The sequence below is a fragment of the Petromyzon marinus genome, chromosome 8 (genome assembly GCF_048934315.1).
Source record: "Petromyzon marinus isolate PM22_M1 ecotype Great Lakes invasive population chromosome 8, UKy_Petmar_22M1.pri1.0, whole genome shotgun sequence".
Classification (NCBI taxonomy): domain Eukaryota; kingdom Metazoa; phylum Chordata; class Hyperoartia; order Petromyzontiformes; family Petromyzontidae; genus Petromyzon; species Petromyzon marinus.
The window spans coordinates 8815295-8959473 of NC_133674.1; the positions used below are offsets into that span (position 1 = coordinate 8815295).

At 44.7% G+C, this 144179-nt stretch overlaps 2 protein-coding genes across 3 annotated transcripts; both read right to left on the bottom strand.

The window, feature by feature from the left end:
• Positions 1-4771: 4771 nt before the first annotated feature.
• BICC1 (BicC family RNA binding protein 1) lies at positions 4772-109523 on the bottom strand. 2 transcript variants are annotated; one of them, XM_032949601.2, is made up of 22 exons: positions 109006-109523; positions 80723-80769; positions 62557-62626; positions 51811-51890; positions 50102-50260; positions 46286-46339; positions 43668-43856; positions 42909-43154; positions 37840-37971; positions 37138-37357; positions 35162-35239; positions 34286-34423; positions 32059-32594; positions 31189-31288; positions 28828-28978; positions 26458-26608; positions 23476-23515; positions 19425-19579; positions 18606-18735; positions 17529-17746; positions 14207-14306; positions 4772-9612 (listed from the first exon to the last, which is right to left on the bottom strand). In XM_032949601.2, exons 1-22 carry the CDS (start codon positions 109346-109348, stop codon positions 9488-9490), a joined length of 3462 nt encoding a protein of 1153 aa, XP_032805492.2. In that variant the 5' UTR covers positions 109349-109523; the 3' UTR covers positions 4772-9487. The 2 variants fall into 2 exon arrangements, with proteins under 2 accessions (XP_032805492.2, XP_032805493.2); XM_032949602.2 differs by having other exon boundaries at positions 31189-31285; positions 109006-109522.
• A 9625-nt stretch (positions 109524-119148) lies between these two features.
• On the bottom strand, positions 119149-133926 carry LOC116940199 (non-selective voltage-gated ion channel VDAC2). Its single transcript, XM_032949603.2, has 9 exons — positions 133786-133926; positions 132851-132922; positions 132344-132393; positions 127306-127458; positions 126955-127007; positions 123819-124046; positions 120879-121029; positions 120081-120138; positions 119149-119796 (listed from the first exon to the last, which is right to left on the bottom strand). Exons 2-9 carry the CDS (start codon positions 132915-132917, stop codon positions 119705-119707), a joined length of 852 nt encoding a protein of 283 aa, XP_032805494.1. The 5' UTR covers positions 132918-132922; positions 133786-133926; the 3' UTR covers positions 119149-119704.
• Positions 133927-144179: the final 10253 nt, after the last annotated feature.

Sequence of the window (144179 nt, forward strand, 5' to 3'; positions counted from 1 at the left end):
GTCCAATGGTACAAATCGACGCCTGTGTCATCTACTTGTCGAGCCTGCCCAGCTTGGTGTTGCGAGGTGTGTGGGAGACGATGAGGCCATGGCAGACAAATCGTTTGTGAGAAATCCGAAATACAATTTTCTAGGTGTGAAATGTTCAGAAGTAGAGCTATTGACAGAAATGTTATCTTATGATAACATTTTGATTTAAAGCTTTCGTGACTGCAGTAATACATATTCTTAGCTCTTTCGGTAACGTGACTTTACCGAAAGAGCTAAGAATTATGATAACATTTTTGACTGTATGACATGATAGTGCTGAGGTTATGGGTGGGAATATATTTATGTTATTAGAGTTTGGAAAAACCGGCCATGTGCTTCCTTTGGTTTTGGACATTTTATGAAATGGCTACATTTTATGATTTAGACATGGGCTTCTCAAGTATTCATTATAAAATACTTAAAATCTAAATATACATAGCTGAAGTATTTTACCAGGCAAAATCCACGAGAAACAAATAAACCACTATAAGTTTGACCTGGTCAAGAATGCACAATGACAATGTTGCATGGCATAATGGAATCCCATTGGCCTAGATGACTTATGTACAACCTCTGAAAGTATTAAAAGGAACATGGGATGTCTTCCAAACAGGTCGATTTCAAATTGTACGGCAATTTGGTGAACTTTTTGTGATATTGGAGTTTTTTGGGCCATTTTTATTACATTACAATCCACCGGCCCATTTGATATTGGATTAAAACGGATTGGAGCCATTTCGGCAGGAGTTCGGGAATCCATTTGAGCACTGTTAGATCTATTTAATCGCCATCGGCTAGTTTCGTTTTCATTGTCAGTTTTTGAGGGATTCGTTCATTAATGTGAGCTGTGAAATGTGTACGGAAAACCATCAACTGCAGGTTTAAATGCGCTTCCGATATCAAGTACTGGAGGGTGAAGCAAACGGTGCAGTGGTTAGCACGCTACACGATGAGCATGGTTATCCAGGTTCGATTTCCAGCCACAGCTTATATGAGTACAATTTGTTACCAGAAATGCTCCGGCTCCCCCCCCCCACTTCACCAGCCTCCAATGACCTGCAAAGGTAAAATATGGTAAACTGCCCCCCCTCCCCTAACCGAAATGACATGGAGAGATTTTTAACCATTGGTGGATTGAGGCATTGATGGAAGGTTTTTTTGGTATTTATATTATCAATTTGAAGATCTGTACATGTATTTGTCGCTCTCCCCCTTCTGTTTGGCTGACAAAATACACACATTGCGGCGGCGGGGTACTGGCTGCAGAGCTGCACAAACGCCTCTTTGTTGTCAAGACTCAATTGACGCTGCGCAGATTGTTGTTGGCTTCCGCTATCGGATGTGGGGGGGGGGGCGGCTTTTTATCGACTCTGTGGCGTACCCCTTGCCTGCTGGAAATAAGTGGCGGAGCAAGCGTGGTTTGTGGACCTCTCTGTGTATGAGAGGTGCGAGTCGCGTGAGAGCAATCGAACCAGACATTGTTGCACAACCTTCGGGTTCTTTTTTTTATTCTGCAGTTACTGCGCACATGCCCAGAGGTCAGAAACACCAAGTGGTCAGCAACAAACAGCACGATTGAGAGTATAAGAGATAAGAGTTAAATCTTTCTTGAATTAAGCAAGATTACAGGCACTTGGGGGAAAATAGATTATTGAGAATTGTAGGTATTTGTCTAAGGTTGTGGCGGATTTGTGAGCAGCGGTGACACGTGTGGTGAGTGACACGTGTGGTGAGTGGCACGTGTGGTGAGTGGCACGTGTGGTGAGTGGCACGTGTAGTGAGTGGCACGTGTGGGTGTACCGAAGATCCTGGTCTTGCCAACATATCACCATTGTGTGTAAATAAACAAATCGTCCAATCAGGAATTTGAAGGGACAAGTGAGGAGGCAATCGGTCAGCATGTTGGAATGATGATGTGTGAAGGGTGCCGGGTGGCTTAGAGGTCACAGTGCCGAGCTAGCACTGTTGACATCCTGGGTTTAAACCCAGGCCTGTGATTAAACCAGGTTCTCAATTGAATCGAGTTGCTGTTCGGCAGCACGGTCACCAATGACTAACATATTTTGGGGTACCACAGGGACGAGATGTTAACTATGCAGGAGGTCGTGGGTTCGATCCTGACCCTGACGCCTATATATTTCGAGTTTGCATGTCTCTCTCTCTCTCTCCCCTTGGTCGCTTGAATTTTTTCTGCGAATCCTCCGGTTTTTCCCTCCACACTAAGAATCAACATGCGTCTAGAATATTTGTCTGCTATAAATTTCCAAGTGATAAGCCACTTCGTTGAGCTTTAAAAGAGAGCTATACAGCTCAGTGGGCATTACCTGTTAAAATATGAAATAGTTTAATTTAGAGACTGCACAAAAATCTCATCAATGTTAAAAATATGGTAGTGGTGCACAAGTTCAGATTTTTTTTTTTAAAACCTCAACACGTGTCAATACTGTATGTTAAATGAAGGGTCATTGCCAGAAACGTCACCTGTTATAGAAAAATAACCAAGAGCGTTGTTTTTTTGCGCCATGCCTTGTTGACTTCTGACTATGCCGAGTTATTTCGCATCACTAACTGCGGTGAGATTCTAGCGCGATGTCACGTGACACTCGGGCGTTATCGTCGCTTGGTTAACGACATGAAGGTTGCGATGGCTGTTGCGGCGACGGAGGTGCTGCTGCGTGATGCAGAACCACGAGACTGCTCTCCGTAACTTGCGCAACTGCAAACGTGCCGTTGGATCGCTCTATTTTAAGTTATTCATCTCCTCCGCTTAATTAGCACCCCCCCCCACCACCCCCGTCTGTGCCCATGCGCCGGTCTGTGTGCACGGGAGCATCTTCCTTGGCTGCCTGCGATGCATTCCTCTGCGATGTTTTATTCGCTCTGCACCCGGGCTTCGTCGTGAATGTTGGTCTTTGGGATCAGCGTCATTCGGACAACGTCGTCGCGTAATGCGCCATCCATGCTGCCCGGGTGGGATGTTGGTGGCTTCAGGTTGAGGAAGCAACAAATTCCGCCTCGGGATTTTTCGTTCTCAGATTATGACACATGCAGGTGGACTAATTGTACAATGGAACACAGAGGCAATGTGCAGTGATGACGATGAAGCTAGAGCAATGCTGAGCTCCCACCAGACCAGTTCTCCTTGGGAGCTGCATGGACTGCGAGCGTCCGTCTGGTGGTAAAAGTGCAGACGGTGAAGCCACTACCAGATCATTTCAGCTTTTTAGTGGATGTCTATATTAGTCTATGGGTGTCTGAGGGTCTCTGTATGAGTCTGTGGGTCTCTGTGCGAGTCTATGGTCTCCATGTGTGAAATCCTGCCAGCGCATTCCAGTTTCTCAGTCAATCCACACGCACAATTTATCACCCGAGGCTGGAAACCCCGTGGCAGACTTTGCTTGTTCCTCAATATGGAGCCACGAATCACCACTGGTGCCGCCACAGGAAAGTGCCTCTGGCGCATTTAACTCTCAAACGTCGTGGTGAGTCGTAAACACGCGAGAGGCATATCGGTCACGCATTGGTCATCGATTGTGTTGGTTCCTCTGAACAACAAAAAACACCCAACTGTGTTCATAATCTTAGCTCTTTCGGTAAAGTCACGTTGAAGGGAAACAATAAAATAATAAAATATATACAAAAAACACAATAAAAAATTCTCACGACGTTTCGACCATAAAGCAAGCGGTCATCATCAGGTGTGAAAAACCAACTGCAAGAGACATTTGAAAGAAGTGTCGGTCCGCATTTATTTATTTATTTTCAAACGGTGTTTGTTTTCACTTATTTATTTATAAAAACCGTTAGCACCACGGGCAGCGATTTGGCAGTTTATTTAGAAGGACGAGTCCATCTATGTTCTGAAAAGAGGAGGGGGGAGACGAAAAATTAATGTATGCTGTCTGAAAGCCACCGTAAGCGTGAACAATCAATTATAAATACAAACACCGTTTAAAAATAAATAAATAGATACAAACCGCCACTTCTTTCAAATGTTTCTTGCCGTTGGTTTTTCACACCTGATGATGACCGTTTGCGTTATGGTCGAAACGTCGTGAGAATTTTTTATTGTGTTATATATATTTTATTATTTTATTGTTTCCCTTCAACGTGACTTTACCGAAAGAGCTAAGAATATGAATTACTGCAGTCACAAAAGCTTTAAACCAAAATCCAACTGTGTTCATTTAAACAAACTATTTGAACATCAATCCCGATTTTATATAAAAGATGTCGCGCGGTTCTGCCGAGATAAAAAAAAAATTACGTCTGCTGCTCCCGACAATGTTTTTGTTATATATATATATTTTTTAGCTTTCATTTAATGGAGCACATTAAACGGATACCAAAGTGAACGTGCGAATCCACGCAATAAACTAAAAGGACATCTCGAAAACACTCACGGGCAGGCACTCTTGGCAGTGATCATTTGTAAAAGGACGACGCTACCTGCAAGCATCCAACCCGGCGGGAACGTTTAATCCGAAGTAGAAATGGCACCGACTCATTGGTGCTACCCTCCCCCCCACCCCACGCTAACACGATGCGATGGGCATGTGGCTCACGGCTGTGGAATATTTGGCTACTGCCATACGGCCATATGGCGTGTCACCGTACATCACGTTGTCCTTTATTACACATTTTACTTGGACAGCGCTGCAGTTTGTGGAGTGCGCGCATTGTAATTGAAAAATACAACCGCTTACACATACGTAGCAATAATGGCGAACACGGCGATTGCTTCGAACACAACGGCATATTCTCTTCCTTTTTTATTTTAAGACTGTGAAGTGAAAATAGCACAAGCATCTCAATCTCATCTCCAGTTAAATGCATCGTTTCAAGTGTAAATGTAATAAATGTCCCTTATTTCACAATAAAAAAAAAATCTTATGAAACATTTCAGCAAAAGCACCGACAGCTCTTTGTGGTCGGAAGATACAGTGACATTTTGCTCGGCATACAAACGCTTTCCAATGAATACCTTAAAGTCGACGATTAGAAAACAATGGGTGACAGTAGATTTAATTTATCTCCAATGTACACAATGCATAACGCGTTATAAACTTTCCATTCATAAAGCTTTAATGAGCATTGTTAAAAACAGAAATCTTTCATTCGTATATAAAGACGATCTTTTCATTATGCCCCCCAAGCCCATGATTTAATTACAACATTATTTACATTGTAGGAAGTAATTTAAATCGGCCCTCTGATGGTTGGTATAGTGCTCCGTCACTTGACAATAAACATCAGACACATTATCTAAAAGAACTAGCACAGTTTTTTCATCAAAAGGCAAACTTGTAAGAACCAGTGTCGGATCTTTTTTTTTATATATATATGAAGAAACGATATTGTTAGTACTATTCAACATAACGTGGAATAAATTATTTATTTAAAAAGTGGGAAAAATAACGAATAAGCTTCCGCAGGAAAGTGGTGTAGCAGGGCATTAATAAAACCCAACGAATGGGCCTCGAGCCTCGGACACTAAATAGCGGGCAATTTGATGAGTAGAGTTCTGAGGACTGACGATGTTTATGAGCGATGTTATGGGCGTGACGGAGGAGGTGTGGGCTGTTGTGTCGGCAACGAGTATACACCTCCGATTAGCACGGTTGGCTACGTACGGTGCGAAGGAAGTTCAACATACGTATACATATATACCCAAAAGGGAGGTGATGCTTAGATTGAGCTGTCACTAAATGCATGTTTCCATCTGGATATTTGTTCCTCCAGGGACGAATATATTGGTTTCCCCGAGGGAAGGAATATTCAGGAACTGTTTCCCATTCTGAATATCTGTATTCGTCTATATTTTTGTTGTTGTTACAAATGCTAAAGCGAGCACGAACAAATATTCAATCGGTAGGAAGCAATTTTCGCCAAAATATTTGCTACTGTCTGAGGTGGAACGAATATTGTTTAGAACCAATATTTATTTACATTATCGTGTGCACCGTCAGGAACGTGCGTCTATTAACACAAAGCCCACCGCTACGTTGTCGTGTCCCAGCAGGCAAACCAACCTGCACACCTTCATAGGTAATATGCTTTAGCAGTTTTTCACTTAACGCGTGTGCGCGTACTGGAAAGCTACCGGAAAGAGAAGGTTCAAGCCACTGGCTGATGACGCTCGTGGCTTGCTATCTTCTTTCAGAGCTGTTGAATGAGAACATTCAACCGTGACGGGTATCCAACCTTATGCCACGAAACTCGGGGTACGTGTGCCACTGCGCTGCACGCCGTTGGAGAGAACGTGAGCTCCGTGTGTTCGTCGTCTAAACAAATCTCACAACAGTTGTTTTTAGTAATTTCCACTAAAATATTGGTGAAGAATATAGAGTTGGTTATAAGAAAAATGAAATGCTCTTAAAATCGTATAAATACTTCTGTGGTTGTTTGAGGGGAAAAAAATGTACTGATTTATAAACAACCTATTTAAAATGCCTATTTAAAACTGCATCATAAAAAAAACATCCATTTATTATCCCATTACACGTTATTTCGTTTGACGAAGCAAGCTCCACTGTAAGCCCAGTAAACATGCATGTGGTTGGAACCGTTGAACCAAATTTGGTCCAACGTTCTATGCTTACTGGGAGACAAAAATCCCCCGTGTAGCCTTAACAGACTGTTGGGACAAGTGATGCTAGTGAACACTTATGAAGGCACACGAGGGGGTGGGTGGCCAGCACCACGACCTGCTGCCTCTGTCTCCCCAGTCGTGATGTTTACACAACCCAGTAGGTACTCATTTGAGGCTGAGTCGACCTAGGGGAGGCCCAGGACTGGTTGAGATAATCGTCACTGGTGTTGACCGTGAGCGGGAATCGAACTCGGGTGTCTGAGCAGTGTGTGGCATCACAATGTATTGGCCTGACAGTCATGATGTTTGACAATGTAATGGTCTGGTGAATTGATGTGATACATCACATGGCCTCTTACGGCACCTAGCCTGGCACAAGCACCGAAGTGACGTCACGTGGGGATCTGTGATGTAGTAGTGTCGTGCACTGGGCTACAATTCCAGAAAACTTGCTTCGATTCCAGACCAAAGCTAACATCGGTGACACATAGTGTCTGAACCTGTCTGGGGCCTCCCCTGCACAGATTCAGCTTTATGTATGGTGTGGCGCGTCAGCATCGGGGAGGAAGAGGCAGACCGGCGTGGTGCTGTCCACAGAATCCTCTTGTGTGCTGTGCTAGCATTAAGAGGCACTTGTTAACAACACGTGCCCCCTATAGCCAATAAGGCTAAGCAGGGGGCAGGGGAGGGGGGTCTTCGACTGGTTACAGTGGATGCGTGTTAATATATAGCATTAAAAACGTGCTGCTTCGATGACGTTAAGCAAGGGAGAAGACCCAATAACAGTTCGTAGAGAAGCCATGGAGATTTCAATGGGCCTTCTTATGGAAATATATTGTGTGTGCTCTCTCGTCCAATGCCTACATTCTCGTGGCCTAAAAGGATACCTAGCCTGGCACCAACATAATGGTGACGTTACCACCACTTGGCGAACAGCGTCAGCTGATGCATACATTCGTGTGTGCGTGCGTGTGGTGTGCATGACACTTCTCCTTGCAGTTACTATTGCTTGGTTAAAAGTTTTTAGATTCAGTGAGGCTTTCCTGGGTAAACAAGCGTAGTAGTAGTAATAATAATAATAAAACAATGCGTGTGAACCCTTAAGCTGTAACGTGCTAGTGTTTCACCGACAGACGCTCCGGTTAACGGTCACCGCACGGACATGGTTTGAGTGACCTTGCCAGCACTTCCCAAGGCCGCCGCGCACACCCTCCCTTCATGCGCAATCCATGCCGCACATCTCGCACAAAATCACAGATAGCCACTCAGCAAAAATTGTGAACTACGGTTTTTTTTAAAAAATGTCTGGTGTTGGTGGGTAATTTGTTCTCTTAAAATGAATAATTACCGTCTCATGCTTTTCTTATAAATTCCCCGCTGAATTGCCTTGATTATATATTAACATTCCTATTGGCACGCTGGTCCCGTTAGTGATAATGTCACGTCGTTACATATCATGTTAAGCTAATTCCTCCAATGAGAAATAAAGCATCTGCTTTACTAGCACATTAACATTCCTGCCCACTGACACGTGATCGTGAAAATGGGATTACACATATATGTGAAATGCTGTCCGGCATTGTATCGTATATTAACTTTGTTTTCAGGTGCTCTTTGAACAACATTGGTTTGCTGCTTGTAAACGTGCATATATATCTATGTGTTTTTTTTACTTTCTAGCGTGATCCCTTCATTGATGGGCTTATTATTGTTATCATCCAATTCCAGAAAACTATTTTTTTCCCACTTAAAAATTGCACAAAAACAATTCAACCAACCAGCTGTCCAACAATCTCCTCTGATGTTAAGATTATAGGCGGCCGTAGCAAATTATTTGGCAGTCTCTACTCTTTTAAAGTGCTTGCCGATTCGCGTGAAAATGTCAGCCTTAGTTAAGACTGCAGCCCGTGATGAGTGGTTCTCAAAGAAATTGTGAGGTCACGTTTTTGGTCCAGAACCCAGCTGGCATGAGCTTATCACAAGGAATGTCCCCAAGAAACCACAAGGTCATGTCCAGAAAATATGTGGCAGAGGCCCTTTAGCAATGAACTGTAGTCAGAGAATTCTGCCTTTGTCTCTACTAACCGGTAATTTGCATTGCCATTGGCAGATGGTGGATGGGGAGTGGGGGAGGAGTGATGTGTGGCCCTGGATAATATGGTATTTGTCCAAAGAGCAGCATTCCTTAGTTATGGGGAAAATTAACCCCTTTGGATTGGTTGTACTCAGATGTAATTTACAAGAACAACACAAAATAACGTTATGTTTTAACTTCACACATTTTAGTGTAAAAAAATCTCATAAAAACATTCCAGTGACTGGACATAGTGCGTGTTCATTATTTTACAACGATTTAGCACTAAGCTACCCCTTTGCTTGACAATGTTGGTCTTTAACTTTGGTCCTCATACCAGTGTTGATGAAACAAAACAAGGCACTCCGTTTAATCCCTTGTGCATAGACATTCACTCGTAGTACCTAATGCATTTTAACCTTTTGACGGATAAAGAAAACAAGACATTATATATTTATGCTAAAACATCACCAGCTGTATTAAACATCTTCACATATATATCTGTCACAACCTATCAAAAAACACTTGCGATACTTACATTTTTTTCGGACTAAGTGTATTATCGTAACACCGTGGGTTACGCAGTATTTTTACACACACACACGCGCGCGCGCGCGCACCAAACAACAGCCAGGCGTGAGCTAAAATATCTTAACATTCAGTGTCTGACTTTCCCCTTGTCCTTTGTTGGTCCATTAACAGCGTTAAATAAATCTTCCACAGGTTAAGCTTCATTGATCTCCCCAGTAACACCGGTCCTGGTTTGCAGAGTGACCGTAGTAACGCTCCCTTCACCAGCGGCCACTCTGAGTGGCCAGCTCACTCTGGTGTCGTGGTAACCGTCCGCTGGCACCACCCTCCAGGAAGGCGGAGCGAAGCGGGTAGTCAAAGAGCTTCCTCCGGCTCTTGTTCAGGTCTGCATGCGAACACAAAGATCCTCTGTATAGCCTTTATAACAGACTGTTGGGACAAGTGATGTTAGCGAGCACATATGAAGGCTGGCACGGCACACGAGGGGGTGGGTCGCCAGCACCACGCCCGGCCGCCTTTGTCTCCCCAGTGCTGATGTTTTACACACCGCACCAGGTACTCATTTAGTCCACCCAGGGAAAGCCCACCAGGACCAGTTCCAAAATTTCACGATTGTTATTGGTCACGAACGGGAATTGAACTCAGTCACCGGATCTTTTGCAAAGTGCGCTAACCACTGTGCCACGCACAGACAAATATCTCCCGTATAGCCTTAAACAGACTGTTAGGGCAAGTGCTGTTAGTGAGCACCAATGAAGCCCAGCATGATGCATGATGGGATGGATGGCTAGCACCATGCCTGGCTGCTTTTTTTTCTCCCCCGTGGTGATGTTTACAGACCGCACCAGGTACTCATTTGAGACTGAGTCGAACGAGAACGGTCCAGGCTCGTTCAGATAATCATCACAGCTCTTGGTGGCCGTGATTGGGAACGGAGTTCGGGTCACCGGGGTTCGTAGAGCAGCACACTAACCACTGTCCCACCACTCCCCCACTGCGCCACGCATACACGTGTTTGCGTGTGTGAGGAGCGGTGGTGCAGCGGTTTGCGTGTTGCGTTACCACGAGTACCTGGTGTGGAAGCATCAGCATTGGGGAGACAAAGGCGTGGTCCTGGCCACAACCCTCTAGTTTGCTGTACGGGCCTTAATATGTGCCTGTCTGTGCCCACTAACAGCACTTGCCCCAATGGTCTGTGTGGGCTATATGGTGGGTCGTTGCTTGTCTGTGTGTGTGTAAATGTGCGTTGATGCATAGATGACAAGTGTGCGTGACTCGGTGAGTGTTGACAAGTCGGTGTGTGTCAGCGTGTGTGTGTATGTATATGTATATATATCCGCGTGCGCATGTGTGTGTGCTTGTACATTGTTGTTGGGAGGTGTGACAATGCGATATGGTGACAGACTGGTTAATGCCAACATGGCCAGTCTGGTATGCAATGAGAGAATTCAACAAGAAAACCTCAAAATCCCTCTACGTCACACACAACACATCTCTCGCGGCTGTAACGCGGAGTGGATTAGAGTTTTCTTTGCAGTTAAAACCCCCCACGAACGTAAGCACAGCCCAGACTTCTCACTGACTGTGACATAACAAACGGGTGGTCCACAATATGCCTTCGTAGGGGTGGACAAAAATAAACGTTTTTATTGTAATCCTACAGCTCTGATATTTACGACTGTATTTTTCTTCATCTGGGTTGCTGAGCACGTTGTTGAAAAGCCCAAAATGCCAAACGATCGGAAACAAACTGCATTATTGAATGTGCAATAGATAGGAGTTGATGTGTTTTAATTGAGCACTGTAATAAGGAATTTGCAAAAGAGACGATAGGAGGGAATTCCATTCCAAGAGAGGTTGGATGGATGTCCAATAAGCTGGGCGCCACAATAGCCGGGTTGTGAACTACTTTGCCTGGTATGCAGGAGGTCGTCGGCTTGATCCCGACCCTGACGCCTGTATATTTGGAGTTTGCATGTTCTCCCCGTGGTCATGAAGATTTTACTCCGGGTCATCCGGTTTTTCTCTCAAGATTTATAAACGTGCATTTATAGTGCATTTTGGCTACTATAAATTTCCACGTGATAAGCCAATAAAATTTGTGGCTAATTCGTGGCCAAGTTGCTTCTGAAAAAGAGCTACATAGCTCAGTGGGCCTTACCTGTACAATAAAAATAGTAATAGTAAAAATAGTAAGAGCTGAGAAAATAATTAGCTCCCATTGTAAACTGGGCTGCAGACTCCAATAGAATATCTATAAATCAATCTTTTATAGCAATTTATCCATTCACTCTGAAATGACAGACTCTCTAAGAAGGAGGTTTATTGACCATACTTCACCATGCTGGTCTGTGCAAGTTTCTAAAGTTGTGGTGGGTTGGGGGGGAGTGCAAGGCTCGTTCCAAATATCACTCACTGCTAGCGGCGACCGGAATTCAAACATACCTTACCGGGTTCATAGCCCATCATGTTATCAATACTAAATTATCCCGTCGATCAGCGTCAATACTGAGGACTTTGCGTGGCAGAGTTTGGCAGTCAGCACCTCCCAGCTGGGCTTACAGGCCCTGGACAGCTGCAAAAGAATAACTTAATGTGACAGGATGAGGGCGGTGAGTCTTTGCTGACCTTGAATGTGACAACAGGAGCCAGGCCTTTTCCAGAGGGAATCGACGCCAATCGCGTTTTGTGGAGAACGTTTTGAAATTAGTAAAGTGAGCTCCCCATGGCGTTAGCAGCTTTTGAAGTGTCATCGTTATTATCATCAGTCACGATCCATCCATTGCTAGATGCAGGCCTGCTCACAGTACTGCGATGTAGCAATCCACCTACACATGAGCTGATTTCATCACTCCGTCTCCCCAGTGGACACATTCTTGCGTGGGGTTTCCTCCCTTGCCTGCCACTCCATCATTTATTCACAAGCACCAGCAATTATCCCTTCCAGTGGCATGTCCTGTGCAACCCAAACTAACGTTTCTTAACAGTCAGAATGATGTCTCTTTAGCCCGCATATATTCTTAAAATCATCCACGTTTTCCTCTTTGGTTTCTCTCACCATAATTGCAAGCGTACATTCTCACCCACGCTGCTTTGAGCGGAGATGTGCATATGAAGTGTACTGAACGATTTGTATGCGATGTAAATGCACCGCAATTTGGGCACTCTTCAACCAGGGCAAAATCATCTGCCCGCCACGGAAGAAGGAGCTGTCATTCACGTTTGAAAATTACTTTGGCAACGGATCAAGCCACAGTGAGTGTCAGGTGGTCTCGGACTGGGCGTTAATGAAATGTTCCACGGAAATAAGGGACCGCTTCAGCGAATTGCAGCACCTGGTTCACCTTTATAAAATTGGTCTAGGCCAGATGAAAGCTGGTTATATATATAAAAGTATTGCTACTGATCCACCTTCTCCTCCTCCTATCCGAACGTCCAATACACTGAGGGTGTAAACCACGTGCGGTTGGGGCATGCTCCCTGCACCTCCCTGGTCTAATGATTTAACATCAATTTGACACACTTGACACAGGTCACCTGGCTTCTAAGATAGAGGGTATGTTCGTTTAGCTATAACCAGCTTATTTTAAATTGGGCCTTTAAAAATACATTTCGAGAAAATTCCGCCTTGCAAAAAGACACTAACACAAATCGGCTGCCAATCTATCGTTTGCTTTGCTTCGTAAATTATTGAGCGTGGGAGGGAAGTGGAATGTCAGGAGAAAATTCAAACAAGGGAAGAACATATTATTGGTTCTTTCGGTAAAGTCACATAGAAGGGAAACAATAAAATAATAAATAATATTTTTATTGTTTCCCTTCTATGTGACTTTACCGAAAGAACCAAGAATATGAATCCCTGCAGTCACACAAGCTTTAAATCAAAAGGGAAGAACACTCAAACTTCAAATACACCGCATGTCCGTAAGATACTCGCTCTACTTTCTCATAAGAAGCAGCCCGTTTTTTTTTTACCACATTGTCACTTCCAACTTTGCTCATTCAATGAATCTATGGGCTCAACCATGGCAGTGTGGAATTTGCACGGACGGGTTCCAACAGAGTTGAGTACTGCGGCAAAACACACTTTAGTATGTAGAGGTAGTGACGCGTAACAATGAGATGTATAATTATTATTTACAACTCTTTGCAAAGTACGCTGCTCGATGATGGCCTCCATGTCCATTATGGGGGTTTGATTTATTATACATCACCACGCTGGCCCATTCAGGTTGGTAAAGGTAGGAGTGACCAGGACCGGTCGCCCCACTGATGTGAGCCTTGGCCGGTAATTGAACCAAGGACACTGGGATTATAGTGCACTGCTGTTCTTCCCAATGATATATATATACATATAACATGTAATATTTGGTCGAACTCCCTATGCATGGGCATTTAGGTTGCCATCTCCTGGCTTGCCAGGGTATGGCAGCAAGTGAATTAATTTTCATCTGTACTGAGATTGAGTGTTGTCCCCCTCGTACACGTGGGTTTCCTCCAGGCACTCCCGTCTCCTCCCACGTGTATAAACACTCATTAATGGATAATAACGTTTTTGTTGGTTTAGATTGCATAAATATGAATGTGTCGTTAAACCCGCCACCTCCCCACACAGCCAATGACTAAATGACTGTGGCAGGTGGATAATATTGGTCGCGAAAGCCTACATGTTAAACTCATGAAGAGAGTTGGCCATAGATTACGATAAAGGACCACTGATATTGGGCAGTTGATGGTGCCAGTTCTGGCTGCATTCTCGTTTGTCTGTGGGGTTTCTCCCCACGCCTCAGTGCGGAAACTGGCCGCGTTACAAATTGTACACAATTTTTATTTGCGTGAATAACGCAAGATAACAAAAAAAGATCTGAAATTACAAAAAAATTAATACGTGGGTTTTTCGGTGGAAGTGAATGGTTTCCGGTGAGTATGCAGGTTGGACATAGGGGAGTGGCCCTGCGTGCCATGCCAGTTAAGTTCACCGGAGATGGCGAGGAGCATCTTGCGTCGAGCGCCGAACGTGCTGATGCCCAACTCCTTGAGGTCTTGGTCGGTCAGCGACAGGAATGTCTGCAGGTCGATCTGCAAAATCCAGGAAAAAAAACCGATGAGGGAGCTGAATAGATCAGATGGCTCTTACCACGTCAGAGCACTGACCCGGCACCGCTGAGAACCTGGATTCAAATCCAGTTTTCAGCTGGCGATGATTAAGCTGAGTTCTCGAGTGTAGTGAGTTGATGGTCTCAGCCCATTTACCACCTGACTAAAAAAAAAATAACTCGCGTATTAAATTTGGTTTTTTAATTAATCTGGCATACTTCCAGTTCAGATTATTAAAAAAAAATGGTTTCATTGTCATGTGATGTGCACCTATATAGCAGGGCATGTGAGTACATGTGCCACAGGGTGTGGACAAAAGGCAACTGAAAATGTCTCCAAAGGAGTTCTGCGATATCTCCTTTAACAGGCGATTCTCTAATATGTGGTGATGCACTGTTCTATGAATGGAAATTAATTTGTCATGAAATGACAGCTAAAAGCATAAAAAGGCAAAACACATAAATAATATAATGGTGCTGTGCTGTCCATTTATATTCAGACTTTTGTCTGAATTGTGCATGCTATAGAATTAGACCTAACAAAAGGGATTGATTTGACCACAGCTGCAGAGATGTTCCAAGCCACAGAAGCCTTACCTTGCAGCTTGTTAAACAAGATAGGCTATAACATGCAGTGTTCACATCGCGGGTGCTATTACACAATGTGTAGGAATTGCTCGCAAAGCCATGCGAGGCTGAAAAGCCTTGCACCCCCCACACACACATGCATGGTTGAATTTCGTGTAAGGCAACCACTTCATCTCAACGCCACAACGTATATGCATACACGGAGGCTTTCGCGATCAATATCATCCATAGTAGAGCTTTTTTTGGGTTAGATCGCGTAAATATATAAATGTGTCGTTAAAACCCGCCACCACCCGACACAGCCAACGTGTAAGGGTTGTCACGTAAACAGAACATGCTAATTCGTCACCAGTACAGCATACCGGTGTGTTGGAGAGCCAAGATTGTTAAATGTTATGGCTTGGAGCATATGCATACATTGCGTCTCACAGAGGGCATTTAACACTCGCTCACCAATTCTCTTCGCAAAGGCGTGACATGAGACTCTGAGGAGCTGCCAGTTTGCTCAATTTCCCACAAAGTGCACGGGTGACACCGCAACTATGATGCACGATATTTGGAACCATCGCTTCGACACGGAGGAGGTTGATGTCATAAAGTGGTGGAATGTTGTCATCGGTGTTATCGCTGCATTTCCCCAGCTCCTCATCTTGTCTTAAAAGCGTCCTGCGATGATGAGCAGCTGTTTGGAAAATGTTGCGTCTTGGAGACGAATGGACGATTGAGCACCGCCTGCTGCACTTGCACGTCGCTCCACTCACTTCCCCTTCTCTCCAGAGTGGCGGGCAGGTGGAGAGAGATGAGGCAGATGCGGTCCACAGTGGACCTCACCACATCGGTGGCAGGCAAATGCCGGTCTGCACCTCCAGGGTGCATACTGGCAATGGCCTTGCAGGCGCGCATTCACCGCTTGTTGCGGAGGTCCATGCCTCTAACCGAGCGGCTGCCCTGTTTCAATATTGCGGGTGTTTTAACCAAAAGAATACTACGCGCCATCTGCTTCGCAGTGGATGACAAACATCCCGTGAGTAGGCCACTGTGTGCTGGCGTCATGGTCCAAATTTGCCAAAAAAAAAGCTAATTAACACTGCTAATTACTCAATTTAGATTATGCATAGCAATCATTGCCCCCTACTGAGAAAACCTGGCAGGACCCTTCTGAAAAAGCGTCATGAGACTCGGCGAGTCTATGCTGGGTAAACAAGCGCAGCAGTTTTGATTTAAAGCTTTCGTGACTGCAGTAATTCATATTCTTAGTTTTTTCGGTAAAGTCACGTTGAAGGGAAACAACAAAATAATAAAATATATATAAAACAATAAAAAAAATTCTCACGACGTTTCGACCATAACTCAAATGGTCGTCTTCACACCTGAAGACGTCTTCACACCTGAAGACGACCATTTGAGTTATGGTCGAAACGTCGTGAAAATTTTATTATTGTTTTATATATATTTTATTATTTTGTTGTTTCCCTTCAACGTGACTTTACCGAAAAAACTAAGAATAAGCGCAGCAATGTAATAGTGCAGAATCAAGGGCAAACCGAGCCCACGCAGATAGCATCGTGGTCTTGAGGGATCGTGGAGAGGAGGCAAACATCACTTATTTTGTTTGAATGTGCCGTTTAATCGAGTGAGAATTTATGAAAATCAGGGGTATGGTATGCTTTTTTTTCTTTTTATCCATCCCACTGATATCCATCCTTGTAATTTATATCGTGAATGTTTTTGGAATACGTGCATTTGCTATATATAGTAAATATACGTGAAGGATACATAAGTGACACGTGATACATTCCACCAATTGTTTGACCCTGGCTTTCGGCTGGACGCCTGTGACACATCGCTGAATAGCTCATCGGCTTCTTGCAGCTTAAATCAAACGTCTATGTCTACATATGTCTAACCGATTACAGACAGCTCTTGTCTGGAGATTACTGTAAATATATATAAACATACAACACCAACATAGCACATGAAGCCAGAAGTTAAAGTCAGTAGTTCAGGTATTGGAGAAATGCAAATCCTTATCATTAACTTATATAAATAAAAACAGGACAGTTCTGCTTCCAATAAGGTGAGATATTTCTGCTGCTTTTTTAAATTTAAACCCAGTGTTTTTCTGAGATCCCAGGGACCCAAGTCACGACCAGATACTGTTAGAAGTGGGGACAAAGATACAATTATGGTTGCCACTTGTCCTGGTTTTCCCAGGAAGTTCTCTTTATGAGGCAGCTGTACTGGGAAATCTGTAAGTCCCGGTGTTAGTCCATTGCGTAATAATAATGTACCACTTCAAGACAATGCTTGTACATGTAGTTCCCCCCCTTTTCCACCATTCTGAGATATTCTTCTTCTCAAAATATGTCCGGGAGTTTTCTGGACAGGTTTCCCTCGCTTTATGTGGGTTTGTGCGATTTTTTTGCATTCATGCGGCTAACATATTTCTACCCAAATGTCTTCTCGATGCGGCTTTGAATTCACTCGCGCGCGGCTACGTGGTCGGATGTGGAACTCAGCAGGCAGCTTTCTTGTGCGATTTCGCTTTGTGCGCCGTTTTCTTTGTAAGGGAACCTGTACATCAATGAGGGGGAGATTCACGGGTGCCAGGCCTCACCTCCTGCTGCTGGAATATGTCGGTGTACTTGCCCAGGCCCAGTTTGCTAAAGAGCTCGGGGAGGTCGGAGCTGCTGCTGCTGCTGCTGCTGCCGCTGCCGCCGCCGCCGCCGCCGTTCCCCTTGATGGCCGAACCCACGGAGCACCCAGTGCTAGCTATGCCCGTGGGAGTTCGCGGCATGCTCTCCATGTAGCCACTGCTGCTCAGGTAGTGCTCATCTGCAAGGCATCCAACACACAGCCATCAGCGGGCAACGCGCGCGCACCGGTGGAAAGCCTCGTATAATAAGAGGCTGCAACGAAAGGGATGCGTTGAAATTTGGACAGATTTTCAGATTTAACAATGGCTGACAGAGTAGTTGGAATGGAGATGCGGTATTCTACGATAACGATAACAAGATGTGCAAAATCCCAGTGTCATAAAATTTTCCACGATGTTGGTACAAATGAAGGGTGTCCTGGCAAAACTCAATTACTCGATAACATGTGTTACCTTCATTTGAAGACTTTACAATCCTCTTTTGATCGCTTTTATCATCTCCCCGCAGATGACCGCACAATAATTCACTCTTTCTCCCACTGAATGAGGCTATTCTAAACAGGTCTACTTCATGAACAATTAAAATGTGGATTATAAGCTTTTTCCAAGGAACCCTCAAATGTAATGGTTACTTGAATAGCACCCTTATGCAATGGACACACAAATACAAAACATATGTACAGCAAGTGTGATGTTGCATGTGTGTGTGTGTATACACGCAATGACTCAATGCTAAAAGTCTTCAGGTCATATGGTCATGTGGTCATGTGTTGTGTGTGTGGTGCTGCAACGTGTGAGGCTGTATGCGATATGACCAAAGCCTACCAGTCATCGTGCCATGTGCTGGCGTGTGCAATTCAGTGTCACGTAAGTGTGCATTTGCTTGTGTGCGCAAGCACTGTGCAGCATTGCGTGTGAGTGTGCGTTCACTCGTGTGTGCGAGTGCTGTGCGGCATCGTGTTTGTGTGTTTGCGAGTGCGTTCACTCGTGTGCGCGAGCGCTGTACGACATTGCGCGTGTGCGTGCGAGTGTGCGTACACGACTTGACGCTAGCCTTGCGCTTAGGGCTGCTGCCGCTCGTGGGGAACTCCGTCCCTGATGAGGAGTCGTGGCCGTTCCGCTCCCGCCAGTTCTCCGATTCGCTCCCGCACTCCGACAACGCATCTCCCTGAATAATAAATGCTTTGCGTAAGCCACAGCTCATAGCTGTAGCGCGTTCCCATGATGCAAGCATACAAACAATTCCATAGGTCTGTTTGTCCGCACCTCCAATTACTATAATTGGCTATGTAGTGTGCGAAAAAAAGTTCTACATATATATGAACTAGACGGAGTTTCAGCGGGAAAAATGCTTCTTTCTGTACCATTCTCATTAGGAGCCAAAACAGGGTGCCTACCTTATGAAAAAATAGATCCTGACCTTGGAATGGTGTGTGAGAGGGCACGGAGGAATATTATTGAATACAAATAAGATTTCTGGCAATGGTGTAGCAGCACAGACTGAACCCGATTTTATTTTGTCATCATTAGTGAATGTTGCACTATAAGCCAAGGTTTTGAGCAGTGGCCATTATCCAGAGTAGAGAAAATAACACGAATGCTTTCTATAAAGCTATAAATGCTAAGAACAATGGTTGTTGCAAAAATGTATTTCATATTTCTATTTTCCCTCGATCACACAGTGTTTATTAATGATAACTAACAAAGTATTTTCAGAAATCAATGAAGACAACTCAAATTGTTATATTGCGAGATTGAGAGAGATGGCATCTGCTTGGAGGAGGGAGGGGGGGGGGGAGTCGTTCATTTAGCAGTGGCTAGATCAAGTCTAATGATGATGAGGGGAGAGATGGGCACCTCGAAAGTGGTGGGCATGCTCGGCTTGAAGGACCCGTGGTTCGGCCGTCGCAGCTCCTTGATGGTCTCGGCTGGCATGGACTTGGAGAAGCCGAGGCCACTCCACTGGCTCGTGGGTGTCCGCACCTCCGTCACCACCGGCTTCTTCTGCATGGCTGCGTCGCCCGCGTGCCACGGTGAGGATTGCAAACGGGGACAGGGGGGACAATGCGGTGCGTTAGGAATGGCAGAGCGAATTAAGTAATTGCTCGCTCGCTCGCTCACTCCTCCTGCAGCTCTGTTGCCCTTCAAAGTGTGCGCAGATCCTGGCGAAAGCTGATGAGATTGCATTGGTAGCGGTAATGAAAAACTCTCCACTTTTGTCATTAACGTTGCTTTGCAACAAAAGGACATTCTACTCCTGAATGCATTTCGCGATACAAGAGAGTTTGGATGTATATATAGCATTTAATTGCACATCAAGATGCTGTACAGAAACAATGGGGGTATATTTGTGTTATTTAGACGGACAAGCAGTCGGTCACAGGCAGAGGAGTAGTTCGATGGTAGGGAGTCGACAGTACAGATGGCTAGGTTCGGGGTGTTCCAGAACTACACACTACGTGCTGTACTCGGCAGGTAAAATCAAGCCAAAAAGTGCGGGTAATGAGTTTGGCTGGTGGCTATATAAATCTGACGGAGCTTTCTGTCGATGGAATTTTCCCGTTACTTTAATCGAAACAGTTTCCATGGCCCTCCTCCAGCCTGTGAATCGCAACCAAGATGTCTCCACGCCCAAATGAATGGAGGTGGAACCCGTCCACAATTTACGTGGATTACCTATTGCGTCTCTACATGCGACCGCGTCCCAAGACGTCATACATGAATGGCAGTCATTTTTATTTTCCATCATAGGCAGATGGAAAACAAAATAAGCTCTAAACTTGAATTCCAGAGGGGGGGGGGGCCCGTAAATTCTGAGTTGACTTCTTTAGCTGTAGAGCAAAATAATTACACCGACGCTCAACGGGGAAGATGTAAAAGTATTAATCAACGCTAAAGCAAGGAACAACAGTAAATAATTACAAATATTATGAGAACAGTGCAAACACTAGCTTGTTTCAGAATGTCAAAGGTCAGTCTGACCAAGGCGAAACTTCGCCCAGTACAGTAATACCCCGGTTTTACATCGGGGACGTGTTCCTGAAAGGTGCGACGAATATCTAAACTATGGAAGTCAAAATTTCTTACAAGGTAGCTGGAGGCGAAGGCTGAGAGGCGATGGACATTAGAAAAAATTGAGGATGCTGCCAGTGACGTAAGTGTGGGTTGAGGTGACGTACAATCAGGTAGCGATGTTAAAAAAGTGACGACGCATTTGGGAAATGACGTAAATGGGGAGAGATGTAAATCGAGGTACAACTGTACGTGAGTCCATTGATATTTTACATTCGCAGGATTAGATGAGTAGGCTGAGCATGCCATACTTTAAGCTGTAATTATGTCTCGAAGTGTGTGTCATCAGCAAAACCAGATATAAGAGCCATACTAAAGTTACAACTGCCGAAATTTTCTTTCCCCGCCTTAAAAATAGCCAGATTTTTGCCACGGATTTACAGTAAAAATTTACCAATGAAAATTGCAAATTGGTGCATGCCAGGTTTTCTGCTTGACACATATCAAAGTTAAACTCAACTGGTGAGTCACTTTGTTCTCAGAATTCTGGTCTTATTTTAGCTGATAATCTCATGCCCCCCTTTCAACTGTCATCATCGAGAATGCTCTCAAGAGGCAAACAGGTTGTCACACAAACGCAGGCCATCATTTCTTGATGCGATGGTAAAGCTATTCTTGGCCTTTGATTTTAGCGTATTGGTTGCAAGGGAACAATACGTGCGAGCACGAATGTTTTTCGAATGAAATAATTTGCTAAATAATGTTGAACTTTTGAATATGGGCACCACTCCAATTAAATGCCTCACTTCACTGAGCCACGGGAATCGATTTTCGTTCAACTTCTCACGTCAAATTAATCCGGAGATCTCGGCGCACGTGATCCGTTTCAATGAAACGTGATGCATCCTTTGAGGGCGCTTTGAAAGCTACAGTTGCAGAGGTAGGCAGATGCACCCGTCACGGCCTGGACGGGAGACGAGCCGGAAAAATGTCACGCGGCAGTACGCATTGTTTCGGAACCGCAACGCCAAACGAGCACCCTGAGCCATCATGGCTACGCGCGAGCGCGGGAAAGGTGACCTCACTTCGGAGGCGGTGGCGGCGCTGACGAATGCGACCGCCACCATTGCGGCATCTAGATTGGAATTTGTGCGTGGGCCGTTAAAAATGGAATCGTGCCGCCGAAAATTCTTCCTGGAGCGGGGACAATGCGGAGGTGATGCCTGTTCGACAACGCGGGGCAAATTTCACGCGCCACGGCCCAGCGGCTTAACCCCCACAATGAGGGTTCTGTAAAGAAGGGGCAGTCGCTCGGGCGGAAAGTTGCATGAAACTTATTTCGGGAGTGAGGTAGTCGTTAGCGTCTGAAAAGGATTATTGTGAAGACATGCGAGTCATCGGAATGCCTGAGGATGGTTTCCTTGCTCAGGGTGGCGACTTTGAAAGTGTGGACATAGGTATAAGACACAGACATGCAAGACAATACTGCACATGTGCATTCACTTGCGCACATACACAAAGATCCCCACCTATCGTCTTAACAGACTGTTGGAGCAAGTGCTTTTAGTGAACAACTATGAAGGCCGGCACGGCACACGGCGGGGTGGGAGGAAAGCACCATGCCTGGCTGCCTTTCTCTCCCCCAATGCTGAGCTTTACAAACCGCACCAGGTAATAATTTAAGGCTAAGTCGACCTGAGGCATGCCCAGGACCAGTTCAGATATTCACCACTGTCCGTGGTCATGTGCGGGAATCGAACTAGAGTCGCCGGGTTCGTAACGCAGTGCAATAACCCCTGCACCACACACGCTCGCATGAACACACCGGTATTTATTATCATTTATTTTTCGCTCCACCCTGTGGGCTGCTGATGAACTAAAAATACCAACTGCAACTCAAAACAATTTTCTGCTGAGAAAATAAAGAGATCTCGGTGTTGTCTGGCACATGGCCACGAAACTCGAACCCAAAACAATTATCTGCGTGGGGAATGCCGTTGGTTATGCTTTGATGCCGTGACCCGCTCGCGTCACGGTAGCTGTGCCGGCTGGAGACAGCCGTCGGGCCGGGGTGTGTGGATGACGCAGGAATGAGGGAAGTCGGCGGCGCACCTGGAATGTCTTCACTCCTAATCAGATTGTTCTCTAGTAGACGTCACCCTTTCTTTGGACTTTGTAAAAATGCTTCTTCTTGAAGTTCAGTGTGAAGTGCGGGTAGGCTCGGGGTGTGGGACGGTTGGGGGATCCGTGGGATGGATGGGGAGTCGCTGCATGTGCAGAGAGATGATAATGAGTAAAACGTGTTCAACCGGATTCCATGACCTTAAGACTGTATACTGGCCGCTCAAAACCGGCTTAACGATATCATTCAGTGGACAGGCACCCGAAAATGTAACAATGTGCACCAGCTTCGGATTTTTTTTCGCCAAGCCCGTTTAGCTGCAGTGTGATTGTTTAACTTGACCTTCCAACAACCGACCTATGTTAACCAGCCCCTTGGCTGGGTTTTCTATTGAGAATGCGGTTTCTTTTTGGCTGCCTACAGGCCCCTGGGGTGTCCCAAACGGGTCTGTCATCTCGTTATAACCACTCTTTTTTTATTCGTGTGAACATTAAGCCACTGTACACACTTCATTCACTGAATGGTTGGTAATCGCGAAAACCTTTATCCCGGTAGGAGAGGGGGGGGGGAATCACATGGACAAGAATTGAGAAACGCAGCACCAGGAATCTCTGAGGCCAACTTTTCCGAGTACAGAGCAAAGCGCAGTGATGGATGATCCCTCCACGGACAGTCGCAGTAATGTATTGCAGTGAAGGTATTTACTATCGCTCTAATTCAGAGTGATCTGCGTTGGCCACAGTCTTTGCCAAGCGCAAAGAAGCTCCATCGTACCTTTTGTCGCCATTAGCTTTTTCTGCTCGTAGTCAGCGGCCTGCAAGGTGACGGACAACATGGAGACAGATCAGTATATGTGCTCACGGGTTGGGCAAGCAATTCATTCTTCACCCTTTAACGTGCCCTGCAGCAATTCTTTAAATTGGGCTGTGATTCGATTTTGAGAATCGATCCTCTGTCGTCTCGATTGTTACCATCCATACCACTATTTTGTCTACTTCGTGAGCGTGTGTGTATAATTAGCATCCTTGTTTGCGTATAATTTGCATGAGCTTGTAAATAATGGGCTTGTCACACGCACAATGTGAAACGTCACCATGAGCCTGTAAAGCGATTTAATCGATGAATTCATGCACCGTCACATGCTAGGTGCATGTTGGTATAGCGTATGTAGTTGTGTGTACGTGCTGTATTTAATTTGACTCAACTATGTAAACTATGTATGCATGTACAACCACGGGTTTGCCTAATGTATGGTTGCACACAGACACACCCACCATGTTTATTCACAAGTTTATACAGTATGTGTACATTATATTGCCTTGGCATTGGTGTTGGGAGGCCCTCACCCAGAAATGTATAGATCAGGGCTGATGATAATGATGCCGATGATGATGATATTGACATTGGAGTGGAAACCACTGCACTCAAAACCAAGAAATCAGCGGTCAATTCCCAGCTAACATCAGAAGAGTGATATCTGACCCGGTCCTCACCACCTCTTCTTCATTACCATGCACTGACCAGCATGGCAAACTATGGTCAGACAAACCCTTTTGACCCACACAGCTTCATCCAGCAATATATTAACAAAGAGCTAAAGATTAATATTATTTTTTAAATATAAAATCTTGGATTGCGAGCATAATTCGTTCCGGAAACGTGTTTGTAATCCAAAGCACTCGTATATCAAAGCACTCGTATATGATCACGTGACGCTCGGCAGACAAAGCGTATACGTACTACTCGTATTGCAAGACCTCGCTCGTTTATCAAATTAATATTTATTTAAAAAATTTGCTCGTCTTGCAAAACACTCGCAGACCAAGTCACTCGCAATCCAAGGTTTTACTGTATATTGGTGCACACTTCGATTTATTTAATACATGTTCATTGCATAGATTTTTATTTGAACGACAGAAATAACCCAGCGCTGCAGGAGCAGTTGGGAGGGCTCACGCATTTGAGTAAGCATTACACCTACAGCCAGAGAAGTGCCGAATTTGTGCAATGCCACAACAGGTGCAATGAACATAATTGCTCCCGGAGGTGGTGGTTGCGGCGGTGATAATGGGATGTCGCACCCTGCACGCAACACTGAAACTGTTTTGTTTTAATTGAACTCGTGAGTGTGTGGAAGTGTGTGGAAGTGTGTAGCATTCCACTTGGTACTAACCAATACAATACCTGAACTAACTGAGGATGGGGGGAATGGGGGGGGGGGGGAGTTAAATGGTCATCTCTGACTTTCCTTTCAAGGGAATGTCAAGGGTCCCGATATTTCCACAAGTCTTTGGAAATTGCTGATTGCTCCCCAGGTAGGAAATTGCACATTTAGTAAGCTCTGTGTACATGGTGCCAATCATGTGCCTCTGAAAGGGTGTGTGGATTGCAATTGCCCAGTATTTGCTTGCACCCATGAATACGCATCCATTTTCTGAGTACACGTAGTACTTACATATGTGCTTGCGCCATTGGGTACCATTGTGTAGTTGTTTTGACTCTTAAAAATCTACCTCTGGTGAACAAGCTGTATTATGGGACAGCGGTGATGCAGTTGTTAGCGCATTTATGTACGAATCCGGCGACCCAAGTTTGATTCACAACCACGGATAACATCAGTGGCCAGTGATATCTGATCTGGTCCTGTCCCTGACACCCTTCAACCCTGCAATGACCAGCTTCTTAGTGCAGGATGAGCAAACACGGTGTGAGGAGGCCTTCATCTGACAATGGATTGACAAAGGGCTGTTTATGATTTCGACAAGTATAAAATGTGTGAGGATTTTGGGGCGCGATGGTGTGTGGATAAGTTTTATTGACGAAAAGTTGTTTTGCAAGTTGGCATGCTGATGCACTTTCCACCCTTGGCCTCCCCCAGAGATGTAAGCATCCAATGCGTGTAAATGCCAGGTCATGTCGACCTGACTGGGTAAGGTTCCACAATAATAATGATGATACCCTTTATCCAGAAAATCCTCAATGGGCAATTAAGAATGTCTAATGGAAGGTCCTGCATTGTGGTGTTTGGCCAATTCAATTAATGAGTGTTTGGCTTGGTGTGGTCAGAATCTGGAGAACCCGGAGAAAAGCCACCACGTTTATGAGGGGGTGACACTTAGCAAGCACTGTAATCTCCTAGTCACCTCAGAGTACCAAGCCCACAACACCTGGTATTCCCAGGCAGTTACCTATCCAAATGCCACCGTAGGCTCAACATTGGTTAGCAGCTTGCTAAGATCTCACAAGATAGGGCACTTTTACCATGGATCAGTCATGCAGCCTTTGAAAGTTTGACCTCATCCTGGAATAGAACTCGGATTCTTTGGAAGGAGACACAAGAGCATTTATGCCACATGCCCATGACAGCATGGAAGACACACGCTGCCCAGGGAGTGAAATTGTTCGTGGCCACATGAGGTTTCTAAAATTAATCTGAAGTGCTTTTGGTGAAAATGTGCAATTTTCCATTATCACGGTGGGTTTAATTAACTTTTGAATCCTTAATATTATCCGCATGTCATTGGCAATTTCAACGCCGCTTACAATCCTCACGTCCCCCATGAATTGATGTTGACTGTAGCCACCAAGCGCCTAGATTCCAACTTTTATCCTTCGGCATATCACAATCAAAGCAGTGAAGCAGCGATAGACTTACACAAACATCGGACATCATTCCCGAACAAGAGCACGGAGAGCCGTACAGTACAGTACAGCACGACCGCGGAAACCTACGCAGTAACCGACATGGTGACTCGCCTCCACAGCAGAGGAGTAGGGGGAGTGCGGCGCCAGCCTGAAGCCGTCGGCGCATGATCTCTCCGCCGCCCATTCGCTGCCCGGCGCTCTCTTGTCCGTGTGCAGATCCCTGTGATCGCCCTCTGTGCTGGACACTCGCCGCTCTTGAGCCCTGCGTTTGGGGAGCACAGGAAAGAGCCCCCCTAGTGTTGCTGGTGCTGAAGAGATGAGGCTTGATGGCACCTACCTGTGATGTGCATGCACAGCCTATTTCCTTCAGAACTGTCCAGTTTCGTTAGTCGCAGAGAGCATCTTGCTTGGCTAATGCTGTAAGATCTCTCCTTTGTCATGGACAATGTCTTTTATTTATAATCTGGTGAGCACCCATTGAGACCAAAAGTGTGTTTTTAAAGAGGATGTATGGTAAGGCCACGCCACATAATTTCGGGCACTGTGGCTGTTTAACCATACTTTACCATGCTGGTCAGTGCGAGTTGTAGGGGGAACCCAGGACCAGTTCAAATATAACTCACGCGCTAATATTAAATGTGGGCAGGAATAGAACTCTGGTCACTGGGTTAATAGCGCCGCGTGAGAACTTCTGCATAGCTGCTGCACTCCTGCTTGTATTTAAGTTTCAAGTTTATTTTGTGACCAGGTGAGAACTCAAAGACCAGGATGAGTCTCCTTTGCAAGAGAGACCTGGGTCACCAAAATAACAAAAACATAACAAAGTACGGTAATGTAGCAAACAGCAATCAGCTCAAAAGTTGTAACAGTAACACTGAATCACACGAGGAATTGGGAAATATGTAATATGTAAATTAGTGTTGAATAAAAGCTAAATATTAATTTATGTGTAGTGCAGATTAAGTCGGGCAGATTACTTCCAGGTTGATCATGGAACAAATTACAAAACTAAGCTACAGAGACATTAAACAGACCTAGATTTATGATTTTATGAATGTAACCAAACAAAGATATTTGTCAAAAGGTGTGCTAATGATGGGGGAGTTTATATTATTTTATTAATTTGTGCGTGAACACCACTACCAATGCGCTGTCCCTTCAATTGTATTTAATAACAATACTGGCGAATGGCCTTACTGCATTGTAGTCACTTCCCTGGTTAGAATCCAAGGTTCCAAACTCTTCAGTTCTTTCGGTAAAGTCACGTAGGTATAATATAAAATAAATTAAAAAATAAATCTAGATAGAATCCAAGGTGTTTACGCCATGGCTTAGATTTTGCATGCTACTCCATTGCTGTAGGTGACGTAAAAAGCTACCCAACTATGCTGGCTTGATAGTACATGTCTGCATTCGACCACAAGCATTGTGGTCGAATGCAGACATGATTCCTTGTTAAAGGTTTCAGTTTGGTGTTTTAACATCTTTACACCTGTTTTGTTGCCAGAAAAAAGGGGAAAAACCTACTATCATATTTTGGTACTGGCAAAGGAGATCCCATGATGAAGAATCAATTATGTTGCATCAGACCAAATCAGCGAACACAAATCAGATTTGAAACACGGCAGAACGAATTCTTCGGCCGTGGCTGATCATTGTCTCAACACAGCGGGTTCTCATGAGATTGTTTTCTCCGATACCAAAGTACTATGCAAACCTCCCGGTTATTACCAAAGATGTGTCCATGAAGCCATCCAGATATACAAACAAAGACACAACTTCAACCGAGAGGATGGTTTCAAATTGAGCAACCATTGGAAAGATGTCATAAACCAAGTCAAACTTTAGCTGCCTTATAACTGTACAGCCATTTCTATTGCTTTCAGTGGGTTGTATGTACTTGTGCATATCTTCCCCCGAAACCCCCTGCAGCATAACAAAAGGCGGCTTAACTCAGCCCTCCCCCCCACCCACGTCCCTTTCTGGCTCCTCCCCCCTGCTTAACCTATATATATAATCCCGGTCGTCTCAAGAGCTCCCCACTTGGTACAGCTATTCTGCTGTGACTGCTCCACCTGAAGAGACGGAAGCTTGTGTTGCCTCCGAAACGTCGTGATTTAATTTAGTTGTTTTATTTTATTTCATCTACGTGACTTTACCGAAAAAACCAAAGAGTATGATTTCACATTTGTTGGCTTCATGCCCGACTCGTGATACGGGCAAAGGTTGGGGCTTGCTGAGTCGCAGGCGGAGTCTGCAGAGGAGTGGGCAGGCCCTATGAGTAGTAGCAGAGTCAATTAATAGAGCCGAAGAGGCTGCTCCCTGTGTGGGCGGGCATATCAATATAGTGGACATGGCTGTTGAAAAAACATGGTCGGGGCTGACAAAGGGAGAGGCTGCCATCTCACCACGTTTCCTCGTTGAGCCTCCCAGAAACGTAGTAGCTTTGTGTGTGTGTGTGTGCTGTTCACCCCGACGTACTGCGCATGTGCTTGCATGTGCTGCTGCTGTTGCTGCTGGTGCTGCTGGTGCAGCACACGAGCCCGGGAGAGGCTCTGCTGCAGCTCGTGGCTGCTGGCCGAGTGGGACGGGCTGCGCGGCATCCCCACCTCCACGTACGCCTCCTCCGTCTCTGCGAAGCGTCAAGTCACATGCGCGGCATTCTCGTGAAAAGCAGGGCAGCGTGGCGTAACAGCTCGCGATGTGAACCACGTGCCAGGCTGGGACCTGTGGACCTGGGCCAGTGTATCCCTAGACGTGTAAGAGGCAGACGTAAGTCCTGACGTCATCTGATGGTGTTGCCGTGTTTGTGTTCCCGAAGGCCACCCTGTACTAGGGGTCATTAATGCCCCCTAGTACAGTGCTCGGTGATTGCTGTAATTATCGAGTGAACAGGGCAGCCTACAAGGATCCTAATACTTACACCAAATCAGTGATTAAAAGAAATGGGGAGTGGAGGGAACTAAGTACCCATGCTCCCCTTCATGGTACACATTAGAGTAAATGCAGGCAAAAACATATATGCAGTAAGCATCACTTAACATTGCACATGGACACTTGAACTTGAATTTCTGTTAACCGAGGGGGATGTAGTGCCCTTCCGTGCCCTCCCATCTTGCTGCTCTCTGCTCCGAGGGTTTGCCCTGGTTTGGAAAGACTGCTCTAACTACTGCACTGAATCTCAAGAAACCATTATCATGTATACCACTTCCACTCTGGGGAATTATCAGCGAAAGAACCCCAAGGGGAAATCTCTGAACGACAAATAGTCCTGGAGTTTCCCTTCAGGAACGCTCGCACACATTTGACCACTTGCACGCCCATGAACTCAACGCCATTCAGTTGTTGTACAGTGGCACGGAGTTACCGTCAAGCAATTGGAATCTCAGCGATGCACTAAGTGGTAGTGACATTTAGCTCGCCAACTTGCTGAGAGGACATTTCTATGTATTTTTTTTAATGACAGCTCTCCATTTCAGCTTGACAACAATGACGATGAATCAGCCAGGGCTTTGCTTGGAGACCGGGTTAATCATTCATTATTTTTTTTTACGAGACAGAAGAGTGAGTTGACAACTCTGCTGGATTATCTTCTAATGATTATAACGATGTCACCTATTTATTTAAGAAAGGACCAACGAGAGTCAAGATATTCTTAGTTCTTTCGGTAAAGTGAATATGAATTACTGCAGTCACGAAAGCTTTAAATCAAAAGAGAGTCAAGATATTTTTCAAGAAGGTTTCCGCATTGGAATGTTTGGCCAGTTCTATTTGAAGGAGTATTTTGAATGTGGGAGGAAACCAGAATAACCCATAGAAAGTCAATGCATATGAGGGCAAATCACTCAATAGTCCATAGAGAAATCACCCAATAGTCCATACAAACACACTTGCTCTACTGCCGTTTCATGGCCATTTCCCAATCAGGAGGGTTTGAAAGTTCTGAAATGTTTATGTGATTCACTAAACCTTGCCTCAAAAACACCACATTACAGGCGAGAGCCACCGATTATGAAAAAAAGAAACAAAGTATTTGGCGATGCTGCTGCATTGGCAGTGGCGCACGAGCACAGATAATAAACTCAACAAATTCGTCAATAAGATGGCAGCCCTGAAAAGAAAAGGCATATATTAGGTGATGTTTCTGGAAATTACCCTTAATCACCACACATTGAGGGGCCACTCTACCTCTCTGGCCCCTCTGCGCTGTGCCTGAAACGTCACATACTATATACTTATATATTTTTTCAAGCTGCAGTATTAATGATGAATATCAGGCTTCAGTTTGTTAATTACGAAAATGAGGCTCCAAAAATACCAATACCGAATCAGTTGGGAATTAAGGGGATTGACAAGCAGTGACATTCTCTGGCTTAATCGGTGCATATTTCCTGGGATTACATCGACCGAAAATATGGACAAAGACAATTTTAACATGCTGAAAAGAAGGATGAAGAGGGAGCACGCTTGGAATAACACTTAAAAAGCGTGAAAAGGGACACATGGAAAAAGGGAACACGGGAAAGTTAAAGACATCCTATTGACTGCGAAGAAAACTAAGTGGGCTTGGGCAGGATACTTGTCTCTCGAAGGGCTGATGGCCGATGGTCGAGACTAACAATGGAGTGGCAGCCAAAGGGGCTACGTCCTTCGTGGCTCCGTGGCAGTGGAGCGACAAAATCCGCTCACGTACAGGAACCAGATGGATTGTTGCATCGTGAGACCATGAGGGATTGGCGACAGCTTTGTGAGACATTTATCCGGCAGTGGATAGATCACGGACGACTGAGATGATGATGAGTGGATAAGCGGAGGGGATTGGAAGCGTAAGGAGCCACCCACCTCGTCGGGTGTTGGATTTGGGAGACAGCTGGCCTCGTGAGCCAGACAGCACGACACACTCCCGCTTCTGACAACCCGCCGCTCTCTCGGACGGCTGCTGCTTGTGAACGCACAGAGAGACGAAAGCCATCGTTGGCCGTGTAGCCTTCAACAGACTGTTGGGGCAAGTGCTGTTAGCGAGCACCACATCGGTCTGGAACGGTGTAAGAGAGGGTGGGGTGGCCGACACCATGACCGGGGTCGCCTTTGTCTTCCCGCCGCTGATGTTTCCACACCGCACCTGGTATGTACTAATTTAAGGCTGAGTTGACCTAGGGAAGTGTAGCACCGGTTTAGATACCACTCCTCACTGATATTAACTGTGGCCAGGAATCTAACCATTGCGCCACATGCACAAACATACACGGACATTAAACAAATGCACACACACACATTTGTTGCATCACAAGAGCAAGGGTCATTGCTACACTAGCGAATTAATATCACAGTTCGCAGTTGAAAATACGAAAAAATATTGAGGATTTTTGTAAGAACAGGATAGATCAATGGTATAATTTGGGTGGATTGGTGGTGCAGCGGTTATTGCACTGCACTAAGTTCGAGGCAACCAGGCAAATCTGAACTCAATTCCTGGCCACGGCTAGCATAAAACAATCAACAGTGAGTGATGATATCTTAACCGGTCATAGCCCCTTCCATCCTTCCAACCCACCCTTGACAAATAAAGATAGATTTGATCAAACAACCCCCATGACCCACACGACCATTGGGGAGGCAACAGATTGACAAAACGCCTGCAAACCACTTTCATTATTTTCATTCATTATGCGCTCGGCAACAGCGTTTGAAAGTGCCGTAACACTTGGGTACCTTGATGTGGCCATTGAGAGAGGTGTTCGGCGTGAGCTTCGTGGGCCCCTGCCCGCCGCCGTCTCCCGTGTCCCCGTGCGATTTCGCGCGAGCCATCCTGCAGTTGGTCACGCCGCCGCTTTCCCCGTGAGCCAGTCCCACGGCTATGGACTGAGACGGCCGAGTGGAGAGACCGAGGCTCGTCGCCGCCCCACCTTGTTCCGCCACTGCCCTGAACGTCCGCGCGCCTCCGACGCCTTGCTGCGTTGAGGGCATGCCCTGCGCCGACGCTGCCCCGGACGGCGAGTTAAAGCCCACGAGTTCGCCGGCGCCACGCGTGGCTGCCGAGCTACTGGCAGCCGCCTGCACGGAAGCCAGCGCTGCCTGGTGGTGGTGGTGGTGGAGGGCGTGCGGCGTCGGGGGGCTCAGGCCCGGAGGCGGAGAGGGCATGCGATGCGACGGTGTCCCGTAGCTGGTCATGCCGCCCCCCAGCAGCATGCCGGTGAGCGCCGCCTGCGTGGCTGGCGACAGCACCACGGGGGGCAGTGCGGGGAACCCTGTGGGTGCAGGGGCGGCAGACGCACGCCGGGATGTAGAGGCACGGAAGGTGGCCACGGAGCAATTTTCCTTGCGCTACATCCTCCACCTTTTTTTTCCCCCCCTCGGTCTCCCTCTAAACACAGGTTTCTTCTTCAAGGGAGACGTGTGCCTAAGGATGTGGCCAATTGAGACACGAAGACACATTCTGCTTCTCACAATTCAAATTCTGGTCGTTTGGGAACATTTTAAAAATGTATTTCTTATCAGGCCCCATGGTGCAAACAAGTGCAGTCTCCAACTCTTATTATCCACTCTATCTCTCTGGCCACTCTTATTTATGTGTTGTGGTGAAGAGGGGGCCATTGCCAGATACGTGGCCTGATAAGATCACAATGTTATTGATTAAGGTGAGTTTTTGTTGTTATTTGTGCTCATACACGACTGCCAACGAAGCAGCAGCATCACCAAATAATTTGCTTAATATTTTCTGACTTTGTTCAGTCTGGGTGAGACTTATGGGGAGCGGTAGTGTTGCAGTTAGCGCGCTGCGCTACAAACCCGGCGGCCCGAGTTCAATTCTCGCTCACGGCCAACTTCGGTGAAAAATATCTGAACTGGTTCTGGGCCTCCCCTAGGTCGACTCAGCCTCAAATGAGTGCCTGGTGCAGTGTGTTAACATTGCCACTAGGGAGACAAAGGCGGCCAGGCGTGATTCTGGACACCCACCCCCTCAGGTGCCGTATCAGCCTTCATAGATGTTCTGTAACAGCAATTGCCTCAACAGTCTGTTAAGGCTATATGGGGGATCTTTGTCTTTGAATCAAAATATTTATTTATATTGGAGGAATCTGATAACCTATAAAGCTATTTTTTTACTGGCGAGATAATGATTCAGCCTCTCCACAATTATGAGAATAGTTTTTCCCCTTTTTTATGGCAACAAAAAGGTGTTAAGTTGTTAAAACACCAAACTGAAACCTCTTACAAGGAATCATGTCTGCATTAACCACAATACTTGTAGTCAGAATGCAAACAAAAAACATACTCTGGTCGCCTTTTGGCGTCCTCTGTTTGAGACGAGGCTCAAAAGAAAGCTGTCTCTGGTGTGGACCAATCAGTTTCAAGGACAATGCATATATATTATCAGAGTATGTTTTTTTGTTTGCATTCTGACCACAAGCATTGTGGTCGAATGCAGAAATTATTCCTTGTAAAAGGTTTCAGTTTGGTGTTTTTACATCTTAACACCTGATTTGTTGCCAGAAAAAAAGGGAAAAACCTATTATCATATTTTGGTATTGGCAAAGGAGGTCCTATGATGAAGAATCAATTATGTTGCATCTCAATTGTAAAGTCTCATTCTTGCCATCTGTCGCGTACATTCTGTCTCATTTGTTCCATTAGCTTAAAACTGACATGCACAATTTGCATACATTACTCTGAAATCAGCTGGTGTTCAGGCGCTCGGTGGATTATGACATCACAGGATCATGAGAGATGGTGACACCTTGGGAATACCGTCTTCCAGGAGCACATTGTTCACGGCTGATTATATGATTTAATTGGAAATAATCGATCTGTACATGCGCGAGTAGATGTATGATCGGTGAATCGTTATACGCTTACAAATTCCTCTAAATATGCACGCATAGTAGCCTACACTGACGTGTACACACGCGGGTGTGTTGGCATCCATCTGTTGCAGTACCTGGGGGTGACACGGTCCACATGGGGGTGCTCTGCGGGGGGCCGGACCCCTGGGTCCCCACTGGGCTCAGCTGGGCATTGAGAATGTTCAGCAGGGCGCTGTTGGTGGCCACACTCAGGGCCCCAGGGCTCAGCATGGCTGCATCAGAACAGAAGCGATCCGAGCTGAATGATTTTTAAATGCGTTCCACACAGTGCCACAGAGTGCACAGCGCCAATGCGAGAGATGGCAACCAATTTTCACCCTTTCACCGCGAGCGTTGGTGATTTCGTATCTGAAATTGCCGCGATGAACCCATTAGAAATGTGTTGTGTTTCCCCCTCCCGCTCTTCCCTCCTCTTCCCCTTCCCAGCAAATATGGTACTCCCGATCGTTGTCCATATGGTAGGAGGGCAGTGAGCCCAAGGGCCTCCAGTCAGTCCCTATTCCAGAGTCGTCTGGCTCCGGGTCTGTTACGTGCTCATGACATGTGTTCCCCTCTCTGCTGTTTGTGTTGTGTTCTGGGTTCTTGAATAATAAAATAAAAATAGAAATGTGTTGTGTTATACTCAAGACTTAATATACCCACTTTGACACGATTCCAACGTTGCTGAAAGGGGAAACACGTTATTTCAAGTGAACACATTTTAAGCATGAGAAATGTTCTTCAATTTCAAAGGAGTTATTGCTATAAGGACAAAATAAAATATCTTGCAGCATAAGTAGAGATGTTAATACAACCTTCGCAAATAACATTTTAAAAACACGATGCGAAAAAATGAGCACGTGGGATGATGTGGGAGATATGCTAAGGGGGCTGTTACGTCCTCAACGATGGACGGCTCGGCATTCCAGAGAGCCCACTGGCTGCGGAAGCATCAAGCTCTCTGTACTTACAGGCAGCTTCGGCACAGCTCTTGAGAACAGGAGGCTGCTGTGTGCAGGCGGCCGTGGTGCTTGCGCATAGCCAGCTCTCTGGGAGACACGCAGATGGGACAAGGATGGGGTAAGGGGTTAACGCTGGTAAACGTGCCCCTCAAGAATGAGGTTAGCAGTTTGCCTGTATGCATGTATATATGTTGAACATCTTTCGCACCGTACGTAGCCAACCATACTAATTGGAGGTGCTACTTATGGAGGTTTCCACAATTGTGCTGTTTTTGCCCTCTGATGTGTTTTGGCAAAATTCATAACATCAGCTGGCCTACATCAAACGGCAGCAGCAACTGGTAACTTTACATAATCGAGGGGAGAACGTGAGATGCTCCATTCAGTTTACAAAGAAGCTCTCGGCGCGTGCAGTGAAACGTCAGACCTTTATAGTTCGCCTGCTTTCAAAATCATATATCAGTGTCTTTTTCTTAAAATGAGCAATCGCGTGGCACAAATTCCATTGGTGACCCTGAGCCGGTGGTGGAAAATCCCCACTCTCCATTTGTGGGTACCAGTCTTTCTAGGAAGTAGCAACAGCTGACGGCCAACAATGCAATACGTGTTTCATTGGCATAAAATGGACGATAGGCTGCGTTGATCCCCGAAGTAGGATTTTAACTCCGATCCTTGTTATTGCAAGCCAAGTGAACTGACCACGGAAACAGCTAGCCTGCTTTACGTACATTAATCAATTACCAATTCACTTTCCCTCATTATCTGAGATAAATAACCACCGCTGTCATTAATCATGTATTGAGGCTGTATCATTAATTTGAGACCAAGAATCAACATGTTCCAAAGATGAATCGATGATGGGTTTTATGGTGAACTATTAATTTACACTTAGCAAGCAATATCACTGAGCTATTGAATGGCACGGCTTATGTGTTATGCTTAATTAGTGTTGGCACGTCTTCAAATAATGATCTAGCAGATTTAAGTTGTGTACTTTATAACACCATCAGCAAATCAGCCATGCATGTCTGAGTTTTTCATACTGCATTCATTTCGGCTACAACAGTGGTATTTCATGCGAGTCAATAAAGGCCAAGATATGCCAACTTAGGGTAGGAACATGTCTGCACATTAAAAATATGGCTGAATAATTGCACATTTAGGTATAAACAATGTGTTTTTTTATCTAGATCAAATGTAAAACAGCTGTACCCATGTGTGTGTGTGGTGGGACTGGTAGTTTAGTGGTTAGCACACTGCATGACACACCCCGCTCACAACCAACAACAATGACGAATATTTGAGTCCTGGACCTCCCCAAGGTTGACCCAGCCTTAAATGAGTACCTAGGTGTGGTGCTTACACATGAGTACTGGGGAAACAAGCGGAGCTGAGAGTGGTGCTTGCCACTCACTCCCTCGCGTGTCGTGCCGGCCATCATAGGTGCTACTCGCTAACAGCACTTGCCCCAACAGAGTCTGTTAAAGGCTATACGATGAATCTTTGTTCAGCTGGGTTTCCACCTCTGAGGTAGAAAGAAAAAAAACTAGGACAAATTGTGGGAAGTATAATATCTCACAATACTGAAAGAGGGGAGAACTACAAATGTATTGTTTTGATTGGTGTATTATTATTATTAACTTATAAATAACGGGACTCTTTAATGGTCAGGCGAGACTTACAGATTCCCTCAGACAGCTACCTCAAAAAGAGGACTATCCTGGGAAAACCAGGTGCCAACCGTATCGTGTGAAGGTTACGATACTAGAGGTCAGAACTATTCTTTATGCTTCTTTCCTAATACTGCTTAACTTTGGAATTACCTTCCATCGCTTCTTCTATCAATTAAAAAAAACACAATAATTGCCATCTATTACAATTTGAAGTGCCCTTTTTGACTGGCTGCTTGATGTTTTGGACCTCTGGGCCTGTGCTCAGCAACGGTAATAATAAAACAATATTAATACATATTAGCATTGACCTACCAATCGTGGACAGCCCCAGTCCAGCTGAGGCGAGGATGTCCAGGCCTGAGGCCTGCAGTGGGTATGTTGCATTCGTTGCCAGGGTGACCGGGCAGCTCATCTTGGGGTTGAGAAGGCCATTGGCCGGGACGGGGATGCCATTGTTCTCCAGGCCTAGCAGCAGACGGCGAGCCTCGTAGACGTTGCCCGCATTCCGCTCCATGCTCTTCACAATCACCGACTGAGGCCACACACCGCACATTTATTTTTAATGCTCCCCAATTCGGGTTTAAAGGGTTTTTGTCATAGCCCTGTCCATCTGTCCATCTGTAACCCAGGGGGGGCACTATAACTATCTCCAGAAAAAAATATGTGATATGAGTCAACTTGTAGCATAAAGTTCTGCTGCCATTTGAAACTTATCCTCATAAGAACCGGCCAAATTGATCAAATGGCTGCCCAGATATCTCGAGACAGAAACCTGAGCAAAATGAAAATTTTCAAATATGCAATACTCAGCCATTTTACCATGAACACCTAACACAGCTATTCCTCTTTGCAAAAATCAGCCATTGCCGAAAGCGCCGGGCCACTGTATTTATTCTCCGTTGTAAGGCAGTGTTAATGGCGAAGCAGATGAGGTGCGTTTCTGTACCGCGCTTGCGCAACGCTGCTCGCGCTGTCAAGCGTTCGTGCCGATGCTGTGCGCCGTGTGATACTCGCCTTGCTCGGTTGCTTGGGCTTGGGTTTGATGCTGATGAAGACGTCAAGGTGCTCCATCAGCTGCGCCATGTTGTGCGATGAGATCTCCGCGTCCTCCTTCATGTCGAACATGAGCACCAGCGGCAGGCAGCCCTGCGCCGTCGCGACAACAGAGGAGGGCACAGCCGGGACTTATTTTCTCACCGAATACTTTCTGGGTCACTTGTAGACTAGAATTGGCAGCACGTGACTAACAGCCACAGCCATGGCGGGAGTTACACTGGGTGTGCTTTGCCCGTATGTTCTTGGTTGCCAACCCGGATAGACGCAGCAGATGTTAAGCCCTGGACACAGCCACATTATTTCCTTAACTCGCTCTCTCATTTGTTTGGTTGTTCGTTCCTCTGTCTGCTATTTTCTGAGCATCTTTATTGCCTTTTGAGAGAACTCGACAGAGACGGTGAGATGTTACATATCTATGAAAGGGATTCTAGATGCCGCAGGTGAAGGGTGAAATGATGCTTCAGCATTATAGGATATTTATAAATTTGCCAACATTAACCACTGGGGCACGAGATAGTCTTCACTTGCATGTGCTGCATTGTCTTTAATGTCGTTTTTGAGTGTATGATGTACTTTGGTAAATGCCTACAGCATGTGGCTGTGAAAATGGAATCTTTGAGCCCATGCTGCCTGGCTGAGTGACGTCCATGGCAATGAATGTGCGTTTCTGCTTTTTATGTACTCGCCAGAATTAAAGTGTGCATTTATCCAGGGATTATGGAGTATCTGATGGAATACACCACTGTGGTAGAACGCTCTTGATCATGACCTAGGTGATAGCATGGGGCTACGTGGCACACTGTTATAGATTCAAGATAGATTAAACAGGACCTTATCTGCAGGCACACAAAAAACATTCACTTCTTCTGGCACCCGCATCAATTTTTTTGTTCACAGCATTTTCATTCGATATCGGAGGTGACGTTTTTGTCCCTACAGAATCATTGCATGTGATGTCCCTTTGATTGGATTATTAAGGCCAACCAAGTACCAACACACATTTCTTGCACACCCTATCTGCTGCCTTTTTTCTCTCTCAGTAATCCGAGTTCCTTTTAATGGTTTCGACTCGTGTTATTTTTTTTAACAAGCTTGAGAGCATTGTAAATGCATATGGTGGTCACGTGACATGCATGTGAGGCACGATGCGAGTTTGTACCTTCCTACCAATTGTGAGTGCACCTTGGTGTTTGTTTTAATTTTCTTTCTCGGTTTGTGGGAGCAATTTTTCAAGTGGCAGTCACAGTAGAGAGCAAGGGGTTAACTCTGGCTCATGGCCAGTGGACCAAGCCAATCGAATATATTCCCAAAATGGTCGTCGTTATTGCCCTGTTCGCCCGTGAGCCCAAGGTTCACGATGTAATTTTGTGAAGATAAATATTGCATTTGATGCCTACCAGGCCATGAAATGGCCCATGGACTTGACCAGAGCTCTCAATTTTTATTTTTTCAAAAATAACATCCCGAGGCAGAAACTATTTAATATCTCATCAGGGAATTATGCATTTTGTGATGTTGCCGCACTATGCTATCAGTGGCTGCGATACATTTTATCCACATTTACGAGAGCTTTTCCCATTTGCCTGATTACCGGAAGACAGATATTCCAGGCTAATTACTTGACTAATTGGTCTTCTTTGAGTTAAAATACGGTACAGTCATTCCTCATTGTATAGAATTTCAATATACGTAATTTCGTGAAAATCTAACTTATAAATTCGGGAAGGAATTAGATATATGTTATGTTAAATTTGCATTTACAGAATTTTGAAACTCTAAATGATAAAAAAAAAAATTGGAGAGAAAATCGAACAATTTAGAAAATGTTTTCTGCATTCTAATTGTGATATTATTACATCTTGGGGTTTCCGTAGGAATGCATCTCCAATTATATAAAACAGAAGTCAATTGAAAAATAGGGTTTGATATACAGAATCCCGCTTTATGGACTGTTTTTCAGGAATGCTTCTGTTCCGGATATTGAGGGTTGCCTGTATATCTAAATCAATATGCCAGTGGCTTCCCACCTCAGTACCTAAAGGCCAGTGGCTGATTGCATATCGGGGTGGTTGCCCTTGATTGTTTTAATTGATAAACAATGGTAAATCACACTTCAAGGAGAGTTATGCAACCAGCCACAGGACTTATGCATCAGTTTTATTCAGCTGGTTTACTTTGACATAAACCAGTGGGAAGATGAGAGCTGCCTGCAAGACAAACTGATGGCTCAACTTACCACTGTGAAATTCAGTCTGTGAGTGGAATTTAGTTCAGCTCTCTGATGTGAAGCTTCTTCAGAACCTGAATTCATCCGTGCAGCACGACTCACAAAAAAACTATGGAGTGGAACTGATATTCTTTGTGTGGCAGAGTATGGAATTTATCGTTATGAGATGTTCCTCAAAATGTAATGGACGTGTGTTGATGCTGATGAGTTTCATAAACAATTATAATGGCAGCTACACCAACACATTCAGACGAGGAACATTTTTTGCTGTGAGAAATTACCAAATACATCCATGGATATAAATTCAGGTCTCACCATTGTTGGTGAACATCTCCTTGGAGAAGAGAAGAAGTGGCATTGATTTTGTTGGGATTTTGGATGACAGCCACCTGCACACATGGCACTTGCTGCTGTAGCAGTGCCTGTCATTGCTGAACAACAAGCCTAGGTGTCTTGAGGAGGGCATGACTTTGCAGAACAGAATGAACCGCCCTCTTAAAAGGGAGGCAGATGACATAGCGCCATGGAGAAAAGGAATAAGACAGGTAAATTCACCAACCTGCCACAGCTGGAAATTTCAGCCAATTGCCTCTATTTGAAAATATGTATATATAGTAGTGTTGGTTATAAATCAGCTGTCAATTAATCATGGGCGATGATGACGATGGCGAATATGTTGGAGGTTTTTTTTGTGGAAGTAGATTAGGTTTTGGGCAATGGTCCTTCTGCCGTAGGAAGATTTGGATACTACTTATGATGTAGATATATTCTTTGTCTGGCAGTATTATTGAAAAAATGTAAAGATTGTATTTTTGTACACTTCATTTTAATAGCATCTTGTGTTATGGTCGCATTTAGATGCTATATAACTACAAATGGTATAAGTGCATTTTGTTGTAATTAAGCCTCTTCCTACATCATTGTTTGTTTATCAGGCAGGTAACAATTCATACTTCCACCCCCCCTCGGGTGAGTTGATTGCCATGTTTGTATTTAAGAAATTATTTTATGGACTAGTCAAATTCTTCTGTACTAGTTTTCTGAAAAATCCTGTCCACCCATATTCATATTCCCACTCCTATTCAAATACCATCTGGAATTCTATCCCCCATCACATACACAGCATTGAGTCAGCTTCCACCTTCAAAAAATAACTAAGATGCACGTGTTCGCGTGAGCCTTCTAAATGAAGCTGAGTTGGTCTCCTCGCCTCCAAGTTACGCTCAAACTTTGAATCCATTTGAGAAGCTGTGCGTGTTACAGGTTTCATAATGTTATTATTAAACGTAGATTGAGCAGTGTGTGATTTTTTATATTGTTTCTGATGTCATTCCTCCTTTCTCTCTACTGGGAGAAGTGCTGTGAATGACAGCCCAGGACCTCTGGTTTTTGACACAGCGAGATGGCACAAAGTCACCCTGAATTTGTTCCAGAGTGCACATCTATCATTGATTTTTAACTTGAGAGGCAACTAATCTCTTTTATTGAAGATACAAACTAGTGGAAGCTGTGTACCATGGGCTTTCCAACGTAACTTTGAAGCTTCATTAAGTGGTATAATTGCAGTAATGCTGCATGTAAACAAAAACCCAGGACTGATGCAACAGCAACATCCCTGGATTGCACCAGACTGTGATTTGATTGAAAGTATTTTACTAAAGAAGCTCCAAATTTGTGTCAATCAGCCCGGGATGAAAACATTACAATTCAGAACTTTACTTGGGATTCAGAGAGTGCTGACAATGTGACAACATGTCAACACACGGAGCCTAGGCATGTATCTACAAGATAAGAGATGTTAGTTTTCCTGGTTACCATCATCATCATTATTAACATCTTCATATTCTTGGTTCTTTCGCAAAGTCACGTAGATATAAAATAAAAATTAAATATCAAAATTAATTGAATATAATAAAAGAAAAACACCCACGCTTTTATTATTTTAAATTTATTTTTTATTTAAATTTGTATTTTTATTTTCTATCAACTTGACTTTACAGAAAAAAACAAGAATATGAATTCCTGCAGTCACGAAAGTTTCAAGTCCAAATCAACATCTTCATTCATGATTCGTGCACCATTACCATCTCTTCACAGTTTTGCGATGCAACAATTCACGTAGCTCCTGCACTCGAGACGATCTCCTTGGTAGTCACGCTCTCACTGCACGTTTCCTACTTTGGCTGCTACTCCGTCATGAGCCTCGATCACCAACCATCATCCCCTATTGCAAGGCGGCCTTCCCAAGCCCACTTACGTTCCTTAATCGTCAATATCGTGTCTTTACAATTAAGTATGTTCTCTAATCCATGTGTTCCTCTCTCTATATATATATCTTAGTGTCATTCCAAGCATGCACCTCATGTTGGTTGTTTTCGCACTCTTCAACGTTTGTTCCATTGTCATCGTCAGTGTCCGTGTGTCCGATCCATGTCACAGCAGGTGCATTCATTGAAAACTCTCCTCCATTATTCGCACCCATCCCATTGCTTTCGTTCTCAAATTAAATTCCCAAAAAGCACTCAAACGTTCTCTCCTTGCCTCTTTAAAATTGACAATCCACAGTTCCAAAGCAGGTCATATTACACTGATTAAAAAAACTTTGGTGTGTGTTACTGGACCATATCTTCCTTTAAATGTGACGGCATTGGACTCGCGATGGGATGCTCTGTTGGGCCAACGATGGAGGATGCGTTGCGGTGGCGCGGTGTGTATGTATGTTGAACTTCTTTCTCACCGTACGTAGCCAACCATGCTAATCGGGGGTGTATAAATGCCCCAGCTGCTGGTGCACACTCACCAGCAGGCAGGTTCGGGCCAGGCACACGGCCTCCATGTTGCCGTGGATGTGTATGGCCTTGTGCGGGCCACCGGGCTCCGGGAACTGGATCTGCGCACCGGTCCGGTGGACGATGCGCTTGACGTTGAGGCCATTACGTCCCATCATGAACTGGTGGTGCTGCGGGGCGACGTCCAGCTGAGAGCTCACAGGAAAGGTGGCTCCAGGGCTGCCAGTGAGGTGCTCGATGAGCATCGCCACGCCCTCCTGCGGCATTAAAACAACCCATCGTCATCTTCAGCAGCACAGCAGCATGAGAAACATGCTGCTGAGAAACAGTAGCTGCAAAAAGGTAGAAATAACAGCTTCATCAACATCATTATTATTATTAGCAGCAGCATGACCATCATTATACACATTTGCCGAAACAAAATTAAATGCCTTCTGGGTCTCCGGTGCAGTTGCACTGCCTGCACACTGTATAGCTACGCGACCGCTAATGCACACATGTTGCATGGGAAGCATCGTGCGTGCTGATGCACTGAGCCTGTGTTTATTGTGCAGCAGGAGCAAAGCGACAGCCGACGCGGGTACCTGCCAGCGGGCAACACGGATACTGGCCTGAGAAGGCATACGGATCAAGAGGCTAATAATTATTTGGCAATCAATATCAAGGTTGAATATCAAACATTGGGCCGCTCGCTCGCCAGCCCTTGGGCCCCTGTGCAGTTGCACCTCCTGCACACTCAATGGCCACATCACTGTGGTCAGCGGCCGTACCTTGGTGGTGCTGACGTTGGACCCGCGCGCCACGCACACGGTGCCGTAGAGGCGTGCGCGCTGCTTGAAGGCCACGTTGAGGCCGTGGCGCTGCGCGATGTGAGCGATGGCTGGAGAGCTGGCCTCGGACACGGGCTGCAGGAACCCTGTCATAGGCACCTCGAACATCAGCGCCAGTGGCAGCAGCTCCTGTGGATGAGTTGTATTTCGAAAAGGTAAAGGGGCAGCCCTGCAGTCGCCTGCTCGTGCCACTGCTGGTCGAATGGCCTCCGCAAGAAAGAGCTCTGGAGAGCTCCTCGAGAGGGTATTTTGGCCTACTCTTCCATGCTGGACCGACTTCTTGGAAGAGATGGAGGCAACCCACACTTTGCCATGCGACCTGCTGATCGTCTTACTGCGGTGAATCCACTTATACTGCTGGACGGATGGAGGTTGGGGGGATTTAATAAACCTGCAGAATTGTTTCAACTGCCATGCCAGGAAGATGCTGCTGTGGTGTAATGGTGAGCACACTGGACTTACAATTTAGAGGTTGCCAGGTCGAGTTGAATGTGGCAGGCATCGATTATGAATACGATATTGTGAAAGGTATGAGCAGGTAGCTCAGCGGGATTATAACGGCCATGTCAGGACAGTTTATGTTTTTTTTCCTTTTCCAAATTTCCATCTATGTTGTAAAGGTGTCTAAGTACGAGAAATAGGCACTTCCGATGAATCTTAAAAAATAATTATAAAAGTATACCTCGCTGAGTCTCAAGACTGTATTTGGAGGGTCCTGCTTTTGGATATTTGTCAATTCAATCAATGAACGTTTTTCATGTGCAAGAAAACCAGAGTACCTGGAGAAAGTCCACATATAAGTGAGGATTAACACGGGCTGCACAAAGATGGTGTTCATCATCTACTTGCTGTACTTGTATCTTCTGTCCACCTTTACCAACTAGCACCACCGAGATCCTGGCTTTGCATCCAACTTTGAGATAGATAATTCTATAAGAAGTCCCAGCTGAGTCAGAATTTTACTCCACGAAAGACAAAGTAGCCTATGATAAAAATGCCTTTTTTGTTTCCACTTAATTTAGCATGCTCCAGCTACAAGTACCAAAATGCCTGCAATGGTGGGGGGGTGGGGTTGTGAAGTGCTAGAAGGACACAATGGAATGACTGAAAGCAGTTGAGTCGTATCATCTTTCAGGGTGGATCCCTGACATGGAGAGTCAATGCGACGGGAGGTTGATATTAATGTCTATGCGGCTTATGACACCACTCTTTACACCATCACGTGAACTCTGGTCATCCTCGCAGCGGCTTTTTGATAACCATCGAAAAAAGACGGTCACTGCATCGCGAGCTTTCGGATGCGCTTCTGTGGCCGTCTGGAATGCTCTTCCTTCCGATATTAGGAAGCCACTGGCGCTATGCATTTTAAAATTTAGATTGAAAACTCATTTCTTTAGAACTGATTTTTGTGTTTAGTTTGTTGTTCTTCCCCCGCACCTCTGATAAGCATGGTTGGCCATGTATGGTGCGAAAGAAGCTCAACATACATACATACACTCTCAATACCCCCAATTGCGATATAGTTATAATATGGGGTCGAGTGCTGGCACAGTAGTTAGCGCACAACGCTACGAACACTTTCATCTGATTTTGATTCCTGGCGACGGTTATCATCGGTGGCGAGTCATACCTGAACCATAAAGTATTAAACTGAACCAGTTATGCTCGTCTCTCCCCATTCACCATCCTGTACTGACCAGCATGGTGAAGTATGGTCAAAACAACCCCCCATGGGCAACACATTGTATGGAGGCCTTCGTCCAGCAGTGGATTGACAAAGCACCGTACATTAATTTCATGTTTTAATAATACTTCAATGTGTCAGTCATGGGGGACGTTTTTGACTATATATCACCATGCTGGTCAGTGCGGGTTGTTGATAATGTAGAGAAGGGATGTACGCAGTGAGCGTAGTAGGGTGCATTTGGGGTCAAACAGGTGTGCGCGTTGGGGCACGGAGTAGACGCCGCGGAGGCGGCAGCAGTTAAGGAGAGAAGCGCAGTTGAGAGGGTGCAATTGGGGACGAACAGGTGTGAGCGTTGGGGCACGTAAGGACTCGAAATGAGGAGGGGTATATAAGCAGGAGTGTGCGTGAGTAAAGGGAGGTGTTCGGGGACCAAGAGAGGAGACGTCTCGCCGCTGCCGCTCAGGCCGTCAACGGGACCTCGCCCCTCGCGCCGTCGCCGGGCGGGTGTTGGTTGAACCCCCCCGCCCGGGACAGACGGGTGAATGGGTACAGCACAGCGTGGGTGAGAGCAGTGGGCAGTCGCGAGATAGGAGAGAGTAAGTGCGGTGCGGGGTAGATGAGAGCGGGTAGGAGGAGGAAGCGGCGTTGTGTGATGACAGTGAGAGGCAGTCATAGGTGTGCCTACAATTGGTGTGAGAGTAGGATAAATACAGTGTAAGCAGGTGACCTGTCACTCCGTGTAAGTGTGAGTCATTATATACACTACAATAATATATAGCAGGTTAGTGAATAATACAAATTTAGCTCAATTCGTGCATGTCTGCGAGTGATGTGTCATTGCGTGGTGTTATGGCCAAGGTGATGGCCTCACCCGGATAAAGGCGCGCGCCTCCTCCACTCCTCCAGGCAACCCCGCAATGGAAACCTGCCAGCCACACCAAAGACAAAAATCCCACATACAACCTTAACAGACTGTGGTAGCGAGTGCTGTTAGCAAGCACTTATGAAAGCCAGCACATCACACAAGGGGAGGCCCAGGACCGGTTCAGATATTCGTCAATGGTGTTGGGCATGAGAGGGAATCGAACTCAGGTCACTAGGTTCATAGTGCAGCGTGCTAACCGCTGCATTACTGCTCCCACACCACACGCGCACACACTCGCACATATACACACACATGTTCCAACACGTTAGATGAGTCCAGTTCGTTGGTGTTCACTCTTCCATGCTGGTCATCTGTTTTACACATCCCTGAGTGATTCGCTCGGGAAATATACGGGACATTTTTGCTGGGAAATCGCTGGCAGCACCAGCTTGTGTGTGCGTGTCTTATCTCCAGCGCACCAGGCACATGGCTGCGATGAGCGTACGGCCGGGCTTTCATGTGCTGTCCATCAGTGTCTGGCAAAATAAATGTGAGTTGATGCAGCCTCAAATAAAGACAGTATCTGCTGAACATGCAGGACCGGAGTTTTTTTGAGGATGGTCTCTGACTTAAAATGCTTGCGTAAATATGTTGCTGGTGTTCGTGTTATTGTGACAGGATGAGGAATGTTTTTCTTTTAATATGAAATATAAAAGGGGTGTAAGTGCCATAATCTCTGCACAGATTCTTTAAACGCAAGTTGATATGGGAATGGAATGTATCATCTTCACATACATTTTTCAGAATGCCTCATCTGAGCATTGTTCACTGCTCATGAAAAATATGCGTAAGAACAACGATGACACGTTTTATGATTGGCACGTAAATATGTTCGTCAAACCAGAAATGAAAACACATCAATCCCAGGTCTACCATTTATATCACACGATGTGTTGAAATCCATTTTACTGCACGTGCAAACAAACTTGGGCGCAATAAAGAACGGCACAATAAAATGCTGCGACACATCTCTGCTCGAGTGAAGAGGGCACACATGCGCTCACACTTGCATCGCGTGTATTTGTGCGGGTGTCTGTGCCCGCACGTGGGGAGCGTTGGCGTAGTGGTGAGTACGCACTGCTATCAATTAGGAGACCTAAGTTGAATTCTCGGCCACGGATAAGAGCATGATTAGTGATATCAGAACTGTTCCTGGGCCTCCACTAGTTCAACTCTGCTTTAAATGAGTACCTGATGCATTGTGTAAACATCAGCACTAGGGATACAAAGGTTCGGACACACCGCCCCTTCGTAGGCCGTGCTAGCCTTAATAGGTGCTCGCAAATATTACTTACCCCAGTAGTCTGTTAAAGGCTATACGGATGATGTTTTATTTTTCCTTTGTGTGTGCATGCGTGCGTGTCTGTGTGTGTGCGTAATCTGTGTTGGGAGCACGCTGTGACATAACGTAAGAGCGGGCAGTGCTCTCGTGGCGCGCTGAAAGCGTTGCTGGCACAAGTGTTGCTATGGGCTGTGCTGGCTGGCGGCCGGGCTCCTGGCTTAGGGCGCTATTAAAAGGCCGCCCATTCACACAGGTATAATGGTATTCGTCGCACCCATAAAAGTGCAATGAGTTTGCCCGTGCGGCTCGCCTGTGGCTTAACTCCGCCTGGGAACTCGGACGCTGGGACGGCTTCTCGAGAGCCGCAAAGCATCGTTGTGAAGCCCATGCTAGCATGTGTTTGCCGTGCCGTAATTCACCTCCGTGCTCTCTGTGAAAGGAGGCTCTCCGATTGCTAATGCGGCCAGGCTGCGTAGAGACGATTTGAAGACGAGGCCCCAGTACTTTTTACAATTTCATTTATTTGGCTTTAAGCATAGTCTGGCTGGTTTTTTAACCAATTAGAATGTTTTTTTAATTAATTAACCCACCTGCCCTTTCTCAAAGCATCTGGTCAGCTTGGAAGGGTAAGTTAAAATAGCCTGTAGAGTGGTACAGGATACCTCTTCCACCAGTAGCACCACGATCAAGCAGATCCAGGGCTGCCCCTCGACCGTTTACCCATTACCGCCGGGGGGTGGGAAAGCTTTGGCTCACGGGTCGGACGTGGCCCGTGACTTGATTTCATCTAGCCCACGGCAACGTGAGGCCTACACCACTTTGAAATGTGCCGCAAACAAAATGTATTGCAAGTACACTGGTTACACTAATCGGTTACTAGAGTAGAATATTTTCTACCTGGCATCTCAAGTCTGCAGAGGTGAGCCCTGATTATTATTTGCCTCATTACTGGGTAACACTAAGGTGTGCATTAATATGTGGCTCGCCACAGGCATTTGAAAGTCCTAATCAGTCCTGGTAAGGTCACTTCCCAACCCCTAAGTCTTCCTAGTGTTTATGCCGCTCGCTTATACTTAAAAACACTACGTATACCAGCGCAAGGGCATCTTTCAAGAACATTCCCTTTAAAATAAAATGACTTGGAAACACACCAAACGCTGTGCTGCAGCCTTGAGAATGGATAATCTCTTTGGAAGGAGGGTGCCCAGTTGTTCAGAACATCAGCGAATACTCATCGTCCGCTACCCAAGACACTGCCAGACATTTGTAGTAAATTAAAACATTTTGAAAAATGTAAATGTCTTAGAACCTTTTTGTCCCGTGCCATTTGGAGCCCTGCCCCTCCGGGCCATGTCCTCTCCTCCCCACCCCACTCTCGTGCACCTGGTTCAGACCCCTAGCATTGGGGTGGGGGGCTGTAGGGGATTGTATAGGGCTGTAGGGGGCTGTAGGTGGTTGTAGGGGGCTGTAGGGAGCTGAGCCACCCCCACCTGCTGTGGGCTCAACTCCCCATTCTAAATTCCTATAGTCCTAAAAATGTTGGTTAAATATTTTACACCAGTAATAATAACACTTTCATTTTTATTTAAAGCTTTCGTGACTGCAGGGATTCATATTCTTGGTTCTTTCGGTAAAGTCACATAGAAGGGAAACAATAAAATAATAAAAATATAAAACAATAAAATTATCACGGCGTTTCGACTGCAACACAAGCAATCATCATCAAGTGTGAAAACCACAGCAAGAAAATTTTCACTTAAAAAAATTATTGCTGTGGTTTTCACACCTGATGATGATTGCTTGTGTTGCAGTCGAAACGTCGTGAGAATTTTATTGTTTTATATTTTTATTATTTTATTGTTTCCCTTCTACGTGACTTTACCGAAAGAACCTAGAATATAATAACACTTCCATTTTATATTGCATCATTCATACTAAGAGCATCCCATAACGCTGTACATCAATTATACAAAAGGACCATATATCATACACAGCCACTACCAAGCAATTGAAAATCCTACTACCAAGCAAAATAAAAAATTACCAAAAAATCATGAAAGGGCACCAAAGCAAAAAGCACAAATCAGCAAAAAAAAGTTATCACAACAAGGCAATGAGTCCATGAGGTCTATTACTAATCCCAGACCACAATCCCAACTTCCCAACCACAGGAGGGGGGACTAATTTACATCAATCGGTCCAATGTCCAGTGGCAGGTTTTCCTTCAGCCTTTTGTAACATACATAGGAGGTGAAAGCTGAAGCAGAATGCACGACAGACAAAAGCGCATCGTATCATTAGTCATCCTGTTCAGCGATGAACAAACGTTTATGCATTTTTCCTTCTAAGGCCATACCAGTGTTGTTGATGGATGCATTGAGTATTTTTGTTTGTTATGCGTGCACTCGTGCACCACTGCCAACGCGGCAGCATCGCTGAACAATTAAGCGTGCAAGCAAGTTTGTGTCACGGGGGCCGACCTGGTTGCTCTTCTCGGCCTGGCTGCCGCGGTTGGAGTCAGGAAAGTGGATGTGGCAGCCCGTGTTGGCCATGACGCGCTGAATGTTGGCGCCACCTTTGCCGATGACGTGCGAGTGCTCCGTGTGGGACACGTCCATTTTCAGAGTCACCCGGTTGCTCTGTCAGAGTGAAAACGTCAACGTGATTTTTCTGGTTAAATGACCATTGACAATTGAGGCGTGGCTCCTCTTCTCGAGTTTACAGCCCTGAGCCAGTGGTGGGCATTCTACGTTCCTGCCACAGGGTTGTCTGTTTAACACAGGCTTTCGCGACCAATATTATCCATAATAGAGATGTTTTTTGGCTCACAAGTGACGACATAACACTTATCCCTCTATTTAAGGACAAAACAGGGGGATTTCTCCACAAATCTGGCTATCTCCTGATGATGCTAGTTGTAATTACTGGCAAAACGTTGTACTCGAATGTAAATGTTATGGCTTTACGCTCCAACACACCGGTGTGCTGTACTAGTAACGAATTGGCATGTTTGTTTATGTGACAAACCTTACTACTTGGCTGTGTCGAGTGGTGGTAGGTTTAACGACACATTTATACTTACGCAATCTAACCCAAATAAACCTCTATTAGGGGTCAGTCTATCCATATGACCAACCACTGTAGACTTCCGTACAGAATGGTACTAATTTTATCCAACCCTCGAGGGATAATGGGCTGTCAACCGACAAACCTGGATGTGAATTCGCATTCATCCAATTGCGAGCCACTCGCTCTACGACTGAGCCACCTGGCCATATTACCAGATTATGTGGGTGCCAAACGTTAAAATGTTTATCTCTTCAAACCATGCAAGCCATCTTTGGAAAAAGAAATCTGAGAACTCTTATCGCCTGGCGGTCCTGCCAATGCATTTTGTCCGTGTTGGAGACATTTGTCAAATTTTATCTAACAGTATATATAACCATCTTGCATCTTCTGCCATTGAAGTCACTGTCAATTTTAAAAGTCAGTCTTCAAACTGTGGCTCTTTAAAAAAAAAAGACTTTTCAAACTCAGTGTGAGCATGCGAAGCATGTGTGCTCATCGAATGCAGTGCCTGGGTGAGGCATAAAGGATTTGTGTGTTTCACTAAAGGTGCCTTCAGGTGGCTTTTCGATTAAAGTTGCGGTTAAAATGTGAGTTACCATCATTATTATTATCTTAGAGGTGGAGGGACCTCTCTCCTAGATTGTGTCAAGGCCTGCTCCTACCACAGGCTGAAGGGGTGAAGTCGGGGCATTGTAGGTCCAAACACCCACATTCAAGCAATCGACTAACCTCGAAGCTCCTTACACTTTTACGTTGTCAGAGTAAATTTATAGGAACCGTTTTTCCGAATAATGCTGAGCACATGAAGGCGGGTAGGGATTGTTATTGTAAGGCTCTCCACGCATTCTTGTATTCTTGCGGCAATATTGTAGGCATATGAATGGTTTTGGAGGCATTCTTTTGAACGTATAAGAATATTTGCTTCAAACTTTTCATAACATTTCTCGCTATGAGAACATCCACCCCTGCAGAGCAGAGGTCCTACCACGAAGGTGCTCGTGAATAATTCGTGCGCTCTCTCGGTGTTATGAGACGTCAGGAGACAAGATGTCACGTCACGTCTATTCCTGCCGTGCGTCTGCACGGAGAGAGGGCGATGTTGTGGAGCCAGGGGGCGTACCTTGGTGTCGAGCACTGCCATTATCTTCTCCTTGGCGTCCCTGATGTTGTCTCTCTTGCCGCAGACTTTGATGTGAGGATCTGCACAGAAGGGTTGCGGGATTAGCTATATTACTACACAATCCACTGCCACTACCGCTCGTAAAATATCATGTGTGCTTAAGAAATCTCTCTGTTAGCGGTCATTACGATGTCTCTAACTTCTGTTTAACACGTAGGCTTTCGCGACCAATATTATTCATAATAAAGGTTTTTTTTTTTAACTTCTGTATGTTTCCCAAATCCACGTGTTCCTCTTCCTTAGGGCAATTCCAAGCAAGCACCTCTCCATGCTCCTTTGTGCACCTCTCAACATTTGCTCTAAAGGAAGTGGGTTTGGGCAAGACAGGTCGATGCAAGGGACGATGGCCGGTAGTTGAGACTAATGACAGTGGCAGCCATAGAATTTGAGTTAATTTTATTTGTTACATGGAGGATGGTACCGTTCAGCCAGTTGCCCGGCTATTTTACATGGGAGATCCACGGTGCTGTGGGAGCGCAGCAGCAGCAGCAGCGGTGGCAACAAAAACAATTTTTTTTTTAAAACATCGACATTGCAGAGAAGGAATGGAGCAGGGTCCTTAAGGAATGTTGCACGACGAATGAGATATTTAACGGTCAGAAACGAAGCACACGCACATCTAATGAAATGGTGTATGTTAAAGAGGTAACATGCCCCAAAATACGTCTCTACCGCTGTATTGGAGCAATTAAATCAGATCGTGTGCAGGTGCTGGATAGATTGTCGCATCGTAAGACTGTGAGAGGTGGCAGTCGCGTCGACTCCAGGATTCAGTGTTCTACTCATCTAAAGAGCCTCAGAACCATACCCTACCAGAATGTCGTTTGATCACCACATGCAAAAATATCATCAGGTCCTGTAATTTTCATGTCAGGGCTCTACGACACATCCGACCACTATTGGGTCATGACATAGCCAACAGGGTGGCGTGTAGCAGAGCATCGACAAGGCTTGATTCTTGCAACTCGCATACATACCTGGTAATAGAATATAAATTGTTTACAATCATAGAGACAGACACACACACGGGCAGAGGGTTTGTGGGGTTGTAATTCGAAAACACGGGAGAGAACTTGCTCGGAGTGCATGTGTGTGTGTCCACGTATGTGCTATGTGGGAAGGCGTGAAGGGCAGTGGGTGACACAGGGCTTCTAGAAACCTAAGAAAGCAAAACAAAGTATATGACAGCATCCAGCTGCATCTGGCTGGGTGTGCTTGGACAGCCTACGGCCGTGACACCTTTTACTATACCAGGGTTGCCTGGCACCTTATAACGCTAGGTTGAAAGTGGCCGCCAACACAAACACGCAGCTGCAATCATGTTACTCGGAATGCAGCATGCAATAGCAAGAAAGCCTGTTCAGCACATGGCTTATTAATCCAATTGGATTGACTGCAAATGTCAGGCCAAATCATCGGCATCGGCCATGATCTATCCACCGACGGATGAAGGCCTCACCAACCCATCACCATCTCTCACAGTCTTGTGATGCAACAATCCATCTAGCCCCTGGACAAGAGCTGATTTCATTACTTTACCACTGCAGTGGACGTCCCTTTCAGGCCTGTCCCCTCCTTTGGTTGCCACCCTTAGTGTTCGTCTCAACCACTGGCCATCATCCCTTCTAAGAATGTCTTGCCCAAACCTTCAGACTTCAAGATGACACTTGTAACATGTGTTTACCCTCTGATTCATGTGTTTCTTATTCTGGCTCAGTATATTTCCAAGCATTTCCACTTTCATTGCCAGTGTCTATGTTTCTGATCCATATATCATACCAGGTAATGTGCACTGATTGAAAACCTTTTTTTTCTTTTGGCACATTGGATTATGACAGTGAGTATACATTTCAGATCTTACGTGAACACCAAAATTGATCCGAGAGAATGCCGAGTTAAAGTCCTGTGTACAATGTGCAGTTGACAGATGTTGAACATTACACCGCACAACATGCTGCACACTGAAAATTACATGGAGAGTAAAATTCAAATCGGTTGAAGGAATTTTCAAAATTTCCCTGATAAAAATTACCCCTTGCTTTTAGCTGGATCACTGACTGTGGCCGCCGATTTCGCCTTCCTGATGCCATAAGCACCAATGCGTTGGGTTAATATGTTTGGTTAATGTTTTGTAAAGAATGACACACAGAGGGAAGAATGTTTCTGCTTAAAATCTGGGCGAAGCCAGCTCTCGGAGTTATCGCTTGTTTTTTTCTCCATACAACAGTTTGACACTCCCTCGTTTGTGAACCAGAAATATGATCAGACACATTCCAGACTTTTGTAAAACAAAAAAAAGGACAGGTCGCATAAGTTTATTCCCGTGCCAAAGAACACACCGAGATTTTTAATATCGCCGTGCTACACGCAGCTTAGGCGTCCCGGCTGCCCGTCCTGTCTTATGGTTGGCACACTCAGTGCACACTTTTGTCAGAAGGCTAATTAAACGTTTCATTGCTGTTGTCCTGCTCGGTGCAGATGTGTGTTACTGGCCAAGCCGATGGGGCAACAAACGAGTTTTGAGTGACTATAAACGGAGGTTTATCCGAACCGTTTTAAGTTTCTGCTCGTCCCTGGAAACACCGAACGGAGCCGGCAGTTGAATGCCGATCGCAAGACCCATTCAGACCCCTGCAGCGCGCAATTTTACAGCAGCTCTGGCTTGGCATAGCTTTGTCGGTTTACAATCGGAGCAATCGTGACTGATAAAGAATGTTTGCGTGAAATCTCTAGGTATCTGACATCTTTATGTCTGTTTAAAACAAAATGTTATAGGGCCGTACATGATGAAGGGTAAGATAAAAAAAACAAAAATCTTAGGGCAGCATGCGCTGGATTTCTTTACATATTGACTTTGCATATATTATACGCAGCGGAGCAGTTCACGGCTGAGAATACGAAGTGTATTAAGTTTGTTTGTTTGGGTTAAAAACGATGAATCAGCAGTACGTTGGGGGTGGAGCAGTACCCAGTGGTTTAGCGCGCTGCTCTACAAATCCGGTCACCTGAGTTTCACTCCTGGCTATGGAACACATGAGTGGTGAGTGCTATCTGAACCTGTCCTGGTTAAATGACCCCCAAGACCAACAACACATCGTGGGGAGTGCCTGCATCCAGAGCAATGGATTGACAAAGCGACTGAAAATGATTATTTTATCAAATTAATATCTACAACAAAAACATGGTATTTATATATATACTGCCAAATGATAAAAAAATGCATAAAATATTCTTATCTTCACAAAGCTAGGGCAAAAGGCGTGCTTTCCCATCACACACGATAGCCTGTTGGACACAACCGTGCACGGTGGTTCCCAAGTGGAATCCTAAGGAGGGTGAAGTTGGCAAGCGGCTCAAATAGCTCCAATCGACACGGCCGGACTGGTGCACAACCACGGATATCTGTGCGTGGGTCGCGGGTGCCGTATACACTCCCGCATGGCCTCCCCCTGCTCTTCATTACTGCACCCTGGTGTCTTCTCAATCCCCGTTCTTGGCAGAATTAAAGGTTAGCACATTTGTCTTCTGTCGCTGGTAATGTTGCCGTCAGCTCGTGTCAAAGGAATTCCAGTGGGGAGCGTTTGGGTTCCCCGGGAGATTTTCCTTAGGAACGCAGCACTCCTCGTGCTTTTGTGTCTGGTGATTTTTTTGTGTGTTTTTTTTTAAAACACAAAGTTGCTTTAGAGTACAACCGACTCACCCTGCACCCATGCCCAACCATCACTCTAGGCTCCAAGCCTCCTCCCACCAATCTGATCTCTTCAACTCGTCCTTTCTCAGATAAGAATTCCAGAGGTAGCAGTTCAGCCTCTGGCTCCAGCGAATCCACACATTAATATAATGCCCGTGCCTCCAAACGCAGCCATTGTGTACACAGCTGGCTCCACTTTAAATCATGTTTTTGATGGCTGCTTTGTGCCGATATTCGGCACGGCGTGTATCATATTAAAATAAACATGCATAGGTTTTATGAACTTCCATTTACGTCGACAGAATGTTTTTTTTTCATGCAATCAGCAAACAACCCACTTTACATAAATCAAGGTAATCAGCCTGCGCGATTTTTCTTATGCCGCCTCATGAATGCAATGATTATGTAGATGTGTGTATTTTAAGAAATTTTACCGCAGTGTTTCTGTTTTGGTAATGCTTGCGAGGAGGGTATAATATTGTCGAGTGCTTGAAGCACTGACTACCTTGCAGGCTATCCCACCAGGCCCAGCCACTGCCTGTAGAATAGTGGCTGGGCCCTTGGCCGTATCCTGGCAACCGTCGTCATTGGCAACATGTTTGCACACATAAAAAGCTCTTGAAATTAAAAAGAAACACGGAACAAGTGGAAAAAGTCACTGAACCTGCAAGGTCCTGACGCCTTAGGTGGGTGCCCACGCACACGAACTAGGAGGGGGTTAGAAATGAACGAAGACGTAAAACCAGATGTTGTCGTTATCCTCCAGAGAGAGAGAGAGAAAACATCTCAAATGCACGATGTACATTCAAAATATACAAAGATAAAGATTCATTGCCCGCAGCAGACAAATGGCATGAAGCCAGAGCCACGTATGGTGTGATCATTCGGAAAGCTTTTGCTTGTCGGTTCCTACAGCCAGTGGTTACGACGACGCAGAGAAAAGCACTTTCATTAAATGCGGAATATAAACTGCAGAAAAAAAGACAACAACCTCGCGGCTATTTGTGTTGCAGGCAATATAAATTCCAGTGCTTTTGGCCACGTATGCTTGCGTGTTGCCTCTCTGATGAGCCCCGTCAAATGAAACACACTTGTCGGCCGGGTAGGTGGCCCTGTCCAAACCAACGGTGGCGACCTTGCTACGATCGCGTCCGTCACTGCCCTTCTCATTTGCAACAACAACAACAAAAGAACGGGGGCATATTTTTTAGTGGCGCTGATCAGATAAAACAAATAAGACACGGGTCTGCCGCACGAATCCAGAGCAAAACAAAAAATGGGGGAGCCGGCGATTCAACGGGGTCAAATGCAATGACGACCGCAGGGGTTGAACAAGGGGGGTTTCATGCGGACGACAGGCTCCAAACAGCGCCTTCATTTGTAAATTCTGTCTTTTTTTTGTTGTTAAGCTGCATTCTAAACAGCGAGGCTCCGCTGACTCAGCCGGTGTGCTCTTGTATGTAATACAACACCGCACAGTGAATGTTGTGTATGCGTGTGTGCGTGTTTGGGAGCATGTGAAAAGGTGGGATCACATAGATGGGTAGAGTCTGACTGCCTGGGATCTTCCCTCGTTGTGTAAAAGATTAAATAAATAAAATATTGCAGTATGATGTAAGTATATAGCTGTGAGATCCATAACCATTTATATGTTACGCTGTACACGCTTGACACTGGATGTATTACACATGTAATGATTGCCTCCCTCTTTCTACAATTGTATTAACTGTCATGATTGAGTCACAATTACACGTGAGAAACGATTCTTTTTTATCTAAAATGAATTGAATTCTCATTTGTTATGGCTCATTTGTACAGTCGTTCTTTCCATCAGTGAAAATGTAGTATCATTTCTATCTGACTCCCCTAATACATTTCAAGGGGAGTCAGACAATTAAACATTACTTTGTCAGTAATTCACAGCTATAAAATAGATAACAGCAGAAGGCATTTATGTAAACTGGATTGGAGATGGAAATCCGTAAACTTGAATGAAGAAAATGTTAACCATCCATGCAACCAGGTTTCTATATATAATGCAGTGCGCTAACAACTCTGCCACTGCTTCCCCATCACAAAATACAAAATGGTCTTCATTTTATCTATCCCGGCGGAGGGTGATGATGAGCCGGGCCAACCCGCAACTGGGTTTTTAACTCGTAAATCTTTCCATTGTGAGTCGAATGAGCCACCTAGCCAATAACCCACGTACACACATGTTGGGCTAAACGCAGGAGGCTTGGCTGCTGGGCTATCGCAAAATGACGTTAACAGAGGGCATATGGTTCTGTGTGAATCTGTCACCCGGCGTTGCCCCTTGCCGTGTCAACCGATGCCCTCTCTGCGGCAGCTACAGCAGCTATGCTTGGCATGCAGATCCTTCCTCTCCTCCTCACCGCCGTCACCGTCGTCACCATCGTCGCATATATACAGCGTGCGTGTGCGCGTGCGTGCGCATCAGCTTGCTGTGCGCAGTGAACCCTACTATAGCCAGCTTAGGCTGAGTCTCCACACTGCTCCTCTTCTTCCAGACAGCCATTCAGTCCGCTATTGTAACGCGTGAATTGGCGCGGTGCTAACGCATACATTTACACTTTGGTGTGCTTGGGCAAGAACTGTGTGCGTGCGTGTTTTTACCTTGACAGCTACAAACACGATTCGTGCAAATGGGTACTATGGTGGGTATTTACTGTGCTTCTAGTAATGATAATCATGTATTTGACTTGTGATCGCTCGCTCTCGAGGAGAGAGCGACTCGGAGGCACAAGGAACCACATGCGGGATGGCAGCCAGGCGGTGAGCCGGCACCAACAATTGCCCAAGATCTGCGGTGTATTAATATAGTGTGTATTGCAAGTGCAGGGCGTTCATAAAGGTATGGCCCATTCTTACATTAAAAATCTTGAGTAATCTACAAGAGCAACATAACATCAGAAGCATTCAATATCATGCCTTTCGAGATGTTGGTGCACACCGGGGACAAATCTAGTGACGATGGACGTTACAAATGCCACGGTGATGAATATTGTTATGAAAAAAAATGCGCTCCCATTTAGTCTGTACGTGTTTGTGCATAGATAATAAAAAGTTCAAGTTTGTGTGTCTGTGGAGTATCAATATGGCTAAGAGTACTATCTCATCATAATGATCTCAGATATTTTACCTTTATGGACACCCTGTATATTGAACAGGTAACATTTCCAAAGACAGTTCATAGACATTAATTTGTACTGGTTAAATAGATTTTGAGCACGGCAAACTGCTGTTTTCAATTATTCGTGTTATTTCTTATGATTATATACTAGCTTATTTGCCCGTCAAAGGACGGAAGCTGTAATATTTACGAAAAAATTGAGCTGAGTATAATTGTATCTTGTGCAAATTTAATGGCAGTGAATCTTGCACGAAACTACGTAATACAACACCTCACTTCATGTCAATGTAGCACTGTTCAAATTCACTGCTCTGATACTTTATTCTCTTCTGCTTTCGGTCACTGGGGTTGAAATAAATTTGAAATCGATACAATATCTGGAAAATCACTGAGAAATGTCTTTTACCATAATGTAGAAGCATAAATTAGACTTACCTTTTGTCTGAAGTGCTGAAGAAATACAGACACCAAATCCACTTTGTTGCTGTGTATAATTATTTATTAGCTTCACTTTCAATAAAGAAACGTCAAACTTAATGCGAATTTGCGAAAAAATGTCTTTCCACTCAACCTTCTTCTGCATGAGTGTAAAAGCCCACCCGCTCATGAATATTAATGACTTGGGGGGGGGGGGGTGCGGCATGTGGAGTGACGTCACGCGCGGGACACACAGACAGACATTCTTGGCTCATTATAGTAGTAATGCACAAACACGTACAGACTGCACAGCCTAGATGGGAGTGCATTTTTTTGTTCGTAACAATAGTCATAATTTGTCTCTCCTATCTGGCCGCAAAAGTGGCTCAGAAGAAATCACCGAAGGAATGCATTCCCCTCCTACGGCCCGAGAGGCAGGAGGAATTCTTTGCCTTGCGAAAAACACGGCTGTGTATTAGTTCTGGGAGCACGCTGTGTCGGACGATCGCTCTAATCCCCCCCCCTCCCCTTTCTCTCATCGCAGCGCCACAGTTGACAGCGTGAGTGATAAGCTATGGCCGTTCGATCAGACCGGGTGACGGGCATGGCTGTGCGCAGTTGCTTACGTTTTCAATAAACATTCAATGGCTCGCTGGTATACCAGAGTAGGTGTGGTGCGATTAGCAACCAAAGTTATGGCAATAAGTATGCTGGGTGTGGTGTGCCGGATGATTTTTTTTATAGGTCGCTGCTTGAATTGAGTAGGTGCCACGTGACTTGTAACCATAGCGATAGTGAGAGGTATACTGGATGCGGTGTGCCGGGTCACTGATCCCTGACTGACCCTGCTGAAAATAAGCCCTGGCTTACACCCCTTGCATGGTTGTCATGCACAGGGGTCTCTGCTCAATATGAGCACCACCCTACACAGGGAAGGCTCAGCATGGCTACTGCCTACACAATATATTTACCGAATGAGGCCGGAACATAATTGTATTTTTACTCCTTGTACAATGAGCTCAGCGAAACGGGATTTATAATACAATTGTGGGTATTAACGCAAAGGAAATGCGTGCTGATAGGCCATAAATATGCGAATTAGTGGAGTGAATGCAGTAATTAAGATATTGTCAGATTTGTTGAATTCATATTAAAATCGTGTACGAAAAGCGAATTTATGGTGGCTTAAAAAGTAATGGAGTGGTGGTGCAGTGGTTAGTGCAGTGTTCTATGAACCAGGCCATCTAAGTTTGATTCCCAGCCATGGCAAACATCAATGGAGAGTCATATCTAAATGGGCCTATCCCCCTCAACCCCTCCCCCCCAACCCACCCTTCACCAACCCACACTGAGCAGTGTGGTGAAGTATTTCAATTAGCCCTCACCTGTTTTGTATAAAGGTCATCACTCAGCAAAATAATCAGAAACATGTGAAATATATATAATCGGGGGCTATTATCGGTTTATCCAAACGAGCGAAGGATTGCTCGCATCGGCATTCAGCCCCATCGAGGAGTGCGCGTCTCGGTTACACGATGAGGGCGGCACTCCTTCCAAGTCCTGGCAAGGATCTCGCAGACACGTGTGTGTGTGTGCGCGCGGCGCTACAGAGACATCGCAGCGCCTCCTAATCCCACGCGGACAAAGTTTAGTTAATCAGTGTTTTATGCTCATCTGTCGACCGTAAGGTATAAATGGAGGCGGGTGTTCTAAGCGAGGGTTAAATAACGCAGCTCTTCCAGCTGAGTGGAACACCGGAGGTGTCGGCACGGCTTCGACAATGTCAAGTTTGGTGGCTTCTGCCAATCACCAGACAAAGGCACAGATTCTGTACATTGTGGTCCGCACCACACCCTGTCATAGCCATGCAGTCGGCCCACAATGCAGGCGTGTGTGTGTGTGAGAGAGTCTATGCATAATCTACCTGCGTACCTGGGGAATTCCATCGGCCATGCCACAGTAAAGTCCGCACACTATATTTACACAGGCGTGCATGCAGGTGTGCGTAAGTATTCATGAGTGCGTGTGTCAGCAGGTTACCTTTGGTGTGGGAGCATGTCTGCGTTTGCGAACATGGCTGTAATTTTTTATATGTGCAGTTTTAAGTCAGCATTTAATTATTTCAATCTAGAGCCCTTAATCAATCCGTTGTTGGATGAAGCCTTTCCGAGACGTTTCAGACAAAGGGATTGTTTAATAATATTTCACCACGATAGACAGAATTAGTTTGTTAAAAGGGAGGTCCAGCACCAGTTCGGATAAATATAATCATTGACCGCTCATGCTATTCGTGGCCGGGAACTTAATTCAGCTCACCGGGTTCCGAGCGCCACCGCATGTATGCGTGAATCATTAAAATCGCTGTGGAAAACACATCCTGAATAAATAGATGAGAAATCAATGCATACTCTGACAGCCTGTCCTCATTAAGTTTGCATATGTGAAATCAATGTTTACAATGTAATTAGACATGTGTTTGCGCACGTGCATGCATGTGTGAGCACAGAGTGTGAGCACAGTAGTTTAAGCACTCCGCTACGATCGCAGCTACTAATGGCTTACATCACTGGAGATTGCTTATCTGAAACTATCCTGGTACTCATCCTTAAATGAGTACCAGGTGCAGAATGTAAAGATCATCAGTGGGCAGACAATGGTAACTGGGCATGATGCTGACATCACGACCCCCTTGGGCGCCATGCCAGCCTTAATAGGTGCTCGCTAACAACCCTTGCCCTAACAGTCTATGCAGACGAAACGGGGAGGGTGGCGGGGGGGGGAGTTGTGTCTTTGTGTGGTTGTGTGCGTATATGTGTGTGAGCTGAGGCACATTCCGATAGTGTGGTTGGCTGACCCATTGTAATACAATGGAGGCCTTGTCAGTGGCAGCCAGAGTGGCTGGAAGTGAGGCCACAAATGATCATGCAATTATGTGTCTGGTGGCCGCTTCCTCTCACGGCCCCGAGTCCCACCAGGGAAGGTGGGGCCCCAGGAGCACCGTGTTTAAATAAAGTGATAATTGCTGTCAGGGGGACTGGGTTAAAAATGGGCCTCTGTGTAGCTCTTTAAAAGTCGTCAGGTATGCATTTGCCACATGGTCCCTCAGCATCTCATCTGTGTGCAGGGGGAAGGACGGAAACCTGAGCAGATATCAAACACTTCGACAAGGGCCCAAAAAATAATGCAAAATCATCTTCACTAATGGCCTCGCAGTGACAATACTTGTTGTCACCACACCTTTAATGGAAATGTATCCAGAGACGCACATTACCAGACAATGGGGCAACAGTCATGGGGGACGAATTTAATTAAATAAAAACAATTACCATTCATTATATGTAAATGTCTTGCAAAGCTATCAGAGTGGCCACGATGATTCGATACACTTTATGATGAAGCAGTAGGGAAGAAAAAACACTCGTACCTTTTTTTGACTTGGCTCCGATTTTCAACTTTGATGGCCACGTGATGTGAGTGTTAGTTTCTCCCATTATCTGTAAAAAAAACATGACAGAGCAATTTGTGTCCAAATTTAATTAAATAAAATACACACGAGTGAACAAAAGACATCAGCATTCATTGAGACAATTAAAACTAAAGTTTTGTGCATGAGAATGGAGAAAATCTTGTACTAGCTGTAAGCTTCCCACAGAGAGATTAATACAATAATGCTAAATTATTTGTTAATACGAATTGAGAACGTGACTGGCACAGTTTTTTCGCTAACTAGGATCAAGGTGTCCATGTGGCTTGAGGCGGCTGGCATTGTATTAGACAGCACTGAGCTGCCACCACTGAGATCCCGAGTTTGAATCTGAATTTCAGCAGCCCACGACGATCAAACACGGCTCTCTCTCGTGCGACGAGTGAGTCGATGGCATCAGCCCGGTCAATTAACCCATCACGTCAAACATCGGTTGTCATTTGATTTAGCATATTCCAGCTCTGAGAATTAAAAATGTTGATATGATTGACATGTAATTAACTTGACATGCAATTACTTCGGGGAATATACAAAGTGTGTGTGCGCTCCTGATGGGGATAAAGTGGCCTCTTGCAGTGACTTTAGAAGGAGGTGATGTCATCTTATAGGGCCGTTCTCTCACATGTAAAGGCATGGTGACACTGCTCACCGCCAGCTTCTCAAATGAGAATGTATGCGCCATTGAATCATGCCAATAGCACATATGGAATATAATTTGGATAAATAAAACCAAAAAGATACTTAAGAGCTAGGAAACCCCCACCCCCTCCGCCCCACTAAATCTCACAGCAAAAATCACGTTCAAAATTTCCAAGAGACATTTTTCCCCTTGCATAGTGATAATAAATAAATGCCTAAATAGATTAAAGATTGATTCCTCAATGTTCCCAAGAAGGAGGCAGCACCAAACGCTTTGAAGAGAGGGCACACGTGGCTTTAACCAGAGGGTTCTGGTTGGCACGGCACGCATGCTTGCTGGGCACGCCATTGACAGCTGCCATTACGGTTCTGCCATTCCCTTGCACCGTGTCCTCCCTTTGAGAGACAAAGGCCAAATATAAAGGCGATGGAGCGCGGGCACTCGGAGTGTTTGTGTACCTAAGCAACCATGAACCAGGGCTTTTTAAGGGATATTTGAACTCTGGCCACAGGGCTCTTTCGTGTATTTGTGCAAGTATGTGAGCATGTGTTACGTGATACAGAGCAACAGTTACAACGGTTACAGAGTTGGATACCAAGCTATAGTAACTATTACTGTTTAATAGCTGACCGTGTATAGGGTTAACACTGACCAGAGTTGCTTAACAATGACCATATAGGTGAAAAACAGTTAAAATCGGCCTTGACATAAACACCTGGCACTCACGCCGCCTTCAAGGCCTTGGTGTAAGGCACAGTGATGTGAATTCTATGTATAGTGATACTGTGAATTTTGTTAATCGTAATTCCAGTATTTATATTTTCACTGCATGCACATTAATGGTGCATAACTCATGTTTGTATTATGCAACCAGTGTGTGTGTGTATCTCATTATGAAAATGCATGTAAAACACGATTGGGAATTCTGCAAGTCACGTAAGTACTCTAACCTGTAAATATCGTAAAAACACATCGTAATGAAAAATAATGCATGCTGGAAAACCACAAGTTTTAAACAATATTGCAAAACTGTGTAAAATGCACTGAGCCTTTGTGCCTTGTGCAAACACCATCAGCTGTTCCTGAAGAAGTGCATTGTGGGTCCTGCATTGTGGTTGATGGTGACCCGAAGACAAGAGTACCTCAATGCACTTCTTCAGGAACTGGTGATGGTTTTGTATAATGCAAAAAGTCACGGCGGTATTACCACACTCCCACACCAATGCTACACTGGTAGAAAATTGGACTCTAAAAGTATAGTGAAACTATGTCATTGGCTACAGATTGTCATAAAGCGCTATCGTATATCAACAATACGCATTCCTTTCACTACTCTCTTTTCAAAGGAAATTCAATGGCAAAAAATGTGTGTTCGACCCAGGTTAAAATGCTGCCGACCGAGCGAGCATGAGAGCAGTGGTGGACAATGCATGATCCATGAGATGCACTCCCCAGTGATAGAAGTGGCTCCTTGTTGAGGGGGCAACAGCGTCTGCTTTGGAATTTCCAGTCTCAGGTGACAATGTGTGCAGGTGGTCTAATTAATAATAGGAAAACTAAGGCAAACGTGATGATGATGCTGCATCAGTGCAGTTCACCTGGGAAGAAGCGTAGGCTGTGTGTGCCCATCTGTGGGAGACAGCCGTGATGATAAAGCCCCGAAAGCCACTGCCAGAGCATTCCAGATTCTCAATGGATCTCTATGTGAGTCTATGGGTCTCTGTACGAGTTTGTGGATCTCTATGTGAGAGAGCATTGTTGATGATGAAGCCACTGACAACGCATTCCAGTTTCTCAGTGAATCCACCCGCACGCGTTATCACCTGAGATTCGAACACCCATGGCGGGACTTTACTTTTCCCCAACTTGGAGCCACAAGACCACCGCTGGCGCCCATTGAAGAGGGGCAGTGATAAAATATCACTATCACTACATTCTTCACCCTTCCTCTCCTCATCTACCCCTCCCTTAAAAACACCATGTTCCCAATCGTCAGCTCCATACGAGAGTAGGGCAGCGAGCCCAGTCACATTTTGCCGGTCCTATCCCGAGTTTGTTGCTCGTAAGTGGCCTGGTTTTGTTCCTCCCTGATGTGCGCGTTCTGTATTTGGGCTCTGGTGTCATAAAAAAATATATATAAAGAATAAAAAAATATCCCTATCACGTGGCGCTTGCTGCCTTTGCCTTTTGGTTACAAGCACAGTGATGGGAAGCATCATTTGCACTTAACAAAGGAAAGCAACTGTGCATGGCTATAGCTGTGTCCTGTGTGTTTGACAAGAAAAAAACCCAAACGACTTCCTGGAGAAAAAGAAGAAAAAACCCATACGCACCTTCGGTTATCCATCTCAGCCTTTAAGCGTTTGCGCATCAATGCAAAAATGCTGCTGCGAATTTAGCAAAACTGGTTTTGCATACTTTTCCTGGCAAGGTAGCCTAGTGTAACCCGCTTCTCAGTGTGTAACACACTCATTGGCCCAATAGGGACATCCCAGTTGGATTTTAACCAATTTCTAAAAATAGCCATGTCTTCGTATATATAATTTCTTGGAAAAAACACCCATGAAAATAAAAAGAACTGTGCATAAATTATGAGTGTCATATATACATACACTTTACACATAAGTGTGAATGTCAGACATACGCTTAAGAATTTTAATGCATACTCTCGGTTATTATTTACTGATTACCATCATAACCATTAAGAGTTGTATTAATAATTCACAATTCACGACAAAATTATATACGTACGAACAGAGAACATGAATTTAATTATTTTCACTGAGTTTATGATACAGTCCAATGAGGGTTTAATCTGCACTATCATATTGTACATCGAAAAAAGTTTTGCCGGCTGGATGAATATCTGCCTGGCTAGATGCCTGCCTGGCTGGATTCCTAGCATGTGGGCAAGTTTGTATGCGTGGTGGTGACATCACGGCGCACGTCTGCATCGCCTGCATCCCACATCGTTGAGCTGGGTTAGTGCGTCGTGCTCACGTCAGACCTTTGCCCCCTACCCATCCTCCAACTCAGCCATGGATCCTACTCAAATACGTGGGCAGTGCTATCATACTATATTAGAAAAAAAAGTGTTGATCCCTGGCTAGCTGGCTGAAGGGAGAGGTAGGAGAGAAGGAGGGATGGACGGAGGGATGGACGGATGGACGGTCACGTCCAAAGGAAGTGGGCTTCTAATAGTGATGGTGCACTTCAGCGGTTGTCTAGAATGCTCTTCCTTCCGATATTAGGATGGACGGTTGGACGGTCACGTCCAAAGGAAGTGGGCTTCTAATAGTGATTGTGTACTTCAGTGGCCATCTAGAATGCCCTTCCTTCCGATATTAGGAAGCCACTGGAACTATGCACTTTTAAATCTAGATTGAAAACTCGTAACTTTAGAACTGCTTTTTGTGTTTAGTTTGTTGTCCTTCCCACGCACCTCCGATTAGCACGGTTGGTTACATATGGTGCGAAAGAAGTTAAACATACATACATATATAAAATGGACATCACTCATGTATGATACGTTATATGCTGTACCTATATGAACCACGGAATACTTATATAGCTCTTTGTCAATCTACTCCAAGATGAAGACTTCCCCATACCTTACGTCGTGGTAGTTTGACCACACTTCACCATGCTGGTCATTGCAGACTGGGGAAGAAGGGAACCCAAAAACAGATTTAGATATCACTTGCCACTGATTTTAGCTTTGACCGGGAATTGAACTCAAGCCACCCGGTTTCGTCATACAGTGCACTAACCATTGCACCAACCATCCACCCCACCATGTTTAGATATATACACACTCTGTCAGCAAAGCGTATATTCTTGTGTAAGTTGTTACACAGAGTGTAACTCATGCCACTCGTGTTACTTTCAACACTGCAATAAATATTAGAACGGGGAGTCGATGCCTCACCCACTTTGTTTTTTGTCTCGACATGTCAGCTGGGCTTATTGATGACCGGAAAAATACCCAAGAGTACGGCTGCTCATTGGTCTGAGCATCTGCGTTGTTTCAGAGAAGCGTTTCAAATGCTTGTGTTAAATGTTTGGCTCAAGCGAAGCAATGCGAGACTTATGCAACAAGGCATCTTCAACGGCGGAGGGTTAAGTTTTGGGATTAATATTAGCAACAAAGGAGTGGATGGGTTGCTTCAATTATGACAGCGGTTTAAGGTGAGCATCTTGACTTTTAAAGAGGCTTGCAAAAAAATATATTCCCATTTTTGAATCGGATCATTCTTTGGAAAGTTACCGAAATGCCTCCTTTTCATGTGAGATTGACGCTAATTGCGCGGGGTTCCTGCGTCACCGCACAGACGGGGAGCGCTATTGTGGAAATGCAGAGAGGAGACGGCGTGACGCACATTAGCCACCCCAAAGAATAGGAAACAGAAATGCAAAAAAGCCAAAATGCATACTTGCATTGAAAAGGAATCGCGGTTGGAGAGAAAAATGTGACGTTGGACTTATACAAGTGTACGGCTCAAGTGTGTGGACTGTTATAATCACCAGCACAACAACGTAGTACAAACAGGAAAGGGGACAGCCCAGCACACATGTGACAAACAAAAAACATCGAAGCTTGTGTGCCATTTGTGTGACGCGTAAAATATAACCATAGACGTTCATTGTGCGCACCCATTTCACCAGCGCTTATTCTTGGAAAACCAGTTTGTAAATGTTTAAGCCTTGAGCCACCATCACACGGCTCGGACATTTTGGATAATTAAAGCCTTGGCTCAGGGTGGACAAGTTGTTATATAATTTATAGTTTACAGTTCACTGCCTCTCAACGGGAAAATTTAAATGTCACATCACAGTGATCCCTATGCCAGTTGTCAGTATGCACACCCTGCCATCCTCATCCTGTCTGATCAAGTCACAGCGAGCCAGAGGCTATCTGCTCCACCACTCGCATCCTCGCTGGACCAATGCTGGTTCGACACGACCTCACGGGAGACAACGGAATCGCAATCAGTTTCACCTTGAGATCGCGTGCATTATGACACACCCACTGACAATGCACTAATTCACTGAATCAGATAATAGATTTTCTTTACGGGCAAGCACATTCCACGTGCTTGTATAGCCCACTTCTGGACGAGGACCTTCCCATGCACTGCAGGCAGTGAGGGTCATTTGTCCATACAGTCCTTCATCACGTTGGTCTGTGCGGGTTGGTGCACGTGGGAGGTGAGGGAAGTACAACAATTAGATTTTGTTGCACTGCCCTCCAGCAGGCCATGAGGTTGTGGCACATGCCTATAATCCATGAGCGTCGGAGTGCCATACCCTTACTCGCCAGAAGAATGCGGTACGGAAAAAGTGCGGACGAATATAATCTGTCCCTTCTGTATGAGATAGAGTGTCGCCCCCATGCAGGCTTCAGTTTTCCCCGAGCACTCTGGTTCCCTCTCATATGTATGTTGAAATTCTTTAACACCTCATCATGGGACCTCCTTTGCCAGTACCAACATATGAGAATAGGTTTTCCCCTTTTTTTCTGGCAACAAAACAGGTATTCATATTCTTGGTTCTTTCGGTAAAGTCACGTAGAAGGGAAACAATAAACTAATACGAATATAAAACAATAAAATTCTCACGACGTTTCGACTGCAACACAAGCAATCATCATCCCTTCTACGTGACTTTACCGAAAGAACCAAGAATATGAATCCCTGCAGTCACGAAAGCTTTAAATAAAAAAACAAAACAGGTGTTAAGATGTTAAAATAACAAACTGAAACCTTTTACAAGGAATCATGTCTGCATTAACCACAATACTTGTGGTCAGAATGCAAACATAAAAGTACTCTGATAATAAATGCATTGTCTTTGAAACTGATTGGTCCACACCAGATACAGCTTTCTTTTGAGCCTCGTCTCAAAATGGTGTGAGGACGCCTTTTGGCGTCCTCTGGTCTAACAATGTGTCGAAGTGTTCTCATGTGTAACATGTATAAACACTCATTAATTGGAATAATTATGATTATAATAATTATGTATCATAATTGGCAGAAATATTTTCATATACAGGGAACAGCAGAGCTTTGTAAATTGTTGGTGCCATCCTAACACCTGGCTGCCTTGCAGCTTGTCTGTGGTTCCTCACTGATTGTGAGGTGCAATTTGCATGAACGGCGATGGTATATAAAACTAAATATTATTATACTGTCATAATGAGGACCAAATTTCAGACTACCCACGTAACAATACTACATTTTGTCCATGACCCTATGGAATTTCAGAAACAATGTTTCACAGCACCATTGTTTTTCAGGTAAACGATTAGTTTCGACTTTCTGAGTCTCATTTGTTAAACACATGTTCCTGTGTTGCTAGATGCAATCTAGTTATAGAGCCTGACCAGCACAAAACAACAAACTTGAAGAACGTATTATGCACCATTGTGGATGATCAAGTGTAAAATAATACCAATTCATATATATATTGAGTGGAATAATATTGTATCTTCACGTGAGATGGAATTTTGATGGCTTGATTAAGAATTGGACATTGTTCCTCTCCATTTTCAGCCCTGAGCCATCAGTGGATAATCCTAATCTAATGGTGAGGATCAGTCTTTCCATCGGATGGCCACAGTCTATCCATCGGATGACCAATGTTGTCTTGTCTCATAATTATATTACCCACACACACCTCCTGTGTGGCATACGTACATGACATGCAGCATACATGCGCACACGTTCTCTGTATAAACATGTATCTATCCCCAGTTGTTTCGAACACTTATTTGGCATTAACTACATAACAGTATGTATGGCCTTTTTAGTTTAACCTGCCATTTAAAATGCGGTTACACTTCACAGGCAGACCAACGGGAGTGAAGGAAGAGAAAAACAATCCCCTTTAAACGTCAGTTTTATTACCGTTAAAGCGCACGTGCGCTTAGGTTTCCCGAAGGTTAAACACCACTTGTAAATGTCTGCGGCTAACGGCGTCCTCTCAATCAATCCGTGGGGTAGTGATTTTTTTTTTGGGGGGGGGGGGGGAGGAGGGGAATCAAATGGACCGTATGATTGCGATCTCAGATCGTGAAGCTGACAAACCCTTCTTCTGCTGCTCTCCCCCTCCACCTCGCCCGGTCCCCCCCCCCATTCTGCGGAGGGCACGGCCGCTTGCGTTACACCTGCAGGATGCGCTAACAACAGGTTCATTCACGGGAAACAAAAGCTCCGTTGAGCCGCGCGCACGTCCCCGGCCCCCATGCGAACCAGCGGCGGGCGAGCGTGCTTGCCTCATCCCCAGGGACTTGAAGTTTACTGCGGGCCCGTAAATATTAAAGCGGGGAATATCGTTACAGAAGCGACCCACTTGTTGTGTACTCTTGTCGGCCTTGTTGTTTGAGCCACGCGGTCCAATCGTATGTTATACTATTTGACGCCCGAGAGTAAATTTACTTTAGCAGGCTCGAGTAAATATTGTCATTCAGACGAGCAGACACCAATATCGTTAATGACAATAAATGATGATTTACATCCCTCTGTCGATTCACTGCCTTCCAATTCCCGTGAGACAGTGCTGGTTGGTGAAGGGGACCCTAAGAAATCACTCGCTGCTCATGTTAGCCGTGCCCCGGATTCGAATTCAGGTCGCTGCACCACCGCTCCCACCCATCATTGGCATTAGAAAGCATGTACACCCCCGACATGAATCCTCCCAACATTCCCGTTGGCCACTCCTGCCTCGGTATGGTGCCATCTTAACCAGCATGTGAGTGTCATCTCCACAGTTTTATCGTAAAATAATTCATTCTGCAACAATGTGAACCATATCATCACACAGGGCTCTACGGGTGCAATGCCAATGTAAACAAAAAGTGTTTGATTTACCACCCACCGTTTTTTTTTACTCCTGCGATGTTTTATTGCCTTTGCACAAACAGATTTCCCAATTAAAGTGCATTACGTATCATCCATAATAGAGGTTTTTGGGTTAGATCGCGTAAATATATAAATGTATCGTTAAAACCCGCCACCACCCAACACAGCCAACTAGTAACGGTTGTCACGTAAACAGAACATGCCAATTTCTCACTAGTGCAGCACACCGGTGTGTTGGAGAGCCAAGCCACAACATTTACCATCTGAGTACGACGTTTCGCCAGTAATTACAACTAGCTTCATCAGGCGACAGCCAGATTTGTGGAGAAGTCCACCTGTTTCGTTCCTTATATACAGCCGTAGATGTGTTGACAACTAACATTTTATAAACAAAACGGTTATCAACATGACTGACGTTTAATTATCCAGCGATATGGTTTCAGTCCTGTCTAAAGGTCTTAACTTTGCTGTTGCCCCACGTACAATCCTGAAGTGGAATCAAGAGTTAGACATCTCCCCCATAATCAAGCTGAGGTGACTAGGCACGAGGTTGCCAAAATTATTGAGAACAGCAAATTGCCAAAAACAAATATTAACTTCAGTAAAGCAAAAACCTGAAGAGAATTGAGAGCAAATAAAGATATCAAAATTCTTGCTGCTGATAAGGGCTGATGGACTGCTGTGATGCCTCATGAGGACTCTGATAATAAAATCAGAGATTTACCTTAAAATTAAACAAGACCCAACCAGCACCTTGGAACGTAATACAACGGCAATCATTGCCAAGTCGGTATGATCAAACCAAGCGCATCAAAACCACCAAGACTTTATGGGCTACCAAAAATTCACAAACCTGATGTCCCATTAAGACCCATAGTTAGTACAATACGCTCTGCCACGTACAAATTAGCACAATATGTAACGAAACAAATACAGCCCTACATCGGTAGGACCTCTTCGTTCATCAAAAACTCTGAACATCTCGTAAATATAATTACAGATATTAAGCTTAACCCTAATGATATTCTCGTAAGTTTTGTTGTGACCTCTCTGTTCACGAGGGGTCCGGTCAACGAGTCAATTAAATTACTCGACACTCTGGTAACGAACAAAGGTTTAGCGAAAGATGTCCCACGACTAGCTGAACACTGTCTAAAGAACACTTACTTCTTGTGGCAAGGTAACTTCGATCAACAAAAGGAAGGAGCAGCAATGGGCTCTCCTTTGTCTCCTGTGATCGCTCATTTGTACATGGAAGATTTTTAAACAAAAGCAATAGCTTCAAGCACACTAAACCCATTGGAAACCTCATTTGCCAGTAACAAAATATGATCATTGGTTTTTTACCCTTTTATCTGGCAACAAAACTGACACCTTTTTTTACAAGGAGTCATGTTTACATTGATCACAATACCTGCGGTCGGAACGCAAACAAAAAACAACAACTCTGATAATGTATGCACTGTCCTTGAAATTGATTGGTCCACACCCGAGACAGCTTTCTTTAGAGCCTCGTCTCACATGGTGTTGGACCAGAAGACGCCAAAAGGCGCACAACTCAAAGGCAATGCACCATCAGAGTATGAGAGCTCGGGGTAAGCATTTACACCATTGGAAACCTCATTTGCCAGTAACAAAATATGATAATTGTTTTTTTACCCTTTTATCTGGCAACAAAACTGACACTTTTTTTTACAAGGAGTTATGTTTACATTGACCACAATACCTGCGGTTGGAACGCAAACAAAAAACAACAACTCTGATAATGTATGCACGAAACGTCGTGAGAATATTATTGTGTTATTTTATTTTATCAATTTATTATTTTATTCTCATTCTACGGGACTTTACCGAAAGAACCAAAGAAAATGTATGCACTGTCCTTGAAATTGATTGGACACAAAGGTGTCAGATTTGTTGCCAGATAAAAGGGTAAAAAAACAATTATCATATTTTGTTACTGGCAAATGAGGTTTCCAATGGTGTAAATTCTTACCCCGAGCTCTCATACTCTGATGGTGCATTGCCTTTGAGTTGTGTGCATTTTGGCGTCTTCTGGTCCAACACCATGTGAGACGAGGCTCTAAAAAATGCTGTCTTGGGTGTGGACCAATCAATTTCAAGGACAGTGCATACATTATTAGAGTAGTTGTTTTTTGTTTGCGTTCCGACCGCAGGTATTGTGGTCAATGTAAACCTGACTCCTTGTAAAAAAAGGTGTCAGTTTTGTTGCCAGATAAAAGGGTAAAAAAAACAATTATCACACTAAACCCCTCTGCTTGGTTTAGATATGTGGATGACACATTGGTGGTCTGGCCACACGGCAAAGATACACTGAACGCATCTCTAAATCATCTCAACTTGCAAAAACCCATCCATCTAGTTCACCATGGAAGTGGAAGCTGACAGAAGTTTACCATCACTGGATATTCTGCTCGGACGGGGTAGAAATGGTAAAATAACACGGTGTTTACCGAAAGAAAACGCATACTGACGCCTATCTGAATGCAGTCACACCATCACCCTGCACAGAAATCTGCTCGTATCAGGACGCTCATTCATCGAGCTAAAAAAGTGTCAGATGGTGACAGCCTGAGAAGTGAAATTCAACATGTTAAAGAAGCGCTGCAAATGAAGGGTTACAATGATGTACAAATCAACAGGGCATTGAATACCAAAACCAAATCAAATAACAAGAGCATTGAAACTGTCCAAGTAATTAAAACGATCAAAATACCGTACATTGCGGGAGTAACTGATAAACTAGCCAGATGTTTGGAAAAAGAAAAAAACATCCGAGTAAGATTTGGCACGGTACATAAAATACAGAAATTAATATCTGGTACAAAAGAAAGCTATTAACAGAAGGTGTGTACGGGATTAACTGCACGTGTGGTAAATGTTATGTTGGGCAAACAGGACGAATGGTCAGCACGAGACTAATAGAACATCAGAGAAATATTAAATTATCCAAAATACAACTTTCAGCAGTAGCAGAACATGCTTGCCAACAAGGACACTCAATTGATTTTGATGTTGAAGTTTTGTGCAAAATCAGCTACTACTGGCCAAAACAAATTAGATAATCTATCGAAATTGAAAGAAATTCAAATAACTTTAACTGTTCAGATAGCTACCGCCTTAATGCTACGTGGAAGCGAATCATCAAATAATACATTATTTAAATGCATGCCTACAAAGGGCAGCGTACTTCAATAGGGATTACCGTTGGTAGGGCTATTTTAATAAACAATAGACAAGAAGGACAAGTTCAAATGGCTCACATAATGCATAATGTACGTTCCCTCAGTAATCCCCCCCCCCCCACATGCACAAGAGCGCAGCTGCACGGTCAACACATCTATGCCTCTATATAAGGAACGAAACAGCAAGACTTCACAGATCTGGCTGTCGCCTGATGAAGCTAGTTGTAATTATATTATTTGGGTCTTTTGGTAAAGTCACGTAGATATGTTCAAAGAAAATAAGAAAATAACAAAAAACTACGACGTTTTGATCGGATCAGGAAGAGGGGGTTAGCTTCTAAAGACAACTGCTTATAAGGGTTTGAAATGGGCGTAGCCCAAATGTAAGCAGCCAATACCAATGCAAGTGGTGGGCCGCGGCCGCGGCGGTTGTGGGCTTTCCACCAATCAAAGGGCTGCAGGCAAAAATTAGCATGTCAATGGAAGATCGCCGAGCATCCTCCATGGCGAGCGTGCCAAAGTGGCTATGTTAATGTAAGAGATTAGCATCTTAATGGAAGAACGTGAAGCAGCAGCCTCGAGGACGGCACGCGAGGTAGCTGTGTTAGTGAGAAATTTAATCTGTTAATGTAAAAAATCAGAGGGCCGAAAATAACAAATAACATCGGAAGGTGGTAGGCTGGGAACATCTCAGCCAGTTATGACTAAAACTGGTTAATAACGTCCTTCCAATGATTGCTCAGTTTGTACCCATCTTCTCGGTTGAAATTGTGTTTGTGTCTATAAATATGGATGGCTTCATGAACAAATCTTTGTTGATGGCCAATGGGTTTGCAAAGTACCTTCGTCTTGGAGAAATTAAATTCGTGTGAGCCCACCGCATTAAAACAATTATCAGCCCCCTTTTTCTGATGACGACCGCTTGTGTTGCGATCGAAACATCGTAGGTTTTTGTTATTTTGTTATTTTCTTTGAACCTATCTACGTGACTTTACTGAAAGACCCAAAGAATATGAATTCCTGCTTTAAGTCAAGATTTAGTTGTAATTACTGGCGAAACATCGTACTCAGATTGTAAATGTTATGGCTTGGCTCTCCAACACACCGGTGTGCTGTACTAGTGACGAATTGGCATGTTCTGTTTACATGACAACCCTTACTAGTTGGCTGTGTTGGGTGATGGCGGGTTTTAACGACACATTTATATATTTACGTGATCTAACCCACAAACCTCTATTATGGATGATTTTGGTCGCGAAAGCCTACGTGTTAAACTGCATTACGTATGATCAGACACATCACTAGAAGGGATTGATGGATGATGATCAGGAGTAATGGCATCCAAGGAAGCCAACGAGCGGGATGCATCCGACAGGACGTCCACTAATCCAAGGAGACGGATTGATGAAATCTTCGTTGTGTGCGGGTGCTCAGTGGATTATTACATCGCCTGATTGTTAGAGGTGACAGCGGCGTGGGCAAGCCTTCATCCATTAGTGGAATGACCATGGTTGATCAATATTGACGATGATAGTATGATCACAGTGCATTAACCTTGTTAGTAAATGAGTTATAATCATGGCAGGCCGCCACGCTTTGTGTAGAGAGAGGATAGAACGCGTTCACTCCGTGCCGTGCAAAAAAGTACGCAGCTGCTGCGGAGACCTCAAGCATCCCTTTGTTATGTGGGGCACGCAGAGTGGGATTTTTTTGCTGTGTGTATGTTGGCACAGGGAGAGCCACTGCTATCACAGGAATGTTTAAAAGTGTACCTAACCTTGGGGCAGCAATTTTCAATATCTTCTCAAACAGCCACGTCTACGTGGGCCACAGCGAACTTCACCACCAACGGGGTGTCGGGGCATTTTCCGGTGTTTGCGTTTGCCAGCAGTCATGGCATTTTGAGCCATTGCATTTTCCCAAGTGAAAAACGGTTCTCGGAACTTTTTTCATTACGTCGGTTCACTTGTTGACCTGCCATCATTGTCAACATCAGCCATGGGCAATCCGATGCAGGATTACGGTCTCCCCAAGTCGCAGCCATCTCTTAGGGTCCTGCGTTGCTAGAATCTACCTGGCAACCCACGCACGGGCCAATTTCATCGCTCCAACTGCTCGGTGGACGTCCTCTCGGATGTGTCGCATCGTTAACGCAGCATTATTTGCCCTGTTTACATCTCGCAATGGAATCGGCTCTCGTGTGAGGCGAAGGAGGTGCACGGTCGCGAGGTCATAACAGATGGCAATGGCCTGGGAGAGGCGTTCATCCAGCAGTGGATACATTATAGATAAAGCTGATGATAAGTGGGGCTTTTTGTTGTTGATGTTAATACATTGGAAGACGAGTCGGAGACTGGTTTACGCACAGGTTTATTCTTCAACCCACAGCCACACTCGTTCCAAAACCAACCCTGACCACGCGTCTCACAGCCCCTGTTTATACCCTCCATCTCCGCCCTCGTTCCCAATACACATCCTCATCCCACACGCCTGATCCGGATGACGTCAGTGCCCTTTAACCCTTGACCCCCGTCTAGTGTATTCCCGTGCGTGTGATTGGTGCGTGAGGGTGGCTCGCAGATCCCTTACACATTGACAGTTAATACAAACCCTTTACGTCTAAGCAACGAATTAAAATTACATTTCGTATTTACTTTACACAATGAGCAACAACAACGTAAAACTTAATATTACTTTATATTTGGGGTGAAACAAGGTATTGATGTATTCATATAATGATATTGCGTGCGTGAGATTCGACTTGTTTTTCGATGAGTATTTGTTGTATCTAATGGGTTCATGTCAAAGTGCCAGCCACTAGAGGCGCTACCATTCACCGCAATCTATCTTCTATCTATATATATAAAAGTTAAAATTTGTCTGTGGGTTTGTGGTGGGGTTTGTGGGTTTGTTTGTGTTTCGCATGCTTGCGAAGGATTTGGCTCTCCAACGGTGGGGTTTACGTAGAATAAAAATAGCCAGGTACCACGCCGTAAGCCCTGCCGTGAGCAAGCGCTATTCCTTTTTCACATCCCTCAACTTTCAATTAGTTTAATTAGCGATTTTTTTGCGCTTCCTTTTATTTATGTATTTATGATGCGTGCGCGACCACACCAACTCGCACAACCATACCAACTCACGCGCCTTTGGTGGGGGGGGACGGCCCATGCCAAGTCGCACGCCTTCGGCGGGAGTGAGAGGGACATTTTCTTTCGCGTTAAAAATGCTTTATAAATACACTAAACGCTCAGGTAAATTCTTCACTGTGTGATGTCCCCCCCCACCCCGATGCGTGCAGTTACTACTATACAGTCGCTATATGCTACCACTATAGGCCGTAGATATTACTGCAGAGCGGACGGGGAGATCGTGGCTGGGAGGGGGGGGGGTCAGGGGTCGCAGCCCAGTCCCAGCCTGCCAAGGTGCCACCTCGACCGGCTGGACAATCTAGGCGAGGCCAGAGGCTCTGCATGGAACTAGGCCTCACCACGCCACTCTGTCAGGTAAGTACTTTGTGCTGTTGAGTCGATAAATACTGCTATTAGGTCAGCATGTACTACTGTAACGATAGCAGGTACCACCACAGTCGGGATGCACTGCTGTAATCATAGCAGGTACCACCACAGTCAGTACGCACTGTTAGATTTTAAGAGTAGTTTTAAATATTTTTTTGGCCCAGGCAGACGTCGGGTATATAAGCTAGTTTAAAAAAAAGCATCGATTCTGTTAATGCAATCTCAGCCCTGAATCGTGACAATTTATAGCAGCAGGGTGGGGGAATCTTTCCACTCCTACTTATTTTGAACAAACCCACAACGAATATGAATCACAGTGGCTGGACAGCAGAGTCTTTGAGGCTGGTATATTAAAACAGCTGGGTGGCTCAGCTGTAATCACTCCTGACACTCAGCCGGACTGCATGGTTAGCAGAGCCTTTTTTACTAAAGTGTGCCGACAGCTGTAAAATTTATAGTAGCTGCACTTAATTTGTTTATTAGAACGAGCAACTGTGTCGCACTGCCAATAACTCAATTACACGCATTTATGTTCGCCCATAACTAAATTGTGAGAAAGCAACATCACGATTGTTCCTGTGTAAATACAATAATGCTAGTCTTTCTTACAAAAGAAAATGTATCTCTAATGCTCTTACATGATTAAATAAATTGTATTTATTGGAAGACACATTATATTCGCATACATATGTACAATGAGGGAATAAAATATTTGATCCCCTGCTGATTTTGTATGTTTGCCCACTGACAAAGAAATGATCAGTCTATAATTTTAATGGTAGGTTTATTTGAACAGTGAGAGACAGAATAACAATAAAAAAAATCCGGAAAAACGCATGTCAAAAATTTTATAAATTGATTAGCATTTTAGTGAGGGAAATAAGTATTTGACCCCCTCTCAATCAGAAAAATTTCTGGCTCCCAGGTGTCTTTTATACAGGTAACGAGCTGAGATAAGGAGCACACTCTTAAAGGGAGTGCTCCTAATCTCAGCTTGTTACCTGTATAAAAGACACCTGTCCACAGAAGCAATGAATCAATCAGATTCCAAACTCTCCACCATGGCCAAGAACAAAGAGCTTTCCAAGGATGTCAGGGACAAGATTGTAGACCTACACACGGCTGGAATGGGCTACAAAACCATTGCCAAGCAGCTTGGTGAGAAGGTGACAACAGTTGGTGCTATTATTCGTAAATGGAAGAAACACAAAGAACTGTCAATGTCCCTCGGCCTGGGGCTCCATGCAAGATCTCACCTCGTGGAGTTGCAATGATCATGAGAACGGTGAGGAATCAGCCCAGAACTACACGGGAGGATCTTGTCAATGATCTCAAGGCAGCTGGGATCATAGTCACCAAGAAAACAATTGGTAACACACTACGCCGTGAAGGACTGAAATCCTGCAGCGCCCGCAAGGTCCCCCTGCTCAAGAAAGCACATATACATGCCCGTCTGAAGTTTGCCAATGAACATCTGATGATTCAGAGGACAAATGGGTGAAAGTGTTGTGGTCAGATGAGACCAAAATGGAGCTCTTTGGCATCAACTCAACTCGCCGTGTTTGGAGGAAGAGGAATGCTGCCTATGACCCCAAGAACACCATCCCCACCATCAAACATGGAGGTGGAAACATTTTGCTTTGGGGGTGTTTATCTGCTAAGGGAACAGGACAACTTCACCGCATCAAAAGGACGATGGACGGGGCCATGTACCGTCAAATCTTGGGTGAGAACCTCCTTCCCTCAGCCAGGGCATTGAAAATGGGTCGTGGATGGGTATTCCAGCATGACAATGACCAAAAACACACGGCTAAGGCAACAAAGGAGTGGCTAAAGAAGAAGCACATTAAGGTCCTGGAGTGGCCTAGCCAGTCTCCAGACCTTAATCCCATAGAAAATCTGTGGAGGGAGCTGAAGGTTCGAGTTGCCAAACGTCAGCCTCGAAACCTTAATGACTTGGAGAAGATCTGCAAAGAGAAGTGGGACAAAATCCCTCCTGAGATGTGTGCAAACCTGGTGGCCAACTACAAGAAACGTCTGACCTCTGTGATTGCCAACAAGGGTTTTGCCACCAAGTACTAAGTCATGTTTTGCAGAGGGGTCAAATACTTATTTCCCTCATTAAAATGCAAATCAATTTATAGCATTTTTGACATGCGTTTTTCTGGATTTTGTTGTTGTTATTCTGTCTCTCACTGTTCAGATAAACCTACCATTAAAATTATAGACTGATCATTTCTTTGTCAGTGGTCAAACATACAAAATCAGCAGGGGATCAAATACTTTTTTCCCTCACTATATATGCCCGTAAAAAAATACCTTCAAAATTAGCGCGTGTAAACATGTGACACATATACATGAAACAATCCATACCCACTCTTACACATTTTAGTCGGGCGGTGGTGACGCATGCCTGTAATCCAGCACTCTGGCGGAGAGGCTTGGTGGATCACACAAAGGTTGGGAAACTGCCTTCCTATGGGCATAGAGGTCCCATACCCTGGCTTACCAGCAGACAGCGGTACAGCAAATGTGGATCCCACCTGTTCCATCTGTATGGGATAGAGTTTTGCACCCTGGCACGCGTGGTATTTCTCCGGGTGCTCCGGTTTCCTCCCACACTCATCAATTGGGTGATAGCACCTTAATATATAAAAGATCGCAGAGCTCGGGAGGGAATTTTAAAGCAGTGCATTACAAGTTGAAATTATTAAGATTTTTAAGCAATTCCAAGTTATTTATCACAATGAGGATTATGAGAGAGTAGGAAAGGCTGCCAGAAACTTAAAAGTAATCCATAAACAATGTCTCACCTCACTCTGCCATTTAGAGCAAGATTGACTATTTTAGTAAGACTACATATTACATTAAATGTCCATAATGTACCTTTTGGAAGAATTCCTCTCCGCTTTCTCCTTTCCCTTCCACAGCAGCTGAAGAGACAGATTTTGGGGGCAGGGGTGGGGGTTTGTTGGGGGGGGAGAAGCAAAGACAAATGAGTGACCGCATTTTCACAAAAACGATAGCGCAGAGAGTGCGCGCTCACCTGCACGACACAACAACCACGCGACGCTCACTCCAAGACTTCGCATTTGGTTCTTCAATTCTGCGCGGCGCTGCGCCAATGTTTAACGTTTTAACACTTCCGCCAAAAGAGCCATAATCCTTAAAAATAAACAGGCTTCTTCGTGAACGTTAATATCCCGGGCTCTCACTGTCGGCACTTGAAATCCATTAGATCAAGTTGTGAGCAGCAGCAGTAGGAGGAAGAGGGAAAAAAAACCCTTTTAATGCGCACAGTGCACATGTATTTGACGCAGATATTTAAGCTGCTAAAAAGGCGCTGTTTTGGTTGACGAAAAAAAGCAAGGTCATGGGAGGCCCACTGCGACACACGCGGTGAGCTGATGCGCCCCTTTTCTTGAGCCGGACGGTGTGGTCTGAATGTTCATTGAGGGCCACTGGAAATGAGCTTATGAGACTTCTTATGCACTATACTTGTGCTTTTAACAGCAGGTAAAAAAAAAATATTGTTTAAAAATAATCCGGGGCAGTCTATTTTCCCAAAATGAAAAGAGGGCTTAAGGAGGTGCTGTGTAGACGAGGATGTTGAGTCACTTCGTACATTTTCACTCGCATCGCACAAATGACGACTCTGCCTTGCTGCTATGTGCAAGGTGTTATTGTCGTCATCGTGAACTATCCACTGCAGGATGAAGGCTTCTCCCAGCCGTTGCCACCTCTCAATATTCCGATGCAAACTTTCATATGGCTACTGCACGCCAGCTGATTAAATCGCTTCGTCTATCCACGGTGGACATCCTCTCAGGCATGTTGCTGCCTTTGGTTGTCACTCCATCATTAGCCTTGACCACTCACCATCATCCCTTCTAACAGCACGTCATGTTGAATGTTTTAACAGTCAACATGATGTATCGAACTCGAGTTTTGTTCTCGAAATGATGTATTCCTATCTTCCGGTGAAGTTCCAAGCATGCACCTCGCATGTTTCTGCATGCATTTATCAACGCTTTGTTCCATTTCCTTAAACAATGTTCACGGTTTTGATACGTTCATATAACACGGCAACATACCGATGCACTTATAGACAAACGTTTTTAATCATAGCGCAAGCTTTTATCGTTATTGTTTTTCAAAAAAACTCTGAACAAAGTTATTTTTTTTGTCTTTTCCAACGCTGGGAACAATGAAACGGGACTTCATGGTCCACGTACCCCGTCCCTGCATTCCATCCCGAGCAGATATCTTTCTGGTTAAGATCGACTTTGGCACAGGCGCGTGCGTTCCAGCGAGCCGCGGCGTTGATTTCCACGTGCGGAACGCGCTCTGCAGCGCACCTTTCATTAACCCCCAGCCGAAGGAATTCGATAATGTGTTTTACAAGCTGGAAGGCATCTGCTTTAATGACAAACATGGATTTTTTTTTTTAAGAACTTGACTCAATTACACATTGTTGAGACTTTCAAGTAACTTCATCCGGGCATGGGCTGGCGAGTGAGGTGCGTTACTCGGCACACAAGGGCTGGGAATATATTGCTTGATGCTTTTGGCTGTGAAATTTGAGAACACTGTTCACACACTATTAGGCCCTATTAGAGTGGTGTCAAGCCTCAAAATAAATGTGGCTCACCCACGGAGTTGGCCTTGTTATTTCTCCAACACCTCCTCATTTAACACACGCTGGGACAAACGATCCACTAAATCACTCATTAATTGACTCCTCAGCGGTTGAGGTGGGGAGGGGTGGGGAAACACAGGGTGTGGTACAACATTAACCCCTTAGCCCCTCTGTCACTGCACATCTGTGTCATCCAGCTTCCACACAAGCTCAGTCTTGAAACACTGCGCGGAATTAAACTGTGTTCTGAGATTTTAAAATTCTTTGAAATTGGACGGGGTTTAGAGCCCCCCCCCAATGGGCCAGCACAACCTCAGGGCACAAACAGGCAACTTAAAAGTGTTACAGTAAAATTAACAGGAGTGTCCTCTTCCACAGTTGGTCAAAGTGAACCTGGACTCGAGGCTACAAGCCACGGCCAGACACAGCATTGCCTTTCACCGACCAAAAAAAGTTAGCAATGAATAATCCTATAACCTCCAGCTGTGTCTGAAAAATCATGATGGGTTAATAGTCAACGTGAGCATGATCACTGTTGCATTAATCGGTATGGATGTGTAATAAATGAAAGCAATAAATCAACCTCCATTTCACATAAAGATAAAACATGTGTTTTTTTCAGGCTGTTGGCCTTACAGATTCTGATGATGAGACAGAGAAGGTAAAAACGGGTCTGAAAGGCTTCAATGTTTACCAGCTGATGTTAACCAACTGATGTTCGTCGACATAATTCTAAAAAACCAATAGGCATATCAACCAAAAATATATATTTCATTTTAATGTGGAGATACGGTACAAATGCGGTTCATTTAAAATGCCTCCTCTCCACACCCCTTAAATATATCCGGGAAACCGCCAGAGTTCCTAACTTTGATTTAATAAAAAAAAAACACCATTCAACCCTCCTTCCTTTCCCGCACAAAAACTCCTGAGTAAATCATAATTTAACTGGCTACAGGAGGTTGAACATCTATTTCATGAATGGAAAATACAATATTTTTCCACAAATAGAAAATTAAAATTATCACGGCAGCGCGCCACACCAAGCAATCAAACACATCGTGAACTCCTGCCCTGTATAAGAATTTCCAGGATATGCGAGCGGCCTACTGGATTTAAAATTCGGGTGTAAAATTATCATCGCTACTCAATGTCCATACAAACGAGCAGAAGAACCACACTCATTTCCACTGCTCACTACATTGCCAAGTCACCCCGGTATGTCTGAGCCAAGTATTTGGCCGACTCAGAGCTCTGTATGTTTCAGCACACACTGAAGTGCAACCCCGGTGCCTGAGATGATGGATGAGAAGATGAGATGAGAAGCGCACCAGGCGTTTCAGCCCCGTGAAGTTTAACAAGTTGAAAGGCCCAAGAGTGGCCCACTCAGCAGGGTGCTTGCCAAGTTAATATGCAACCTTGACATGCTCCACTGAGTGGTGAGCCGGTGTTAATATTCAACCTTGATATTGATTGGCGAATTCTTAGCCTCTTGATCCGTATGCCTTCTCAGGCCAGTGCTATGTTGCCCGCTGGCAGGAACCCGCGTGGGCTCACGGCTGGTTCCTGATGCATAATAAACACAGCCGCATTGCCCCAGCACGCACGATGCTTCCCATGCACGTGTGTGCATTAGCGGTGGTGCAGCTATCGAGTTTGCAGGCCGTGCAACTGCACCGGGGCCGACTGGCCGGGGTTATATATAAAATGGAATTGGACAGACGGCTCCATTTCATTCCTTACACCACTGCCCATAGCAGCAATGCTACAACAATGTGCATGACCACGTCATCGACAATTCGATGACGTGTCAATCCACAATCCACGATTGACACGTTTCACCATGCTTCACCACGGTGGTCATTGTGAGTTGGTGACAAGTTGAGCCTAGGAACGTTTTAGATATGACTCCCCACTGATGTATAGCCATAGCTGGGAATCAAACTCAGCCTGGGTGGGTTCCAAGCGCAATGGACTAACCATCACACCACTACTCCACCCTGGACAAAGTTACCACGCATTAAAATAGTTGTGTTTTAATCCACGAACTATAACTCGAGGAGCGAGCTGTACTTAATTTACCTGGATATGAACTCTTGTTTTTTTTGTATTATCACAAGTGCAAGAGCCCTGGATCTTACACTGCTCACGCGCTCAAACCACACACACCGCATGCCCCATGGCCACAACTTGCAGACACCACACGACACTGCGGGTTTGGCGATCGGGCGGTCTCTGAGGAGATCGAAGTGTCCCAGCCGTTGCGTAATTTAACTCTTTATAACCCAGCACCCATATCCAATAAATTTTTTAAATACCGAGCAAGTTTATAAATGATTTAAGCAATAATGATTACACCGATATTTCTAAAATGACATCACACTTGCTGACATTTTTTTAAACAAAAGGGTAACTTTAAGGCCCCATGTAACAAGTCCTGTCCTCCACCAGGTCTTAAAAAAGTAAAGTTTTCTCGGAAATTAAATGCATAATCAAAGAACGTGGGAGTATTAGTGCATTAATGTGATCTCACTCTAGTGAAGTGTTAATTAAGCGTTTACTTAATGCCTGGGGTTGTATGTTGATAAATAATATAAGGGGTGGGAAACCGCATTTAAATCTATCCAATAATCTGTTAAATCCACATCCACTTTGAGAACTAAGCTTCTTGCTAATGAGCCCTCTCAGGAGGCAAGCAGATGGAGAAAAAAATACTCACACGCAAGCTGCCATGCACAGAGACACACATGCACATACATATAAAGACAAAGGTCCCCCATACAACCTTTAACAGACTTCTGGGGCAAGTGCTGTTAGCGAGCACCTAATAATGCGGGTCAAGTCGGGGTTGGCGCATCACGCCTGGCCGTGTGGGTCTCCCCACTGTTGATGTGTACACACCACATGAGGTACTCATTTAAGGCTGAGTCTACCTGGGGGAGGCCCAGCAGGACCAATTCAGATATCCTTCACCAATGTTGGCTGTGAGTGGAAATCCAACTCAGGTTGCCGAGTTTGCAGCATAGTACACTAAGCACTACACGACCGAACACATACACACACATGTATGCACAGGCAAACGTATACAACAAACACAAATACATATGCACAGTGGACGAAATATGTTATTTAGAAGTCCGTGTATGAAACATATTCGTCCTATTCATTATATAGGAATAGGAACCCATTTGCAACGTGCCAGTATACATGGTTGGTGTTCTAAAACGCCCTGGTATGGGATACTGCCATCTACTCCTGCATACACAACAACAGCTGCTATGCACCAGTAAGTGACGGTGATGTCACCACAGTACTTGTGCCAGGCTAGGTGCATTTTGAGGCCATCTGAAGGATCAAAGGTTCACTTGGTAGGTCACGGCTCAGACCCAGGTGTTAGGATTGGCTGACTGCCAATGACTGGAAAATGCACCAAACAAAGACAAAGATCCCCCGTATAGCCTTTAACAGACTGTTGGGGCAAGTGCTGTTAGCGACCACCTATAAAGGCCGGCACGGCACACGAAGGGGTGGGTGGCCAACACCACACCCGTCCGCCTTTGTCTCCCTAGTGGCGATGTTTAAACACTGCACCAGGTACTCATTTGAGCCCGAGTCGACCTAGGGGAGGCCCAGGACCGCTTCAGACAATCGTCACCGGTGTTGGCCGTGAGCGGGAATCGAACTCGAGGCACCGGGTTCGTAGCGTAGCGTAGCGCTAACCACGACACTACCGCTCCCGCTGTCTATAAGCCACCAAACACACATACGTAGACTTACAAAACAAGACACACGTGCGCCTGAATACACCGATCTAAAGCACAAACACGCATGCACCTCAGCGAATCTAGGTACAATTGCGAACACACAATCGCATGCATGCATACACAGACGAACAATAAACATACACACATGCAACTGAATACATTTGGCTACAAGCACAAACAAACGCACATTCAGACGAACACAGCCAAAGTAAAAGCATATTGCCCATGTAGCCTTTCACTGTTAGTCAGAAACTATTAATGCCCACATGGAACAGAAGAAGGCGGTGTGGCAAGCATCACGCCTGACCACATTTGTCTCCCCCAGTGCTGTATACACATTGTAACAAACACACACATATATAGTTCAGTTGACCTTTGGGAGGTTCATGTCAAGTTCAGTTACCGCGTGCTAACTCATTGTCCACGCTGGGAATTGAACCCAGGTTGCTGAGTGTATAGCGGACTCCGCGAACGAACCCACTACACTACACACACACAAAGACAAAGCTATCTCTTTTGCCTTGTATATAGGCTGTTCGGGCAAGTTCTGTTAGTGAGCATCTATTAACGCCAATACATGAGGCGTTGGCCTAACCAACACCACACTCTCCCGCTTTTTCCTCCCGAGTGCTCATGTTTACACACTGTAGCAGGCACTCATTTAAGGCTGAGTCGACCTAAGGGTAGAGATAGCCACGATTGTCAGCATTGAGCAGGTGATCCAACGTAAAACGCAGGCACACAGTGGGGCGTTCGCTGCCACGGCTTTTCACCGATAGCGGAGAGCTTGTTCAGTTATTAGTGGCGTGCTCAAACCATTTTTCTTTACAAAGGGATTTCCTCCGTGATACAAGGCAGGTGTTCTCTCTCTTTGGTCCTTTTTACATTTTCTATTCTAATCAGATCCTCACCCCCTCCCCCAGGCACGTAAAACATTAATAATGAGCTCTCTGTGTAAACTCGCCCGAGATTTATCGCAGTGGCAGGCAGTTCAAATATTTAAACAGAAATGCGCAGAAATACCTTGGAATTATTATTAGTCTTGTGCTCTCAGAGCGGCAAGGTCAGGGTAGACCTCTGCTGTATTGTAACTGGAAGAAACCGCTGACGTTATTCCAATCCAAAACGTTTTTACATCCGTGGGTTTTGGAATATCTTTAGAAGCATGGCACGTGTAGTGTAGAAGAGCCATTATTATCATCATCAGCAGCAGCCATGATCTATCAACTGCTGGATGAATGCTTCCCCAAAGCTGTTTACATCTCTGCACCTGAGCTCCCGCATGCTAGCAGAGTTCATCGCTCCATCACCACGATAGATGTCCTCTTAGTTGTGTTCTTTTCTTTGGCTGCCATTCCTTTGTTAGTCTCCACCACCACGCAACAGCCCTTCTAATATGTATGTATGCTGAACTTCTTTCGCACCGTACGTAGCCAACCGTGCGAATCGGAGGTGCAGGAGAAGGACAACAAACTAAACACAAAAAGCAGTTATTTAAATTAGTTTTCTATCTAGATATTAAAGTTCACAGCTCCAGTGGCTTCGTAATATTGTTCAGTGGCTAGCCAAAAGCCGCTGCGAGGATGACCGGCGTTTGCGTGATGGTTTATGCTCCTTGAGATCAGCGAGGTATTATGGCTTATTTGTGGAAAGCACTTTGTGTGTAATGAGTGCGACCTTATAATGTATTCGTATTGTCCTGCTCTAGAAATAGTGATGCTGTAATTATTAAGGAAGTGCTTTTTTAAGGGCGTCTTCGTACTGGGTGATTCTGCAGTGGTATCCAAATGCAATGATTCCACAGCAAAACAGTATCTTGCTAAAATCAGAATTGTTTTGCGCGTCATTTCCAAGGTAAACTTTTCCATTCATTGAATGATATTCTATCAGAGATTCTGGCGTGGAAATATTCATTCAGCTAGAATCAGATTCTGGTTTGAATGGAGAAGTCAGAATCGGTATTTTTCAGAGCTTGCAAATTTTCCCAAAATAATCCCCATTCATTTCAATGGTGATTCCTGGGCCTGCATTCAAACGAGTGTGGATTTTTAAGAATCTATACAGTTGCTAAAAGCAGTATATATTTTTTTTGGGGGGGGGGGTGGATTATATTCCCAATAAAAAACACATTTAAAAAAGATTGCTATGCTGGGCACCACAACACGGGTGTAAGCACGTGTACCTAAAGTGTGTGCACACGCGTTTGCGTGTTTCCAATTGCACATTTGTTTGCATGCCACAACAGTGGAGTGGCTTACTTATTGGACAGGCTTGCCGGCTTGTTTTATTTTGAGATTGGTCTGTGAATTGCTCACTCATGTTTCCACATTTTTAATTGTGTTTTTTTGTTAGAAAGCCATGAATATGAGAAGCTTTTCGCTTTCCCTGCTGGTGCTTGACACTGTCATCTTGTTCAAACAAACGCTGTTTTAAACCTAACATTTTACGCCCTGGCAAACCATTGTCTCAGCCACATCACGCTTAGCAGCTGCCCATCCACAGTTTCCCAAATTCAATTACAATTTGGTGCCGAGACGTAAATATATCTTGACAGTAAAATGCAGATAGGAGTGCCAAGGTTTTTGCACCATGTTTCGATTGCCTGATTAACAGTAAACTTGCGCCATGCTGACCTTCATAGGTGCACACTAACAGCACTTGCCTCAACAGCCTGTATCGATATTCGGGGGATCTTTGTGTGCGTGTGGTTTATTAGTGAGTGTCGATCAAGACCAGAATGGCACAAGAGGGCGTAGTGTGGCCAGCACCACACTTTTTTTTTCTCCCCAATACTGACGTTTACCAAACCAGGTACTCATTTAAGTCTAAGTGGACCGAGGTGAGATGCACAACTTGTGATATTACTCCCCACCTGATGTTAACCATCACTGAGAATCAAACTCAGGGTCGCCGGGTTCGTTGTGCAAGTGCCCTTGCCAATGGGCTGTCGCAACATATTAGATGCTCGCTAACAGCACTTGTTCTTTGAATGGATGCGTATGTTTATGCACATGGTCGTGTTTAGTAAGTCGCTAGCATGCGCTGGCTGATAAGCCGATTTACCGCACGGCAGGGTGCAAGCACAGGGTGATAGCCTCCTTTTATTGTCCCCTCTTCCGCTTTTATGGAGCAATCACGCATGGAACACAGCTAGAGGTGATCAGATACCTGCCAAGTGGCCTCATTCCATTTCCAGAATTAAAAAAAAAATCCTTTATCCCTTTTTTCACAATAATCTCACCACTCGATTGGCTTCACTTGTATAAGAAACGGGGGAGCGGAGATGCAGTGGGTTGTGACACCACACGATGAACCCCTCCGAACCAAGCTGGAATCCCGGCAACAACTAACATCAGTGGTGAAAATCTGAACCGGTTCTGGGCCTCCTACTTGACCAATCCGGTACTGGGCAGCATGGTTAAGTATAGTCAACCACCATGAGCAAAAAGTTGTGTAGAAACCTTCACCCAGAAGTGGACTTCCGGTTGCTGCTGCTGTTCTCAGCTTGTCACGTCCTACTGCTGGGTCAATGGCTTGCACCTTTCCTTCTTACATTTTTCCCTTTGGATCTCCTTGGTAGAAAAAAAAAACATGAACGATGGAAAGACGGCCGCTTGTGTTGCGACCGAAATGTCGTGTTTTCTTTTATTATTTTTTCTATCTAAGTGACTTTACCAAAAGAACCAGAGAGGATGGAAACCATGAAAAGTCAGTCTGACCATGCGCTGTAAATTATCATTTAATCATCATTAGAAATATTTAGTTTTTTTGTGTTTAGTTTGTTGTCCTTCCTCCGCGACTCTGGTTAGCACGGTTGGCTACGTACGTTGCAGAAAAAGTTCAACAAACACACAGTAATACCCCGATATACGTCGTTTGGCACATATCATCAACTTTATTAACACCACTACCTGATTTGCGTCGCTTCAACCCACACTTAAGTCGCTGGCAGCATAATCCGTCCTTTCTCGTATCCGTCGCATCCGCCTTCACCTCCACCTACCCTGCACACGGACTAATTTGCGTCTCGCATAAAGAAATGTACTGTACTCTACAATATATTATTTACGTGCAGTATTTTGGTGGTTTGTTTTATAGTGTACCGTATCTTATTGTACCCTATAAAATTTGTGTTGAAGTTTACTTCTGTACACTGGTGCCGAGCACAGTATTTTTAGTAATTTAATTTAACGTTGTGGGTACGTCTCGGATGAAGATGCGCGCATTAACACACAGCGTCACCGTACCCTTTGTTGTCTTTGTTTAGCTCTCATGGAAAAATCGCTTTGATTGACGTCGTTTCGATATTCGTCATCGCGCCTTTCAGGAACGCATCCCCCGACGTAAACCGGGGTATTACTGTATCCCAGAGTTAAGACTAAGGCACGCCTCTTGTGAATGGATGTGCTCTCCAACTCGTTTTTTTTTTCTCCCATTTCCGATGGAGACGCATCACATTCATGCAAACAAAACAACATGCGTTTGAGCGTGCGGAAATAGTGTATTACCGTGGATTATTTGTACAGCACTTTGCCTCCTGATTAGCTGCCGAGGCAGAACATTGCTCCATAAGTGCTTGGTGTTTTTCCAAGGTGTAAAAACAGGTTTACTTTTGATAAATAGCGCTCGCGGGGAAGATGTCCTTCTGTGCCCCTTTTGTGCTTTCTGCGATCAAAATGTGTTAAGCTTTTATGTTTTCGGTTGCCTGGCACTAAGCTGCAGAGGGGACTCTGAAGGACGTGGGGGTCTGCGTGTGTGTTTGTTCATCAGAGATCATCATGTGGGCCTAACTACGCCACGGCTGTCCCCCCCCCCACTCCTCCCAAAAAGAAATAGTTAACACAATGAGGCCTCGGCACCTCCCCTGAAACGTACCACACGAATATTTACCTATCCCATTGAGCCATTGTTTAGGTCACCCTTGTTCCATTATTATTATTACTACTACTGCGGTTTGCTCAGGACTGGCAAAGAGACACCAATGAAAAGTGCCACAACAAAGCGTTAATATTAAGGACACCTTGATGGGGAAAAAAGAGCAAACGCGGCACAAAAGGAGCAAGAGTCACGGGAGGTTTTGCTCGGGGAACCACGGCGGTAGCGCACGCAGCCGATGTTGCAGAGCTGCTGTGGCCTAGGGTGAGCAAATCAGAAATATACTGTGCATTTAGGTCATTTAACATGTTTAAAATAAGGAACATTGCAGCGCCCCTTAAGCATCCTTAGACTAGGCAAAAAAATGCCACGGTTGTGCATCATTCAACAAAAAGAAATAATCCCAATCATAAAACGCATTTAAAAAAATAAGTACCATCCGAATGTTTATGTGCTGTGAAAATAAGGTAAAGGTACAGCCTTGTAATTGGTGGAAGGGCCACCACTAAGAAGAGCCCCTCTAGACACTATTTTGTCTACCCTTCCATGCTGGCTAGATATCTTGGAAGAGGTGGACGTACCCACACTTTACCCCACCCATTGTTTACTACAAACTTTCCCATTGTTTCAACTGCCACGCTGGGAGATCGAATTTTAACTGGCAACCTCCAGTGTGCTAACCATTACACCGTCACGGCATCCAGAAACTATAAACGAAACTATTTATTATTTTACCAGATAAGGCCCACTGAGCTGTATAGCTTTTTTTTTTAAAGCGACCTGGCCACAAATGATAGCTCAACGAAGTGGCTTATGTGGAAATTTATAGCAGCCAAATACTCTGAACACGTTTCTAAATGTGGAGGGATAAACCGGAAGACCCAGAGAAAAATCCACATGACCACGGGAAGAGAGACATGCAAACTCCAAATATACAGGCGGCAGGGTCGAGATCGAACCCCCGACCTCCTGTACACCAGGCGAGGTCGTTAACATTTCGCTACTGTGGCACCCTAAGATATACACTGCAGCATAGTACACTTCACTTGTGAGTCAACTGCTGATGCATGATACGTCACATCTGAAGCCACGGCGCAACGAAAGACTGACATTTATTTCTTCCATCACTTTTTATTATATTTCTAAAACATTTCACCTAATGTAATCGGCAAGAACACGTCACTTGAAGGGTTTATGGCCGGTCATCGAGACTAAGATCAATGTGGCAGCCAAGGAAAGGGATGCAACCACCCACAGAGAAGAAACATCCATGGCAGGGATGGAGAGATGAAATCAGCTCATGTGCAGAGGATAGATGGATTGCTACATCGCAGGACGATGAGACATGATGGCAGCTTGGGGAGATCTTCATCCAGCAGTGGATTAATCATGGCTTGTGATGATGAATACCCGATAACACTCTCACTGGAGTAGGTGCATGAGCTTTCTATGCACTTCCCATGATTTACTGTGACCTTAAGTGACAAAATACAGTGTACATACCAGTTATTGGCTGTGATATACCCAGAGGACCTGGTCGATTTGTGCAGAAACCAATGCCGCCCTGCAATATTGGCAAGTGGACACTAACGAGCATCTGGGGAAATAGGGAATTGTTCATCTCATTTTTCCCTAAGATTTTAAATTGTTCACCATCTTCGAGACCCCCCCCCCCCCCCATCAATTTGCTCCCACCTACCTGCTTTAATTTCACACTATGCTCAAGGAACCAAGGCCATCGATCAAGCCTACCTTTCCTCAACGTCAACCTTCACTCTGTACTAAGACACACCTCTTCTGCTGCCAATGTCGTCTGCAATTTTCTTTGCAGAGACACAAATGCTGTTTCAGGGATGCAAATGCTACCCAGAAGAGAGCTTCTGAATCAAGTGTGCTGTCGTCACATGACCCACTCGTCATGTGACACAAGCCTAAATGAGCTAATGCTGGTCACCGAAGAGGGGCAAAGCATCGGGGTTCAAGTCCAAAGAGCCACAGTTTGTGATCTTTCCAAAGGCAGGGGAATGCCGCGCCCGCATTGCCCGATCATATGTTTGCGCCTGCTAAATAAATAAACCCGTGGACATAGGGATTTAGACAGGGTCCGGAGAACCTGTGTCCAGTTCGCCGTACAGCGCATGGTGTTTTGTCCTGCATCAGGGGGTCAGGTTGTCACAGGGTTCGCTGTTGGTGGAGATGAAGAGTTGGTCTCCTTTTGTTAATTTGTTGCGGATTTGATCCATTCACCCCGGTGTGTATTTACCGCCAGTCACTTTTCTTTTCTATTCTCTTCCCTCTCTCGTCCTCTTCCTACTTTTTCTCTCCTCTTGTTTTTCTACTCTCGTCCTCTCGTAGCGTATGGCTAGGAGCACCTATAGATTCGTATGTTTATCGCGGTCGCCTTGGTTCTGTTTTTTTCCTGTGTACGTTGTGTTGTTATTGCTGAAAACAAATAAAGGGGAGGACAGGTCACGCAAGATGTTGGCTTTATTGCTTCGTTTTACGTGACTTTGCATCTTTAAATCTTTAAATTAGAAACAGCAAGCTCTGTCCCATTCGTTCGACGTGTTTAGTTTGAGAAGGTATTAGTTTCGGCGTGATATTTATCTTTCTTCGTTTTACACAAGACGTGTGCAAAATCAATATACCAGCGGGACGACGACGAGAAAATCCCCTTGCAAGTTATCTTTTGAGATAAATTGACGGGCGGCAGGGGGGCTAGTTTACACAGGGCAGGCCTGGTGTTGTGATAGCATTTTGTGCGGAATAAAAACACACCGGCCACTGCTTCTCTTTCTTCTCCTTCATCCAGACTCTTTCCATGAACCCTGGCGTGCTTAAGGGCTGTAACTGTGACTACCGAAACACGCCGGGTGTTTTCTCACTTTCTGATCACAGGCCTTATCACCAAACTGTGAGCCTCCTTGCCACCAAGGTTACTGCTGTTGTCGGCGCTTCAGAGGTTGTTTACGTGGCAACAATCTGAATGATGGAACAAACCTCAGTTGGGACCACAGCCTAGAGTGCGCAATAAGAAAACAAATAGACGCAAGAAGATGTTGAAAGTGAATGCTGTTGAAGCAATTACGATGCAAATCCACAACAAAGTGTTGCAGTTCTGAGTGATAATGTACAACCCTTTTTCAATCCAACACTGAATTTAAGCTTCCCCATGCTGTATCAATAATTGGGTTGTTTGACCATACTTCACCACACTAGTCAGTGCGGGTTAGTAAGCTGGGTGCCGAGGACCGGTTCGGATATCTTTCATCACTGTGTTAGCCGTGGCTAGGAATCAAACTCAAGTCACCGAGGTCAAAGTGCAGTGCGCGAACCACTGCATCGCCACTCCACTCGTTATAACTAATACACACTAAGCATAAACACAGAAACTCCGTGTTAAATTCACAATATCCTGTAAGCCGACAAAACTACCTATAAAAAACTACTTTTTCAGCTGTTATGCCAAGGCATTACAAAGTTGTGAATGCCTTACCCCAGGGTTTGACAAGATATAAAAACCTGAGAGGAATTCTGTGCAATTTCTACGCTTACCAGCACCGTGCCACCCCTCGATGCTACGGGCAGACCCGGGAGTTACAACAGCACTGTCCCGAGTTACTTTCCACGCCTACAGGCACCTATTTCCGCACCTCTGATGAGCACGGTTGGCTACATACGGTGCAAAAGAAAGTTCAACATACGTACATACCTAATGCCAATTTCCACCACACTATGCCGGTTCCACTTCAAGGATTTTGTCCGAGTGCGTCGGTGCCATGCAACCCGGTCTTAAAACTCACACGACAACTACTACACCGCGTCTGCCCTCTTCAGCGGTTTCCCAACGTGTCCACGAAGCTATGAAGAAGTCATGAGGATTGTTTCATGCAACAATAGCCTCACGTTACACACCCACACCCTATTGCGGGATCATCATCCTTTGTGTGAAGATATCGCAGCGGTGTATCCCTTAAGAAGGCTGGCGAATCGCTGTATTCTCATGTATGTATGTATGTTGAACTTCTTTCGCATCGTATGTAGCCAACCGTGTACTAATCAGAGGTGCGGGAGAAGGACAACAAATTCAAGACAAAAAGCAGTTCTCAAGAAATTAGTTTTCAGTCTATATTTTAAAATGCATAACTACAGTGGCTTACTAATGTTGGAATTAAGAGTATTCCAGAGGGCTGCAGAAGCGCATCTGGTAGCGCACAATACAGTGCCCGTTTTTGTTCGATGGCTAGCCAAAAGCCGCTGCGAGGATGACCGGAGTTCGTGTGATGGTTTATCATCCTTCACAAGCTCATCAGCTTGGTTTCACTCTGCCTTCGCGTAAAGTCCAGGGCACACGATTCTGGTGATGGGAATTGTTTATGGCCTCAATGGCACTGTGGTTTTCAACAAAATTTACATTCGGTTTTGCTTTATTGGATTGTAAAGCATGCTGTAGTAGATTGTGAAGAATGCTCTACTGCAAAACTACCTTGAGCGGGCCATTGCTTAATTCACGTTTTCTGGGGATACTAAATTGTGGAACAAATGTTGAAAAGTACGCAAATAAGTATGGGGAGGGTGCTTGCTTGGAATTACATCGAGAGACAAAAAGAGGAACACATGGATTAGGGTACACGTGCAAGTTGTAAACGTACTTTTTTATATAAAGTACTTTTTACTATAAAATAAAAAGTATGTAGGTTCGGGTAGTACATGCCACTGCCGGTGGTCGAGATGAATGATGGAGTTACAGGCAAAGGTCGGGAACGAGCCTTGAGATTACATCCACCGTGGAGATGCAGTGATGAAATCAGCCCGTGTGCTTTGAGCCAGATGAATTATTGCATTGCAAGACCATGATGATGGCGACGCCTTGGGGGAGGACTTAATCCGGCAATGAATAGATCACGGCTTATGATGATAAGGATGACTAAGAGTCGAAATTTTACCTTATCTTGTGAACACAAACACTGGCTGCTTGCTGCAGTACAGGAAAGTGGTTATGATGTTTGCCTTAACTCACTTGAAGTGCATGTTTAGCGATTCACAGAGATGGAGGTTTTGAATTATATATAAAAATGACGTAAAATTCACAAGCAATTATCAATACACCGCTGAATGAAGGCCTTTTAATACCACAGGATTGTTTTTTTAATATGATACTTTACCATGCCGGCCAGTGTGGGTTGGCGAAGGTGACCGCGAGTGGGGGGCAAGACAAGTTTAGATATCACTTGCCACGGTTATTAACCAAGGAACTGAACGCAGATTTCTGGGTTTATAGCATATTGTGCTAACTTTCGAGTGCAAAATTACATATATTACTCTTTTCTTCATACACATTGGTATGTTGCTTTTGATTATTACGTTAAGTTTCCCAAAAAGCACCTCAACCTGTTCTTGTCTGACTCTTTTGTTTCATACTATTGACCCTGCCTGGTCTTCCTTCAGTAGCTGCCCTGGGTGTAATGATGACTGTGTTGGTGACTCATTTCACTTGGCTAAGAGTCTCTTCATTAGCATACGGCGTAGACGATAAGTACCGACAAAAACTTACGAGTAAAGCAAAACATTTTCATCGGTCGCACCAAATGCAAAGGTCGACTGGAATGACACTTTGATGATGTAACGTTCGCTGGAGATAATTAAGAAAGTAGGCAGGGGTCGCGCTGTTTTCATTCCAAGGTCACCGTCACACACGACGTGTTTCTATTGCCTGTGACTCAGTCTGGGTCCTGCCTCAGTGGTCACGTAAAAATTCTTACCTCAGAGGAAAAAAAAGTAAGAAAGCGAGCCCTGTATGAAGTGCCCTGTGGTTTTTTTTTACGATTTGAAGGCAACAGGTTGGCGAGGCCTAAACAGAGGTCAGATTTGTGAGCAGTGTTCATGAGCTGGATCATAATCTTGATCGCTTGAAAGTAAACAATAATAGCAGTAAATTCTTTACAACCAGGGCCCCCATTTTTTTTATTATAGGAAATATGTTACCATTGACCGTGGGATTTTTCCATGCTTTCATATAAGTGTACGGAATAGTGATAACGTGTACAGAACAAGGGTTACAAAAGTCACAGAGCTGCTATAGTTGTCGTTCTTATTATATTATTGACCTTTCATCGATTTAACACAAACAGAATTAAACATTATATTCTTGGTTCTTTCGGTAAAGTCACGTAGAAGTCACGTAGAAGGGAAACAATAAAATAATTGTTGTTTCCCTTCTACGTGACTTTACCGAAAGAACCAAGAATATGAATCCCTGCAGTCACGAAAGCTTTAAATCAGAATTAAACATTGTTTGGTAATGCTGTCTCGGCCAGAGGCCTTTCATCCGCCTGACACAACAACTCCAAACACGTAAAAACAATATCAGCTGAATTTCTATTAAATAGATGGGTGGCGGAACAAATGTAAACATGCCACGCTGCCATGAAATTAGTGAAAATTATTAACGTTGACTGCCATGACTGGCTCTTTGACAGGAACCTTAGGAAAGCCAACCTTGCCCCGCTGAGGATGACAAAAAACAAGGATCCCCCGTTCTAGCCTTAACAGACTTTTGCTCTTATCGAGCACCCTATGAAGACCGGCGCACGAGGGGGTGGGTGGCCCAGCCGACACGCACACGCGCGGGCGACGCTTTGGCAGGATCGCCGCCTCGTGAGAACAGCGGTGGCGAGCCGTGTTCTTCAGCTTGCTAATTTTGGTAGCGCCGGGCGATTTGCGGGTTGTGCTGCACACTTTGTGTGGTGGGGGGGGGAGTGGAGGCGGGGGGGTCGTGCAGAAATTCCACACTGCGTGGGGGGCTCAGGGATCGCCATGGCAACTGTCCTCATAGCCAGGCAAGAGGCGCCTTTTTGGGTTAATGGGTTACTGAATACGTTGTTTTTGTTGTTGGCTTCCTTATATCCCACAACTGTTATATTTTATTTCACTATTCCTTCGCGGATGCTTTTTCAATAAACATGTAAATTTGGACGTGTCCGCCAATAGCCAACAGAGTGCTTGTTTTTTTTCCCAGCACGGTGTGAACAAAACAAAAGGTACGTTTATTTGTATAAACAAAAGTTTGATCTTCATAGCAACAATCGTAAGTTGACAATGTTCAACGGTTTTTAAAACGCGAGCCCTTTCGTCTATTTATGGTGCGAAATCGGCCTTTACTTAAGTGTCCTATGATTTTGAACCCTTGAAGGAAAGTCAAGAGACAGTCTATGAAGATGGATGTACTCTCAGGTCATGTTATACAGGTTATGTCACAACTTCGGGGTTTAAGTTACTGTTGGAAACACAACCGCACACTTCGCGAACCCATCTTGTCAGTTTCAGCCGACAGACAACAATAGCGGTTCGTCATTCATCTTTGCTACTTCTACTTTTTAAAAGAAATGAACATGTAAGCAAAAATCAAGAGATATCAGATAGATCTGAGATAGATTGTGGCATGCATGTATGCATGCTTCACATGATTTATCCCTTTAAACTGATTTTCCCGCTTAAGATATGCACGTAAAACCGTCCACGTAAGAATCAATAATTTACAAATGTATACAAATTATATTGAAATACTGTATATGTTAATGTACTGTTATGCTTGTAAGGGACAGGCGATACCCACAAGACAGTCCCAACAAGCCAAAAAAGGACTGAATCTTAAATCAAATAATAAGCTTAATCATGATTACTCATGGAAGTTGCTGATGTAGAGGTGGGGGGAAATGCTTAGGGCAGAAGCTGGCGGCAGGAACAGGTTTAATCGTGCTAGGATACAGACTATCGGTGTAGCGTGGTTAGCATGGGCCCTGGTGCAATAATTTAAATGAGCCCCTGTCTAATTTATCTTTGTATCTCAACACCTGGGCCCTTCCAGTCCATGGGCCTTGGTGCAATTGCACCACTTGTACACTTGATAGCTACTCCACTGGTAGAGACATTGCACGGCTCAGTGTTGTGTTAAAAACTTGCTGGGTAACAGCGTGGAGGGAGCCGTGTGGTTTCGACACAGGTGTTCATGGTGGCCCCCTGGTGCCCGATTGCCGCTGACGAGGCCTGATAACTCCGTAAAATGAACAGTGAACTGACTCGTGTTTTTAATCTCCTTTATAGGAGTTCCACCTGAGTAAAATTACCAGTCATGGCTACCATCAGTGGCAAGTGATATCTGAACCGCTCCTGAGGCCTCTGCCCTTCACCAGCCTGCACTGATCAGCATGGCATGGTCAAACAACCTCCTTTGCCGACGCGGTGTATGGAGGCCTTGATCCAGGAGTGTAATGATAAAGCATTGCATATTTTTTGCGTTTAATACAGTTGTTTTTTTTCGTGTAATTTAGAAATACATTGTTTTAGTATGTATTTTTACGTATAAAAAAGTGCAATTATTATAATAACCTAAATGACGATAATTAAAATGGATGGCTTTATTTCTGAAACATTTTTGCCAAGAAAAAAAACTGAGATATTAACTTGAATTTAATAAGACGTGACATCGCTCTTTTCGAATGGGAATTTGAAAAACTGTGGAGCCGAAGTGAATCAATGGATTTGGTGATAGAAAGGAACAAGAGGACCAAAGGTCACAGTATTTTTTGTTCACATACATGCCATTTTGTGCAACTTTAAATGACCCCCCCATTTCTGACAGCTGCTGAGCCAAGGGTCACTGGTGCATGTCTGTAATGGAAATCACAGACCTAAATATATCAGCAAATCTCGAAAATCATTCATATTTTTCAGAGATACGTTGCATATCTATCTTCACGTAATATGTTTTTGATACATTTCCCATAGTTTATAATTGGCTGTGCTTAATGTTGTCAATTCTCTGTAACTGAATACGACGCTGTACATTTAACTTAGATGCAGCGGTGCAATTGTCCTCTCGTCTCGGAGAAATGATGACAAATATCTGCTGGCTGCCATGGTGACATGTGCACCACGTGATCACACCTAATGGGCAGGAGCGACTGAAAGGTCATCGTCGGTCGTGACTGCTGCCATCAACACAAAGGAACACCCGTGCTTGTGGGTTTCGGTCCACACGTACACTCACTCCTGTTAGGGATGCGATTCAGGTTTCTTTTTTTTTTCCAGATATCAGATTTTCAAATGTTTATACCCAATTTCATACTTTAGTTTGTATTTCCACATCAAAACGTTCCTAATTTCTGCACTACATTGAATTTGTTACATAATTTGAAATTGTAATCAGTTGAGTTAGTTTATTTAGTAACATCAGCATAACACTAATTTTAATGTTAACATTTTTATATTTTAAGAATTTAGGCGAGAGTAAGGTCACGTGATAGTACTTTTAGAGGGAAAAGCACAAAGGTGATGTTGCTTCATGTGACATCACATTTACAGATCAATCCAAAACAAAACAAATATTCAGATCATCCAAAATTTCGTATCTAGGCCCGATTGTCAGATTTTTTTAATTCATCCAAAAATTGGGAACACAACCCCAACGCCTATGCCTACTGTACGAGATTCAGCAGCATGTTCACATGCACGCGTACACACATTCGCACCAATGCACGATTAGAAACCCAGCACACACGCATGTGCCGTCATGTACACATACTTGTACTCCCTTTTAGGTGTTGGTGGTGGATGCTTCTGGTCATGCGATTAGCGTGCTGTGCTGTGAACCTGGCGACCAGGGTTCAATTCCCACTCATGGCCCACACCGGTGACGATTACCTGAACGGGTCCTGGGCCTCCCCTCGGTTAACTCAGCCTCAAATGAGGACCTGGTGCGGTGTGTAAACATTGGCACAAGGGAGACAAACGCGGCCGGGCGTGGTGCTGGCCACCCACCCCCTCGTGTGCCATGCCGGCCTTCTTTGGTCCTCGCTAACAGCACTTGCCCCAACAGTCTGCTCTAGCTACAGTGAGGGAAAAAGGTATTTGATCCCCTGCTGATTTTGTACGTTTGCCCACTAACAAAGAAATGATCAGTCTATAATTTTAATGGTACGTTTATTTGAACAGTGAGAGACAGAATAACGTCAAAAAAATCCAGAAAAACGCATGTCAAAATTTTTATAAATTGATTTGCATTTGAATGAGGGAAATAAGTATTTGACCCCCTCTCGATCAGAAAGATTTCTGGCTCCCAGGTGTATTTTATACAGGTAACGAGCTGAGATTAGGAGCACACTCTTAAAGGGAGTGCTCCTAATCTCAGCTTGTTACCTGTATAAAAGGCACCTGTCCACAGAAGTAATCAATCATCAGATTCCAAACTCTCCACCATGGCCAAGACCAAAGAGCTCTCCAAGGATGTCAGGGACAAGATTGTAGACCTGCACAAGGCTGGAATGGGCTACAAGACCATTGCCAAGCAGCTTGATAAGAAAGGTGACAACAGTTGGTGCAATTATTCGCAAATGGAAGAAACACAAAAAAACTGTCAATCTCCCTTGGCCTGGGGCTCCATGCAAGATCTCACCTCGTGGAGTTGCAATGATCATGAGAACGGTGAGGAATCAGCCCAGAACTACACGGGAGGATCATGTCAATGATCTCAAGGCAGCTGGGACCATAGTCACCAAGAAAACAATTGGTAACACACTACGCTGTGAAGGACTGAAATCCTGCAGTGCCCGCAAAGTCCCCCTGCTCAAGAAAGCACATATACATGCCCGTCTGAAGTTTGCCAATTAACATCTGAATGATTCAGAGGACAACTGGGTGAAAGTGTTGTGGTCAGATGAGACCAAAATGGAGCTCTTTGGCATGAACTCAACTCGCCGTGTTTGGAGGAGGAGGAATGTTGCCTACGACCCCAAGAACACCATCCCCACCGTCAAACATGGAGGTGGAAACATTATGCTTTGGGGGTGTTTTTCTGCTAAGGGGACAGGACAACTTCACCGCATCAAAGGGACGATGGATGGGGCCATGTACCATCAAATCTTTGCTGAGAACCTCCTTCCCTCAGCCTGGGCATTGAAAATGGGTCGTGGATGGGTATTCCAGCATGACAATGACCCAAAACACACGGCCAAGGCAACAAAGGAGTGGCTCAAGAAAAAGCACATTAAGGTCTTGGAGTGGCCTAGCCAGTCTCCAGACCTTAATCCCATAGAAAATCTGTGGAGGAAGCTGAAGGTTCGAGTTGCCAAACGTCAGCCTCGAAACCTTAATGACTTGGAGAAGATCTGCAAAGAGGAGTGGGACAAAATCCCTCCTGAGATGTGTGCAAACCTGGTGGCAAACTACAAGAAACGTCTGACCTCTGTGATTACCAACAAGGGTTTTGCCACCAAGTACTAAGTCATGTTTTGCAGAGGGGTCAAATACTTATTTCTCTCATTAAAATGCAAATCAATTTATAACATTTTTGACATGCGTTTTTCTGGATTTTTTGTTGTCATTCTGTCTCTCACTGTTCAAATAAACCTACCGATAAAATTATAGACTGATCATTTCTTTGTCAGTGGGCAAATGTACAAAATCAGCAGGGGATCAAATACTTTTTTCCCTCACTGTATACTAGGGGATCTTTGTCTTCGTTTTTTTGTACGTGCCTATGCGTTTGTGTGCATGCATCTGAGCGGGTAGTGAACCAAGTGTTTGCTTTCTCCCTTACACACTCGAAAGGGCCACACCAATACAGTGAAAATTTGTTTTTCACTTTCCACTTGACAGCCTCAAGGTTGGCCCCCTGCTGAGAGCTGGTTCATTACAGATGACTGGAAAGTCTTGTGCTCCTCAAACTGAAAAAAAAATATTTCAAGTGTTTCACTCACGTTAGGATACTTCCCAGCCATTTTATCAATCAACTGCTGGGTAAAGGCCTGTCCATGTCATGCAAGTCTCAGGGGATTGTTTTGAAGATAATTTACCGAGCGAGTTAGTGCGAGATGGTGAAGTGGGGTGGCCCATGACCAGTTCAACTATCACTCGCCACTGATGTTAGCCATGGCCAGGAATCGAACTCAGGTCAATGGATTCATAGTTCGGTTCACTAATCCACCAGGCCACCGCTCCACTATGCCATGAGGATACATTTACAAAAAAGTAAAATACATTTTGTAATATTTTGTGGCAGACATAAAAGTGTCATACATTGGAATTATTCAAATTTTTTAGACAAGGATCTCAAACACCGACCTGACATTTAAAAAAAAATTGGGTGATAGTGACACAAAAACACTGCAGTTGTTTCTTTTTAAAAGTGTGATATCGGTTCATTTGCAAATTACATGACCTGCCTTAATCCAACAAAGCAAAATTCAGGTTTCTACAGATGGTTTCAGAGTGCTGAGTGATTGTTCTGGGCCATCTATAACCATGCTTAGTCTTACACACCATTTCTGGGGCACTGGAACAGAACGCCTGGCTGTGTGTCTTAGGCGATGATTATTTTAGAAGCTTGATGTCTACATTTGAAGCTTCCTTCTCAGTGGAAAGAACAAGTGTGTCCGTTGACGTTTCGGAGAGACACTTGTTTCATATCATATCGTATGAATTGAGTTTTATGTTTAATCGTTGTACTACGCCCTGTTGTATTTGCAAAACTCAATTTTTCTGTGCAACTATTTTTATTGTACTGTAGAGTATTTTATGACGACCATAGATCAAGCAAGATGTGTCTATGTCACTTGTTCCAAAAGCAAATCTAATAAATTAATTATCAACTGATATTTGTCAATCAACTGCGGGATCAAGGCCTCCCCACTCTGCGTCGAGTCAAGAAGATTAATCATGCTGGTTTAGTGTATGGTGGCAAGCAGGACTGTTTCAGATATCACTTGCTGCTGATGCTAGTCATGGCTGGGATTCTCAGATCATCCAGGGGTAACAGCACAGAAAATGCGTGTAAAATCCGCAGTGGTTGCTAGGAACTGTTCATGGACCAGCGTTTCACCGTAGCTGCACCAGCCATCTGGAACTTACTCCCACTGCACATGCATAGCATCAAAGTACCATCCACTTTCAAGCAGCAGCTCAAATCTCTTACCTGTCCAGGCTCTCACCTGTACACACTCACAACTGTCCAGGCTGGCATGAGGGACTTTGAGCTCTGGCTCAGTGGCTCTGAGTTATCAATCGAACAGTGTGTCTGATTTGTGAAATATGCATGCGTTATAAATTGTGTCTACTATTATGTTTGTGTGTATCTATGTATCTACCATGTGCGATGACGGCCTTATTAAGTGTTAAAAAGCTATGTGGAGGATCTTTGTCTATTTATGACGGTGCATGTCTGTATAGGGAGAGAAATTGTACGTGATTGTGCACGTGTTTCTTTGTTTGGATGTGTTTGTGTTTGTGAGATTATGTGGCTGTGTGCTTGTGTGTCTTGTCTTTGTAGCTACTGTGTGTCTTGTCTTTGCGCTACTTCCCCAGCGACCCAAGTTCGATTCCTGCTCACGGCCAACACCAGTGACGATTATCTGAACTGGACCTAGGCCTCCCCTAGGTCGCCTCTCAGCCTTAAATGAGTACCTTGCACTGTGTATAAATATCGTCACTCTGGAGACAGAGTGTGCCGTGCCGGCTTTCATCGGTGCTCACGAACAGCACTTACTCCTAAAGTGTGTTAAAGTCTATACGGGTGATCTTTGTCTTTGTTAGTGAGAGCACACGTGTGGACATGAGTCATGGTGGATTTAAGGGTGGTCTGGATCACAACTAAGTTCTCTCGGAACTTACGCGATTTCTTTCATGTAAGTCCCTTAGGGACTTGGAATTCGCACAAGTCCTAGCTTGCACAATTTCTAAAATTCTGTAGGTCATTCTGTACTCAGACTATAGGTTCATAGCTAGCCTCCAATGAATATGAATAAACAATAAAGATATATGAAATCATATTTGGACAATGGCCCTTCTTTGATACTGCCATTGCAATCCCCGAATTTTTAAGTTAGCCAAAATGCTCCCTATTGCTATGTCCAGAAAATGTCTGTCCATACGTCTGTCCACACACCGACCCAGGACACTTCCCACGTTCTAATGACAACCACAACATCCAAAAACCTAGACCAATCACTACCAAATTTACCCCACAGCTTACCAATGTCGAAAAATGTTTAGTTTTAGAGCAACTTTGGCAACGAGATACTGACAAAAATATATATTTACAATTATTACTAACGACTTTTTTGAGCATCAGCACAATGAGCGCATGTCTTTGTTCGTGTGTCTGCGTGCGTTTCGGCCCTCGCGCATAATGTTTGCGTCCATTTTTATGCACGTCTCGTGTTTGAGCGAACATGTTGCTTTTGTGGGGTCGAAGCCAATCCAATCATCAAGAGACTGGGTCTCGAGCTTGTTTCATGTTAACCCTGTAAAGTAATAATATACTACATTCACTTTTCCAGAAGTATTTTAGTCTCCATTTCCCTTAAGCGAGTTAGTGGGAGGCTTTTGACAAGAATGACAGTTGGCTATATTTAAAAAAAACTGTGGCAAATGCATTAAACGAATGAACGCTTTTACCATTCAATGGTGCTTTGCAACAATACCCTGCTGACCGCATTTCTACCTTCACCTTAACCAATGGGCTGAATTGCCTTCTTATAAACTGCAAAACACAAAACCTTACACCCACTGACTCACCGACCGACTGACCACCAGTAATGCATGCCAGCGGAGTGCAGTGGTTGGCTGGTTCTGGAGTGGAGGCTTAAAGTGTCAAGTTAGGAGTGATTGGCACTCTTATCCATGGGAAGCTTTGTTCCACGAGATTGAAAAAGGGGGGGGGGGGGGTGTGAAGCTCAGCATTTTATTAATGCTTTACAAAAGAAGCAACGGAGCCAAAACAATATTGCTATCTGTAAAGTGTCTGTTTAAGCCCTTTGTCAATAACAATCCCTGCTTCCCCATATCATGTTCGTTTGTGATTATAGTCTAAACTTATTGTGAGAAAAACATTTTTTAATGTTATTTTTCAGCAATTTTTATATTAAGTAAATGAAATATTCGGATCACGTTGATGTACTTTTTTATATTCGAGTGTATATGGCATCTAGTAGCGGAAGTATGATGTAGTGTTTAGTAATTTAACGTATTTTACGAAGAAACAAACACCATTTATTTAAAAAAATGTGGATGAGTGTGCAAGTGTCTTTTGGTGCGTACAAGTGAGTGTGTATTCGGTACTTATATAAATGTTTATTGGTATTAATTGGTGTGTATGAGTGTGTGAGAATTGGCAGTGTCGCAGTTAGCGCTAAGAAACCCGGCGACCCGAGTTCGATTCCCGCTCACGGCCGAACATCGATGACAAATATCTGAACTGGTCTTGGACCTCCCCTAGGTCGACTCAGTCTCAAATGAGTACCCGCTGCGGTGTGTAAACATCGCCACTGGGGAGACAAAGGCGGTCGGGCGTGGTGCTCGCCACCCACCCCCATGCGTACCGTGCTGGCCTTCAAAGGTGCTCGTTAGCAGCATTTGCTCCAACAGCCTGTGATGGCTATACGGGGGGTCTTTGTCGTTGTATGAGTGTGTATTCGTGTAGGTGTCTATAGTGACACGAGAAATGATGGGTTCTAATTTCGGTGAGCGCTTGACCCCATTTTACTTGGATAACTTTTGTTTGCGATTATTTAAATAGACCAGTTATTACAATATTTAAAACTACATATACGTGAAGAATACGCAAATTGGACATAAAATTAAATTACATGTGTCAGTTTGATAGATTGTATCCATTCAATAATACAATTGGATCGATAAAGATTACAGGAGGCCTTTATCCAACATTAGATTGACAAAAGTCTGCACATGAAGTTAAAGTAAACTTTTTTCAAGTGTTTATGAACAAAAAATCGAGTGACAAAAATTACTCATACACATGCTAATAACTCAAGGAAGTTAGGCTATAACAACATAACGTTGATGTAGAATATATCTATACGGCACTAATAATACTCATACATTAGTCAATCCACTGCTGGATGAAAGTTTCCCCCACGCCGTGTTCCTCGTGGGAGTTGTTTGAGCAAACTTATCCACGCTGGTCAGTAATTCCAGAACCGGTTCGGATATTACTCGCCACTGATGTTAGCCGTCAATCATGATTCGAACTCAGGTGATCGATTTTAGAGTTCGGCGCGCGCGCTCATCACTGCGCCGCCGCTCAATCCACTAACAATAATAGCACTGTATGTAATGACACGTTTCGGTGAATTATCTCTGCTGTAGCATTTAAAGAATACGGAATACACATACGCCCTGAGTAAGGTGGGTGTCGTCGAGGTACAGTACAATGAATCGGTGCTAAGCTCTTAAATATATACTGCACTACATAAACAACCCGGTGGTGATCGTGAATTGGTAAAACATCGTCAATTAAATATTTTTAAAATGTCCAATTCCCTAACCTTAATACGCATGCCAACGCGTTAGAAACCACCTTTGATTATAATCTGCAAGTTCTAACGCCATCCGTATATCTTGTATCTCTACGATCTCTTCCATAGTCGCCACGGATTTAGTTTGTGAAGTAACCAACACAGGACAAAGCAGACCCTGTGTGGCGTTGACTATTGTTATTATTCAAATACGTTGACGCACACACAGAGAGACGCACACGCTCCTGACGATGTGTTAAAGGGCCAGGTATGACGATGTGTTAAAGGGCCAGGTAAAGGTGCAGCACTGAAATCGCTTGCTTTTTACGCCGCTGCTAGCGGAGAGGCAGTCCCACTTGAGGGAGCTCTACAGAGGCCCTCCAATTGAATATTACTCCCACCTCGTTTCAAGACGTCTTGAAACGAGGTGGGAGTAACCCCCCCCCCCCCAACACTTCATCCGTACTTAATGATCGACTAACTAAATGTGGTGTACCCATTTGTACTGCTAGGGGCCATCCATTTAGTAGGTACGCATAGAGGGGGGGGGGTTAACCCAAATGAGTTCGCTTGCGTATGGGGGGGGGTCTACTGACAATGTACGCATAGGAAACGGGGGGGGGGGGGGGGCGGGGAGTGAAGCCTCGACAATAATTTGTCTACATTTGCCTTCAAATGAGTTAGATAGTCCGACGGTGGACTGCGTGGATTAAATATCGGCCGTTCTATAGGATTCGGGGGGTGTGGGGGTGCGTCAATCGTCTGTAAGCAGGTGGGGGGGGGGTGTAAAAGTCCGCGTGCGTAAAGGGAGGGGGGGGGGTCAAGTTTTGACAGATTTTTGCGTTCCTACTTGATGGATGTCCCCCTATGTGTCTGCAACAACCAATGACAACCGCGACAACTTCCCGTGCATTCCGTGTAAGTCACGCGGACTTGCAGGTCAACTGAAGCCACACAACTTACGTACGTACGTGAAGTTCGTCTTTGGCAAACCATGAGTTTGAACTTGCGATCAGCTGTTCCTGATTGCGCAACCGCACGCACACTCACGCTTAAAGATTGGCACCCCCAGACACACAATAGTGACGCACTCGCCAACAAACAATAACAGCGGCACCTACACACTGGCAAACACACACACACATTGCAGTCCGTGTCACAGAGCTTGCTTGGCAACTTAAAACAAGACGCACACACACTAGACCATGTGCCGAATCACACATGCAGTCATTATTGTGCATCTAGCTCACTCTGTCCAAATTAGCCAATCTTACCAGCCTTGTGAATCAAGCCCACCTAAGCGACTTTGCCCAACCTCAAGCCACCACCTTTCCAAGGAATGTCCATCAAACTCTCCGATGTCTCTAACCTTTGCTTGCCGTGCCTACCGTTGGCCACCTTGTCAATGGTGTCAATCAAAACCCACGGTGCCAAACTCTGTCCCTTTGTGCCCCAACTAATCCTAATCACACACACACACACCGCGTCCATCGTACCCGCCTGTGTCCACCATATCCACCCTTGCCCATCATAGCCCACCGGACTTCAACCAAACCCTCGCCCGTGCCCACCCGTGCCCACCTTGCAGCATGGCCTCCAGTTTCTTTCGATCCACGCGAAATCGCTCCTCGGCCGCGTCGGGGTCGAGGAACGCCGGGTCTGTATCGAGCTCGGGGCTGCAAGCGCCCTCGGCCGCCTCGCTCTCGGGGGGACTCGCCGGGGAATCGCAACAGCGCTCGCCGTACACGTGGTTATGCTGCTGCTGCTGAAACTGCTGCTGTTGAAGTTGCTGCTGCTGTTGCTGCTCCGGACGGACCGGCATGGCAAGCGGAGGGGGTGAAGAACTGTCGAGCTCCGGCTGCTGCTGCTGTTGAGAGTGACTCTGCTGAGCGGCCATCGTCAGTTGGTATTGCACGGGGGACATGACCCTCCGTCCGGTCGCAACGCTTCGCTCAGAGCGCTGCAACCCCTACGGCTCACGCATTGCCTGCCAGCCTGTGGCGGCAGCACCGCGTCTTCTTCTCGTTCGCGAGCGGTCACTTCGCGGGGCACTTGACCGGCTACCCTCCCTCCGGCCACACCCACCGGCCTCATTAGCATGCAGCGCCACGCCCACCCCCTATTCGCTGCGGCCGCTGCCTCGCCGCGTAAATTAACATATGATTAATATATTAGGACGCGCCCCGCGCGTGTTGTTGTGGGTGGGCGTGGCGGATACACCCACCCGCCCAATTAGCACATTAAGCGCACGCCCCCAGGTTCTCATTAACATTTTCTGACACGCCCACACGCGGGCGGCCCGCCTCCACGTGCGTTTGTTTACCTCGGGCCGCACGTCGCCGGCGTCTGCGCGCATCTTGACCCTGGGACACTCACTCGGTTGTGGGGCTCGACTCAGCAAAGTCACGGGTACTAGGAGGAAGTTGTTGTACTTGTTGCTGTACAACACCGTACGAACTGGTTTTCATATTCACACGGAGTCATTGTGTGTTTCATTGACCGAGTCGGGCTGATGCTGCTGGCTGCTGCAAGCAAGGAGTCATTGGTCCGGTTAAATTATTTGCAAAGGCAAGCAATCTGCAGCACTCGCTTGTATGAGAAAATTCCACCACGGGTCTTTTGTGTAATCTGGTCACACTGATGACGTTTATATATCCCCGTGTTAGCCTCGTGTTGAAGAAATACCGGTTATTACTTGGTACGAGAGCGTTTCCATCTCGAATTCTTGTTATATATCGTAATCGCGTTTATATTTTAATATATTACGAAATTAACGTACTGCATTGCAGTTCGGTCCTGTATCAGTGACCGTGTCTTAATGGGGATGTAAGGTTGAGGAGGCAAAACCGATTATCGAGGCTAAACAGAATGTGTAACTATCACCCATTCCGTTCTAACTCTCTGCTCTGTACGTTATACGTACTGTATATGTTTAATTGTTATCATTTCAGATTTTTCTTTTTTACTTTCTATGCGAATTTAGAAGGGATAGTGCTGAGCCTTCCGCATAAGGGGGTGATAGGAGGCGATCATCCCTGAAAGCTGTGGAGGTGATTGCACTTGGCCACATTTTTCCATTGCCTTCACAACTGTTGTTGTTTGACTTGCATCCCACTGGGATTTTTTGCACGCAGCGTTGGTGTACGGTGCTTTTTTCAGGAATATTTTGCTGTTTTTTTTTCATGGATTTTCTGTTTGCACAGTCACAAAGTCACTTTAAGATGTTTTTCTTGTTCGTGTTTTTGTTTTTTTGTTTGTTGTGGTTGCACCCGATTCAAGAGCCGAATGGCTCACAGGGCTATACCAAAATAAATCAACTGAAAAACTGAAACTGGGTCTATAAAACAACGATAACAATCATAACAGGAATACTATGCAACAATAGAGCCTGAACAATATGATGCTGTTGTCTGGGATCCTAAGGGTAGATGGCGCGGAGGGATGACTGACCAGGCATTTGATTGGAGGAATAAAACAATAAATGCGGCTAGAGCGCGTGCAAGCTTTGTCAAGATTCTTGTGCAATTCTAGATTTAAAGCTTTCGTGACTGCTAGGATCCATAATCTTTGGTTTTATTGGGTAAAGTCACTTAGGTAAAAAATAAAATAACAAAAATCACGACGTTTCGGCAACAACACAAGCGGCCTTCATCAGGTGAAGGGACGAGACTGTCTGGAGGACAGCGCTGTTAAGAAACGGGTGTGTCCCGATTGGCTAAAACAACAGTCAGCAATGGGCACGTGCAATTCATTACGCATTAGTTCAACCGTGGGGTAATTCCTTAATTGGCTGTAACCTTTCTATACACGCGCGCTGGTGATTCCTGACCATACACACTAATGTATGCAAGTCCCAGAGTCTGCCATCACCGTAGAGCGTAGTGTGTGTGTGTGGTTCGTATTAAACACAATGTTGCGTTGAATGGCCTGAGTAAACAGTCGTGGAGTCGGTTGTTTGACAGCGTCCGACGCTCTCTCGCAGTCCCCGTGAGGGCAAGGTGCTTCTGAAACCAAACATCGGGTCTGGCATCAATGGCATGGGAGCTGGTGGGATTTTACCATTTCGTCACTTGCGTAATGCTGTTACCCCCTGTTTGTCGGTTTTGTGGCAAGTGTTAAAGAAACCAAACTGAACGATAAGGATAGACACTGACATTCAGCGCACGCGTGTGTGTCTGTGTGTGCCTGTGTGTGCGTGTGTGCGCTGGTGTGTGCGTGTGTGCGCGCAAGCGTCGTGGTGACATCACAGCCAACTTAGTGGCGAATGGCGGTTGTGTGCGCGGGTGTGCGCGCGCGTGCGCGCGCGGGTGCGGGCACGCGCGTGTGCGTGCGCGCGGCGCGAGAGTCGCGGAGGTGGCGATGCGGGTCCTGTAAGCCAGCCAGTGACAGCCACCGGTTGCAGAGGTCAGTCAGGGAGGTACATGATACAGTCATCTTGCTTCTCGTTCCCTGCTGTCGCTTGGGCAGCAAGTTGTGCGATAAATAAAGGGGATGTTTGTGAAATCAATATGTGGAAGAAGGGTAGGTTGGGGTGCTGGCTGGTCCCGTGAGTTTAAAAGTGGTTGGCTAATGCGTTTTATACATCGCAATTTGGATGTAACCACCGTCAAAATAATTATAGGTTACAAGAAAATGAATGAATACATATCAAGAACAACGGGACGCCATGTACGGTGGGGGCTGCGTATTTGTAACGATCACAAAAGTGCCTCAAGAATGGAGGGCCTAGCATTGGTACGTATGTTCGGTTAATTCCTATTTCAGAATTATGTTGGAAATCAGAGGAAACCAATTGAGATTGAATATAATCACCATTGACCATTTTATAATACTGCACTAATCTTTATTTGGGCATAACGACCACTGAAAAGGTTTTCGCGTTCACTTGTATTCGTCACTTCGGAAAACATTGCCATGTAAAGTACCACAGTGCAAATGTATGCTCTCACCTGTGGAGTTTATGCAGAGAGCACTTTGAGAGTTTAGATCCAAAGGTTGTATCCCCACCGACCTCTCATGACTAAAGACTGCTTTAGTTGGTTTAATTAGAACATCTTAAGTGTAATTTTAACTCCTTTGTAGTTTTAAACAGTAAACGTTAAAGGGGTGGGTTAGTCATTTTAAGGGTTTCATGCAACTAACTGTTGGGTGACGCCATGTGGCATGGGGACGGATAGCATCATCTCCCGGTCAGCCTCTACACGTGGGGGCAAAACAATCTCAGATACAGCACATTCTATTTTACCAGTTAAGGCCCACTGAGCTATATGGCTCTTTTTCAGAAGCGGCCTGACCACAAATGATAGCTCCGGCGAAGTGGTTTATAATGTGGAAATATATAGCAGCCAAATACTCTAAAAGTATGTTTCTAAATGTGGAGGGGAAAAAAAACATTCGCTAAAACACTGCCAATCCAACATAAACGTATAGTATGCTTATGATTAGATTGCCCTTCAGAGCAGAAGTAGCTGCCCTGGGGAATATGGAAATGTTTCACATCCAAATGTTGGTCCATCTCCAAACGTCGTTGATGTGTGTATTTGTATTTATGTTGAACTTATTTCGCACCATACGTAGCCAACCGTGTTAATTGGAGGTACGTATATACTATCTACAGTATATACTGTATATACTGTAGATAGGTTTCAATTTAACATTCGGGAAAATAGACACAAGTTTGTTATTGGTTGAGTTTTTACCTTTCAACGATCGCCTTTTAATAGATTATTTGGCTATTTAATTTACTTAGATAATACGTTTTTATTTTCTTAGAAAAAAACATTGTTTTTTATATTTACATTGCTCTTTGCTGTAAGGAATTAAGAAAAAAAACTTTCACTTCAGATCTCTTGGTGTACTTATAAGTTTTAATTTAATAACGAAGAGTGTTTAATATATAAACGATTTTCTTGTAATGTCCCATCCCTACTTTTGCCTTAACTAAGAGATGACGTTGGGCTGTACTGCCCTCTGTTGGGCATCAGAGTAATGTATTCTCAGCCAGTGTCAAAATACAGTCAATGGTTTTATTTTTTTAAGTTTCTGAGTACAGGCGCAGAACGTCAAGTGGATAAGTGGATGTGTTTATCACACACACACACAAACGTGGCCCTGTCATAATGCACAGGTACAGAACCAACAAGATCAACCAGGTAAACTCTCCGAACACTGGCGCCGACATCACCGCGCAGGATGGATCAGACTCAAAATGATGGGGCATCGGTTCATAAAAGGCTATAGAGAGATGATTGGAGGTTCACCGCATCGCAGAGTGTCCGCATAACCCAATTAGACTCCAGGCTGTGGTGTCACCGGGATGTGTGCAGGTGAACGTCTCGCGGAATGGTGAATTATGGAACACACCACTCAATGCAAGGCGTAACCACTGAGATGGAGGAAGACAATGCACACGGTGTGGGGTGGCACGAAATTCAGTGAGCCAGCCAGTCTCATACTGCTCCGTGCATACGTAGCCCGTGCCCACTGTGCCTCGCTCTTCCTTTGCCGTGATATTCATCGAGCGAATAGGGTTGGTTATCATTAAATAACAATGCAATGTCGGTAGTACTCTGGGCGTTGTCTTTTTGTTTTACACGCTTTTATTTAACTCACTCTGTCTGTTGTTGTCGTATTCTCAAATATTGCAACTTAATTTTAACCCATTTCCCAATGTGGTATCGACTGCAAACTTGGTATACTTATGTTATACTGATGACAATACTATATTCTATCATTAAAATACAAATATATTTTTAAACCATCTTTTTTATATGTTATGCTTCGCCTTGGGCCTAATTGTCCACGGTAAACTGACGTTGGCTGTAAATCACCAAGGTCGTTTAGGTTATGGCAAGCTTCGGGGCCACTTCCTGGAGTCGTGGAGTTCTGCCATGACGAGTACGGTACATTTAATGAAAGCGTGTTTTTTTTAAGTGTTTTTAAATATTACTTATTTAGTTCTCTGTTGTATCTCTCGCCACCTCTGCATCACTCGCTCTCTCTCTCTCTCTGGAGGCAGCATGCACAGGCAACTTCCCACAGCCAGTGCAACTACTCCACCTCGGACGCCTTCAACCCATTCCAATGACGTACGAACGTGTATGTCATCTGGTTTTTTTCCTTCTGATTCCGTCCCGATGTACGTTATCGAAACGGAACTGGAATAAAAATGTCATTTTAAAAATACATTATCAGTAGCGATGCTCCCGCAAGGCAATGCGGGAGGGCGTGTGGCACAGTTTGACTCCAGCTATCATAGAGTACGGTCGTGTCGCTCCAGTTCCCTGCGTCGAGCACAATGTCTTTATAATAACGGCGCGATGCCTCTTCATACAATTGTAATGACAATAGAGCCGACATGCGGTGTGAGTGGACTATTGGCCACGGGAGGTAATGACCAGGGGTTGTGAGTGCGAAGGGACTGCTTGCTACGGGAATGATCGAGAAGGGGAGCGTGGTCAGGTGATGGGACAGGACGGTGGAGTCTGTCGGTGGAGCGAGCGTCCAGAGTGAGCGAGAAGGTTCGGGAGAGGGGACCGTGTCCTTGGTTGGTATATAAGGGGGAGATACGCGGGAGACTCGGGGCTGTTGCAGTGGGGGTCTCCGCCTGATGTCAAGTGAACGCGTCTTCAATAAAGTGCCATCTCAAGAGAAGCGTGTCAAGGCATTACACAATGCTAACTGATTGCGCGTTCCGAGATTTAGCGGAATGGGAAAGGGTTAAATTGCACACTGGAAGGGCTCCAACAGCATCAGCAGCTCCATCAAAGCGTGCAACATAATTTTCCTGTTCCGATTCGACCTTGACAACAACTCTCCATTCTCTCCATTCACTGCCTCTGTTCCCTTGCAATAAACCGTGACCTCTCAATCGCTGCCTTGATTCCGAGAGGTAAGCCGCGTGACCACTCACAGGCACGCCGGGGAAGGGGTTGGAGCCGAGAGAGAGTATAGAGACTTTTATGTCAATGCCAATCGCAAAGTACAGCAGAACGTTGCTATACAGCTCAAGTTGGTGTAGGCCACTCTTTTAAGCCTCCAACTCCAGGCCCAGGCCGAGCTTGTGGCCACCAGCATTGATGTTCTTCCCATCAAGCAGTGCGGACAGTGAAAGTTTGACACCTGTAACACACACAACATTCATCTGGAAAATGCATATTAGTGACTTGAAACCACAATTAACCCTCTTCTGAAAAAAATGTTATTGTTTTTTACCAAATGTACAATGTTGAGAAAATTTATGAACAATTTTCTGAAAGCAAATATTTTAGAATTTAGCAACATATGGAATGTACCGCCACTAAAACTGTTGCATCTTGTGGCCATTTGTCAATGTTGCCAAACGTCATAACCCTATAATCAATGAAATCACGAAGAATATTAAACCATGATTAATCTTGTACTCACCAGGCCGAAGTGTCTGAGTATACCCCAAGCCAACGAGGCTGGAGTTGTTAACCTTGGCCTGAGACGTTTCTGTCAATGCCAATCGCACACAGAGGAAACCACGCGGCCACTTCCCTTAATCTCGTCGATAAGGAGCGTTTATCATGAACCTAACCATCCCGGTTACACCCCCTCCCCCCCTTAAACGGTACTTATATAGCGACACTCACAATTAACGAGTTACCTCAACACCACAAATAAGCGAAGACGTGCAAAGAAGAGAAAAAAACAGCCAGGACGTCACTCTGTCACCTCTAGTACTGGCTAGCACCAGGGCACAAGTAAATACTGGAAGATTCACCTCGGCAAACAGCTCGTAAGCTACCTGTAGTAACAGGCTTAAAGAACATCGAGAGTAGCCTACCCCCGTGTATCCTCGGTTGAGCATGGTGCCGATTTACACCATGCTACACTTGTTCCTCTCCTGTTGCTCAGTCACACGAAATTTGTCTTATCAGTCCCCTATTTTCCTCTTCTAATTTGGTATAACTTGCACAACTTTAAGTTGAGCAATGAATGTTATCTCCTGAATCACGAGTCATGACGTCTCCTCGGATTCCACCCGGACCTCCACCCCCTCCAGACCCACCCCGGCCCCCTCCAGACACCCCCTGGACACCCCCCGGACCCCCCCCCTCCCCCATCACGGACTGCCCCGGCCTCCCCCTGAATCACCCCAGACCCCCCTCGGACCCACCCAGAACCGCCCCCGGAACAACCCGGGACCCACCCCAAATAGACCCCCCCCCACCGCAGCCCCCCAAACCCAGATTGGACAACGCCGGACCCACCCCGGAGCCCGCCCTGAACCAGAAGTGAAAGGCCCCCTTGGACCCTCCCAGGAACCCCCAGGCCCACCCAGGACCCCCTCAGACCCACCCCTGACCCTGAAGGCCCATCCCGGACCCACCATGGACCACTCACCTGAACCCATGTCGGACCCATATTCAGAACTATATTTTAGTACTATAAGTTATTAAATGTGTGGTTACATTATGCCCTCTGGTGGCCATATTCAGTACTATAAGTAATTAAATGTGTGGTTACATTATGCCCTCTGGTGGCCTTATTCATTACTATAAGTTTTCCATAGGTTTTTTGGGGGGGCTTAGATCGCGTAAATATGTCGTTAAAACCCGCCACCACCCGACAGCCAACTAGTTATTACCAGAGATTTCTCCATGAAGCCATCCAGATATACAAACATAGACACAACTTCAACCGATAGGATGGTTTTAAATTGAGCAATTTCTGGAAAGATGTCATCAACCAAGTCAAACTTTAGCTGGCTTATAATTATACAGCCGTTTCCGTTTCTACCAGGATTTTACTCGCTCTCGTGCAGCACGCCATCACCCTCCCCCCGAACCCCCTGCAGCGTAACAAAAGGTGGTTTTACGTGCAAGTACACCACCGCCTCCTCCAGAACCCCCTGCAGAATAACAAAAGGCGGCTTAACTTAGCCCCCCCCTCCCCACCCACGTCCCTTCCTGGCTCCCCCCCCCCCCCCCTTAACCTGTATATAATCTCGTGTGTCCCAGAGCTGTTCACTTGATAGATAATTTTGCTGTGACTGTTCCACCTGAAGACGGAAGCTTGTGTTGCGTCCAAAACGTCGTGATTTAATTGTTTTTTTTTCATTTTATTTTACCTACATGACTTTACCGAAAAAACCAAAGAGTATGAATCCTTGCAGTCACGAAAGCTTCAAATCCAGAATTAGCAACGGTTGTCACGTAAACAGAACATGCCAATTCGTCACTAGTACAGCACATCTGTGTGTTGGAGAGCTAAGCCACAGCATTAACACATGCATAGACATAGCCATGCATTCTACCGCAGTGCCGCGTATGCCCACCAGAGGACAACACCTTAATCCTTGGTATAAAAGTGTGGAATTTCGTCCCGTCAACTAGGGACGAGACGACCGTACCCCCAAAACACGCGACCTGCCGATCAACAGTAGTGAACCCATGTATACTGCTGGTTGGACACAGGCAATGGGTATTTAAAATTGCACCTTCATTTAGCTGTTAAACATGTAAAGTTTAAATTTTGATTTAAAGCTTTCGTGACTGCAGTAATTCATATTCTTAGTTTTTTCGGTAAAGTCACGTTGAAGAGAAACAACAAAATATATATAAAACAATTTTTCATGCAAACCGACACACCTGATGATGACCGTTTGAGTTATGGTCGAAACGTCGTGAGAATTTTTATTGTTTTATATATATTTTGTTATTTTGTTGTTTCTCTTCAACGTGACTTTACCGAAAAAACTAAGAATATGTAAAGTTTAGTTTTAGTAATTTGAATAAATTCGAAAATGTTTTTCATTCGATTGGTTATTGAAAAGGCAAAGCAAAAAATGTTAACCCTACAATAACTTTTACAACCAATCCATTACTTACCTTTTAATAACACATCGTGAACGAATTTGGGTAATGATTTTCAGCAATTTGAGTTCCCAGTGGCATAACGGCATCTTATTAATCGGACCTACAATTCCTTGTGATCGTCTTAATACCATCATTTTTGCCTGCACGGTATATTTGAATAGCTGCATTTTTAAAACAGCACAGCCAAGACGTACCAGTGGTTTGACGATGTTAAGGACCGATGTCTCAAAAGACATTATAAAAACACTGGCATGCATATTGACTCAACACAATGCAGACAATGGAAATCCCTAAGATTGTATTTATTGCCATAGAATCAGCTGATCATACAACAGTTCTTCATTGAAGTGCCAAGTGGGATGAATTGTACATGCATGGGTCAGAGGTAAACCTTACACATGTTAAAAGGTGAAAAAATATTCTATTACCCACATGAAGCCAATATAACGGTCACATTTAAAGTTCATGTTAAAATCGTTTAACCTTTGATAAAAAGCAAAAGAAGCTGAAACAGCAAAACATGCACTTTTATTTTTTATTGTGAAGTTAACCGAGGTTACAAGCTCCCAAACAGTCCACAGGAATTTGGAACTTAAATTTTACACAAGACACCTTATTCCACCACTGAATGTTTACAGGGCAAATTTTCATACCCAAATTTAAACACCTTTGCAATAAAAATTAAGAGATTGGCAATACTTCAGCAAGCGATGCATCTTCACAAAATGTAGACCAATTCATGTGCAGGGATGAATTTCATGTGCAAATCGGTCACTTAAACATAATAGATTGTGAACATACAAGCATACGTTGTGGCTTATGGCTTCGTGACAACCAGCCTCAGGTTAACTTTCAAAAAAATACACAAGAGAGTTACCAATTAGGTTCGTTAATTTATTACACCAACTGAGGAAAGCAAAAAAAACAGCATTGGCAAAATGTTTGGGTAAAATGACAATGCTATACCTTACAGGGCAGAAATGTTTTATATCGTGTGCAATTAATTAATATTATCAAGTCAAGGTGAATTATAAAGAACTACAAAGGCCAGTTAGGGTCACCTGGCAGTTTTTACTATGCCACCAGGTAACAACAGAAAAGTGAAACATGCACAAATGAACCACAGGTGCATATTTTAAAAGGCAAAAATAACTCCAAGATAAACAAGAGGCTCCCAAAAACTGTTATGCATTTACACAAACTTAAAAGAACACAAGGACTTAAATGCTTTAAAGAAATCTAAAACATGGATACATATACACAATGCATACGTGAATAAACACTGTTAGGGTTACATGGGAATTAAGGTTAACTAGTGTTTACTAGGTAACAAGGGATAACTAAATTTGAAGCTAATTGCACAGATAAAATAATGACTGCCTTGTAAAGTACAGCAGAACGTTGCTATACAGCTCAAGTTGGTGTAGGCCACTTTTTTAAGCCTCCAACTCCAGGCCCAGGCCGAGCTTGTGGCCACCAGCATTGATGTTCTTCCCATCAAGCAGGGCGGACAGTGAAAGTTTGACACCTGTAACACACAACATTCATGTGGAAAATGCATATTAGTGACTTGAAACCACAATTAACCCTCTTCTGAAAAAAATGTTAATGTTCTTTTACCAAATGTACAATGTTGAGAAAATTTATGAACAATTTTCTGAAAGCAAATATTTTAGAATTTATCAACATATGGAATGTACCGCCACTAAGGCTGTTGCATCTTATGGCCATTTGTCAATGTTGCCAAACGTCATAACCCTATAATCAATGAAATCACGAAGAATATTAAACCATGATTAATCTTGTACTCACCAGGCCGAAGTGTCTGAGTATACCCCAAGCCAACGAGGCTGGAGTTGTTAACCTTGGCCTGAAAGATAAAAACAATTCAACATGAAGGCAGTTATAAGCTTCCAGAAAGACAAAAATGTGCTTTCCATAACCATTTTAAACTTGGTACATAAACAGGAATTTTATTGCCCCAAGTTTTGAAATCTCAAAAGTGTACGACACAACATTCATATTTGTGCACATGCCGCAAGCGGCTGTCAACTTTTCTGGAATAGTGCAAAGGATATATGTGACTTCACATCTTAAAAATGACAATGTAATTAATCTTTTTTTTCAAAAACGTTAAATAAGTGCACCCATAACACCTGCTGTAATAAATCCCAAATGACCTGCCTTTTTGCTTGTAGACGTTAAGGGAAACAATGTTCAGGCATTATTTATTTGAGCCCCATAAGCTATTGTTTCATCCATGGCATACATACAAAAATATGAAACGCTCTTGACCAAAATTGGATAATACCAAATCAACTATGTGCATAATTGAAACGGTTGCCCTCTGAATTCTTGTTAGGGATGTCCCATATAATGCAAAAACGGTGGCAACTAAAAAAAACGGTGTCCACCCTGGATTCAACACACCGAAACAATCATTCATTTACTCCAGATGGTTGATGGTTCAAGTGGATGTGTTTTATCAAAATCCAAAGCATGCCCTACACACAATCACATTCTGGTAAAGCAAAAATGGTGACGCAAAAAAAACATCTTGAACAGTGCGAGGATAGACCAATGCATAGATGTTTGCAGCAGCAGTCTTACGTTGATAGTAGTGTTCGAGTCCAGCTGGTACTTTGCAGCAATACCAAAGCGGGTCGTGTTACTGCCCGCAGTCCAGGCCAGATCCACAGCTGTCTCCAGCTTGTCATTGACCTTCTGGTAGATGTTGCCTCCAAATTCCGTTCCATCATTCCTGCAACAAAAAATGTGATCTAAGTTCACGAAGGTGGCAGCCACATGAAAAAGAACACTTAGGTGGCAAAAGGAATCAAACCACGTGTCAATGTAATATCTGAATAAAGAGCATCATAATTGAGCAAGCCCTGATCCATTCAAAGCCTCAAGATGCAAATGTTTATAGGCTTACTAGCGGGAAGTACCCGACATTGCCTGGGTAAAAAATATATTTCAAAACTTCTCTTAAAAACCTTACATATACATACACAGATACTAACGTATTGTGAAAGCCTGGTGGGCTGTTTGTCCATTTCTCCACTAACAAAATTATAAGAGGCTTGCACAAGTCCAAAAAGTTATAGAAAGTGTGGGGTAAATAGTTGAGGTTAGATATTCAACAGCAATTGCTTTGTATACATATGCAAACATTCATACAAATGCTATGCTATATATTTTCACTTTCCAACATGTGCTTGTCCTCGAAATGATTTAATTTGTTAGAGAACACATGGAGGTCAATGACATCATGCAGAGAGGTGGGCGTTAGCAGAAAACAACACTAAGGGATGATGCCTAAGATTTTGTCAAGGAGGTAATATAAATCGTAAACATAGCTGTTGAAACATGACAGGTGTTTTCAGGGTTGGACTGGGGGGAAAAACCGACCCTCGCAACCATGAGCAATCAGCCCGCAGAGATCGGCTTGCAGACACGAAGTTAGACACCCACAGACACGAACACCCACTTCGCGGGATCTTCAGCAAAATCAAAGACCAGCGTGGCAGTGTGGTCAAAACACCCTTATATTATGACAAACCTCTGGTCCCATCTCCCAGAAAACTGGCCTTCATTATATGTAGAGGACAAACAACTCGCATAGTTCTTATTCTCTGTTCAAGCCCTAAAAATCTGGATGTCATTGCTGAAAAGAGAACTGATGCTTTCAATTTTGTACGATAACTTTAATTGCAATTATATTTGTCCTTGTCTGTGTACAATAATAACTAAAATATCTATTTTGGCCATTCCTAACTTGATTTTACAATGTTTTTTAAGTATATTGTTGTGGCCAACTATTTTTATTTAAAATTATATTTTTGCACCGTTTTATATTTATTGTTCAATGCGGTTATATTTGCTCAATTATATTCAGTTTTGCTCAAATTTCTATTTGATTAATTGTTGTACATGCTTTTATGTTAAGGCTTTTATAATCTTGGTAACCCAGTTCACTTCTGAAAATGACACTATCCTAGTCAAGTTCTCACGTGGTTATACAAAATAAACTTAACATTTGAAAAACGGAAAGGTTTACACATGATATATCTCAAATGTAAAATGATGCTTCAATTATTCTATGCAAAAAGGCAAACAGCTGATTTGACAAATGCGCACCCATTTCCCCTCTTCACGTGTATTTAATGTTATACTAGGTGCCAACCATGACATTAAGCTCACAACTTTTCCTCTAGTGACCGCATATAATAAATCTCATTCAAGTAAAGGCAAATTAATAACAATTTATGTTAGGTCAATCTCTTGTAGACCGAGTAGGGATTTGATTTAGTGGATTCAGTCATCCAAACTGTCACAAACCAAAGCTCTGATTTCTGTTATCAAACCATTCATAGTGATCAAATTAATAACACCTTCCTTACCATATCTGTCCCTCTGCATCAAAATAAAAAATATTTTATACACATGCCATGAGTGACAGCCTTCTGTGAGTTTCAGCGAACTTGGACTGGTTTTGACATTCAGTGTCTCATCAGCAGTCATGCTTGCTTGAACCAATGCTCAACTGCCATATGTTTTAATAGACAAGGACCCTCTGTTAGATAATGGGTTCTAGTTTAAATAAAAATCAATATACTTTATTCTCCACAAAGATGCCAATGATAATTATTCTCATTTCAGCAGCCTTGGGGAGATTTCTTTCACCAAGCCTATTTACAGAAAAACTCAAATATATATTTTTAAAATTATATTAGAGAAATGACGACAAAGATAAATGCCAAAAGCATTACCCATCTCATTGTGATACTCACATTTAACAAGCTATGAAAATGAAATTAATATATTACTGGAGTTAAGATGGCTACAAAGTTGGACTCGAGCTAAAGGAGTAAAATATCAATAATTTACGTGTGCTTTTTTTTTTTTACACATTTGCCGAGCACAGGCCCAAATATCCAAAAAGTCAAGATGATCCAAGTTGTAATTAATAACACAACAGGATCATGATGAAACTGGCAATCGAGAGCAGGTTCGTGCTTTTGTAAAATTCAACGTGATAATAAAAATCGACACTAATATACCTCAACGGTGTCAGTGAATATTATGTGCTGTGACGTATGGACTGACAATGGTCATTAAATAAAAACTGAAAGTGCACAACGAAGCATTGAGAGATACATTATGGGGCTTAAGGCACAACAATGAACATGGACTAGCGAACATTTGCAATTGAGTCACCTTGACTATTAAGGAAAGTGAGCGAGCTGCGGTGAAGGAAAGTGAGCGAGCTGATGAATGAGACTGGTGATGGAATGGGAAGCAAAGTATTTGAAATAATCCGTCCACAAAGACAACCACTGTGGGGAGATGGAATGACGAGATCAGCTCACATGGAAGAGCGAGGCGAGTTGTGGTTTTGGGGGACCATGGTGGATGGAGACAACAAAGGGAAGGAATGAATCTTACAGTGGATATCTGAGCTTTAAATTCAAAAGTTCCAACACGTTATGGAAGTTTGTGCATGCAAGGAAAAAATGTTCACCCTATAACAATGTGCAGGTAACTTACACATTAGTGTGAAGCTGGAAATCAGCAGTCTTGTATCCAATGGCAAAGTTGCTACGGGTCAGCTTGGACTTGGCTGTGTCAAATGCCAGCTGGTAGCCAGCCAACCATCCCTCATAGCCAACCACAGCTGCGCCATTCACAGTTGGGCCTGCAAAGTCCAAGTCCACGTCACAGCCCAGGTTCAAATATTCCCGCTTGTAAGTCGACTTCAGTTTGCCGCTCTTCTTCCTGCACAGCACAGATGAAAAACAAACAAGTGCACATGATCCAACAGCTGCTCTTCATTCAAAATGTGCAACTATTTTAAGGAACACATTTTTAACAGTACATTTACGAGACACTTACTGTAAGATTGTTGGTAATGAAAAATAATTGCAACACAAGTGTTAATTATTTTTATCTTTTGGGAGTGGATTATCTATATGGAGTGAAACCTTGGGTTGCGAGTAACTTGGTCTGCGAGTGTTTTGCAAGACGAGCCAAACATTTAAAATAAATAATAATTTGATAAACGAGCGATGTCTTGCAATACGAGCAGTACGTACAGTATACGCTTTGTCTGCCGAGCGTCACGTGATCACAACTGAGCCAATGGTTCTTCTCTCTCTCGCTGCAGGATTGTGGGTAATCATCTCCCATGCTCGGTCTTAGTCGGCGTGCCTCACTCGTATAGTCAACATCCGTGCGAGCGTATACCGTTTACTACAGTACTGTATAGTGTTGTGACCACGTGTGTGTGCGTAAACCATTTTTTATTGTGTCCAAGTGTAGTGACTGTTCTTTAGAAAAGCACCACCCGAATAAGGCTGTAGCAGTGCGAGCGATGAATCTGTTTAACGACAATGCAATGTCACATTTCCGTGAAATCATCAAGGAGGCAAAAGCAAGAGTCATTGGATAGGTTCCTTGTTAAAAGTCGCACAAAAAGAAAAAGATTCCAGTGAGCCAACAGATGGCAGCGATTCTGTTACTGACGGTGAAAGTCGTCGTACACAATAACCCTCCTCCTCCCTCTCTCTCGTCTCCCTCACACCAGCCACGATTAAATGTAATTAATACATTTGATTACTTTATATTAAATTTAAAATAAAATATAAAAAGGTACAGTATTTTGTATAAATCATTTTTTTATATTTTTGGGTTGTGGAATGAATTATCCGAGTTTCCATTATTTCTTATGGGGAAATTCGCTTTGGTATACGAGTGCTTTGGATTACGAGCACATTTCCGGAACGAATTATGCTCGCAATCCAAGGCTTCACTGTATATAAAAGGGAAATTTGTGAATGTGTGTCCGTTAGAAATGTTTAGCATACTTCCCAACATGCAACAAACTTGTAATTTGGCATGTGGGCAGCTTCCAGACTGTACATAATGCAAAAAGTATAAAAATAGGCTTTTGTATATTTTTTGGGGGGGGGGGGGGGGGGGTAGCATTAATAGATATATTTTGCACGGCAAGTGAGCGGTGATGTCACCCGCATACGGCAGCGTTAATACAGTGTGTGCCTGCTGACGTCACGCATCCCCCCCCACCCTCCGCGTAGGCCGTGTATTAATCCAAGACAAGAATCCAAGTCTCGGGCGAAGCCGGGTAAGTAAAGCTAGTACTTTAACAGGTCCCTGCAGGGTGGGCTGGTAGAAGTTCGCAAATGAGATAATGTGACTTCCAAATGTTGGGTGCAATAAGACATATCAAGTCTCTGCGCTGTCTATTGCTGATTTTACACCCAACAGCACGAGATTTCACTTCGTTAAAGTATTGAAAGGGGACGGACGAACACATTAATCTATTGCAGGCTGGTACACTCAGTTTACAACTTCGTTCCTACCAGCATAAGCCATCCAATATCACACACCAGTGAAACCGTGATGTTAAGTTCCATGATGTATTCCATGTGTAGTTTGCGGGGAAGTACACTCATTGCATTACACTAAAATATGGGTGTAGCATTTATTACAAATATGCAACACTGTGTGCACAACAAATTTGTTTAATACACTCTACAAAAGTATGTACAAGTAAACAAACTAACTCCACACTTACATTTTTTGAATAGTGTAATGCCTATGACAAATTCACCTAGAATACACATTGTTGGATATTGGAAGCATATCAGGTTTTAAACTGGAGTGTGGATGGGCGACATCATGAACAGATCATAGGCGATATATCTACGTGGTGGGCAGCAGATGGCAGTGCAGAAAAATCCAGCGTTGAATCATAGGTTTATGCTTCAATGTTTCTATTCCGCCTTAATCATGCCGCACTACCCAGCATGGTGAAGTATGGTCAATAATCACCAAGACCCTGCAGTGTGGCGAGGCCCTCACCCAGCCATGGATTAATAAACGCGCTGGACATGTACACACTGTGGTACAAATTTAGAAAATGTCAGATCCAATGATCAAATCCAGACCGTAAATGTTAAACAGGATACGATTTTGACCAAAAGCAGATGTCAATAAATTAAAGAGAATATCATGCAATAATATTCATAGTATGCAATGGTTTTACAAGATAACAAATCAAATACATCAAACAGCAGAAGAAAATACCTACTCTACTGCATTTACAATATAAAACATACCTTTTACGAAAGCAAAATACAAAATATATCAGTATACAATTGTAAAGATTGAGTGTAGTTTAAAAACATTTCATGTACTAAAGATTGTATTGCCAGTGTGGGGCGGTGCCATAGCCCAGCATTCACTGCAGAGGTTCACATTTCGAAGCCGATAGGCCATCCCAGTTATAACTAGAAAAGTAGTACTGTAAAATATGCACCATCTGCTTCAGAATGGTCATTAAAGATCAAGTGACATTATTAGAATTGAATAGGCCATTGAGTGCTGGCGTCATGGTCAAAATTTGATTTAAAAAGATTTACCTGCAAATTACTAAAGCACCATCACTACTGTGAAACTGCTGCAGACTAGACCCTTAGGAGAAACATAGCATCTTCGTGATAGGCCTGCGCAATAAGGTGTGAATACCAATAATGTACCCATTATTTTTTTACAAAATCATTATTAGAAACATGCAGATCATAGATTAAGACAACACATACATTAAGTATTCGTGTATCATAAGGCAATGCATACATGAAGTATTGGTATATCATATGCTTACCCGGTGTTAGGAGCAAATGTGGTGTCCAATGTCAGCTTAAGTCCTTTGGCAAGCTGCACAAAGAGCACATTATTAACACAGCCACTAATACCACATTTGCAATGATACATTGTCATATAAAATTTTCATAAGCCATTCTTTCTGTTCTCAAAAGACAGGTACAGTAATCCTTACCTCCAAAAAAGTATATTTTTTAAATTGGAGAGTGTGTAATCATGTAAGTTCAATATAAACACAGGCTTAATAGGTTAAAATGTCACCTTTTGCTCACTTGGCAATAACAGAAACATCGGAATGCATTAGTACTTAACAATTTGAATTAGGATAGAAAATGTTGTGTGGTACACATACCTGATCTTCCACTGATATCTCGGTCGCAAGCGTGTTGTCAGTACTCCACTTCTCCGTCAAGTTCAAGCCATAGTCTGCCCACTTGTATTTGGTCTCCAAGCTGGCATTCACCTTGCCAGTCTCAGAATTAGATGATCCACTCGTAGAGAATTCCTGCAGCACAAACACAAAACCCGAGCAACCAAAACAGTGGTTTTCAAGAGCAGCTATTTAATAGAACATGTAAGCCATACACTTACCACTGAACCATCGAGCTAATTGTCTTCAGAAACTATTGAATATAGAATACAAAAACATCCAAAACTTGCAAAAGAAAGTTAAATGATGCAGCCCAAAACTAATTTGGTAATGAAACGTTTATTAAAAAATACCGAACCACGACGATCCAGCATCATGCACCACAGGTAGGGATGGTTTAAGATTTTAACACACTGAGTTATAACATCTAATAAGTAAACTAAAAACATAATTAGATATAAAATACTGTTTTATTAATATCTGAAAGTGTGTAAATGTTATGGTGACAGCTATACTGCAGCTTTTATTACATCATAATTTCACAACGGCATTCATTGTAATTCAACTAACTAAAACAATGTATACAAACGTTTAATGTAGCACATTACTACTGTACTTAACCAGTTAATTCAGCAAAATCTAAATAAATTTGTGTTTATTTTCACTGTTGTAACACCGTGCTATATAATACGAACAGTAATTTACATACATCATTATTATAGAACGTAGTCTTTTTTTAAATATTCCAATAGAGTGGATGTCGAATGGTAAGCAAAACATTACTTTAAACTGAAACGTTATGTTACAAATAAAATACGTAATTATCACCGCACAAGTACAATACATATCTTGGGAATTGGTTGCCAAATTTGTAGTGCAACACCTGGCAAGCTTAAGCGCACGAAAAAGTGAAGAGGAAAACGCACGACGTAGTTCTGCACAGCTGTGCCAGAGGAAATGAATCAACCCGCATACTGAGTGCATGACGTCACGGGGTCACGGATATCTTGTGCTGAAGATTCCCAACAGGAAAAGGGGCTGGTTTGCGCAGCTAACAGCAGCGGTCACAAAAAAAATGTTGGAGTAGGGAGAAAAATTGTCACTAATAAAAGTGGAAAACCGTGCTACAGGCTGGCAGGCCACGTGTCTTCATTGTATTTGGGAATTAAGTATCAGTGGTTCAGTAAAAACGTCTTAACCTGGATGTGGCTACTTTTAGAGGAAGTGAAACCATACCATGCCTATGTGCCATGTCTGTGATTTAACAAGTGGTCCCTCCACCCCGACGTCCTTTACATTTAAAGATTATCATATTTGTGAATAACGTTTGGGCAATGGGCCTTCTTCAGAGCACATCGGTCAGAAAAAGAGTTAGTTTGTAAGGGTTATGAAATATTGAGTACTCGACAAACACTTAAAAAATATTTATAAACTAACTAATGTTAAAAGTAAATTCATGAAATTGCTGACAATGCAGTGGGAAGTCTTGGTCTTATAACAAGGCACAAATCCGAAAGTACATTAATGAGTCCAACTACCATTTCAATAAAGGAAATTCAACTGCCCTACATTACTTACACAATCTGAGAAATGCGAAGTACAACTATGAAACCAAAAACGCAATTAAAAAGGCAAGTTTCTCTTGCACTCAATAATGAAGTTATGTTTTCAGTGTTGAAGCATTCACTCACTCCTGCTTGGCTGAACTAGTCAGTTTAAGGAAGATTCTATAAAAAAACAGTTTAAGAGATACCAATGTCCATTATTTCTCGTTGTCTTCACACCACAGATAAAGACCAAGCCACACACTGACATGTCACCGGGGCTGTGGTGTCCGCTGTTTAAGTGACGAGCCACTGGTGTGGACATGTCTACACATGGCAGCTGACAGATGTTGAGCAAATCTATTTCCGAGGCATTTAGCTGTTTTCCCAATGGAGTGGAGGCAGCAGAATTTGCACGTGATGCAATAAACCATATTGGTTGAGGTGCATGTAAACCTATGGTGTCATGAATGATGCTTTGGGTATTTTTATCCATGTATCGGTTGATGTGAAATACACGTGTTGCATCTCCTCCGTTTGCATGGGAAGGCGCCCGATATGCCATTATTGCTAACATTTCACAATGAACTAGAAACTCGTAAGTCCATGAGGTTTGCTTCAATGGAATGCAAAAACCTCAGTAATCGAGTGGTTTGCGCTACATAAAGATTATGACAATGCGATGTGCATATGGTAGAATCAATCCACCCCATTATCAAACCATAACCCCCTAATCTGTCCCGTGTCATTTTCTCAAGAGCTTGTCACACAATTTTTGTCTTAAGAGCACATTTGCTTGCTTAATGGTGCATTTTTTTATGTACGAGTGTACAGGATGAATGGTAAGTGGGATGTGCTATTGCAGGCAGACTTCACCTAGGGCTCAAGCTGCATTCCTGAATAAGTGAGCGCAAATCAAATCAGCAGTAAACAGGGTACCATGGTATATATAGGGAATGTTATCCCAACAGCTTTATTTATTTCGTACGAGCAATATATGGATGGCTTCATTGAGGTATCGGTGATAGCACTAATACAAATGGTAAACATTTCATTAAAAAATTATAACATCACTATTACGTACTGTACTCGCAAGTGCTTTATACTGTACTACTCATACAAGGCAGAGGTGGCAGACATTGGAGCTACTGCACTCCAAAATCCGGGTAATTCTCAGAGAAGTTTCAGGACCTCCATGATCTTAGTGATGGCCTCATGTCTAAATTTCTGTGGTGAGATTTATTTTAGGTGGAGGCTGACACTAGTATACTTGTCTCGTGAGTTTTGACCTGCGTAACAATCAAAAACATATCTTTAAAAATATGTATAACCGTGACTACAAATCGTGATAATAGACTCGCAGGTGGGATCTGGTTGACTCAGAACATAGGTTTCTCTCACTGGCTGAGCGAATTATGGGGGCGTTAAGTTCTTGGCTAGCACTGCTGTGTGTTCTTGCTCGTAAGCGCTTCATAAATGTTTTGATTTACATTTTTTATTCTTTAAAAATCTCCAGGACAGAGCACTAACGATTCAATGTTCTACGGGGTCACGTAAAGCAAGGTCTGCCGGTATTTGTCAATTCTACTCAATAAAATCTACAAAAATCTGTTTTACTCTAAAGGTGTGCATTTTGGCTAAACGGGGTTAAAGAAACAATTTGAAGACTATTACGGCCACATATTTACTAGCAATTGCACTCTGTGGCGTCATTGGTATACTGCGTGACTCATAATCCAAAGGTTGAAAATTGCAAATGGCCAAGGATCGACTTAACCCATTAGCTCTCAAATTTATACAATCATCACAACCTTGGTAGATTCTATCAGTGGTGTTGTGGGTAATGGATTAACTGTGATATAATTCACAGGGTGGGCAGCCTTTGGATTCATGGATATTCAGCAAGGAATAAAGATAGACTTTGAACTCCGAATAATATTTGGTGCAATTGTTTTAACATACAAGTTGCAAGGGTCAGAAAAAGGTATATTTAGATTTAAAAGCTTATGTGGTGTATCCCGATCCTAATCTGACATCACATGATACCATAAGAAATCTACATTGGGCCCTCTTCAAATCTGCACTATATTTAGGTAATTCATTAACCTCATTGTCAAACCCAAGAAACCTAATAAGTCCATCCAATTGCTTTTTAACGATCCATAGAACCAGAAATGGAACATGTGACAAAGCCTTTGGTATTGCAGCATCAACATTTTAGAACCTTTTAAATCTTCCTTCAACAAAAATCCCCAAGCAGAAGATTACTGCAAAAATACAGCCACATTTGCCCATGTAATTTGTAACTTTTAACCTTGCCCATTTTACTGTGTAATCGACGGACTGTATTGCCTTGGTGTGGCTTGGGGCTGTTGTTTTGCTGCACAAAATTGCAATTGGTGTCAAATCGGCAGGAATTTGTGCAATTTTTACATTTATACTTTATTTATATAAATTTTTGGTGACTTGCTTATTTTTCCTCCATCTTGCTCTTATTTCGTGTTTTTGTTTTTTCAAATAGCTTGCTGACCCACCCCAACTGTGTATCTGTGAAAAAGAGCTTCAGGTCAAAAAAATATTCTGATAAAGGCACGCTAAGGCATAATTAGGATTCAGTGTAAATTCTCATTAAGAGGTGCACTTAATTTCCACAAAAAGGAAACTACTGGACTGGCTTGTCAACTTGTATTAATGTTGATAACCAATTAAGATACTGAGTGCATTCCCAATTATAAACTGAAAAAATTGCATTGTGGATCCCTCAAAAAATGTTTTATATGGCGTGGTCCTACAAAACTAAATGTCGCCCAATGTGTTTTTAAAACCAGGCAAAAGGGCGCAGTCCAGCTTTTTAAAACAGCCTTACCGAGTCAAGCAAATTGCAACAAGACCATTATGAAAAGTAGCGACATCACAAGGTCAACGTGGAATAGGGACGCGTTGTCTCTCAAAGTGGAGCAGAAAAATACAAAATATACTACAGCTTGGGAGATCACAAGCTAACCAAAGTGCTTGCTAAAAAAAGATGCATTTTATGATCACTCCCTTGGTCATGGAGGTTGAGGAAATGAGGTTATGCAAAGGATAGGGTCGGCCCCCACACAAATATGCAGCTCGAGGAACGGATTGGATCTGGTTTCTAATGGCTGCGTCGTCGAATGACCTGGAAGCAATGTCATTTGCCCGATGGTGACGTCACTCAAGGGCTTATATTGCACAGCCGCTGCAGTAGACTATCTTAGGCTTTCAGATGACTATAGCACACATTGCGGATTTAACATGCACAAAGAAGATGTTAAGACGTGGACTAAACCTAATTACGGAAATAATATTTATTGGTATGTGCCCGTTACCTGCAACTTAATTCCCTATGCAGTCACAGAGCTGAAACTAAGAACTTAAACAGTACTCGCTCTATCCTCTTACAAGGGCATTTGTATTAATACCGTGACCTCGCAAATAATTCTACAACTCACCACTCCACTAGAAGTCTTTGTCTTCAGGTCAAGTTTCACAAGACCAAATCCTGAGAGCAAAACATAAATATATAATTAACATTCCACAACACCTTATAACTTACGTTCTCATGGGATAGAAGCCACGAAGTTATTGAGAACCGTTCGGCAAATTTATGACAAATTACATAACAGCAAAAGTTGAGAATCAAGTCGCGACTTGTGTTAAATCATTTATGAAACATCCCGTGGGAGCGTTTATCAAATGGCATGCCATTTACTTAGAATGTCTTGAAATCTTGCTGGTCTATGTAGATAAGTCAATTATCAATATACACAAAATAACTTTGGAATCAATTGTTTGTAGCTTTATACTTTCAAACTACTACGATAGTGGTTTGCACCGTGGTTCATGCAGGTAATGACACGCTCTACCTCATTCCAATCTCGCGAGGCAGACACGGCCTGCAGCCTAAACTGAACCACACCAGTCACACCCAGCCGCATGGTCACCGTGCAGACACTCACCGAAACCCTTCGAAAAGACATCTCGGGCAGACTTTCCAAGGTCAACAAAGGTTGGTGGGACAGCCATTTTATCTGCAGGAAAAAAAGGGCACATTTGAATTATGTATTTGAGCTAGGTCTGCCATTAATTCTACAGATCAAACCCACGCATTTCTGTCAGCCTAGGTCCATCAAATCTTGGCAATATTCCGGGATAACGTACACCACAATCCCACCACATTTAGATACAAATCGATTCCTGCCAACCGCTCACAGATTCCAATTGCCGGACTGTCTCGTGTTTCACCCAAGCCTGCCGAGCTAACGTCTCTACGAGAGAGAGCGCTGCGCTGCCGCGTGCAAGATGGACGGCTCGCTTCGAGTGCGCATTGCTCCCCCCACCCCCTGCTCCTCGCTGCCATCACAACCCAACACTGTCGGGCGGTGCCGCGCTACTGGAAAACACGGTGTAGAGAGGCGCTCCCGGCATCTAAAGCCCTAGCCGCCGCGTCTTGCTTCGCCGCGTGCACCTCCACCCGCGCCTTCCCTCGCGGTATAACATAGCGGCGGCGCTGTTCGCGCCATGCTGCCCGCCCAACCGCGCCAAGGTCACGACGGCGCTACGCGACGCGGCGCCGACGACGGGCGACCCAAGCCGCCCACGTCGTCGCCGCCGCCGCTGCTCGGCGCGGAGGTCGACGCATCGCGCCTCGGCCTCGCGCTCGAGAAAACTCGGGCAGGGGCCGCGCACGCGGCGTCGGCCGTGGCCGAGCAGCAAGCGGCAGCACGAGCAGGAGAAGGGGCAGGCTTTCCGCCGCGCCAGGCCGCAATGGCGCTCGGGGCGGCGCGGCGGAGAGAAGCCGCGGGGCCGCGGGAACGCCGGGGCAGGGCGGGGAGCTGGCGGTGAGGGACGCGGGCAGCGCGCCGACTCACTCTCCCTGCTCCCTCTTCCTCACCTGCAGGAGCGCGGAGAAGAGCTGAAGACGCGCGAGCAGCTGAAGCCGGAGCTGGAAAGTGGCGTGTGGTGCGAGCGAGGTTGCGAGAGAGACGCAGTCAAGGGTGGGCGGGGGAAGATGGGCGCGGCGGCTGCTGACGTCACGCGGACCCCGCCCCCGCGCCGCCTCCGCCCCCGCGCCGCCCCCGCCCCGCCTCGTGACGTCAGGCCCCGCCCATCCCCATGACGTCGGGCCAACCGCCAGGACGCTGACGCAACTCTGCGTCAAGGTCTAAAGGGCAGCCGAGCGCCAAGCGGACTGCAACAAGCAGCACTGTCAAGCCTGAATAAAGTCCACAATAAAAGGTGTTTTGGTCGCGAAAGACGAACGTGTTAAACGGCACTTTGGGGGTTGCCACCCTTTTTTTTCCACGGACGTATTTCTCAGCCCCAAAGGTCTATACAAACAAAACACCGGTGCGGTATTCTGTAAAAGAAAAAGTTAAACTTCAATGCCACCCGATGTCTTGATACAGTCCCGCTGATGCCTACTTGAATTGATGGTGATATCGGCACGTAAAATGAAGACTGATCGGTACAAAATCAGTTCCTGCCACCGGAACACGAGACGCCAGATGCCCGGACTCGTCCGGTCTAACGCGGGCAGGTGACCCCGTGACCCCACACGTCTGGCGTGATGCCTCCCCTATAATAATAATAATAATACATTTCATTTGTGAGCGCTTTTATGAATACTCAAAGACACTTTACATAAAATCATAAAAGCAGCAAAAACAACGTCAAATGGTAAAAAAACCCACTAAAAACACATCAAACTTAGCTAAACATTAAAAGCAATTTTTAAAAGGTGAGTTTTAGTCAATGATTTGAACGCTGGAAGGTCGGTGCAGTCACGGATTTGTTTTGGGAGAGAGTTCCAAAGTGAGGGGGCAGCTATAGAGATGTCTCTGTCGCCCCAGGTTTGATGCTTGGTCCTGAGAGGTGGCATCAGATGAGCGAAGGCTACGGGATGGGTTGTGGCGGTGGAGCAGGTCAGTGAGGTAGGAAGGCGCTTGGTCATGAAGGGCTTTACGTGTGAGGAGGAGGATTTTGAATTGAATTCGTTGTGGGACCGGGAGCCAATGGAGGTTCTGAAGGACAGGGGTAATGTGGTCACCGGTGCGGGTGTGAGTGAGCAGACGAGCAGCAGAGTTCTGGATGTACTGGAGTTTATTTAATGTTTTGGTTGAGGTGCCGTATAGGATGCTGTTGCAGTAATCGATTCTGGAGGTGATGAAGGTGTGAATGAGGGTTTCTGCAGCGGAGAAAGAGAGTGATGGGCGAAGTCTGGAGATGTTTTTTAGGTGAAAAATGGCAGTTCTGGTGATTTGCTTTACGCGGTGTTCAAAGGAGAGGTTATTGTCACAAATGACTCCAAGGTTGCGACTTTGAAGGGATGGAGACAGGGTGAAGGTGTCAACAGTGATGGAGAAACTGCGAATGGATTTGGTGATAGATTTGGGACCGATGATGATCATATCTGTTTTGTCGCAGTTAAGTTTAAGGAAATTGGTGTGCATCCACGATTTAATGTCAGTGAGGCAATTAGAGAGAATGGAGTGGGTGGCGGAGGTGATGGATTTGGTGGAGATGTAGAGCTGGACATCATCGGCATAGCAGTGAAAGTTAAGACCATGGTGGCGAATGACGTTGCCAAGGGGAAGCAGGTATAGTATGAAGAGCAAAGGACCAAGCACCGAGCCCTGGGGGACACCTTGGGACAATGGAGCGGTGCAGGAGGTGCAGTTGTTGACGTGGATGAACTGTTGTCGGTGAGATAAGATTGGAGCCAGGAGAGGGCGGTGCCAGTGATGCTGAGGGAAGATTTGAGGCGAGAGAGAAGAATGGTGTGGTTGATAGTTGTCAAAAGCTGAAGTGAGGTCCAGGAGGATGAGGATGCTGAGGTGACCAGAGTCTGCGGAGAGGAGGATGTCATGGGTAACTCTGAGGAGGGTTGTTTAGTGCTGTGTTGTGAACGGAAGCCGGATTGAAATGGTTCGAACAGGTCATTTGAGGAGAGGTGGGTTTTGGGTTGTTTGGCGACAGTGCGTTCTAGTATCTTAGACAGAAAGGGGAGATTGGAAATGGGCCGAAAATTTGACATAATGTTGGGGTCAAGTCCAGGTTTTTTGAGAATGGGGGTGACAGCAGCCAGTTTGAGTGAACATGGGATTGAGCCAGAGCTGAGAGAGGAGTTAATGATTTTTGTGATGAGTGTGGAGATAGCTGGTAAACAGTCTTTGATGAGGTGGGATGGGATGGGGTCCAGGACACATGTTGATGTTTTCATCCCTGTCACGATTGTAGACAGCTCCCCCGGCGACACTGGGGAGAACTGAGACAGTGGCTGAGAGGTGTAGGTGGGGGGAACAAATGATGGAATGACCAGAGCAGACAGTGGTGGCAGAAGAATAGGACATAGCTGTCAAGCCATACAGTTTACCTGTTTTCTTGTACAGGGAAATTTTGTTTTCATGCCCATACGGCGTACAGCCGTTTCAATACGGGCAAAACATGTTTTTGTTCATTTGTGTTTCTCCCTTGTGATGGGATTTTGTAGGATGAACGTTGAGATGTATAACAGCACAGGGTGACCAATAAGGTCAGAATTGGTCTGTAATAAGGTAGGCACTGATAAGGGGTTGACAAGTATGTACCTCGGCAATGGCGGAGCCAGGATTTTCAGGTGGGGGGGGGGGGGGCAACCCCTCCAGCAAAGAAAAATTATAGGAGTTTTTAGTAAGTAAGGACTTGTCCCTTGCTTTTTATTTGACGCAGCCATCGATCGAGGGTCGAATTGGATCTGTGTGTGATCGGCATCGCGCTCGCTGAAGGTATTCCACCTTCAGGGAAGTCGTGTACTGTATACGCAACTGCGCACAATTCTGAGTCACTTATAACTGCTTTGCCGTTACTTATTGCTAATTATGAACTCAGACTATTGTCCTATCATCTCATAGAGTCCCTGGCACATAATAATATGCTACACAGTGGCAGTGGGGGTCGCAAAATGCCGATTAATTACTAATAAACCCCAATGATCCGATCGAAATCAGGGATTTCGATCGGATCATTGGGGGGGGGGGCACGTGCCCCCCACCCCTCCACTGGCTCCGCCAGTGTACCTCGGTCGCCCACTCTATCTTATCTGCAATCGTCCATCCTGCACATGTACCCGGACTCATCGCAACTTCCTATTTCTGACCATATCTACTCTGATGGCACGCTTCATATTAACCTTCAAATGTATTGATACTTATCCTGCCATCGTAAGCATTAAATTCATCTTCCGTACCATATCTAGCCCTGCCCCATAAAAAAAAAAGTTATTAAAAGGAAACATCCAATGAGCCTTTCCGAATGCGTAATTTCAGCGGCATTGGTTCAACATAAGCAAACTGAAATGGTTTCAACACACATTGAATCACCAGCAGTCAGACGGCTGTGGTTATTTTGTATCCTCCCGTGAAATACTGAGCATTCTCTCGAGTGGCTTTTGTTAAAGTCCAGAACTGACAAATACTGTATACTGTAACATAATTTACAGACATCTGGCAGTTGTTGTTGTGCAAGCGAGCATGACTCTGCTAATGAGACACGGAATGTTAAAACCAGGCCACAGTTTGGTTGGGTTTAAGCGATACTGCTGAAGTTATGCATTCCCAGAGGCTGTGCGGCAGATGGGATGTGTATACAGGTGCAATATAGCTCTCAAGAGACACCGTCTTGTCTTCTGTACATTTATTATGAATAAAGTCCACTGACAACTCAACAAGTGACCGCGAGTGACTCTGTACACTTGGGTAGTGAGACAACTCTGTTCAGAGACAACATAGCTTCTAGTACTCTTTGGTTCTTTCGGTAAAGTCACATAGGTATAAAATAAAATAAATCACGACGTTTCGATCGCAGCTAGTTCAGCAGTTCCACTGCTGGATTATATTTTTTTCCGCCTGACGACGACCGCTTGTGTTGCGATTGAAACGTCGTGATTTATTTTATTTTATACCTACGTGACTTTACCAAATGAACCAAAGAGTATGGATTCCTGTAGTCACGAAAGCTTCAAATCATAGCTTCTAGTCTCAAGACAACTCTCAGACCATGGAGACGACCCGATCCAAGGCGACGACGAGGACGGTTCCCCACACCAAACAGCCCACAGCTCCGGCTCGCGCTGGTTCTTATGCTCGCCTGGTCCGGCCACGCCCTTATTCCCGAATTCTCCTCGCCGCACCTGCTCTTGTCAATCACCACCCTAATTATACACTTTCCTGCCATTGGATCCCGTGCTCAACCTCACGTGACCCTGTCAACGCTCGTCCCATCAATAATCATTAGCACGTACATTAGTAACCATGGTCTCGGGGAACCATACTGTCCCGCTATCGCTCCGCACTGTCTTTACATCACCCCCCCCCCCCCCCCTTGCTTAAAAAAATAGCTGTCCTTGGCTAACACAATTTCAACTAGTTGCTTGTCAGGCCGAATCAACCATTTAATACAACGCATAACAATCGTGGAAGGGTTGAAGGAACAACTTATACTTTAGAAAACCAATGCGGACCACCGCAACCAAACCCATAACACAACAATAATGCCAAAATGCGAACAACACACGCACTCAACCCCCGCGATCAACCCGTCAAGCCCCGGACATTTTGAACATACGGACGCCCACAACACACAACGAAACCAACAACGTCACGGCGATCCATCAACTAAATGTCCAGTTCTTGACGTCGGTCCTTCTCCCCGGGAAAATTTGTGGCCGACAATGGCCAAGAGGGCTTGCACCCAAGCCCGGGGGGGAGGGGGGGGGGGGGGTTGAGGTCTGGGGGCACTTCTGATGCCAGGGATTCGCAATTGGAGGTGGAACAATACACATCCCTTAGCATCCGATTACTCTGGCCCCCCTTCCCGGCCCGTCTGACACCACAAACCCCGACCACACAACACTGGGGATGAATGATGCAAGACTAAGACAACATACGGCACCAAGTGCAACTTATGGGAACTCAGTGGCAACATCTCACTCGCCCTTGACCGCACCACGGCCGTCCAATTTCAACGACCTCCACTGGCCATTTACCTGGCCAATGCAAATTTCGGGGATTAAAGCAATGGCACTTCGCAACCGACTCCGTGCTCTATCCCGTACTACACCTCCTCTGACTCACACACTCCGACACATCACACAGCCTGACGATTTACTGACAAGGAAGGTTTGTCCCTTCCTGAGGCCGAGGCCCTCCAACATCCATATGGAGGAATTTCCACGGCCAACATTCCCTCAACAGGAACCGCATGCAACAGGAGTCACACTCAACCTCAAGCACCCCGAACAACTTAGGGTTACTGCCACAACTCACCCTTCCATGCATTTTCAGCATATGTCCTTATTCACTCCCGTCTAAGCGCTCGGCCTGAACCCATCGCATCAAGCTAACCTCGCATAAGCATGTTCCTTTCGCCTGAACCCCCGCAATTCCCATATCCCCTAATAGGATCTGCAGGAACGGTTCCCCCTTTCCACTTAACAGCGTTAGCACCCAGAGTGGTATGAGCCCACGGCCCTTCCGCTCAAGACAACCCAAGGAGAACCCCAGTCTCCTGCCAGCCAGGTCTCACCGTTCACCATTAACGCAAAGGGACTGCTATTGCAGAGCTCTGTGAGCCCCAAGCCCACTGTTCCAGACGCGCCACAGAGGTTCTCGACCTCCGGGCCGTCAGATCAAGTCTGCTGCTCCAGACGCGCCACGGAAGGTCTTGACCTCCGGGCCGTCAGGTCAAGCCGTCTGCCATAGCACAATGGGACCACCACTTCCGACCACTGTGAGCCCACCGCTCACTGCCTAGACGTGCCATGGAGGATCTCGACCTCCGGCCATCAGATCAAACCGTCAGCCACAACACGATGGGACCACTACTCTCGCGTCAGGCAGATCTCTAGATATTTCTTGAATATTACCTGAACCCCTAATGCTCGCTGATGGGGGGATCCCCGTAACATTCGTGACCCTATTGCATCTGAACACACCCTGGACATGCAACAATTGCAGGGGTATCCTGGTCAGGATCTCTGCCCCAGAGATAGGCCACAGCCAGCGTCCCAAATCCAATACTGGCACCATATCTCAACCTCCCCCTACTCTGAAACAGGCTACTATGCCCCCCATTCCTCCATACACCGCTACACACACAATCACCACAGCAAACCTCAACGATCCCTTAATTTAAAGGCCTTCGTGACAAAACGATTCCCGAATCAAAAGTCCAAGGCACTAATCCCACAAAACACATCATTTCACACCATACACAACAAATACTATTCCCGATGAACCAGCCACCACCACTACTACTCGGCTGCCAGCTTTTGCTACTGCATGCCCAAGTTCGGCCTCAATGAATTCCCGATAACTCGATGCGTGAGGTGATTTTTAGCGGTCGGGTGTCTGGTGCATCACGACTCGCCTGTTCCGGGCCGTAGCTGTCGACGAGGCGGTGAACGCAAGGGGCTCCATGATCTCCCCACAACGCTTGGCATCCCCGCACAAAGGATCGAAGCTGGCCGCAGCAGAGCAGGCGAGTCAGGGCGCCCGCGGCGAAGGCACCGAATTGGACAGGTCCTCTCCGCGATCTACCGCCGTCACTCCCCCCGAAGACTCCGTTTCTTCCTGCGACGGCTCCACGAGAATCTTGGATGGTCAGCCAGCCCATTCGTCTCCAAGCCGAGATTTTCCGCTCCATGCAGCTCCCCACGGCCGTCCTCGGAAGGTCTTGCACGCTTGCATGCACCCCTCGGCCCAGATTGTGGGTCGTATACAGCAGACATCTCCTTGTAGGCATTCTGAAGCGTAGCCCTCTTCCCCTCCGGGATGACCAAGAACACCGCGTGGCCGTCATCGTCAAGAGTCGTAGGCAAAGCAGTCAGCGCCTCTTCCTCCGTCCAGCCGACAGACCGGTACGTTGCCCCGAACCGGCGGGTGAAGGTACTCCAGTCCACCTCCCCGCCGCCGTAAATTCCTTGATCAATGGCAACCTTCGTGGTTGCTCGACGGTTCCTCGCTCTGCCACCCGAGACAACACTGCCGCCTCCCGCGTAGGCTTCAAAATGGCGGCCGTCGGTCGCATCACCTCCCGCGAAATGGCGGCCCCCGACCGCGTCTCCAGCGCGGGAACTCCGACCGCAGGCGGCCGCTCCACATTCCCCGCATGACTTTGCGGCTCGTCCCAGCTGCGTCGGCTCCCGAAGTCGCCCCTCTCCTCTTCGACATCAAGTCAGCGACGGTCAACCGGAGCCGATCTGCCTCCGCCATCAGGGCTTGCCACTCCTCCGACGTAGGTGCCACATCTCCTGCACCCTCGGGCTTCGTCACCGGGTTTCCGGCTCCTGGAGCTGTTGGGGGAACTCCTTGGCCATCTCCCTTCTCCTTCTCTGAAGATGCTACAGGTGGGTTCTTACTATTTCCTTTCTTCGGCATTTTACAATAGCCACTTCTGACACCACTGTAATGTAGCCCACAGCTCCGGCTCGCGCTGGTTCTTATCCTCGCCCGGTCCGGCCACGCCCTTATTCCCGAATTTTCCTCCCCATACCTGCTTTTGTCAATCACTGCCCTAATTATACACTTTCCAGCCATTGGATCCCGTGCTCTCCCTCACGTGGACCTGTCAACGCTCGTCCCATCAATAATCATAAGCATGTCCATTAGTAACCATGGTCCGAGGGAACCATACTGTCCCCCTATCGCTCCGCACTGTTTTTACACAGGTTTTAGTAATCCCCCGTTATGTGAAAACTCGGTAGTATGTTCCCTGTAACGCATACCTGTCAACCCACACGGGTTACCTGTATTCTTGTACAGGGAAATTGAGTACAAATATTTTTAATGGGACTTTGTATTATGAACGTTGAGATTTATAAGGGCACACGGTGAGCAATAATGTCTGAATTGGGTCTGTAATAAGGTGGGGCACTGATAAGGGGTTGACAGGTATGGTAACGTAACCTTGAAGAGAGGAGACGAATGCAATGTGCATTACGTTACGTTAATATTTACTCCATTTTTAATCTCTGAATTAAAACAATATTTTTTGGGGGGGGGGGGTCTAAGAATGCACGATCTATCGTGCATTTCATGTCATGACACTGCTACCACAAATACTCACTGTGGTGGTTCCCCACGCTCCCTGTGCTGGCTGGCCTTGGCTCGTTTCGGTTTGGTGCTTCGTATTTATCACGCCTGCTGCTGTACAGTGCACGATTTCACCCTTTTACAAATGTTCTTAATTCAGGAAACGTAAGTTAAGGTGTCTGAGGATACAGTGAGGGAAAAAAGTATTTGATCCCCTGCTGATTTTGTACGTTTGCCCACTGACGAAGAAATGATCAGTCTATAATTTTAATGGTAGATTTATTTGAACAGTGAGAGACAGAATAACAACACAAAAATCCGGAAAAACGCATGTCAAAAATGTTATAAATTGATTTGCATTTTAATGAGGGAAATAAGTATTTGACCCCTCTGCAAAACATGACTTAGTATTTGGTGGCAAAACCCTTGTTGGCAATCACAGAGGTCAGACGTTTCTTGTAGTTGGCCACCAGGTTTTCACACATCTCAGGAGGGATTTTGTCCCACTCCGCTTTGCAGATCTTCTCCAAGTCATTAAGGTTTCGAGGCTGACCTTTGGCAACTCGAACCTTCAGCTCCCTCCACAGATTGTCTATGGGATTAAGGTCTGGAGACTGGCTAGGCCACTCCAGGACCTTAATGTGCTTCTTCTTGAGCCACTCCTTTGTTGCCTTGGCCGTTTGTTTTGGGTCATTGTCATGCTGGAATACCCATCCACGACCCATTGTCAATGCCCTGGCTGAGGGAAGGAGGTTTTCACCCAAGATTTGACGGTACATGGCCCCGTCCATCGTCCCTTTGATGCGGTGAAGTTGTCCTGTCCCCTTAGCAGAAAAACACCCCCAAAGCATAATGTTTCCACCTCCATGTTTGACAGTGGGGATGGTGTTCTTGGGGTCATAGGCAGCATTCCTCCTCCTCCTCCAAACACGGCGAGTTGAGTTGATGCCAAAGAGCTCCATTTTGGTCTCATCTGACCACAACACTTTCACCCAGTTGTCCTCTTAATCATTCAGATGTTCATTGGCAAACTTCAGACGGGCATGTATATGTGCTTTCTTGAGCAGGGGGACCTTGCGGGCGCTGCAGGATTTCAGTCCTTCACGGCGTAGTGTGTTACCAATTGTTTTCTTGGTGACTATAGTCCCAGCTGCCTTGAGATCATTGACAAGATCCTCCCGTGTAGTTCTGGGCTGATTCCTCACCGTTCGCATGATCATTGCAACTCCACGAGGTGAGACCTTGCATGGAGCCCCAGGCCGAGCGAGATTGAAAGTTATTTTGTGTTTCTTCCATTTGCAAATAATCGCACCAACTGTTGTCACCTTCTCACCAAGCTTCTTGGCAATGGTCTTGTAGCTCATTCCAGCCTTATGTAGGTCTACAATTTTGTCCCTGACATCCTTGGAGAGCTCTTTGGTCTTGGCCATGGTGGAGAGTTTGGAATCTGATTGATTCTGTGGACAGGTGCCTTTTATACAGGTAACATGCTGAGATTAGGAGCACTCCCTTTAAGAGTGTGCTCCTATTCTCAGCTCGTTACCTGTATAAAAGACACCTGGGAGCCAGAAAGCTTTCTGATTGAGAGGGGGTCAAATACTTATTTCCCTCATTAAAATGCAAATCAATTTATAACATTTTTTACATACGTTTTCTGAATTTTGTTGTTGTTATTCTGTCTCGCACTGTTCAAATAAACCTACCATCCATTAAAATTATAGACTGATCATTTCTTTGTCAGTGGGCAAACGTACAAAATCAGCAGGGGATCAAATACTTGTTTCCCTCACTGTATGAAGTGCAAGTCATAGCAGAAGTGCAAAAAAGATACCCTCAAGCAATTACCACATCTTGGTGCAACCACAACCTCACATCACGATTACCAGTCGTTGGTAAGTACTTCACAGTAACTTAATTTCGAAAACAATTTTATTATTTTTTTATCACAAAATTTTCGATTTTCCATTAAATGTTTTTGAAAAAGGTTTCTGCATTCTTAAGTGTGTTTTCATTACCTCTTGGGACGGAAATTTTTTGTCAGAACGCATCTCCAAGTGTATAATGGAAGGCAATGACAAAATAGGGTGCGATATACGGAATTTCGCTCATGGGCAACTTGTCAGGAATGTAGCTGTTCCATATATCGAGAGATGACCATATATATTTTTTATGTGGATGGATGGATATGAAGGCCTATCGTCTGACTATTTCGTTTCTT

Excerpts from the sequence above, each read along its gene's own strand:
- BICC1 (XM_032949601.2), bottom strand. The coding sequence starts at position 109,348 with ATGTCCCCCGTGCAATACCAACTGACGATGGCCGCTCAGCAGAGTCAC. Across the intron at positions 23,516-26,457 it reads CCTACTCCTCTGCTGTGGAG|GCCGCTGACTACGAGCAGAA; the intron begins GCGAGTCACCAT and ends GTCACCTTGCAG. Across the intron at positions 19,580-23,475 it reads AAAGCTAATGGCGACAAAAG|CCATGCAGAAGAAGCCGGTG; the intron begins GTACGATGGAGC and ends CGGGCGACGCAG.
- LOC116940199 (XM_032949603.2), bottom strand. The coding sequence starts at position 132,917 with ATGGCTGTCCCACCAACCTTTGTTGACCTTGGAAAGTCTGCCCGAGAT. Across the intron at positions 132,394-132,850 it reads TGTCTTTTCGAAGGGTTTCG|GATTTGGTCTTGTGAAACTT; the intron begins GTGAGTGTCTGC and ends TTTTGCTCTCAG. Across the intron at positions 119,797-120,080 it reads TACTCAGACACTTCGGCCTG|GTGTCAAACTTTCACTGTCC; the intron begins GTGAGTACAAGA and ends TGTGTGTTACAG.